At 43.4% G+C, this 144,179-nt stretch overlaps 1 protein-coding gene across 1 annotated transcript; it reads left to right on the top strand.

Annotated features, from left to right (window-relative positions):
* The first annotated feature begins 41,347 nt into the window (after window positions 1-41,347).
* JAG2 (jagged canonical Notch ligand 2) lies at window positions 41,348-115,186 on the top strand. The gene is made up of 26 exons (XM_075712577.1): window positions 41,348-41,680; window positions 41,959-42,282; window positions 68,906-68,960; window positions 77,336-77,590; window positions 78,620-78,680; window positions 89,815-89,945; window positions 90,326-90,445; window positions 93,706-93,819; window positions 94,636-94,749; window positions 95,317-95,430; window positions 95,980-96,026; window positions 96,301-96,474; window positions 98,799-98,949; window positions 99,239-99,403; window positions 99,992-100,105; window positions 101,504-101,617; window positions 102,001-102,114; window positions 103,065-103,181; window positions 104,215-104,242; window positions 105,317-105,402; window positions 107,690-107,803; window positions 107,993-108,108; window positions 109,758-110,003; window positions 110,453-110,584; window positions 111,593-111,749; window positions 114,714-115,186. Exons 1-26 carry the CDS (start codon window positions 41,348-41,350, stop codon window positions 115,184-115,186), a joined length of 3,969 nt encoding a protein of 1,322 aa, XP_075568692.1.
* The last annotated feature ends 28,993 nt before the right edge of the window (window positions 115,187-144,179 follow it).

Here is a 144,179-nt window from a genome sequence, read left to right as displayed (position 1 = left end):
ATCTCTTTCCATCATGGTCAGGGAGGTCGGGGTACCAGCACCAGTGAACCTCAGGAACGGGCAAAGCAGCCGATGTCAAATTCAAGATTTGTGCTTAGTCATGGAAGTGCTTCAGAAAACCCCATTTGCTGTGGTGAGCAACCTCTGCCTCCGATACTTTTGTCTGATATTTATGCAATATCTTTAAAGAGCAGGGAGGGGGGCTTGCAACAGGCTCCCAGTGCAAAAAGGGAGAAGAATTAGGCCGATGCTGGGTGTGTATGAAAATTGCACAGCCTCACGTTGGCCTTCTAAAGCAGGCACAACCCTTTGCATCCCTGACCAGCTGAATTTGTAAGGGTGGAGGCTGCCCCATCTGCAGCAGCCCTGGTTTGCAGCAGCAGTGTCATGCTGAGCAGCTTCTGGGCTGCACGCAGCTGGAGCAATGTACAGGAGACAGCCAAGCCCGGTACCAGCTTCGTACCCAATGTTCTTGTCTGCTGCATCTTCCCTGTCATGCTGCCAGCTTCATCTTTTCAAATGGCTTTCTTTTACCTCTAATGCCTTTGTTCAGGGTTTTTTTTTTTTTCCCTCTTCCATTTTTTTCTTTTTTCTATTCCTCTTCCACACAATCTGATCCCAGTCTCTCAGATGAGCACAGTCAAAATAACACCAATATATCAAAATAATAAGATCTGATTCCAGGGGCTCTCACAGAGCCAAGGCACTGAGCGAAGGCTAACGGGTTTATTGATCACAGCAGAGCGACAGCTCTCTCTAGCACAGGATTCAGCTCCTAGATGGGCACTAATATGTATATGTGTTTTTTGTCACTGGCAAAAGTGATGTGTAAATATTCTGCAGTTAATGATACAGGTCTGCTCCTAGTATGATTAGTGGGGGAGGTGTCAGCAAACATGAAAAGAAGTAAAAAAATTGAGGTGAAGGTCTTGCCTTCTAAAGCCGCATGACTGATCCTAATGCCCTGTCCCTTTTCTATCAATCAAGGCTGATTGGCAAAGCTTTTTAATTCAAGTCTCTAAGCAGGATGATCAGCGTTTACTTAGCTAGTGTTGATTTCCACTTGACCAGGCTGCTCTGGAATGAGAGATCATCTTATAGTGCAAACCCTCTTAAAAGGGATAAAGAAACTGAGACTGCCTGGATCCTCCTCGTTACCTCCTCAGACCTAATGATCATCCCGAGCAGCTCTCTGTGTGGATCGGGGGATGGCTGGCACCCAGCCGGAGCCATGGCTTGGAGCAAAGGGGTGCAGAGCGCAGGGCATCGCATTTGGCCCCAGCCCAGCTGCAGTGGCTGGTTCGTGGTTGCCCGGCACCGCGCCCCCCCGGATCCCTGGCCCTCTCCCTTGGGTGCTGCACGTGGCCTGGGCCTGAATCCCAGCGCTGCTGCAATATAAAACAAACCTGGCACCGGGAGCGCGCAGCCTGTGGCACATCTCCCCTGGCTATTTTTAGCTGCTTTCCAGAGAAACTGGGCTTATGCAGCCTCCCTCTGAGTGCAGGGGCTCCGGCTACTGCCCACCCCCCGGCACCTCCGCCTCTCGGATGGGGTAGTTGCTCCAGGATGGGTTTAACTTTATTGCAGAGCACAAGCCCATGGAGCTGAGACTCGAACATCCCACAGAGCCGGCTTCCAAGCTCTGCTGCTCGCAGAGCAACACATTTCTTCCAGCATGTCTTCTGCCATCTGCACCCAGGCACCCACCCAGGGCTGCCCAGCAGGGTGAGAGAGGAGATGGAAGCATGCAATGCAACTACTTTAACATTAAATGAAGTGACTCATTTTTACATATCAAAGTTGTTTCCTTGTAGAATGTGTTGTTCTTTAAGGTCCTGTTTCTGGAAAAGATCAGAGAGGGGGTCTCATGGGTTGGAGCTCAGCATGGCAGTTTAGTTTTGCAGGACTTGCACTTGCAGGGCTGTTTTTTATCTCACTGGCTTCATAAAGCACATGCAGAATAAGCATTGAGCAGTGCAGAATCAACAAGAATTAACAAGCATTTACTCTTGATACAAAAGTTAAGTAACTGCAGGAAAGCAGTCAACTGCAGCTTGGGCCGCCTTTGCAGCTCCTCTCGTTTTGGCAGCAAAGCAGCACACATTCTGCCACGTAACACCAGGCTAAGCTATAGGGATGAGACAGGAGAGTCAACAGGAGCCATCTGTACAGGTTAGGAACTAACTATTTCCTTCCCTTTAACCGCTTTTGGGGCAGCTGGGTCGTTCTGGGGCACAGGGATGTGTGCCTGCCCCTTTGTGCCACCCAGAGATGTTAGATCCTGTGCAGCAGCATCCAGTACGGAGCGGCTCAATGGTATTCCCGGTCATTATGTTGAGGCAGTGCTTAGCCCATGGGTCAGCCATTTGTGTGCAGATCACAGATGCTCTAGATGAAATTAATTTTTCTAAAATTTCTATAATTTTCAACACTTATATACGTAAGTCCAACAAGTAAAGAGTGGTCAGCAAAGCACCGGGACTTCAGAACTGCGTTGCAGCATGAAGGCTGGGATCCTGTTTTCCTCTCTACCCATTTCTTTGATCCATCCATTTACACTCTGCTGTGGGATCTGTGTTTAAGCACTGACTCTTTGAACGTGCTTACCTCCTCTTTACCTAATTAGAACATTTAGCTGTTGCTGTTTAGTGTACCAGTATATTCACATATTCACAACAAAGATCATGCATCTCAGCTCATAATACTGTCTTAGCTTACAATAGTTTGGTGTTCACATTTAAAGAAATGTAAATGCCAAACAATAAAAATATTAGATGATTCCTCTAAGCCTATGTGTACACTAATATCCCTGTTAGGCTACAAAACACACTATTAAGCACGGAAAGACTATGGCACTAATGCCCCTTATAAAACCAGCCTGAGTTTTAGTACTCAGAAAGCTGCTTATCTGTTCCTTTGGACTAAGAAGACGCAAATGCCTTTCAATTATTAAAAGGGCTGAATTATGTCTTGGTCTAAACTTGGAAGTCAAAGGAGCCACAGACCTCTCCGAGACTGCTAAAGGAAGTAAAGTCCTTTAAAGCCAAGCTCAACTTTTCAGAAAGAGCGTGCGACTTCAGGAGGGATCCCTTATTTATTTGTTTGTTCATTTGTTTGTTTTCAGCTGAACTTATTTCCAGGTGATTTGCATCAGCACGCTTTATGGGCTTGAGCTTTCCAGTGCTTCAAGGAAAGTCCCAGCCTCAAGGACTGTGCTGTCCTCGGTGATAACAGATGGACGGGCAGGGAGGGACTCAGTGCCCAGCCCTGTGTAGGCTGGTCGGTCTGACTCCCTCCCAACATCATGCCACCAAACAGCCTTTTCTAAGGGATGTTGCTTTCACCTAAAAATTTGGAGGCCAGGGAGCTCAGTCTGCTTATTTAGTACAACCTAATGCAGCACTGTAAACCTGAGAGGTCTCAGCATCAAAGGCAATCAATTCATTTGCAAGCTGCTCAACCTTTAAAAATTGAGTTTTTCTTTGTAGAACACCAGCCCTGGGTAAAAGCCCAGGTCCTGAAGGTTAGACAACAATAGGGAAATACAGCAGACTTACAAGGATACTGGGTGTATTTTCTATTTGCAGATTTATGTCTCTGTCCTGGCATGTGTTTTTTATCATGCATACAGCATGAGCACTGTATTTGACACTTTAAATCAAGGAACAAAGGACTAAAACAGTAGAGGAGACTAAATTGAATTGAATTAATTTGTTTATCCTGCAAATCAACATCTGCTCAGACCTATTTCTTTCAACTCTGAAGTTGTCATAACGGAATATTTTGCCTTCTGCTCAGGCTAATTATAGACGCACAAGCCAAAAGCTCTTAATTCTGCTCACAGCCATCAGCGGGAGCTTTGCTGTCGCACTCAAAGCGGGCAGGGTTAAACCAAGCTGTGCTTAAAAGGTTCTTTTTCAGGAAGGTGTTTACTACAGTAAGTTGCAAGTTGGATCTCATCTAAGGGGATGTTTTTACACTGAATTCACTGTATAGCTGCATTTCAGCACTGATGAAAATCATCACAAAGGGAGACACCAGGTTCCAAAGGATCGGATCTGCTTAGGCTGGGCTGGGAGGAAAGCGTTCTGTGGCACACAGCTCTCTGTCATCCTGCAGAACCCAAGAGGAGATGGACTTGTGCCACAGCACAAATGAATCACCCCTCATCACAGAGGGCCCTAGAAAGGCTTGTAACTCCATAAATATCCACCAAGAAAGCCTTTCCTCCATCCTCATGTGGAAGTGTGGAAGATGGAGGTGCCCAGGCTGGGGCAACTGTGGGGCCGGTGGCTTCAACAAGCCCAGCACAGAGATGCCTGCAGGTTCAGTGGCATCAGCCCAGGGAGCCTAAGCCTGGTGTGTAGTTGTCCACACACCTTCAGCTGTGGCATATATACAACCTTAGAAACCATGGTCATTAGGTTGCATTTCTGATCATCTTGGATGATATCCTTTTCCTGTCACCCCCACGAGAACTCCAGTTGTCCCACACTGTAATGATAAAGGACTGGATAAATCCTTTCAGGTTTCATCAGTTTTCTTGGAAATATGACGCATCCCTGCTTCAAGAGATCTCCAAAAGCAGAGGGAAATTTTCAGCTGCTTGCTGTCCTGATGGAAATTATATGGCTTTATTTGCAACCTCAGGGCCAAACTAGTTTGGATGCAAATAAATACAGCTCCGTTGTTGTCAGAGAAGGGTCTATGTTGACTTACACTACACAGGAAGATAGCATGACTTTTCTTTGCCTTGGTTGTTTTGGCACAGCTCTGAAGCAATGTGTCCAGCTTACAAGGAACTGTCAACACCGAACTCCAGATCTGCTGTTGAGGAAAAAGAGCACTCGCAGGGTTTCCAGGACTTCTGACCACAGAGCCAACCAGAAAAAGGACACAGAGATGGAAACGTGTGGAGAAATTGCTCTTCCCTCCCTCCAGAGACATACCTGTCTCTGAGCTCCCCCTAGGACCTTTTTCTGATTAAGAAAGTGTCTCCAGCATCTGTCAGTGGCTGCCCCCGGTGAGGCCCTGCCCTGAGGCTCCTTGAGATGTTGTCTGCCTGCCTTGCCACGCTACTGCTGCTGCTGCTTATCAGCAGCCCTGGCTTGAGGCTACCCCCAGTAATTCTCAGTTTCAATGCATGGCCATTATTTCCTCTGTGGAGTTGCAGAGCTGGGTAAAATAACAAGCTTTTTCCAACATTTGATATTCACAGCTGTGGGTTCCAAACTAATTAACTCTCCTATCTAAAGTCATCTTCAGCACACCAACTGGGTCTTCTTTAAGTAAGACTCATTCCAAAAAAAGCATCTCATTAGCAGTATTGGGCCTTATACATTCAAGGTTTTCTTGGAGAGGCTTGGGGAGATGAAGAGTTTTTGCCCTTAAGTCACGATCTTCAGATTTGAGTCCTTTCTCTCCATTAGATACATGCCCTGGAAAACACATCTGCTGAAAGCCATCCCTGTGTGGGTGTCTGTATTGGCGTACACACAGGAGGGGTCAGGATGGTTGTTTAACTTCTCTCCATGGATAGGTTTTGTTGCCTACAGTACCTTCCTTACCTGCTGTCTCTGGATCCTCTGGCAGAGTGGTTGCCTCAAACATCCAGTGGATCTCACCCCTGGATATGTCATATTGGACCAAAACTTACAGCAAAGTTTTATATTGCCATTTAAATATTAAAAATTATATTAAAAACCAATATTAAAAACCACTTCCTCTGGAAATCAGCCTACCCATTCATGCGAGGTAGCTCAGTTGCAAGTTCATCCTCCAGAATCCCTGGAGAGGCAAAAGTCCCTCAGTGGGGGCAAATGCAGGAGTGGTTCAGGTGTTCCCTGTAAAACGTGGAATAAACAGCTGGAGTTAAGTTAGTGCTGCAGTTAGCTATTGAGGTGCTGTCTAGCAAATAAGTACAAGAGAACTGGGACAAAGGGACATGATACCCATCCTTGTTCCTCCCAACACTGGAAAATATCTGCATTTCTCTGAGTGGTGCCTGGCTGGTCTGTTCAGTTGGATTTTAGGTTCTAATCAACAATGAAAAAGGTTACGAAGCAGAGCAGAGCAGAGCAGAGCAGCCTGGTGAAACCCTGGCTCACACGAGTCAATCCACTAGTTTCAGTAGGGCCAGGGTTGGGCTCTCTGCCAGCTGCCCTGTGGCTGTAATCCTGTGTAAAGAGTGTGGCAGTGGCTGGATGTAACTGCTATGTCCCAAACATCTGCAGGGCCTTCTCCTCAAGAGGCGCAGCTTTTCTACAAGCTGAAAGGCTTGGAAAATGAAGGTAGCACTTAAGCAATATCCTCTCCCAGAGACCGAGCAGGAATTTGGAGCACTTGAATAGTCCATTCCCAAAGAATCTTTTCCAGGTCTGACCCTGATCCTAGTGCATGCTGAGACAGGACTATGCGAATTTGTAATCAGGGCTGTAGACATGATTTAAGACCCTATAATATGTATCTCACTATCACATCACAGTGCTTTGAATCAAGGAGCTCAAAGTATTGTATTTTCATGCATATAGTCTGCATCTCAGATAATTCACACCACTTTAAAAGAACTGTCCTTTGCAAACAAGTACTTAGCTAATCTGCATCCTCAGATAACCCAGGGGTCATCTCAGAGTATCAGTTATGAATGTGAAACCATGGGTATAGGGTGGCAAGCAGCCATCCCCTCCTTCCTCTAAGCTGCCACCATCCATTCCTGCTCCTACCTCCTTCCCACGAGAAGATGAGTTTTCTGCAGTCCCCATCTCTGTCCCCATGTGCAGCAGATGTGAGAAGGGCCAACAGGGCCAGCCATCTCATGCTGCTTACACCTACCCTCTGGTTCAGTTTTGTTTCTACATGTAACTCTTGGTGCTGGTGCCAAGCATGGACCACTCAATGGGCTCCAAGGGACGGTCAGTGTGGTGGCAGCCTGCAGCTGCCAGGAACTGATGTGAGGAGGGTGGAAAGATGGGGGAAAGTCACAGGTTTGGCCCTAAAACTGTGCCAAAACCCCAAAATAACGAATTCTGTTTCTATTGCATGTGTTACCCTCTCAGAGGTAGCTCTATTCAGATGATGTTTCTGCATCTTGTTTTCTTATTCCCAGCTTGGAGTGCAGACAGTAAAGCCTCCCTGATGCAAATTTCCACTCCAGCCTACAGAAGCTTGACAGAGGAGCTGAGCATTTACAGGGATGCTTGTTGCAGCCAAGAGCCTAAAATTAGACTTTTAATGCCACAGCCAGCACCCAAGTGGTGACCTGATTTTCAGAAATGGAGGGAAATTTCAAAGCCTGGTCCATGAATGGCTTGATACTCCATGGAAGCAGCTGAGTCTGCAGCAGCTCTGAATCAGCTGCTTAAACGCTGTTTTGCACCAGTCAGGCAGGTCTGCAACACGGAAGGACACCATGCATGTAAAACCCGACTGCCCTCTCATTAGTGGACTTAGATGCAGAGGTGTTTCATCTGTGGCAAATTTATAAGTCCACCTTGCCTCCTCCAAACTCTTCTCCCTTGCAAAAATATCTGATCATCCCTTTCAAGTTCTGCAGTTCAGCAACTTTGCACATACATTTATTCAGCTGATGAGATAAAGGCATATGTAGTTGCAAACATCAGCTCACGGGAACAGAAATTTTGCAGGCTGTGGGGTTTATTTAAAAGCATAAATATATTTCACAGTTTTAAAATGAGCCAAAGAAATAGCTAGCTTCCTAGCCAGCAGCAGCAATACTGCTGGCTGTACACAAGGCCAGCCAACTTCGGCAAGACAGTGACACATAAAACCTTTTTTATAGCAAAACCTGTGAGTGTATCCAGTCCTTTGCACATGCTGCACCTTGGGCCCTATGCTTCTTTTCGACCAAGGTCATCAAATGAAGTATATCCTCATTGCAGTGTTTGTTAGAAAGGTCTTTGAAAGCAGATGGGATTGTGAAACACTCGTTTACTACACCTAATGCATTGCAAATAACAGTGAAAAAACTGACAGCAGGCTGGAATGCCAAGAAAATTGCTTTGATAAACTAAAGTGTTTAAAATAAACTTTAATGTTACTGAATTTAACCCATGTCGAGAAGCTGAAGTAATAAGCATTCTTTCTAGAGTAAATGAGTTCCGCTCCAAGTCTCTGTAAAACTATAAAAACAACAACACAGGGAGCAAGAATTAATCTGTGAAAAATTAGAGATGTACAAGCCATCTCAGAAGAAAATAAACACAGGCTAGCCATCCCTTAAAACTTGCTCTGGTTTTATTATTTTCTTTCACAGAGGAATATGAGCATCCTAGCTAGTGATGTGTGCCCTAGGTCAAGAAGGTATTGGATGGAGGATGCAGACAAACACACAGTCCCTGGCAGCACTGTTCTCCAGGCAGGGGAGAGCTCATGTAACACCTGTGCCAGGCGGCACCGAAGGGCCATCACCTGTGCTGGGGCTGAGCTGGGACCCTTCTAGGTGATGTGTGTTAGAAGACATTTCAATTACAAAGCCACCTCCATGTCTTTGGTAGCTCCTGTATTGCCACACAGAGATGGTGTCTGATGGTTCAGTCCCTGAAACTGAGCTGACACAAGCATGTTCACCACCAGGCAAAGGCAGTGCAGAAGGGGAGACCATGTGATCACATCAAATTGTCTATTAATGCTGTGAAACAAGAAATCAGCACTTGCTGAAGCAACGTCTGCAGAAAGCTTATAAGTCTCTGGCCCCCATCTCATCCCAAATTTATGGACGTGGGGGTTGTCTTTGCACCACCACAGGCTGGGAGGAACAACAGTGATAATCTCCTATGGGAAAATGTCCCCAAAGCCATCAAAATACATAATTTGCATTTCTCCCATCCCTGGAGACAGGGGAGTGTTTGCAGCCCAAAGGAGCAGGCACTGCCCTCCCATACCTCCTCCAGCAGAGACGTCTGCTCCAGGGAAGTGGCAGCACACAGGACAGCTGCTCCATGGATTTGTGGCTGATGGATGTGCTGCACCAGCATGGACCAATATTCCCAGAGCATCAGGCCCATCAGACACCAGTCCTGCCAAGCAGGCTGAAGGGGCAGCCATCCCCATCCCTGGGCACTGGGATATCCCCTGTGCCAGCTGCCTGTGTCCTCTGGATTGTCCCTTCTGCCCTGGAGGTCAGCACTGATGGAAGCTGCCAGGGCTTCTCTGGCCATCACTGTTTCTTATCAAGGCAGTTGGTCACTTGCTTTAGAGATCAACGCAGAACATATTACTCTCTCTCAGGAGTTTTCTGCTTCTCCCCCTTCCTCTGATCCTGTCCCTCCTTTCTGGCTGTGCAGGTCCCATTTCTGCTCAGGGATTATGTCGGTTCCATCCATCTCTGTTCGATGGTAGTCCAAGCAGAAGACACAGCCTTTAAACAGACAAAGAAACTCTTTAGCTCAGGAGAGTTGGGAAATGCTACTTCCTGCCCAGGCCATGTCATAGAGCTGGGCTGGGACTGGGGTCTTTGAACTGACCCCAGATTTGAGGCTTTAATGCCGCAACCTGCCCCATGTCCAAATCTCCTTGCACGGGTCCTGAACTGAGCAGAGGGTCAGATTTGTTAAGGCAGATTTGTTAAGACAGATTTGTAAAGGCTGCTTGCTTGCTTCTTTTTCCTGGAAATCTCCCAGCCAGCTGCTGCTGTGGCCTCGTCTTGTTTGGCTCACAAGGTCTGATAGGATCACAGCCTGAGATAGTACAACTGCAGGCCAAAATGACTGGTGTCATCTGCTCCTCACTTGTGTGAATGAGCCCCCAAGGACCCAAGAGTGACAGGTCTGTAGGGTCCCTCTTTGGGGTCCTCCTGTCCACAGCACCCTTCTCTGCAGAGAAGATGATGCTGATACATTTTCTAGGTCCCTACTTTTAAAAAAGCATGAAATAACCCTGCATTTGTCTCCAGGCTTTGATAGAGATTGTTATGTAAAGCAGCTGCTTAACCCCTGAGGGCTCTGTGCTCTCCTTTTGGCTCAGAGTCTCAGGACATGGAAGCAAGATAAAAACAAAATCTCCTGATGAAACAGCTCTGCTGGACTCAGGGACTAGGCACCCCTGATGGGAGTGCAGGACTCCCAGCTCCAGCCCCTCCTTGCCATGAGCAGCACAGTGGTGTCGTCCCCTTTTGTGACTTGATCTGTCTCTGCCATTACCCACTCCACTTTCCTACAGCAGCTGAGGCTCTGATGCTTTGCTTTTTGCACATACCAACACAACCCTTCTGGGTATTAAATTCTACCTCAGGTCCAAGTCTTTAAAAATATATATAAATATACACCATTTCTGAAAGTCTATTGGAATTGGAAAAGCTCCTGGTATTGGATTACAGAGATATTAGAGGAGCAAATAATAATACTACTACTAAACCTCAAATGAACCAGTTTAGGGTAATGACTGTTCCTTGGGCGATCACTGTAGGCATGGCCCCACGTAACAATGTCCCCCCATCCTGCCCCATCCCAGCGTGTGCGGGTGGCCACGGCACTACCCACATTTGGAACCGAGGAGCCAATTGTGGGCCAAAAATGGCAGAGCACAGCATAAAAAAGAGGGTGTGATTTGGCCCTGCAGATTTATTTTTAGACTTTCTATTTCAGACTACTCATCTCCAGCATAACATCTGTTGGATCATTTTATAGCTGTGATTGTTTACTGGTGACCAGCTGACACCGACACTGCAGGGATTTGATAATAGTATTTTTTCTGTGTATCTGTAGATACATGTTACTGGAAGGCAGTGGGGACGGGTAAAAGCTGTATTTAAATACCACGGCAAAGGGAATACATTTTTAAATCAATCATTTCCTTGCTACTTGTAGGATCGTCTAGTCTGTAAAAGACAAAGAAGCAAGCTCTAGGCTAATGTTTGCTATTCAGAGATTACCTTGAATTTGACCCTTCTGTTCAATTTACTCTGTAGAAGCTGCTGAAATGGTCATGTCCAAATGCCACAGAGTCAATTAATCCAGGCTGTGCAGTTGCAACTCTGTCCAGGGACTCCATGGTTTCTGCACTGTCAGTTCCTGTGAGAGCCTTATCTGCAGGGCACATCAGACAAAGGAGAGTGAGGGGTTTTTAAATTATAAAATTGTGGTTTATTCCAACAAAAAATGAGGGAGAGGGAGAGGCAGAGAGGACGGGTGGTTTCCATGAGAGGAGAATCAATCCAGGCAGAATTTCCAGCAAGGCACATTTAGACGCGACGTGTAATGGAGATTACATTGATTTTCCTCCATTTACTGTAAGGTAACTGCGAGTGAAACTGTAACAGGAAACTTAGAAATGCTCTTCACAGAAGCTATATTTAGGCAGACACACTGACATGATACCACTGAATAAAATAAACATGCAGGAGACAACCAGTCCTGAGAGACTTTCAGCTCCATCCACATGACATGCAGCAAGGGGAGTGTGTAATTCCCAAGCTATCTATGAGTCCTTTACTGTAGAAACCTATAGAAAGCCAGCAGGCTTCTGGGCAACAACCTGGGTAAACTGGGGGCATATCACTTAAACGCAAGGGTTTTGCCCTTCCCTGCTAAAATGAAATGCCTGCTAGCTGGCTGGAGCACAGCTCCTTGGGCTGCTGTTCCCTTTTATGTAAAAGGATAATTTATGGCTTGTTGTCAACAGAAAGAGCAACAATTTGTTTGCTGTGCAGGCTCAAAGAGATGAGTTTTCTCAGAAGTCTGGGTGATTTCTGGAATTAGCGGGCAGCTGCTTCTTTAAAGCCTCTGGCATCGTCTCCCACGTGAAATTAAGCCGTGCACCAGGTCCAGCCGCCTGGTCTCGGTGATGCCACCGCAGTGTGTGCAAGGGCCTGATTTTCCACGGAGCACCCAAGGCTTTATCCAGTTGCCTGTGCTGAATTCCCTATTGCTCCTTTCCCACTGGCAAGGGACACCTTTCCCCAAAAGGATGGCTCCCAAAGTCCCAGGGAAAGAGAGCAGCCCTGTGCCCCGGGGCTCTGCTGGCTTTTAGGTCCTGCTAGGGTCTTTCCAGAGCAGCTATGGACAAATCACTTAACTCCCCTGTAAGTGGGAGCGATGATACTTTCCCTCCTCACAGTCGGCACGTGACACGCACTATGTAAATATTTAGTATGTGAGCCAACTAATGCTTGCCGGAGTGGCACAAGTGAGTATCAGATCTGCAAACATTACGTCCAGGAATGCAGCAGAGAACACTGTTTATTTTTATGAGCTAAGTGCACACCTTCTCCCCTTGGCTGCAAAGGGTGCTCTGTGATGGAAGGGGAAAGTGTAAATGTCTGAACACTGTCCCAAATCTCAGCTTCTTCCCCCTTGCACAGCATCCACGCTGAAGTTAGCCTTGCAGGCATTAAGGATGACGTGTGAAATGACCTTCCCACTAGGCTGGAAGACCTCAGGGTGCTACCACCAATTCCCAATAGCTGGGGAAGCCAGGGAGTTTCGGCACATAGCAGTGAAAGTCTCTGCCCAGGCTCTGAAGAAATGGATGCTGAGGCCAAATACCCTCAGATATGAGAAAGCAAAGTCAGAGGATTGTGTTGGGCTGCAAAGGAGGCACGAGGAGCTACGCCAGCTGGTCTTTGCCATGATCCATGCTTGAAGATCCCCCCTGAGCAGCTGGGGAATAAAGATAATCCACACAAGCGGAGGGTATATTTCAGCCCAGGAAGGTGACGCATGTAATCTACTCTTCGTTATCAAGCAAGCCCATTGTTTCCCATCTTCTGGTTTATACCAAGTGCCAAAATGATGAATTAATTTGTGGGAATCAGCTACGTGAAATCAAGCCTTTGTTTCTGCATACCTGGGGTTAAGTCACTTCTCTGTGCATTAAAGCAGGTTTTATCTATCTGCCCACCAGAAAATAAATTCACAACTCTTGACCCAGATTGATTGCCAGGTTGCAGGGGTTGCATGAGCAACGCCTTGTTCCATTTCATGCACACACTTAACATTTGGTTACATTAATCACACAAAACCGATCGCTAGGCCATTTCTTCTGCCAGGCAGAGGCAAAACCACCTTGCTATGTGGTTACAGACTGCAGAACATGCTCAGTGCTGAAACCATGAGCTAAGATAAATACGTTGCATAGATATTTCAAACATTTGCAATGGCTTGAAATCCAACTGTTTCCAGGATGAGTTTCTGTATGGGCTTCACTTGTTACAGACAAGTGTCTGTAAGGCATCTCCAAGGCTTTTATCCTGTGCACGTTCCATCTTTCAAAAGACTACTGTGGTAAATCAGCACGAGACATCTACTGTAAAAATCTGCCGCATGACAATTAGATGTGTTTGCCGGTGCCACTCATCGTTGTTATATTTAGCAACACAAGCACAGGTGGGCCAGCAAGGGCTGACCTGCTGCAAGGGAGAGCACGGATGACCTCACTCCTCTGCAACCCGATGGTGTAGGAGGGGAGGAGGAGGCGTCAGCAAAGGCCAAGGTGAACAAAGGATATATGTAATTTTTCAGTTATTCTGCTGTCTTTTTTATCGTCTGGCACAGGTCACAGGGAGGCCCCTGGTCAAGGCGAAGAGACATCATGCCACCTCTCTGGGGAATGTTTCTCTGCAGCACCAGTAGCCTTGGTCCAAGGCTCATTAGGAGCCCATGTCCACTGGTGGCAGCCAGATATCTTTAAACAGGAGAAAGAGTACAGACCAGCGGTTGCACCCCCAAGAGATGATGTGATGGGGCACAATGTTGGGGGAGGAAATTGAAGCCTGGAGAAGGGTGAAACATGCGCGAGGAGTTGTGGACACAACACAAGCCGTCGAGTGCCATCTGCTGCTATCTGGAGATCATGTTAGCTCTGCGAAGGGCACGACACTTAGGGGTCTGCCTAATATGGAAGGAAAAGCAGGAATGAGCTCAGTGGTGCTGCATCTGCTCTCCCAGGCTAAGGACGAGCAAGGAAGGGGTCTGGAAATTGTATAGATCCACCAGCTGGCTCAGCGCAGCCCTGGTGTAGAGTACAGCCATGTCCCTGCGCTGGGGAGGAAAGTCCCAGTGATGTTTTGCTTGCCACGAAACGTTAATAACATGGTGTGAGGTCCTTGCAGGCAGGCAACTGCTGCCCTTTCTCCTCCCACTGCAGAGCTCTCTGAGGTGATGTTTTTCACTGCTGCAGGGACGGCTGGTTTCTATGGCTCTCGCTGATGCCGTGCAGGGCCTCCAGCAGTGGGGAGGGCAAAACAAGGCTGGCAAACCACTACCAGGAACTCAGGAGCTGCTGTAGCTCCAAAAATAGTTGGGTTGTACCATTTTTGTCCCAGTGGGCCAAACCTAGCATCCATACAGAGCAATCAGGAAGCTATTCAGGCAGTGTTTGCTGCTTGCACAACCCTTCCTTGTCTTCTCTAGACGGATGGAGCTGCTGCACCAAGATGTGACCTCTAGGCCACCAAGGGAACTTCACCACAAAGAGGGTGTGTAACACATGGTTGCCTGCCCTCCTCTTCCATAGCTCACAGAACCCAAAATTATGCCTTAATCACGGCAGGGCTTTGCCAGAAGACAGAGGTTACACCCTGCAACAACACCACAGCCAAAATCCCCTTGCCCATGCCTGACAAGGGGAAATATAACCCCTTCCCTTGACTTCCTCCTTGACCTCTCCCTGAGTACAAAGTGAGGTCCAGCTCTGGTGTCCATGCCTTGTCTCAGTGCATGGTGAGCTGTATATACAGGGCTGAGGCTGCTGAATTGCTTTACTCTCAGGCAATGCAAGACCCGCAGTTTTTGAACAAGTGCTCCAGTGATTTTTTCATTACAGCATCGTGTGAGTTTGGCCCCTCCTGTCATTCCCTTAAGAAAGACTGACTTGGTTAGGAGGGCAAGTTCATTTGTCAGTGGTGTAACAGCTGCAGTTAAATCCAGTTCTCATCCCTGCCACGCAGCTGACCAACTTGTTCATAGGCCTACCCTGATCACCCAGCCGCGGTACCATAACCTGCTCCATGCAGTACTCAGCACTGAAAACAGTGATTTCTTTAGAAATACAGATGTATCACAGAAATGATAAGACAATTTCCGGGTGGAAAATGCTTTGTTTTCTGACACCAGACTCCCCTTGTGCACTGCAAAACCCTGTCTAGGAAGTTTTACCATTGGGAGGTACAGAAAACAGTAAAATTGCCTTTTTTTTCCACCTAGATGGGTCTTTGGGTGCTGTGAGCTACTCCACAGCATTGTTTCTCTGACCCCACTGGCAGCAGGACAGGTCTGGGCAGAATCCGTCCCTGATGCTGGGGGTGGGGGATGCTGGGGGAGCAGTGCTAGGGCTTGGTACAGAGGCAGGGGTGGAGAAACTGGCACCGGCCGTCTCTGCCAGCAGCACCTGCTCGTGTGTGAGTCAACTACAGAGCGGGAGGCTCTTGAGAGAACATAAGAAGGAGAGCAGATATTTAAGAAATTAGTCACAAACATAATGGCTTAATCAAGAGCCTGTTGGAGGCAGCTGGGCTCTGTTTCACCAGAGGCTGCTCTGGCCACCTGGGCTGAGACACGGGGGTGAGGGGTCCCGTTCAAGAGCATGGCTGGCTTTCAGTGTCCCCGCACCTCTCCCCACCTCATCCCTTGCCAGAGCCAGGGAAACCCTCCCACCATGTACCTGCCTGCACGGCATCTCCAAGAGCCAGCCCAGGAAACTGATCCAGCTGGAAAATAACACAGGAAAGGAGAAAAAAAAAAAAAAATCACATTTTGCTCATGGCCAAATCTGATCTCTGCCACTGTCCTCACCAGTACCCCAGTATCCTCCCACAAGCATGGCCAAGAGGATGGAGAAGGGCAGGAGCAAGTGGCTGGGAAGGAGGGGTGTGAAGGGTTGGTTTGGCTGAAACTCAGCATGGCTGGAGCTTATGAGCCTGCAGATGGGTCACTGGCCTGGGCCGGTGCATCCAGGCGGAATGTCACACCACCCCATATGGTGCTGGTACCTAGGCCACCGTGCTGAGCCATGCAGGCATCACCTTCAGGCCTTCAAAGTCTCCAAAACAGGCGACACGGTGATGGCCTCCCCTCCCTCACACTGCCTGATGCTCCTTTGGCTGTTGCTGTTTATCATAACAGCAGGTCATATATGTATTTATAATGACAGTCTGGGTATTGCTACAGTACAAACCAAGGGAACAGAGGGGTGAGATGCTGAAAAGCATTTGCATGTTTATGCTGTTCACACTTGGTGACCGATTAGGTCCTCAGTGCAAAATGGACATTGAAGATAAACCAAGTACATCTCCCAAATGGGAAAATAAGGCTTATTGCATGAACAAAGAAAATTCAGACTGAATCATCTGAACCTAAGAATTTAGAGGCTGAAACTACTTTGTATTAATAGCTGTCTAGTTAATTTCAAGTACTGGCTGGAATACATCCTACAAATAGATAGGAACAGAGGACACTGCTATTAGTGAATTTAGTTGAAACATTTCTGCTGAAACTTTTTTGTGAGCAGAAACAGTAATTTTCACATATAAAAGCCTTTCTCTATGCCATAAAAGAAATCCAGATTTTCTTGAGGAAAGCCAAAATGCTTCAATACAGCTAAAACTTCATTTTGTCAAAAAACATCTCAGTTGGAAAAGGGGAGGAAGAGATAAGGAGAGGATTTTCCTAGTCTACTCTAGCTATTAGCCACTTTGTTGCTTGATATCTTGATTTCATGACCTCTAATAAAATGTTTAGCTACAGGACAGGGAATAGTCCCTGCACTATGAAGTTATTTTTTCTCTCTCTACAAAATACCTCAATAAATGTTTGGCACAATGCAAGGAGCTCTGATAAGAGATATTGCCAATAAATTCCCAGCTGCATTAGGATGGAAACATAAAAGACAAGCGTTACCAAAAAAAAAAAAAAAAAAAAGTTAGAATTTATGTTAAGAGCATTCAGGATGGAAAAAGCCGTTGCTATAAACAAAGCTAGAGGTTTGAATTAGATCTTTCTGTTGGTTAGCTTACCTACTTCAATTTGGCTCAGGAACTGAAGGCAGAATCTAGCTTTTTCAGTGTATGTCTACCATTTGCATATCAGGTCTATGAAAATGTCCTATCAAACTTAAATTATTACTTCTCATCTGTTCCCTAAAGGCGAACTCTTTGCACAAAGAAGAAAGACTATGTGGCCACATTTTCCTTACAGTAAAACAAATGAGAGCAAGGAGGGAATAAAAGCCACCAGCAAAACCCTCTCCTTCTGTTTAAAATTATAGATGTAAGCAAAGAGCCCAGGGAGCAGCCCATATTAGGCAAAGTGCACTCTTTTCTTGTAAAAAGTTTGAAGAATTGAAGGTCTGCTGTCCCCACTTACAATTGTCAGCACGCTTGCGTACTGCAAATGAAAACAAGAGAAGATGCAAGGATACCAGAGCAAAAGGAGGGACTTTAAACTCCTTGCTTTACGGACCGAGTGGTGGAGTGGGTGACGAGATGTGCACAGAGGGAAATCATGGGGTCACCCTGGTTTTGGCTTGGTCCCCTCAGCCAAGCTGGGGTTGGCATCCCCTCCACTGCATCCACTCTGCAACCGAGAGGGGACTTTTTGGCCAGGATCCCCAGGAGAAGGGGTAGCCCCAGGGAGAGCAGCATCCCAGGGATCTGTTTGAGGTGCCCACCTCCATGCCGCAGGCAGCAGCGATGGGCCATGCTTTGCTTGGCAGCCCAGCAAACTGCACCCTGTGCTCCCGAAAGCACCATCTGACAGACTGTGCACCCACGACACAATGCTCTGCCTGCAATGACAAAATCAAAGCTCATTTTAGCTCTGAGAGCCTCACCATACGTGACAGTGCTGGGTAACCTAGCGAGGACATCGCCAGTAATCAAACCTGTTTGAAGCACAACGTAACGCTATACCTGGGTCGGGATCCCAGGTATGATTTCTGCCAGCTCTGCAGCTGAAAATGTGCTTTCTGGTATCTGTTCTCTCTCAAGCTTCAGGGATCAGATTGGTTTATGAACCTGCTTATATTAAGAGCAAACAATTTATCACTGCAGATTTTCCGTGGAGTCACCTCGCTGTTGTTCCTCTGGTTTCACAGCTACCTGCCCCCGAGAACTCGAACCCTGACCCACAGCTTTCGGGAGCACTGCAGCCTGTCGTGACTCTGTGGGCACATCTCCCTCCGTCTGCCTCCAAGGCACACTTCAAATCTGAAATTTTTAACCTTTCTTTTTACTTTTCCTGTAACTATTCCTGCAAGGTGGCTTCAATCACAAACATTGCATAAAGGGCTCTGGTGCGTAACATGAGTAGGGATAGTATGCTCTCTATCCTTTACATGCAGTTTTCTTCTTTACATGCCATGGCTTTTGGGTTGGTTACACCACGATCAATAAGGTATGTTTTTTTCCAGATAGACTCCACATACCATACAGTATGTTTAAAATTGCTGCATCAACAAATCAAAGTAAATAGCCTTCTCTCCTCTGTGAGATGATGAAAAACATAAATTATGTAGTCTTTAAACAAATGGTAAAGAGTTTCCTTATTAGGCTTCAGGGTCCTGTGTGTGTATATGCCCCTTGTAAAATCCTTGTCATTCCTGGGTCTGTAGGTCTGTATAATGTTCTTCACAGATTCAATTGAGTGGTCAGCATACCATTCCTGGGCTGGGGGATTTGACATAGACACACACACATATGCAGATATATATATTTATAAACTGCAGTGAGAAAGTTAAAATCTCTGCTGATTCTTTTGCAGAGATTTTCTTCAGGGTGAAAGCTTGCCTTGCTTCTGGGAGATTTCCTCTTCCATTTCCCTTCTGTAGCATTTTCTCTATTTCTTGACTGCATAGAAATGTTTCCTGTGTTCAACCTCTTGCTTTACCAGGTTAGGAAGATGCAGGCTGGGGACACGACCCTGTCCTTCCCAGCCAGGCATGCTCCAGTCCACTTCCATGTCCCCCAAATGAAGGACCCAGTCATATCCTCACTTGCTGCCCTTCCCTGCCCATCACCTTCTCCTGGGCCACAGCCACCAAGGCATCTGAAAACCAGGGAAGACCTTGGTTGAAAACTGAAAAAAAGACACTGAATAAAAATGTATCGACAGCTTTGCTCAGTTTCTCCATGGCAGGCTGGGCTGTAGCAGACATCTGGGTGAGCTTCCTGGCGGCAGTGGGTGGGAAGAGCCACGAGGCTCTGTGCTCGCTGCCCCAGGCTGGCAGGGCTGCCCATGGGCAGGGAACTGGGGCGGTTCACCGCAGCCCTGTGGGAACTGGCTTCTTTGACTGTCAGCTACCCAAGAGCACCTGCGAGTATGAGAGTCACAGCACCCGCCTTCCCTACATAAATAATTTTGCTTAAACAAATAGCATCTAGTTCATTGTACTTGTTATGGGAAATATCTTGAATAAGGCAAATACTGAGGTTATCAGAGAGATATGTCTTATCTAAGGCAAATGGCAATTTTTAGAGGAGTCATCACTACTGACTGATTAAACATGATCCTGATGGGATGTCTGGCATGTACTTATCCATAGAAATGCCTCACTTTTTCTGGGTAGCCTTTGAGAGCAAAACCCTGTCCTGGTCTCTTGCCCAACTTCTATTCCCTGTGCAACTGCCTGTTATCTCAAAGCAATTGTACAACAAAGGAGGAGAACGAACAAGAACTTTGCAAAACGGGGTGCTGAACCACAGCTAGGCCTCCAAGGATTACAGCAACACAAAGAAGTGTGCATAACCAGTGTACTCAATATCTCACCATCCTGGCAGTTCTCCATCTCTTTTCTACACCACCTTTTCACCCCACCATGTAACTCACATTAAAGCTACCAAATCTTTCAAGTTACTTTAACTGAGTCAATGAACATTGATTCTAGGATCCAGCCATGAAACTGCAATCTCTGAGGATGATCTTTTTTTTTTCCTCTTATTTTTCATGGACAGGTAAGGAACTGTTCATATCTTTGAAACTATGAATAGGTCTGGAAAACCAAGTACTGCACAGGTAAAATAATAGGATTTATGGATGTCTTTAACTATATAATCACCTCAATTTTCTTGCCCCATTGCTAACAATTGCTCCTTGCAGTAGCTGAGCTGTTTGCTGGCATTGAGGAGTCCACCAGCATGACCCCCTGAGAGACCTGGTGCATTACCTCTTTTTGAAAGCTGGAGAAAGGAAAAACTAGGAGATTAAGGTCAAAATTGCCAACTTCCCAATTACTAGGAGTGCTCAGCTTGAGATTTTTCTGAATGCTCCAGGTTTTATAGCATCAAGCAGACTTGGTGGTTTGAACATACAGACTTTGCACCGGCTGTGAGCACTCAGACATCTGGAAATCTGAAGTCAAGTATTAATCCATTCCTTGTGCCCTTACATCCCTACTGAAGCACAGCCAAGTCAATGTATATCTTCCACCCATCCCCTCTCCTCCCTCCCTCAGTGCATGCATACACACACGCTCAGCAGACCCATGAATGGACAGGGGCATCACGAGCAGAGAGCAAATAATGCAATGATTGTTGATGTCCAGGGACTTCACCTTGGCTCTCCACTTCATGTGGAAGTCATTCAGATGCTATAAAGCATGGTGGCAATGTAACACAGTAAAATAAATGTCTCATGCTGGGCACCTAGAAAATGAGGAATACACTAAAAAATTGCATGCAAGTAATTTGCCATGTATTTTGTGCAACTCGATGGGAAAATCACCTCTGCCATTGCCACCAGGCAGGGTTTGCCCCTCACGCCCTGCTCAGCTGCCCAGCCCCAGGCTGTGGGGGAAACCGGGGAGCACAAGGGACATGGACATCAGGTTGTCCACCATGGCATAAGAATATTGGCCATGTGGGAGATATCCCAGCTGTGCAACAAAGCTTTGGCCAGATGGCATGGGGTCTTGACTTAAACAAGTCTCTGAGCTTAGTTAAGGAGATTGTTTTCAATTAAATGGGCATTTTCTAAGGTGATGAGTAATTTGAAGGTGATTTTTGGGTTTGATGTCTTAGCAGATACTGCAGTTGGCTTCTTTAAATCACTGCTTTTTAAAATCCCCAAGGTAAGACAATATACAGTTTCTTCTCTGCTTTCAGCACTATCAGTCTTTCATGGTGCCACATGATTTTTATCTGATTACTCCTAATTTTACTTGTCCCATCTGGTGAGAATTCTCTGGAGTAATAGCCCTCGCATCCTCACCCATGGCTTTGAAGTAGAAAGTATTCATGATCTGGAAAAGTGGGTAAAGACTTACTGGGAGAAAAAAAAAAGCAGCTCATGCAAGGAAAGCTAGAGATAAGCATTTAAGAATCTTAAATACTTGCCATTTTGCCTTAGTTGAGATTTTCTGCCACAGGTAATTCAACACAGTTTAACATAACATTAAGGACTTGACTCCCATTTCATTTACCTCACTGCAAAAACAGAATAAATCCGTTCTATTCAGAGGATTTAAACCATTTTAAAAGGGATTGGAGGTCACCAGTAGGCGTATGAAATCTAGGCAAATTTACATGATGTAGGAGTCCCCAGCTTTTCAGCCACAGCGTAGCTATTAAGTGAACGATCAGCAGTTCATTATATTAGTGTTGGCACACAGTACAAGGTAGCAGATGACTGGGTAACACATTTCAAACGATCACTGTGAATCAGATTTAGCTCACGCTTTCATTGAGGGTGGCTCACCATTATCTCCTGTGCAGATCTTTTCAGGCGTCAGCTTCGGGGGAGCATGCGCTGAAATGCTCTCTCCCTACACATCGATAGATGTAGAGAGAGGTGGAGCAGGAGGTTGATGATCTGTGCACCTACGCCCAGCAGGACCAGGCTGGGTGCTGCAGAAAGCAGCCCCTATGTGGACCAGCAGAGCTGCAAAGCCCCATTGCAGCATCTCCTACCTAGGGTGCAAACCACAGCCCACCCCTGCACTCCCAGGACAGTTCGTGCTGGGGCAGGACCAATAAATAGATGCTGTTTACATCTTCACTTCCTCACTCTGTCAGGGGGGTGACAGGGTATATTTTGCTTTCGTGCACAGTGTTCGTGAGGTGCATCTCACATTTCCTGCTCTCAGTTTACCCGTGCATGCAGTGATTGTGTGGATACTGCCTTATCTTTATCCCAGCTAAGCTTTTTCATCTGGACTCTGCTGTTTATTGCTTAATACATCCCCATATAGTCATTTGGTGGCTGAACACATGCCTTGTGAAAGGAAGGAAAAAAGTGGAAGGGCACTTCTAGTAGATTTAGAGACTTATTACAATAACCAGCAGTTTGTGCCAGACACTATACAGCCAAAGCATTGAATAGGATTTCAAAACCTACCAAAACCCAGAGATTTTAGGCTGATTTTTCTGTTAGTTCTCTATCCTCCATTACTGGCTCAAAACAGTGCTTTTCAGTGTACAGACCCATACCAGTACTACTTTTCCACATGGGTAAAAGCACAAGCACACAGGGCTCCAGCGGCGATAAGAATTTGCAGCTCTGTGCCTCCAAACAGCTCCCCAGCAGCGGTGGTGGCTGGACAAAGCACTCTCCTGAACACTCAGGGAGGAGGAACAGCGCCTGTCACCCAGCAGTCTGCCACAGAGAAGAACTGCTAATGGCATTTCTTATCTTCTGGCCAAAGCTGCTGGTGATTGCAATTTCCATTTCCACCTCCCATTAGACCAATTTGTCTCCTGCAGCAAAGTAGAAGAATAGAATATTTGTAGTGCTGGTATACACAGTCACCTCAGTGGCCAGCAAAGCCAGCTGTGCAATGGAACTTATTTAGAAAGTCATTGCCATGATTTAGAGAGATTCTGGTGTTTGCTTTGCTTTTTTCTCACTCCTCCTTTTTCATCCCTCTCTTTTTTGCCACCAGGACTGCCATCTTCGTTTCTGGCTTCCACCACAGGCTGAGCCGCCCGCAGTGACCAGCTCTGCCTGGCGTGTCTCAGCCCGAGCCGATACCTGCACAGCTCCTAGACCAACAATGTGCACCGTCTGGGACTGATGGTCAGGTCACAGTGCTTCCTTGGAAATAGTGTAAATGTTGCCGCGTGCAGTATCCAGGTCCCTGGCTCCAGAAACAGGGCTTACAATCCCAAATCAGGCACCTGCCCCCTCCAAACTGCTTTCTGACCCGTCCCAGTTTGCAGACCCTCCCTTCCCAGGAGGTGCCTTGGAGGGAAATGGAGACCTGCTGCCAACAGGGTTGCATTGCCTATGCTACAGATCCACGTCTGTGTTGTTTGGTGGTGAAGTCCATTGTGCCAGCTCAACGGACGGATGGGATGGTGATAGTGTGGGAGCATCAGGGAAGCATCTGGGGATGTGAGGACTCTTTACGGTGACACTGTTTTCATTTCCACTGCACTGGACAAGCCCCAGCTGTGGATCTGGCCAAGCACCTTGGGTTTTTTGGCCCCCAAAAGCTGGATGTAAAAGATGGCTCTCCTGAGGCAGCAGCACTGCCCCTTGCTTTCCTTCCACTGGAGGGAGGGCAGGCAGCCAGGGATCTGGCCTCCTGAGGTGAGCCACACTGCAGAGCTGGAGCCCCTCAAAGGGCAGCGGTGTTTGGATGTAGGAGCTTCATTCAGTCTGCAGTTAAGACAGAGCCTGTTTGCAAATCTGGATTTCAGCAGGACTCAAAAATCCTGAAGTAAAGACATCCTGTTATTTAAATAGGACATGTCTTAAACGTTCATTCAGGAAAGAGTTTAGCTCTGAATCCTTCCTTCTTGAGCCAGAAGGGAAGGATCAGTCCTCTCTGTTTCCCTCCTATTATACAGCACCCTCTGAAAGATCATTAGACCATTCTAGATATAACAGTGACGGGCACATCACGAACTCCTTAGAAAAATAAATTTGCTTTGACTGTTGTAAGTTAATTGGGGATTTATTTTCTTTAAAGCCCAAAGCCCCACCTCTTCAGTGTCTGGGCTGGTTTGAATAGGACTCAGAGGCCCAATGTTCAACCTGGGCTTTGAATAGGATCCCACAAAGCATTTGCTTCGTTCAGACCCCGAATGCGATGGCGAGTGCCCAACAAGTGAGTCAGTGAGGTTCTGTGAATCTGTTTATCAGACAGCAACAATCATTTGTGGAAATGTCTTTTGTAGCAACAGAAGAGTCTATTTGATGGTAGCACTGACTAATGTAAATGAGGATTAATTAATGTTTTCCTGCAGTGATGTTGGCACTGATAGTGCCTTATTCATGTAATTTAATTTCTATTGACAGGCTGCTAATGGAAATGGATAGCAATGGGTGTCTCTTCCATCAGGCACGCTCTGCCACAAAAATAATTCTCCGAACTGGCAGTTGGACTCATTTGTTGCTAGAAATGTGAGGCAGTAAAAGAGGACGAGTCAGAAAAGGGAAACAAAGGGACTTATTGTCTGATTCATAGCAGATGTCTCACAGGTATTTGAACCAGGATAAATTTGAGGGTTCATGTCTGGTTTGGACTTAGTTCCCCCTGAAGCCCAGTTTTGATTCAGCCCCAAACCATGGATGTGCAGCTTCACAGGGGGAAGGAGCATGTTTAAAGTGGGCAAGGGGAATGTGCTGGCAGTCCAATAGCTCAGGGCTTGGGAGGGCAGAGGCTCAGCTCCTGACCTCTGCCTCCCTCACAGCCCAGCACTTTGGCCAGGGCAGGAAGGGTACAGTAGGGTTAATATGCACTAAGTTGGGTCCTTCCCTCCCCACAGGGGAATCCTGCACGTACAGATGCAGAGCAGTCCCCACTTCAAACAGGTCCCCAGGAAAGCCACCAGTGTTATTCTAAAGCAGTAACCAGAAACACCTGCGGTGTTCAGGGAGGGTTTGAGTTCAGCAAAAGACTCAGGTTAGGACCCTCTTATGAACTGAGAAAAACTGGCCAGTTTTCTTCTGGTGTTGAACTCCACACTTTCTGCAACTGTTCTTAATATTTTGAAGTGCAGTTGGGGAACTGCAGTTCATCAGAAGTCATGGAAATAGGAAAGCAGAAAGAAATAATCTGATGAAAAAAACATAGTCCCTCTTACCTAGCTAATTCATGTACAAAATGGACATACAAATATTTTTTTCTGTTTAATGTAATTAATTCTGCACGTTGCTTACTTCTTGAGCAAAGATATACTTTCTAAGTGTCCTTTTGTCCATGGGAACTCATGGTTAATTTCCAAGGGACCATGATTTTATCCTGTGCTGAGGAAGTCCCACACAAGGCTGACTGAAAGGTCCTCCAGGTGAGCAGGGCATTATTGCCCCATAGAGCCCAACACATGCCATCACCCCTCTCCTTGCAGAACTGAATGGCAGGAAACCACCTTTCAACATCTCTGTATCTTCAAGCACCACCAAATGTCTGACACTGAAGAAATTTTGGCTGTTGAAGGTCTTTCATATGGTCACCCTGCAATAGTTGAGGTCACATTTTGGGTCATACTCCCGCTCATATGACAGCCAGTAGAAAAATACTTTGAAATGTGAAATGTGCCTGGTCATAGTAAGTGGGAAAGCTGGAACAAGAGCAACATACCAACCTGCCACAGCCAACCTGGAAACAAGGCACAGCAGCACGTCTCTGAGAGGCACCAGCTGCCAAAGCAAGAGCCCCAGTAACTCTGCTTGTCCCCACATGTACTGGCCTGCAGCTCTCCCTCTAATCTGATCACCCATTTACATGCTCACCATTAGCATTTGCTTAATCCTCATACCTTCACTGAACTCCATGCTTGTCCTTTCAAAGGGAGAGCAATAACCTCTCCCCTCCAGGTATGCTGCTGCTGCTATCCCAATTCTCTAACCAAACTGGAGGGTCTAATTTGACACTTGTGCTGTGCTCTGCCCTGATTGCAGCAAAAACAAGGAAAGTCCAGCACCTCAGAAAATGAAATCTTTGCCATCTAAAGTCAAGCACCCAGGACCGGAGGATACTGAAGTTGTGAGGGGCTGTGATGTCCAAGTGGACTGCAATACTACCCCATACATCAAGGTGTGGGTCTGGGTGAGATCAGCTGTGCTCAGGGCTTCACCCTGGGTGGTGGCAGCAAAGCTGTGGTGGCCCAGCCTGCACAAGGCCTCCCAGGATCCTACCAGCTGAAACCATTGCTGCAGCGGCAATTTATTCCCCGCTGCCTTCTGGTATATCTCCTTGCTGCTGTGAGCAGGGAGGATCCCAGCTGTGGGGACCAGACACCCCCCCCACCGCCTGGTTCCCACCATTGGCATATTCAGATGAGGAGCCAAAACCACGGGAAGTGCCCCAGGAGGGCACCCACCCCTGGCTGGGATACAGAGGCATTCTCCATCCCTCCTTCTGCTGAAGCTGAATCAAAAATAACTGAGGGTCTCGTTGGCCAGGAGATGAAAAGCAGAAACGGCTCCTCAGACTTGTGCTCAAGGCACCCATAAGGAAAGCACTCTGCATTTAAAATTAATCAGATGCTGAAAGAGTTGGGGGAACAGGGACAAGAGCACAGGGCTTTCCTCTCCCTGCCATTAGGCAAGGCCAGGGTTGTATGGAGAAATAATGCCCCCCATCAGACAAGCTCACATGGTTAGAGAAAGCAGGCAGGTTTCCAGGTCTAAAAGCCCTTCTTTAGGTTTGAAAGGGAAGCAGCAATTCCAGTCTGGGAATATCTGCACACAATTTCTTGAGTTTAATTTTGTTAATTACTTAAGGTAAGTGAAAAGAAGAGTTAGCACCTGCACAGAAGAGAGGACTACTAGCAAATTGATAAGGTCAGGAAAAAAAAAAAGAGAAAGAATTATTGCCTAAGGAAGGGAGAGAGTTTAGTTCAAGGTAAGACCTGAGGTACTATGTTAATAAAAGCCTGTGGAGTACTTGCTTTTGTGCAGTCAGGAGAGCTATGGAGGCTGGTTTCCAGGCTCACCTTTGTCATGGAGGTATTTCTCTCCTTCGCCCTCCTTTCCTACAAGCACCTGCCTGCAGAAAGTCCTCAGCATCCCATCTGTGACCAGACAGCTACAGTGCTCCCCTAAAAGGTGAAGGGAGTGGGGCTTGAACCTGACCCCTCTTACAGAAATGCTCCAATTAGGTGATGATATGGAAAGTGACTCCAGCCCACCTCCCTTCCTCTCCCTGCCTAGAGAGCTGAGCAGCAGCCCTGGCCCCTTTTAACGGGGATGCCAGATGGGGGTTATGCAGCATGGCTTCCCTTCCCTTTTTCAGTGTCTTACAGCCATGTGCCTGGATTGGGCCCCTCATTGCCAACAACTTCCTAAACCTCAGTGGGGCTCAGGCAGCAGGTAGGCAGGGGCAAGCAGGAATTCGCACCCAGATCACAGGCTTGTAGGGGGCGTGTAGGAGAGTGGGCAATGCATTCGGGTGCTGGATAGAAACTGCAGCTGCGTGCCACGGGGTGCTCGGTGCTCAATGCTCCCAGTTTGTGCTCTGGCCATGCCTGCACATGCGCCTTCTCGGGGGATTTGGCTGTGCTGGGGACTCGTTAGCTGATTTTACAGGGCTGCCCTGAGGCTTTGCTGCCAGGGTGCATACATGGGCAGTTTGCACCCAGTGCACAGCACCCATGGGACAGCACAGCTCAGAGAGCTTGGCTCAGAGGCTGAGCATCAACCTGCTCCTACCCAGGCAGTGGTGGGTGCCCAGCAGCACCCTTGTGTAGGTCTTGAAAGTCATTGCACTGACAGAGGCACTGCTAAGGAGGTTGGGTAGCTCTGAGGTGGGCAGAGGAGGTTCGATCTTGGGTGTTTCCTCCTGTTTTTATCACCTATACCCTTTGCTGAACATAGCTTACAGCAGCTCTGCACCTGGTTATGGCCCACTGGAAGCATGGGGTTGCACAGAGCTTGGCAGATGCCGCATTGCTAGAACTGAAACAGTCGCACAGATGACAGGAGGTGTTTTGTGAAAATCACTTTTGCACTGTTATGGGATTCTGCATTTTGGGCACTGACAAACATCTTGAAAACCACTTCCACATGTTGGATCCCTGGGAGGCTGAGCGCTGAGCTTCTACATGCAAACTTGCTTATTTTCTGTTGGGGTACTAATAATTTCTTTCTTTTTTTCTCAATAATTTTCTGCTTGCTAAGCCCATGAACTGACCTCCATGAACACAGTCATTTAGATCGTCTGTCGGGGAGATGTGACCGGCAGGACTTGCTTTCTGCTGGATCCATCAAGACCACCTAGCAGTGTCTGATGAGCTTGCTTGCTGATCTTCCGATAATAATAGCATGTCACCCTACATCTTCAACACTCCTACACCACAAAGGCTTTCCATATCTGTTTCATTTACAGAACACAGTAATTACCTGTTTTACACATGAAGATACTAGTGGCAGCCTGGCATTGTTCAGCTTGCAGTGTTTCACTACAGGTTGTAGTCTACTCTCACAGCCCAAGAGGTAAACAAACAGCCTATTTAATAAGTACCAAATTCTGTCAATGCCAGTAGTTGCTATGGTGAGAACTCCCGGGGCGGTGCTGCAGCCCTTGGTCACTCCAGGCAGACAAACGTGGGCTTTTCAGATCACAACACTCTATTTACCAAGGTAGGTCTGAAACGCATCGGAGGGCAGGGGCGGAGGTTGCTGGAGGGGGGAGCCTGCTAAGGAAACCACCAGAAACAAACACTCATGGATGGGAACATTTAAGAATAATCAGAAAACCAGCTCAGGTCGGCAGCACCGGATTCAGTGCTGGCTGAGAGCTGTTCGGTTTCTGTCGCATCGGTATTTTTCAGGGCAACCCAGAGTGAGCAGGGATCCAGAGCACAAAATCCCTCAGCACAGCACCCAGACAAACCACGACCGAGCAGCTGCAGATGGAGAAATATCTGCTCTTTCAGCCCTCAGGGAAGGCTGTGCAGAAGAGATGAGAGGGCTGATAGCACGTTGCTTGATCTGCCTGCTGCATCCTTGCTTCATGAGGAAGATTGCAGGCTCCAGGGTTGTCAAACTGTCAACTTTCACTTGGTTTGACAACAAACTCAATTCACATATATGGTTACATTTAAAGAAAATAAGAGGAGGGAAAAAAGAAAGCTGTTGGAGCAAGTAATGTCCACAGATGCTTCCTAGAAGTAGAACATTATTTTGCTATCTGGCACCAACATTTTAGCAGCCTATAAAAGGTAAAGTTGGTACTACAGCCAGCCATTTGTACTGTACAAATAAGAGCTGTGAATATATTCTGGAAGTAATGTCAAAGAGGACCAGATGGGAAATGAGCAGCATTCATTCTAATTTAACAAAGACAGCTAACCCAGAATATGCATTAACATGTAGCATTTTTCGTCTGCCTCCATTCAGAACAGATTCTCGATATCATTTCCAAGCAAAGGAAATTGAAGGAATACTTACTCCTTGGTGAATTACTGTTCTCTCATAATTGGAAAAGTTTGGCATCCGAAGCTAGGTGTAATATGTTTTGCCTGGAAATGTATGCAAGGACACAATACACCCACAAAACCCTGCGTTTGGGCGTGCAGCCAGCTCCCTGTGTTTTGGTCCATGCCGGATGGATCCAGGGTTTCAGAGGCCCCGGGCACGTTGCTGGCCTGCGGAGAGAGATTTCATAGGGCATGGCAGCGAGGGGAGGCTGCACCAGCCCTACGGTGGGTCTGACACAGGAGCTGGGGGGTGTCTCTCCAGATGGGGGCAGTTCGCGCATTAAAGTAACAGCAGGTCTGATTCCCTGTTTCTGTGTATACATACGTCGTGGCTTGTGTGTGATATATGCTTTGGACACACACTTTGAGGGCTAAACCCAAATTCAGAGGCTACCCAATCCTGGATGTACATTTTTAAAATGCAAACTCATTTTTGGCTCTTCCAGGACTGCATCGAGTAGGGTGAGCCTGTTTGAGGGGAGGGATCCCAGAGTACAATAAAGTGTGGGATTGCTTCATGTGTTTAGTAGAACCTCTAATCCTATTTTTAAACAAAACACCACTTCCATTCCCTCTCTTTTTTGTTTCTTAAATATTTAGAAGGGATTAACTACAGAAAACAAGCCACATCCTGAACATTTCTTTTGCAGCTTGAATTCAATCTTTTTATTCAGAATTGTTCATTACTGGAACCTCTCTCAACTTCCAAGCTCCTTTGTGTAACATTTCTTTTTCTGAAGTCCAGAACTGCCACAGTTCCCTCAAACCCCCCATCCTGCCACATTACAAAGCTGAAGTTTTATAACATTGTGCTCAGTGGAGCTCTGCATTTAAAACACACCATTAATTTATGATAGTAATGCAATTTCAACATGTGGTTAACAAACAGGTATCTGCTCCACTCCAGAGCAGTCTTCCTTTGTCCAGGAGAAAAGCAGACCAACCTGTGCTGGGTCCCAGAGCTTTTTCTCTGCGGCTCAGCAGTTTTCTCAGTTTGCTGTGCAGCCCCTGGGCCAAATCCTGCCCAGTGAGTAGCCCTTCCTGAACGAAAACTCAGGGAGCCCTGCTGCACAGCCTCTCTAATAACAGCAAACTCTGTGAAAGCCTGAAAACCAGTTGAGGTCAGACCGGATCACCATCAAGTTTCCATCTGACCTTGAAAAATCTGATCTAAATGCACAGCTCTAACTGCAAGTTGACACTGTACACAGAATGCTTTTTGTACGACTGAAGCATCTGGTTTAATGGATCCCTTTGGTCCCTTTTTCTACACAGAATCACATTTGGAGAGGCTACATGTAACTCCTGGCCAGTGATCTGTGTCTGCAGGGCACAAACCCTCTTTCTATCTCTCTCAATAACACCTACAATTCATCCAGCTGGTATGTGAAGAAGCCACTTTCAGAAGCAGAATGGGATCTCCAGCATTCCAGGTGAAGGCTTTGCCCTTGATCCCAGGGACAGCTGTGCTGACCTGGCTTCATGGGGGACCCAGCACACCAGGGGCAGACCAAATCCGGCAGCAGTCCCCGGCTAAGGTCTGCAGCCAGTGCCAGATCCATCCCATCAGACTCACCCCAATCCCCGCTACACCCAGCTCTGGGATTCTGCCCTGTAGGTCCCTGCACTGCTTCCTACGGCGTCACTGCACTAACATGTATGTGCTGTGTAATTTCCCATGAATAAGATACGGTGGAGCCTGCTGAAAGCGGTGGCAGCCTGTTTCACTACCTGCTTCATCGCTGCTTCGTGTGCTAAGTAGATGCAAAACTGGCTATCAGTGAGTGAAGTGAGGTACATGCTTTGAGGCTTGCTTGTTCATGGCTTTGAGAGTTTATAAAGCAATACTGAACAATGTGAGACTGCTGCTGTGTGAGTATGCTAGGGACCATCATGGCCAGGAACAAAAATGCAGGCTGGAAAAAATCTTAACCTGCAATTATGTGCAGTATAGTGCACCAAATCCTCTACACCCCACAACCTTTTTTTTTCCATGCTTTCAACCTCTGCAAAGCTAAGGTGCAGGTTGTGTCCTATTCATTAGGGCTGGAGTAATGATTTACAATGGCTCTTGAAATGGCTACCCTTGCTGGCTAGGGCAAAGAAAGCAGCATGAATCTTTATAGGCAAGAAAGACTAATAATCTCTCTCCCTTCACCCTTCCTCTAAAATCCTCCCTCACCCCTCCTCTCCCGGAACAAACACACTTTTAAAAAGGCTTTTAAATAATCTCATGTTCCTTAACAAAATTACAGCGGCAGTTTCCTCCTTTAATAGCATTCTTTTTCTTAGTAATCTTGTTTTAGCTAGTTTTTGATGCGAAAGCGCTGGTAGATGAATCATCTGATGCCCCTCTTGGTTATTTTGCCCAGCTCCAGGAAGAACGAATTCTGTTCAGAGCTAGGTCTCTTGTTCAGAAGAGGAAGCGCTCATTTATGTCTGCTTTTAACTAGGAGTGATAAAAATTTTATTTGAATGGTTAATCAGGGCATAAACAGATGAATTGTGAATGTGACTCTGATCCAGCACAATGGATGGCATGGTCCTGGCTCTGAGTCACTTATCTCAAATGAATTGAGCTGTCTTCTGCAAGCTAGAGGTCTGCTCCTGCACATCGCCTTCTTACAGAAAGCGCTGGAAGGCACTGGCTGAAAGAAGGGTCAAAGACTGACTGAGACTTGAGTGTTAATAGAGACAGGGGGCACAAGTATTTTGGTTCAAGAGCTCTGATGTGGATGATCACTTCTCTAACAACCTCAGCTATACATAAGCCCAAAGAGAGATTTTTTTTTTTTAGAAAGAGATCTGATTTTATTTAGCAAAATATAAGGGGCTGGAGGTGGCAGTGAGGGAGAAGAAAGACTGCATGAACATGCACATCAGATCAAATTATACATCAAGTAGTGATTCAAATAAATGCATTAGTAACTGGAAAATAATCTATAAGAATGTCATAGCTATTGGTCTTTTTTTTTTTTTTTAAATCAGTGTCACTGTGTAAGAACATTACTGGGCATTTGCACTGGAAGAGCTTCTCAGGTGCATCACTGCTGCTGCGGCATGATGCTCAAACTGGGACACCACCAGTGTGGTGTTCAGCAGTGCCACATACAAATCTGCATTTCCTTAGGTCTGACTGCTTTACTTTCAAGCACATTGTGTTACAGTGGTCCCCTACATGGCAGAAGACCCTAATGAAAAGCAATCCCTCCTCCTCCAGTGTTGGGTAGGTTTTCCAGGTGACTAGAAACAGTGGACAGTATCAGCTGAGGATGCTGCTGTGCGAGAGCCTAGTATCAGTGAAGAATGCATGAACCCTATGCCACTGACAGTGAGTAGGATGCTTTCAAACAAAGATGATGAAATAATAGGTGTCGTGGTTTAGCCCCAGCCAGCAACTAAGCACCACGCAGCCGCTCGCTCACTCCCCCTACCCTGATGGGATGGGGGAGAGAATCGGAGGAGTAAGAGTGAGAAACACTCCTGGGTTGAGATAAGAACAGTTTAATAATTGAAATAAAGTAAAATAGTAATGCTAATAGTAACAGTATAATAATGATAATAATAATAATGATACACGAAGCAAGTGATGCACAATGCAATTGCTCACCACCTGCCGACCGATACCCAGACAGTTCCCGAGCAGCGATCGCTGCTCCCTGGCCACCCCCCCCCAGTTTATATACTGAGCATGACGTCATATGGTATGGAATAGCCCTTTGGTCAGTTTGGATCAACTATTCTGGCTGTGCCCCCTCCCAGTTTCTTGTGTACCTGGCAGAGCATGGGAAGCTGAAAAAGTCCTTGACTAGCATAAGCAGTACTCAGCAACAACTAAAAACATCAGCATGTTATCAACATTCTTCTCCTACTAAATCCAAAACACAGCACTATGCCTGCTGCTAGGAAGAAAATTAACTCTATCCCAGCCAAAACCAGGACAATAGGTTTAAACACCTCATATTTTTTCTTCTGTCATCTACCATACTCTCCACCTTACTCACATTTAAGTTTAACAAGCTGTGAGCTTGTCAAGGCCAACCACATGGCTAATGTGGTGAAAGGAATGTCTTTGTATGAAGATAAATGCACCATTAGATCTATGTACATATGTCTGATACCTCAATCCATTGCATCTGAACAATTCATCACATAGATACGCGTCTGCTTTCCTCCCTACTCATTGAATATGTCCATTTCGCAGATGTGGATACTTCATTGCATTTTGCTGAATTCTGCCACCTCCTCTTGGCAGGACAACAGCACCTCCTGGTCAACAACAGCTCCTGCTCCACCAAGTGGTCCAGACACAGGAGAGAGATGTCAGGCCTCCCTCCTCTGACAGCAGATTATCCAAGATGTCAGTGGCTTAGTCTGAATCTAGATTGGGTTTCAATTAGATAAACTTCTAACTGCACCTTGGATAATTTCCCTATGAATTTTCCATGGGAATTAGAGATCTGACATGTTGGCAGTTGGCTAGAATCAACATATCCAGAGTGGGTTTTCTTAGCATTGGTCAGACTGGTTCATGTATGAAAGGAGCAAGGGAAAATTCTGTCCATGAATAAAGCACTAGTTATTTTGGTCACGAATGGCATCAACTACTTATAACTCTTTTCCTGGACACGTATGAATGGCTGTGCAGGTGTTATCACCAAGAAGGTTTTGATTTGCTTGAAATTGGGTGGATGTTCCAAGAAAAAGAACTGGTGATCAGATCTAGCATTCACTCGCAAGGCAGGAAGAGCACCTCTGTGCCCCGACCTGCTGAATGAATGCAACTAGGGTTCTGAAGGACTTGTTTCAAAAGTGAACAGGTAAAAACAAGCATCAAGTACTCGGGCAGAGACGTTATAAACTAGGGGAAACACCATTACTCATAAAAAAAAATCATTGGAGGGATGCTGAAGAGGAAAATGGATCACCTGATGAAATAATGCAAATAGCATAAGGAATAAATAAGAAGAGATTAAAACCTTGATACATCATCAAAATGAGAACTGAATTTGACTCTAACGAAAGAGAAGGAACCACTTATAACATGCAAGAGGAATGCAGCTTGGGTGAGAATGACCATGAAACAACAGAGTTCACAAGTCGTAGGAAAGGAAGGAAGGAGAACAGCAAAATAAACACAATGGACTTCCAGAAACCATATTTCAAAAACCTCATAGAACTGATAATCATGAGAAACAAGTCTCAGAGAAAAGAGAATTCAGGAAAGTTGGCAGGACCTTAAAGAAACAATGGTAAGGACATCAATTCAAACAATCCCAGCAGAGAAGGGAAAGCAACTGTTTTAAGAGAGGGGTGATTTGCTTACATCATGACCACTTCATTGACCTCTAATGCAAGAAAGAGTGCATTCAGAAAATGGAAAAGAGATTCACTTGCATGTGAATTTAAATGCATAGACTGAAGATGTAGGGACTAAACCAGAAAAGTCAAGATGTAAAAAGAAATGTGACCACCAGGATCAACAGGACATTAAGAAAACATAAAATACATTATCAGGGACATGAAGGCCATGGAAGAACTACCCAACAGGGAAGGAAAGCTAGCAATGCATGATGTGAAGACAGTGGAAGTACTTGCCTTTTTTACTTCAGCTTTCAGTAAAAAGACCACTCACACACAATTAGTGGCATGGATGATGGGTAGAACCCAGTCTAGAAGGAAGAAAGACTAAGTGAAGAATACTTAGCTGGATTAAATACTGTGTGCTTAGGCTGCTTGTTAAAGCAATCTCATGGCTCTTAGCAGCTCTCTGAAACCCCACAGAAAACCAGCAAGGTGTCAGAAGAATGAAACAAATAAAGAAATGTTCTATAAACATCTGAAAAATAACAAAGAAGTGAGTAACAGCTAACACAAATTTGTTAAATCACACGGATATTTTTCCTATCACTGGGGCAGCAGGGTATGCAAGAACTAGTAGATACAACAAACCTATACTTTATTAGGGATTTTGACACTTACATCACATTCTCATAACTAGAAAACATGATCTAAAGCTCCAAGAGTAAAAAGCTTCTCAGTCGAGAGCAAATCAAACTGAAGTCAACAACATCATGCTGTTGCAAGAAAGAAAGAAGAAAAGGAACATTAAAGCAAGCATCATGCTTGTGCACATAGCCAGGAGTGACTTCTGCCTGGTCTCTGATGTATTCCTCCCACTTCATCCAGTGCTGCTAAGATCTCACTGGAACTCTGTGTCCAAGCTGGGGCACTGGGTTTTAAGAAAATTGAGGAACAATGGAAGAGAGAATACAATAGGACTACAAGAATGATCAAGGGCCTAGAAAATATGGTCTACAATCATATAAGACCAGGAAAATGCCTTTTTCTTTTTTTTCATTGTAAAGAAGAGACATCAGAGGGAGGCACAACCATAGTCTTCAAATACATAAAGGGTAGCAACAGAGAGGAAGAGAATATGCTGTGCTCCACGTCCGTTGCAAATAGGTCAAGAAGTGATACCAAAGCGCAGCAATACAGTAGCATACATTTTCTGATGGTTAACCACTGGAACAGGTTGTCACAACTACGAAATTTCTATCTGGGAATGTTTTTAAGAAGAGGTCGGATATCCACCCATTATGCAAGACACAGGCACTGTTTGTCCTTCCTTGTGGAATGGTATAAACTAGATAATCTCTGGATATCCCTTCTGACCTTATTTTCTGTGATTCATGCACCGGGAAAGTCATAGGTAGAGGTTTCTTTGAGGATGACTGCAATGAACCTTAAGAGCATCAGCTGGCTGTGGATAGTGGATACAGCATGGTTCAGTTTTGAGAAGACTTCTCAGATGGGCTGTCTTCTGAAAATCCACAAAGAACATAAGCCACTAGGAGAGCAAGAACTTCAATTTTAAGGGAGTGGAATGAGTCTCAGAAGTCAGATCACCTGAGCTGGTTTTCTAATTTTTTTTCCCAAGTGAACAGTTAACACATCCACCCTCATCCTAGGTGTTAACATTTTAGGCAGGGCTTTGAAACATGGGAGGTGATCAGTTGGGAGGAACTCTCAATGACTATGTTCAGTAGATCTCCTTTATTTTATTAATATTTCTGGCCTTTCGTACCAAGCTGTACAAACTGAGACCAACTGACTTCTCTGGCCAGACTCAGCGTGTGCCTCTGCTGGCAGAAGACCAGGCCCCAAAAGCAGAAAGCATGCCAGGCAGCAAAGTTGAAATTATAGGAGACCACTTTCTTTCTGCTCTGGAGCCCATGGAGACCAGCACCAGCTCAGAGCTGGGCAACCACTCAAAAAGGAAAGGGTGGTGCCAAGATCTCAGCTCCTTTCCTTCCATCAAGCATAACTTTACTTTTCTAGTAGTAGTCAGGAAGGAAGACAGATATAAGCACTACTTTATGCCTTCTTCAATTGGTCTTCTCTTCGGCTGTACTAGCAGCTCAATCCTAAGAGAAACCACTCCCAGGTCTTATACTGGAAGGTACTTAAAAACAACATCCTTGCAGTTCAAGTCTGCTTTGCTTCCATGCTTGTATATACCCGTTAAAAGACATTACATGAGCCATACAAATCCAACAGGACTCTTCAGTCAAAGTCAAGGGAGAAGACATGTCTTTACCCTGCCAAGACCACAGCAAAGCTCAAAATACCTTGCTCTGGCCAAGTTCCACAAAGAAGAGAGAAAGAAAAATTCTTCTCCTCTGGTTACCCTCTAGCTCTCTTCCTGAGCAGTCTTCTCCATTCATACTGTTAGCCCCAGCCCACAAGGCTTCTCATGGAGGAGGAGGAAGGAGAGAAATTAATTCTTCACAGCTGGTTCTGTCCTGCAATGCCTTGCTCTCAAAACAGGCAGCTGTAGCCTTTCTGGCCAGAAAGGGAGGATTAACTCCCACCCTGCCAAGTTTCAGATGGACAACATCCAAAATGATCTTCTTGCCTTTAACTTTCCCAAGTGGATGCATTCTGGCTTGGGTAAATGAGATATATGTCCATATCCATATCCACACGCATGCTGACAAATGACATCCCTATACCTCTGCCATCTCTAAGGCAAATGGATAAAATCTGCCCCCTCCTAGCTGCTATGATCCTCCAGGGATATTTTATGCAAATGATTTAATGAGCATACTTGCAAAGGATTTGCATACAGGCATAAACTTAGCACAAGTGCGCAGCCAGAGCACAAAAGCAAAAATCCTGGCCTAGAGGGCTGGGAATGAGGAGGTGCGGGATGCCGGCACTCCACCCTGCCTGAGACTGGCGGTGAGCGCGTTCCTCCCCTGCCAGAGGGACCGATGTTCTCCAGTCATGTCCCTTGTGCAGGATGAGTAACTGCTGACTGCAAGCTCAAACCCCAGTTAAAGTCAAGCGTGAGTTTCCACCCCTCTCTCATGCACAGCCCCCATTCCCGCTTGCTACCCTCAGCAGGGGCTGCCTGAGAAAGAAGGAGCAGCAGCAGGAGGAAGCGAGGGAGTAGCAATGGGAGGTTATTTATGGGGTTTTTATCTGGATCTTGACGGCCCTTGTTTTGGTGGGGAGTGAAAGAAGAGCACCTCAAAGCTTGTGTGCGGCGTAGGGAAATTTATATTAACTTCCCCCGAGCAGCAGGGACGTGCCTGCCTGCACGGGACTGCAGGGATGGCCCCACCACTCTACGCAAAGGCACAGGGACCCTTTTCCAGGGAAGTTGAGGGGAGAATGACCCCACAGCGGGGAAGGAAAGGTCCCAGCCTCACTCGCTGGGGAAAGGACGGCTGCCGGCGCAGGGTGCAGCCAGATGCAGGACGGCCGGGCAAGACAGCGGGTTGGGTGACAGCAGGCTGGGCTGCAGGTGTGGGTGTAAGAGGAGAAACGTTACGCTTGGCAGCCAGGGCCTCGAGCGGGCCTTGGAGAGCGCAGCTGATTGGGAATGAGTTATGGAGCCAGCCACCTCCAGCATGCTTGCTCAGGGCAGAGGAAGCCCGGACCTGTGACCTCTCCTGTGTCTGGGGTCCGGAGCCTGGGAAATGCTGGAATAAGAGGGGGCAACTCCTGCCACTGCACCCCTGGATGCAGAAGAGTTTGCTGGCCTGTTGGAAGTGTCCAAGGCACTCCAAGGGCTGCACAGGACCTTTTGCTCTTCATCTTATCTACCTTTATCTACCCTAAAATGCTAGTGGGAGGCAGCCCCCGCGGGAAGGCAGGGACTACACGGGAGGCTGGACTGTCCCCCTTCAGGGCTGGTCCCGCAGGGACAGTCTGACGTGGGTTGTCCAAGCTCCAAGGGATGGCTCCTCTTAGCCTTTCTCAGCATTCACCTCCAGATCTGGCCACTGGGCTTTTTTAAACACTCAAAGTTCACATGTTAAGAAATATTTTTGCCATGTTTCCTGAAAACTGTCACTATCTGTGCATAACTATAATGAAACAACTTTGCATACCTGCAGAAGAAAAGAGTGCATGTCCATGGCACTTGAGAAATAATAATAACCACAGTGAGAGAACTAAGGAGTTCAGGCTGAAAATGGGGCTGCAGCACCAAGAATAAAAAAAAATGACAGTTTCCCTAGGCAGAGGGAATGCCTGGAAATAGCTGCACCTCCCCTCTCTGCTCCTGTGAAGTCAGGTTACAGCAAGAAAAGGCATTTTTAAATGGCACCAGAGTTTTTGGGTGCTGTAGAATATTTACAAGGCAAAACCAAAGCACAAAAAAAGCATGCAGCATGCTCAAGGTAACAAATTCTGTGATACGGCAGGTAACCGAGCTTGGCTCCGTAGAGGCTGAGCATATGCTGTAACTACTGGATCATCTTTCTTCGGTATTACATTTGCTTAGCTTGGTGATAAAAATACATGCCTTCCTCCACAGGCATATTGACCGCATAATGCTGAAGGTAGATTATGAGGTTTTATGTTTGTTTATAATAATACATGCAAACAAAATACCTGTCTTGCAAAATATTTTGGCTGCCATCCACTGCAAAATAATCGTTAGGCAGAAAGCTAGCCTAAGAAACTCCTTCCCTTCAGCCACCAGAAAAAGTAATTAAAATCTCAAGAGCATTTGCCTGTGTATTTGGAAGCCAGCAAGCAGCACAGCTGGGCAAGGGTAGGGGCCCAGCAAAGTTTCTGATGAGCAAAACATAGTGACTTTAAAATAACACCTCAAACCAAGGTCCTGGCCCTCCCTCAGCTCCCCCTGCTTTCCCTTTGCCGCCTTCTAAAGGTGGTTACACCAGAGGTTATCTTAACCAAAAAAATGCTTGAATGCAGTTATGTCGGGAGGCAGAGTTTCAAAGAGAGGACACAAAATAATTAAAAGCAATATTCACTGCTCCACTTCAGAGAGCTCCTGTTAGAGCTCAGGAGGGATGAGAGGGAAAGTAAGGGATGCTTCCTGGAGAGCAAGTCAGGTGAATCAGGACAGCAGAGGGTTAGGCTCAGGACAGTGGGGAGATAGGAAACCGGAGCAGATTGTGGCGAGTGGGAGACAGGGGTGGGGAAGGAGAAGCAGGTCTGTAGGTGGGGAAGCAGGAAAGCAAGGGGAGCAGGGCGGACAAGAGGATTTTGGAGAGCGGCTAGCCAGCTGGCACACATATAGCAGCTGCTGCTGTGTCAGCCTAGGAGAGTAGCTGCAGCTGCACGCTGGCCATGAATAGCAGAGGAGCAGCGTGCCGGCTGGCTGCTGGAGGGACGGGAGGCAGCCGGGGCGCTGAAAAGGCAGGGGGAGGCTCTGTGAAAGGTTTTGCGCGCAGGGGAACATGACAGCCCTTTGATTTCTGAGCTGTTTGTTCTCCAATTGTCCACTCCGGTGGATGATCAGCACTAAAGAGTTAAAATGGGGAGAGGGGGGAGGGCGAGAAACAGAAGGAAAACTTAGGTCCTAAATGCGGATCTGGGCTTTGATAGCATATCCATAGCATGCAGTTGTCTGGATGTATAGCTTTCATAGTTGTCAGCAGGGATCAAAATCACAGGGTGCTTAAACTAAAGGAGAAATCTCTGCTCGGTTACTCTCATACTTGCTTGAGCCACCACGGGAGGAGGACATGATCCCACCACTTGGCCATCTGCTCTGTGTACCACACGTGTCACCGAGAGCGCTCTATAAGTGATCCTATGTGAACTCCTATGTGGCTGTGGGTGCATGCACCCTTTGTGCCTCTACGTGGGCATGGGTGCACGCACCCCACACACTCCTCCGCAGCCATGGGTGCATGCACCATGTGCGCTCCTCCCCAGCTGTGAGTGCACGCACCCCACGTGCTCCTTTGGCGCTGTGGGTGCACCCACCTTCTCCGTTCCCCTACAGCCACGGGTGCACCCATCCCCTACAGTCCTCCACGGCTGTGGGTGCACGCACCATGCTCCTACACGGCTGCGGGCGCTCCCAAGCAGCGCGATCCTCCGTCACTGTGAGGGCACACAGCATACTTGCTCCTCCACAGCTGTGGGTGATTTCCACCCTGCACGCTCCTCTACGGCTGTGGGTGATCCCACCCTGCGCGCTCCTCCACAGCCGTGGGTGCACGAACCACGCATGCTTCTACGTTGCTGGGGTGCTCCCACCCCAAGCACTTCTCTGCGACGGGGCGTGCTTGCACCACGCGTGCTCTTCCACGCCCGTACCTGCGTACACCCTGTGTAGTCCTACACGAGCGTGGACGCACAAACCCCACCTGCTCCTCCGCGGCCGGGGCGCACCCCCCTGCGCGCTCCTCCGCGGCCGCGGGCGCACGCACCCCACGGCTGCGCCCGCAACGCAGCGGGCGCGCCCACCCCGCGCGCTCCTCCGCGGCAGCGCGTGCAGGCACGCCGCCCGCTACGCGCGGGCGTAGCTGCGCGTGCCCCAGCGCTCCCCCGCGCCCCCGGCCCCCGCCACCTGCGGCTAGCGGACCCCGCGGCCGGCCGGGCGAAGCGAAGCGGGGCAGGGCAAGGCGGGGCGGGGCAGGGGCCGCCGCCGCCGCCCGCCGCCCTTTAAGAGCCGCGGCGGGAGCGGCGCTGGCCCCACCCGCCGGCCGCGGGGCCGGGCCGTCCCCCTCATTAATATGAAGGCGGCGGCGGCGGCGGCGAATGGGTAATGAAGCTGTCACTCCGGCACCTACTTGTTGGGTGTCCGTGGAGCCGAGGCGCACAGAGGGCGAGCGGAGCCCGCGGGAGGGGAGCGGCGGCGGAGCGCTCCGGGCGGCCCCGCCGGCAGCCCATGCCCTGCGCCCCCCGGCGCGCTGCGGGCGGCTCCCCCGCCGCCCATGCCGCGAGCGGCCGCCGGTCCGTGGCCGGTGGGCTCGGCGGGCTCCTCTGAGGCGGCCGCGCGGAGCAGCAGGCATGCGGGGCGCCGGCCGGCGGAGCCGGGCCCCCCGCGCCGCCGCGCTCGGCCTGGCGCTGCTCCTCGCCTCCTGCGTGCAGGTAGGGGGGCGCGGGGGGCCGCTCCCGGCCGCGGGGCGCTGCCGGCGGCGCGTCCGCTCCTCCCCGCTCCGCTTCCACCTTGCGCCTCTCCTACATATATATATAAAACCGTTTTATATATATATATATGCGCGTGCCGCGGCGGCGGGGTTAAAGCCGCAGCCGGCGGAAGTTGGAGGGGGGGGACCGGGCAGCGCCTCGCCGCAGCCCCGCGCTCCCCGCGCTGCCCCCGGCCGCGGGAGTAACGAGCCCGTCTCCCCTTTGATTTTTATTTTTAGGTGTCCCGGTCCACGGGCTATTTCGAGCTGCAGCTTAACTCGGTGCGGAATGTAAACGGCGAGTTGTTCAATGGGGAATGCTGCGATGGCATGAAAAGCCCCCAGAACCTGGACTGTACCCGGGACGAGTGCGACACTTACGTGAAAGTCTGCCTCAAGGAATATCAGGCCAAGATCACTCCGGTCGGACCCTGCAACTACGGATTCGGATCTACCCCCGTTCTCGGTGGAAATATTTTCTATTTGAACAGCAACAAATACTCCCATCAAGGCAGAACCCCCGAGACGGGCAGGATTGTAATTCCCTTTCAGTTTGCGTGGCCGGTAGGTTGATGATGGGGCTGTTGTTATCGCCCCCCCCTTTTTTTTTTGTTTCCACACCCCCCCCCCCCCGTCGGTTCTGCAGCGCCCGCTCCCCCGTTAGAAAGGCGGGCGCGCTGCCGGTGCGCTGCCCGGGCGGGGCCGGCCGCCTCCCGGGGCTGCGGGGCACGGCCGGCGGAGGGGCTGCGGGGGGTGCGCTGCCCTCGCCCCGCCGAGGGGCGCGGGGGCCGCCACGGCCTCGCAGGCGGCTGCCGGCGGGGACGGCCCCGGGCTGCCGGGGAGCGGCTGCGGAATGGCCGGCGGCTGCGGGCTGGCCGCGTGATGGGCTCCCGCGCAGGTGCGGCTCGCAGCGGCTTGTGCGCGAAAAATTAAAACCGAAATATATATATATGTATATATGTATATGGCCATCGTGAGCAACCGCTCCCCGGAGCCGCAGCCCGACGGCAGCAGCGCACCCCGGGGCCGCGGAGCCCCCGCGGCTCCGCGCAGTGCGGGGCTGCCCCCGGCAGGGGGCGCCGCCGGACGGCGCGCGGCGCAGGTGGGGGCGCGGGGCGCGTGCCGCGGCTCGCGAAGGGCGCGAGCTGCCGCCCCTCCCGGGGCGCGGGCGGGGCCGCGCGGCGGCGGCGCGCGCGGCGGCGGTTGGCGCGGGGGGGGGGGGGGTGGGGGTGGGGTGGGCGTGAGGGGCCGCGGCGGGGGCCTCCCGCGTCCCCAGCGCAGCGAGGCCCCGCACCTGCGCAGGGCTGAGCGCGGCGCCCCCCGCGCCCCGGGTGGCGAGGGGAGGCTGGAGCCGCCCGCCTCCTGGCGCACGAAGCGGGAGGGAGCGTCCGAAGCCGAGCCCGTCAGAAACCGGATCCGCGCCTCGGCTGTGTGGCGGCGGGAGCTGTGTGCGTGCGAGGCCCTGGCGCTGCCCCCGTCCCTCTCTGCCCTTCCCTCCCCTCGGGATCTCGGGGGCTTCCGTGACTCGCCCCCCAGTCCGTTACCTCAGCCCACGCGCCCCCTGAGGAGGGGGCTGCAGGCCAGCGCTTGCCCCTGTCCCTGGAGGACGGGGGGGGTGCTGGGCGCGGAGGGGGGGGCCGTGCTGGGGCGGGCTGGGGAGTGGCGGGCGGGAGGAAAGGCCGGGCTTCCTGCCCGGCTGCAGGCAGGTAGGATCCTGCAGGGAGTTTCACAGCTGTTGCTCCTGGCCCTTCCAAGTGGGCCACGGGGTGGAAGCTGGCAAGTTGCGAGGCGCTGAGGAATGGGGATGGTGCAATGCCCTAGCTCAGGAGGGAGATGAGTATCGGAAGCCCCGGTACCTGTGGATTGCGTTTGGCACCTGGTGACTAACAGATGAAATGGCCCTTGCAGACTTCTCGAGATACGTAGCTCGCAGGACCTTTGTTACTTGGAAAACTGCTGCTAGGAATGGTCAGGGACAAAACTGCTCACTTGTATTTTGTGCTGAAGGAAACCAGTCCCCATAAATCACTTAATTTTCTGTGCTGCCAGGGTCTCTCCAACCTGATGCTCATGCACCTCAAATTAAGAACTGACTGCTCTTTGAAGGTAGGGGTTTTGCTCAAATTAGGTGGTTAAAAAAAAAAATGGCACAACCGATAAATTTTTCTGCACAGAGGCACTTACATTCCGATTGCCAGGTTGGGGTGTTTTGATTGCATTTGTTGGTGCTGTGGCCTGTTAGAAAGATTCCTGTTAACAGGCCAATACCGTGAAAACAGGGTGTTTAGAACTCTGCTCTTGAGTTATAAGATCAAAGGGAAAATTAAGATTCATTCTCCTCTTTATTGACCATTTAATACAGGCTTGACGAAATCATAAACTCTTCAGTAGGAGATTTTGGTAATAATAGCACTTCAAACTTTATATGTTACCTGCATGAGGAAGTAAAGGTAACTTAACTCATGCTTTTATTTTGCCAGTTTCTAGTATTGCCACTTGAAACAAGAGGAGGGTTTGATAATCCTTACAGTGCAGGTCCCTAAGCCCAGCCTTCTATAGTTTTTCTCTGTTGGAATAAGCACATTCCTACCTTGCAGCTGCCGGATATTGTTGTTCTATGCTCATCAAGTCCTAAGAAAGGCCTGTTTGACCTACCTATTGCAGCTAAATTACCACAGTGTCTCTAGCATACAATACCGTGTCTGCTGCTGCTGGGTTTTTTTTATCATTGCCTCCAGCATTTTAAAAGACTTGATATGTTTGGTCTTTCTACCGTTTTCTTGCAGCTGTTGCAAAGCAGCCTGTAATTTATTTAAACAGTGCCACTGCAGTTTAGTGGGTGGCTGGCTGATTTTTGGAAGGTTTACTGAATACTCTCCCTGCCCACCCTCGATTCTAAAAATAAGTTGTGGAGTAGTTGTACTTTTAAAAACAGTCTCTGTATTGCAGTCCGTGGATGCGCTTATGGGAAGAAGTCCCTCCTGTATGTTGTAGTTACATCTTGGACTCTGGACGTTCAGTCTGTTGATGGGGAACACAGCATCTTTGTCACAAATGTACATAAGCTGTATAGACTCTGCAAGGAGAGGCTTAATTGTAATGCTAGTTTAATGCAAGGTTTTTTTTGAAGTAGATTGAGTTCCTGGGTTAGGTTTCAACTCCCTGGGGTAATTTCAAAATTATTCTCAAATAATATTCTCTCTCTACTCGAGTTTGCAAACAAGAAACAACAATATGGACACAGTCTTTTCATATAACTTTTTTTTTATTTTTTTGCTATGCAACAGTAATGAAATTAATGTTTCTTTATTGAATGTACTAGGAAGGGACAAGGCTAAAGAGAATCAGAAACTGTGTCCTTCACTTATGAAACAAATTTGCCTTGGTGCTGGCAGTGAGCAAAGGACTTATTTCAGTAGTTCTAGATTGGATTTTTAAGATTAAGAAATCTAACCCTAATGAAAGCCAGCATTGGTATAAGTGGACTTCTTACTGAACCTCATCTGAATGATAACTTCCTTGCTTAAGGAGACTAACGTATTAATGTAGAAATTGCTTGAGGGAGACTGTCTTGATGTCTGTTTGATATTGCAGTGTCCTGAGCTAGCAGTAGCTGTAAGGCAAGTAGCATCTTGAAAGGTGGTTTTTTGCCTTGGTTTTGTTATACTGATTTTTTTTTTTTTAATTCTACATGGTAAAATTTTACTCTCACATTTGGACAAGTGTCTCGTCTGTAAAGCTGCAGTACCAGGCTTCAGTGGCTTCCACTGTTTGATACAGTGTCAGTTATCCAGTTTATTCCTATTTCCTGTCCTTTTTTTTTTTTTAATATCATTAGCCTGATCTCTGATTTGCAAGAGGAGCTTGGGATATTGCCAAAAAGTTCTTAAAATTGCTACCTTGGGATACATCATCCACAGAAATCTGGCAGTGGGAGAGGCTGAGGAACAGCTAGAACAATACAGCTGTCTTCTTCACCCACCTACCTCACATTTTTTTCTTTGCCTCCTGCTGTAAAACTTGAAGCTTAATGCTCATTTGAGATCGTTAACAAACAAATGATGCAATTAAAATTTATGTACAACTGTAAAACAAAAGAAGAAGAATTCAAGTAGCTTTGAAGAATTTATTCTGATCACTTACATAGTTTAGGTGCATTAGTCTTGAGCATTTTTTTTTCTAGCACAAAGCTGTTCAAGACACTGAAGCTTCATAAATACCTTGCACAGCAATATTTATCAATCACAGTTAGGTTACTGGCACAATTTTAGATTTGGGTTTAATTGAAGGCTGCTTCTGAAGATGATGTTTTAAAGTTATAGGTGTTCTGCTGGATGGGTTATGTGGAACCATTTTTATACTCGTTTGCAAGATGGCATGTAATGGAGTTGTGTGTGTGGTTTTTCCCTCTGCCCTGTTCCTTCCCTCAGGGAATTCACAGCTTTTCCTCTACCATAAATATTGGTATGGCATCCATTACTTCAGTTAATTAGTCATATAGAGGAATTGTTCTGACTAGTTGTGGATGTTGAAATCATGTATTACAGTATGCATCGTTATCTCCCTTCAGCCCCTCTGTTTTTGAGATTCTAGATGACTGACAGTCAATGCAGTATATGTATGAGTACAGTATACTCTGAACTCCACAGGTGAACTTTGGAGTTCAGGGCCTTGGAGATAAGTAGCAGAAACAAGCAATTTCACTTCTTCCTTGGCGCTCAGCTAGGACTCTGTGTACCTATCTGAAGACGGTAGTAGAGGTTCAGGCAACCCTCACAACTTGCTTGGGTAAAGGGTGCCTTCCCCACTAGAATGTGGGCAACTAATTTTTTTTTTTTTTGTAAGCACTGATCTTAAGTTTTTCCTATTTAGAGTGTGAATGTAGCACCTCTCTCTAAAATTCTGAAGTACTGGTAACTTTCAGGTAGATAAAAATGTGGGAAAGTATATAAATTTAATACCCAGGCTCTGTGTGAGTTTCATCCACATGCAGTCCACACAAGTTTCATCCAAATGCCTGGAAGGGTTCAGTCTTGATCTAAAACATACACAGGAGCATGAACCATCAAATATGTAAAGTTGTTGAGAGGATAACTTGGCTGCAGCAGTAGATGTTGAATTTCTTAGAAAGCAAGCCCTCCCCTGCCACAACTTGAGCAGGAATACTTGAGCTTATAGCTTTTATTAGTTGATGGTATAGTGTTCTGTTTGGCGCTGTCAGATGTTGTGTACTTGATGCAGTATAGGATTCTGCATCAAGTTCTCTCAGTCCTTCTAATTTGAAAAAACGAAGGTGGTTAGGACCTGGAAGGCATCTGTCCTTGAAGCGCGTTATCTGGGATCCTTGGTGCTTGTAGGGAACTAGATAGCCTGACTGTAGGAAGTGTTCTTGTCTGTTTTTGTTTGGCTGGTAGATCTACAGTTGGTCTACCTTCTGTCTTAACACAGCCATCACTACTCTCTGATCAGGATCTTGAGGCTTTGTAATGAAAACATCCTGGATTAGATTACTCCGTGCTCCCTGATAGAGTAAACATGCATCCTGTCAGCTTGAATGACAACCCATTGTGACAGATATGCTTAAATTAAGCAGGCTGAAGTTAGGCCATTTAGCACTGAAAAAGGTGCTTGTACACAGCTGTACCTGAGGAACTGTATGTACACTTTTCTCATGAAAAAAGATCAGAATTTCACAAATGAAGCATCCTCAAGTGATACACAGGAAGATTTATGTTGAAATAGTTGTTCTTTGCTCCATTGAAACTCTCTTTAAAAAAATCAAGTGCATTTAAACACACAGTCCCAAGCAAGACCTGTGGACAGGGAGTAAGAAGTGAGAGCAAGGCCTTATGCCAAAATGTAAAATTTGCCTGGTATAGTGGTGGGTTATAATGTACATGCATCACACCTCATTAGCAGAGGAAGTCAGCATTGAAAAAATAATGTAGTTGTTAGCCATATATTGATGAACTACATAAATGTTTAATGTCTCACTTGCTAGCAGCCTAACATTTTTCTCCCAGGTGGAAGGCCCTGCTGATAGCACAAAGCTGCTTTTTTAATACTTGACCGTGTCTCCCACCCACCCTAAGCTGGCTGCTTGCTTACTGACTCTGCCCGATTGTCTTGTCAGTAGACGCTAGGACTGCTGTGGTAACTGGCATGCCAAACTTGCTTGTTTTGACAAAACACCTGCAGTCTTGTGCTCATAAAGCCTTCCCCTGCCTGTTGCAATTCATGGATAGATGTATTGTGGATCAGAAAACATAGATCCATGTTTCCTCAGTCTTGGGGAAGTAGATCAGGGAATCGGCTGCTTTTACCTGCTGAGTACTGTGTTTGCCTTCAAACTTTTTTGATCAGTAATGAAAGGTTGAGGTTGGGGGAATGGTTTATGATATAAATGATATCCTTTTAGTTTCAAGTTACACAAATGCAAAGAGTAGCTTGCAGGTTTGGTTATACTCTTTCCTAAAAGATAATTGTGTGATGTTTGAGACTGACTTTTAGCAATGCTGGGTAGTGACAACTCCAGTTGATTTCAATAGCAGCTGCAGGTGTCACCTCTAAAAAAGAATCAAGGCCTTAATGGTGAGCACTTCAGAACCACTCTTTGAAAAAGGGATTTATTATTGGCGTGCTGCGTGTGCCAGCAACTATTTGCAGCTTGCCCAGAATAGAAAGCCTAAAGACTTAAGTTTCATGTAACTATAGAAAATCTGTCTTCTAATTTTAAGCAGAAATATTCTTTGCACTCTTAAGCTTTCATACACTGATGTCACTAAATCTAGAATTTCTTATGTCTTTGAAATAAATATGCCTCAGAGGACAGTATTCTGCTAACTATTTAAGCTTTTATACCTTAAAGTTCTGGGGGGTTTTTGAATGTCATGGAGATGGTCAGATAGTAAAGAACACTTCTATTTATACTCCTTGAAAGCTTCCTTAAATAAACACTTGCTTATTTATTAGAAACACTGAGTCTGAACTCAAAACTTGCAGACAAATAACCTTACCTCCCAGACACTGAGAGTGGTATGCTCAGACACCTCTTGTCGACTTTCTAATCTTTATTCCAGAAGGTACTCCAGCGAGCCTATCACTGAAATGCTACACTCTTAGCCACACAGCTGGTGCGGGCATTAAATCTTTGACTGAAAATGGAATAGGTATTAAAGTAGTCAGGATTCCTCTTACACTAGAGGATGTGAGCTGGAGAACAGGGCGAGGTAGAAACAGGGCATGTTCAATTCGCCGCAATGTGATGGAGGCTTCATAGCACTGTCTTTGGGCTGTTTGAAGATGTTTCAAACACTGTTTTCTCAAAGAAAAAAAAAAAGCCTGTATATGAAAGGTCTGCTAAAGACATGACTACTTGTAGCTTTAATCTTAAACAATCAGTTTTATCTTTAACATAGTTGGTTGGGGTAAAGCCATAATTGGTTGTGTTTATATCAGACTTGTGATGTTTGGCCTAATTGGGCCGTGTTCCCACTGTATTGTAGACTTTCTGAGTGATCCTGTGAAGTTCAAGGACTCTGGTGTTGATGTTGAGAAAGCTTTGTATTGTAAAAGCTACCTTCTGTGTTTGACGCTACTGCTTATATTCCTTGCACAGCTTGCTTTGAGTCACTATTAGAGTTCACTGTTTGTCAGCACAAAAGCTACAAAAAATTAAGCTTCTGTCAAACAACAAATGATGTGAAACAACTATGTTTTCTGGATGTAAAAAATGCCTAAAATGGTTTAGTGCACTTTTAATCTGTTTGTAATTATTCAGTTGCCACAAAGTTTTGTGGGTTGTTTTTTTTTTTTTGTATGAGGATTGTATTGGAGACATGTGCAAGGTAAATGATTTTTTTTTAACTTCTAAAATTACTTTTGTGCTATTCCTGCGGGCCTGTGTCTGTCTGGCACCTCTTTTGAGCAATGCCATGAAGTCGCTACGTGTAGGTGAGATGAGTGGAATTCATCCTTTCTGTGTAGTCTGACTCCTTCATTTGTTTTCCTGTAGGTGTTGCTTTGTGCAAGTGTTGGCTCTGAAATACATGCTATGAACATACTTCAGAAACTACTTTATTAAGTTCATAAAGCAGCTATGATCGCATTGTATACTTAGTCATCTGCAGAAGCTTTAAATTACTGTGTGCCTGAAAGCTTCCCTCCCTCCTCTTCTGAAAACAAGGCCAATGGTTTGCCAACTCTGTGTGGGTCCTGTTTGCATTGCTTGCTCTCTAGTTCAGAGCTTCTCAGCCTACTGAAGAGACTAAAAAGGGAGGGTCACTTTCCTGCTAGCACATCAATTTACTTTCCCTTGGTCCTCTCCAATTCTAGCTGCTAGTGATCCTCTGATCTGGAAGAAGCCTGGGAGCAGCAGTTTGGAAGGAGAGAGTCTATGTCAAGGAGTGAGGAATAAGGGTATACTGGCATTGCTTCTGGCTCCTTAATGCTTAGCCAGATGCTTACCCAAAGGATAGTTGCTACTGTTCCTTGAACTCCACCATTCTCTTCCTCTTCAGCACTCTGATATGCCTTTGATGGGCTTCTTGCTAGAAAGCTGCTCTGGCTTCTGGTTAGTGGGTGTCTAAAATTGATTGGTCTTTGGCCGGAGATGACCACTGGCAGTACTGTCTGCCATATCCAGTTGGTGGCTTCTTGTTCAGCTGTCATGTGAGCAGGAGGTGGACACGTAGCCTGACCCCTTTCCCCTTCCCCTGCCCCCAGGGTTGGGGAATGAACCAGTGTGGATGGCTAAGACCATCTGTGCTAGGTCATGTTGGGCACCTGCTGAACTTCTGCCTCCCATGGGGCAGTGGGGCTCTCTTAGAGCTGCTGCCTTCCCTTGCTGTACACCCAGGGAGACCTGTCGGGAGGGAGAAAGCTGCAGAGCTGTGTGATGGCTCTTGTATAGATCATCTTGAGCCAGGGAGGAGTGGCCATCCCTCATTTAACCATAGACTTTTGGTGCCTTTGTTTATTTACCGTATAAGGAAAAATACTCTATATAAAACTTAATCTTTAAGACTGCTGTCGTAAGTGGAGACTATCATACATCCATTGATATTATAGATGAGCAATGAAGCTAGACTAGGACTGAACAGGTGAGTTTATTTTTCAGTTACTCAGATGCCTTTTTTTTTTTTCTGGTGTGGCTAGAGTTTCGCTGGAAGGTACTTGCTTTTAGAAATCCAGTGTGTGCAACATAGTAGATACATTTCAGCGTCACCAAAGATTTAAATGCCATCCAGCTCTGTGAGATAAATGTCTGCTATTTCCCTGAAATGTCTCTACTGCTGCTTTTGATATTAAACATTTTTCTTGCAACTGTATTCAGATAATGTTTTACTGTTATAAATGTTGTTTAAGAGTTGGGCTATAGCTTATGCTCATTTATTAAACTTTATTCCCAAGGTCATATTTTTAGGAGTTGCAGTTAGCCTTTATTTTGTATAAAAATGAGGAAATTTAAACGTTTATTTTATTAACTGCTGTTTCAGATACTAAATAAAGTGTAAACATTTGACATGAAGATCTGATAGCAAGTGCTAAGAGGAACTCTGAGCTGAAACACATAGTAAGCATGGATTTTTATCTGTGGTTGAAATGACTGTTTGCTCCTCAATAGCAGTAGAATGCTATATTAGATGGAAGGGGCAAGGCATTTCAAGGCTAAATTACAATCTTAGTCTTACATGATTAGAGCTTGCAGAGGTTGCTAAGAAACAGCCTAATAGTCCTTGAGTAACCAATTATATGTCCCTTGGACAGATGCACAGGTGCTCAATCTCTGAATTTTTTTTTTTTTTTAAATCTGAGATAAGACTGGAGTATTAGTACATAAACTGCAATCTGTTTACATCCTGCTTTGGGCTTGAAAATCCTGTTTATATATATATATATCTTGTTCCCAGCTGGATGTGTTCTGGTGGGTTTTTGTTCGGTACATTACTATTAGATTATTAGTACACTTAAATTGCTCTTGCAATGCCTCTTCTACTTCCAGATAGTCCACTAGGTCTCTAGTCTCTCCAATGCTTTCTAGTACTCTGAACATACCAGGTTAAGTAACTTTGTGAGCATCTAATGTTCAAATTGGATGAATTTGTGTCTGGACTTTCAGTGAGTAGGCAATATTAATATTGATGCTGTATCTTACAACTGGTAGAAAATGCTAGTTTCAGGTAGAACTAGCTTTCCTTACTCCTCCTGAAGCAGTTCTGTACATGCAAATTGTAGTGAAATACTGTGTGAGCTGGCAGTTAACCTAAAACATCAGATAGGATTCTTTAAGACTTTTTTTTTTCCCCTCTGAATATAGAATCATAGAATCGTTTAGGTTGGAAAAGACCTTTAAGATCATCCAGTCCAACCATTAACCTACACTGCCAAGTCCACACTAAACCAGTCAAGGGTAGACTAGACTAAACCATGTCCTGAAGTGCCACATCTACCCGTTTTTTGAACACTTCCAGGGATGGTGACTCCACCACCGCTCTGGGCAGCCTGTTCCAATGCTTGACCACCCTTTCCGTAAAGAAATTTTTCCTAATTTCCAACCTAAACCTCCCCTGGCGCAGCTTGAGCCCATTTCCTCTCGTCCTATCGTTAACTACATGGGCAAAGAGACCAACACCCACCTCACTACAACCTCCCTTCAGGTAGTTGTAGAGAGCAATAAGGTCTCCCCTCAGCCTTCTCTTCTCCAGGCTAAACAATCCCAGTTCCCTCAGCCACTCCTCATAAGACCAGTGCTCCAGACCCTTCACCAGCCTTGTTGCCCTTCTCTGAACACTCTCCAGCACCTCAATGTCCTTCTTGTATTGAGGGGCCCAAAACTGGACACAGTATTCCAGGTGTGGCCTCACCAGTGCCGAGTACAGGGGGACAATCACCTCCCTACTCCTGCTGGCCACAGCATTCCTGATACAAGCCAGGATGCTGTTGGCCTTCTTGGCCACCTGGGCACACTGCTGGCTCCTGTTCAGCCGGCTATCTACCAACACCCCCAGGTCCTTTTCTGCTGGGCAGCTTTCTAGCCACTCTTCTCCAAGCCTGTAGCGTTGCATGGGGTTGTTGTGACCCAAGTGCAGGACCCGGCACTCGGCCTTGTTAAACCTCATACAGTTGGCCTCGGCCCATTGGTCCAGCATGTCCAGGTCCCTCTGTAGACCCTTCCTACCCTCCAGCAGATCGACACTCCCACCCAAGTTTGTCATCTGCAAACTCACTGAGGGTGCACTCAATCCCCTCATCTAGATCATCGATAAAGATATTAAACAAGGCTGGCCCCAAAACAGAGCCTATGTATAATTCTGTTTATAGCATTGTAAAGTTGAAATGTCTACCTTGAAATACAGTCTACACTTTCAATGTTGAAAGTCTGGGATTCCAGCTAGAGAACTTAAGTTCTAATTAGGGAGTTTGTTCATACTTGGAAGGTTTGACTGACATGTGCTTTAAGCAGTAAGTTGAGAAATACGTAAATAGCTTAATTATTGACCTACTCCAATCAAGACTCAAGTAGAAGTCTTTTAGGGTGTGCAATTTTTGTTACCATTTACTGTTCTTCCTATTGATTGAGGACAATTTTAATAGCACTGGTCTGGTAACCTGTGCTGCTGCTTAATAGATTTTAGTGGCAGCTCCTTTCTTTTACACCATGTACAAAAAAATTTTTTTGGGGTGCCTTTGATAGTTCTAATTCTCTTTTATATTACAATAACATGATATTCCTTATATCACAACATGGAGTTTTTACTGTAACCGGCTGCATGTAATCAGCAAAGTCTAGAAGTCAGACCATGTTTACTTGGACTATTAAGAGCAAGTATAACCATCTGCTGCCCCTCAGTAATGACTGTGTTTTGTACACAACAATGAGCTGATAGCACCTCCTGTGTTGGTTATAAACTGTTGTTTAAACCATATGTTTATATATAGGCCCAAAATGTTGTAGTGTTGTACTTGGCTCTTGGAGACCTTTATAGAGCAGAGTATCGTTTCCATGATTCATCCACACAGACCAGTGCTTTCTTCTACCAGAAAGTGAGGAAGGGAAGGAAGTAGAGAAACTGAAATGTTTAGACTTGCATACACACTTAAGATGTTGGTTGTCAAATATTTCGTGCTCCTGCAGTGCCTTCTGATGTTTGCTGTTAAGCTGTGATAACTTCAGGGTTGTATGGTTTATAGCTTGTAGTCACTTCACATTTCTTCTTGCTCTATAAGAGGTGAAGGGTAAAGTGGTTGCTCAGACCTAGCTGGTGGCAATTCTTTAGAGGTTCATTTCCAGAATTCAAATCCCTTTTTTTCCTAACACTGTGTGTCCTGGACTTAAACTGTGGACTGTCAGAATGTAATTGTTACACGGGTTAGACAGAAGAACAAACTGTCGCATATCAACAGATCTTCTCAAGCTGTTTGTATCTACTCCCAGATTACCACAAATGTAAGGTAAATAAAAATCTTTAGCTGTCAGGAAAAGATAGTCTTGACTTGTGGCAGCTTGTTATCAGTGATAATTTGTTTGTCCCTAAGCCTTTAGGATGGATTTTCAAGATCTGGTAGTCTGTGAAACTTCAGGTTGCCAAGGAATCTGGAGAAGACAGAACAGTGGAAGAGTCAGTGGCAAATGAAGTACTAAAGAAACTAAAAAGTATTCACTAGTATGCATTCTTGAGTTGCAAGTCTGGCTTTGGACTAGCAAAATTAGTCTCCAGGTTTTTTTAATGTTTGCTTACTTTATGTGGCTTCATTCTGTTCTCCATTGATACTCATCCTTATGAGGAAAGCTGTAACGTTGGTACCCACCAGACAAGCAACTAGGGGTCAACAATGAAGTGAACTTGAAGACTTGCTGAGATAATCTCCCTTTCTTAGCTTCCAGATCCATGTCAATGCTAGGAGAAGGGAAAAAAATAGAGAAACACGCTTAATTCACTTGCTTAGAGTAAATTTACAGGGCAAGTGCCTGCTTTCAAAGGTTGCTCCCATGTACTTCGCTGTACTTGTTATAAAGCTTTTCTTCCAAAGGTGTGCCAATTTGTGGGTTTTGTCTGATTTGTAATAATATAAAGCTATATCAGATCCCTTCCAATTTACATTACTCTGAAAGATATGATTTGATATTAAAGTTCTGATGGTACTTTGTTATGGTGGGATTGATCGAGTCTTGGTTGTCATATATTCAAATAGGTACCTTGGAATTGTAAGCTACATATGCTGTTGTATCCTGTGTTTATTTGCTGCTGTAAGCAGTTGATTTTTAATAGTAATTAAATACAGCGTAATGGTTGGTGCTGCAAGCGTGTGATAAAGTTTTACTGTAGCCACAAAGTACTGTTCAGAAGATTCAGTCCTGCTGCTGGAATTGGATACAAGCATTTGTTTCAGGAATGTGTTTATAAACTTAGGTTTTTTTCACAACTAAACTCTGGTGCTCCCACGAATATTTAACTAAGTATGCCTATCTACGTGCAGAATCCCTGTTTAATCCTTTATTCAAGTTCCTTGCGTGTGTTGATCTACATGAAAGAACTTGCACCATCTCTTACAGTGGTGACTCTTATTTTTCTGCTCAGCTTATTCCTGTAAATTTATGGAGAACAGCAAGATATGGATATAGTTTTGGTTCTGTCTGCAGCGTCCTGGTTCACAGAGGTGAGGAGGTTGTAAGGGAAGGTGAGCAGCTATCTATGAAGCTGAAATAAGTTGTTTTCTTTCTGTTTGTTTCTCTGCCAGCCTCTTTAGCATGTGCAGAAATTCAAAACTGAGCTGGTGTTCAGTTTGGGACTGAAATGATGAACAGCTTAAGTGCATTATCCCCTTTTTCTGGATTAATGACATCTCTGTTACTAGCCATGAGGAAATCTGCAATCTATTTGATAAGTCTCTTGTGCAAGTGTGCAGTTCAAATTGACCGAAACTGTTGTGCAACTCATGTAGCAATAAAACCTAGATATTTGTGTTCCTTATGGTGAAGAGGCCTCTGATGATACCAGTGCTCAGAGCCAACATCATTGGAGAAAAATTACGCATCTTGTTTGGAGCTATACAAATGTTTGATCAGTCAGCTGCTGCCATCACTGTGGGCCAGTGAAGCCTTTGCCTCGCGTATCCTCTTTCAAATGTCACTGATGCTGCCCAACTAGCTCTACAGTTGACTTGGTTGGGTAGGTCTGATCAGAGAATTGAAGAGGACTTAGAAAAACAGTGCCCTAATCTCTGTGCTCCCTTAGGAACAGAAGTTGAGTATGGGCCTCTCTTCTTCCTAGGGCAAGACATCTAGGTTCATTAGTTTGAATTGGTTTGTGTGGGTATTTGCTTTTTCAAAAACAAAAGGAAAGACTGCAGTGCTATCAACAATTAACATTATTTAAAAGGATTAAGATTAAAACACTACTTTCTCTTTCTGGGAAATTTGCATACATAGAACTTGGGGCCATATCTATTTTTTTTCCCTATATTTGCCTGCCTTCTTAGTATGCATATTTCCAATACAAAAGAGAGTGCATGCAGGTGTTCTGTGTTTAGAACAATAATTAAAGTATGTTATTACATAGTTAGTTTAATTCCCGCTTGACTTCAAGTTGAAATTCTAATGATGCATGGCTTGAAGTGCCCAGAGGACACTAATATCCATGCCACATGGAGCACAGAGGGGAGGGGAAGAGCAGTATTAATTACTAGTTCATCTTCAAATTCTAAATATTAGCATAAAACAAGTCTTGCACTAACCATTAATGGGTCTCGATGATTGATACATACACTTCAAAAGAGACAATGTAGCTACATTTTCATTAATGTAACAAGAAAGCATACATGTAATGGGCTTAATTTATCTTGGACTTCTTCCAAAACTTTAGGAAAGGAGTAGGACATGGATTCTTGGTTAATATCAAGTTTGTCTGAAACAGTTCAAAGGTGGTAGCAAGGCTAAAAGCTTTGGCTTAAATCTAATAAAATTATGTTAAGATGGTACCCAACTGTCTGCATGGTATTGTACTCACGCATGTCTCTTTCTAAAAGGCTTTTTTCTCTGTTCTCTAATTTCATCAATACTTTCTCCTGTTCTTTGCTATTGGATTAACTCAGTGGATTTCTGCAAACTGCTAGTGCTAGCTTCAGCTGTGGTGGAGAGGACTGTATCTTGATAGCTGGGAAGTCATGAAAGTATCCAAGACGTAAATAACTTGTTTTATTTCCTTTTATGTAATGATCAGGCAAAATGTCTATTGAAACTTAATCCTGTGACCCTCTATCTAAAATAGTGTTTTCTGGTAGGTTTCTGACTTTTCTTTTTGTCCACTAAAAAATCAGATACTAGCAGAGAAACATCTGCTGGAATTGCTACTCTTTTCTCTTGTATACAACCTCTGATTTAATCTCGGTTTCTGATCTCAAAAAAATCAACACCCTGTGTTCTCCCTAAATAGGATGGAAGGGACACTATTACTTGAGGTTCTAGCAGGTTTGCAGGGCTGATGCACCTGGGGTTAATTTCATTTTCCTTCCTGCTGCTTCTGCTCTAGAACTGAAAGAGAAACAAAATCTGTGGAGGTTACACTAGGCTCTCCCATCTGAGAGACAGGCACAATACAAACTGTGGTACTTGTTTGACTACCCTCAGGTAAATTAGTAGGATGTTGTCTCTTCTTTTTGTATGGTTGTAGTATAGCATACCAAATTCTATTGTTTTGGTAGCTGTTCTATTTAAAATGGTTTTGCTTTGGTAAATGGCTGGTTTTTCTACTATCTGAGATTTCTTCCAAGGTATAGAAGGAAAGCTTGCTGATGCTATTTTAGATCCCAAATTGCTTTCCAGAAAACCTTGGAACAGGCACATTAACATCTATATCAGACTGTTTAAAGATCAGTTAACTTTTAATCAGACTGTGTAAAGGTTTAGTGTGTATAGATGTGTTAGGTAAATTAACTAGCGGAGGGGAGCTGTGGCTGTAGGAAGGGTGACTAATGCTTCTTCTGAGCACTGGTATTGGCTGGTTGCATTAGCTCTTTCGTGTTCTGTACTCAAAGCTAAGTGACAAGCAGGATGGTTTGTTAAGACTCTGTTTTCAGGTGGATTTTACTTTGTGTACATACCATCCTTCTTTATAGTGTCAGTTGTACTTCCACAGGAGTCATGTATGAACAGAGCATTGCAGTGCTTGGGCATCTGTGGAAGAGCTGGCAGTTGGGAGAAGCTGGCCTTTCTGAGGCCTGTTTTCCATATGCCTCATGCTAGGCCTCTGTCCAGCAGATCTAAGGATCACCTCTAAGATGCAGGCAAAATCTGCCATGCACTTTGCAGATTGGAATGTGTGTGGTGGGGTGCGCTTCCTTTAAGTAGAAGAAAAGTGGTTTTACTGAGTTGTTGAATGGTATTGAGTTTCTGGAAGTTTTTTCCCATGACTTGTTAGAGACTTGAAGGAGAAGGTGTTCCGTGGGTACTGACGAAAAATTTTAAGGCATTTTTTCCCTATGGGACAGTGTGCAAAAGGTCAAATTGGAAAGTTTACCTGAAATAGGCTTACCTCAATAGGTATGGCTCCAAAAGGCCTGTGATGTCTTAATTCCTGCTTTCCCACCCCTGTTCCTTTTGGTCTGAAATGTGCTTCCTGGGGTCACTAAGGGTTCTGATCTTGGCTCAAATTCTGAATCTGTGTTGACTGCGCCTGTAGTGACTGTCAGGTACATAGCTACTGAGGCAGATCCAAAGGGCTAAGTGGATATATCTACTGTTTCCCTTTATCAGGAGTACTCTAGGTTCCATGCAGAGTATCTCGGAGCTTCTGTTAGGAATCTAGCAATCAATCTGGCTTGCTCTGAAGAGGCTGGATCTTCTTCCTGTATTTTGTGTCTGGGATCTTGAGTAATGACAAGGATTCCTTACAATATTTGTAGATAGGTTTTACAGATAGCAGTCTTGCATTTGAGGTGGTTCAGTCAAGTTAGGGAAACTTCTGCAGTAAGTCTGTGACTTTTTATTTTTTCCCTTCCAGATTTAAAGTTCTAACACTTCTTTCTTGTTAGCTGGTATTTCCAGACTCTCACAGATGCTCTTGCCTTCACAGCTTTTGTGCCAGTCATGCTAATGTAATCTTCACCCTTCCTATTCTATTCTTCCCCTAATTTCACCTGGAGAATATAGGTGATGTTTTGAAAGCTGGTTCTCTCCTTCTTAGAGACACTGGTTCCTGAGTGACTGAGAGGTCTAGCTTTTAATGGGGGAAGTACTTCTTGCACTTCAGCTAGTATGGAAGAACATGTCTATCTGGAACTGTGATACTTGGCTCAGTGACATATACAGACAGTGCAGAATCACTCTCTTAGTGGAGTAAGAGTAACTAGGAGTAGTACCAGCCTTCATCTATGTTACATAGATGCCAGTAGGGATTGGTTTTGATGACTGTAAATAGAATAGCTAAAGTTTGGAGATGAATTGCTTAATTATTTCAGTTACCTTTCTGTGTAAACCTCAGTTTAGTCTTCCCCAAGACAAATACTGGCTTTCTTATAGTTAAACCAGGATTTTTATTGCAAGCGCGGTGACAAATTCTTGTGTGAAAAATTGCTCTAAAATCAGTAAGCTTAGGATTTCACTTGACACTTGTCAATCCTTCAGCAGTTAATAAATGATAAATGCTTACTGTATTTGTACATTTCTCTTATCTTGCCTTGGATGACAGTAGGTTCTGCTTTGTGTCACCTGACTTAATCACTCTTAGAAGACTGGATTACCTTTTCCACAGAGGAAGTTTCAGAAGCCTATAGTCCTCTAAACCTTTATTTCAAATAGTAAGATCTCCCAGTTAATAGCGCTAGCTCAGTTTGTCTTTTTTTCTGAATAGCATTTGTTGCATCTACTGCAACAGGTATGTGGCTTGCTATGCATGTATTGCATTACATGGTTTGATGATTTTTGCAATTATTATTTCATGTGACATTTCAGTATTGCAGAAAGGAGAATCTTGATTAGATTTTTTCAATTATGACTTCTTCTGTCATGGCTTTCAAAGAGGAGTTCTGAGGTATAATTATAAATCTAATTCAGAACTAGTTTTTGTTTCTCCTGGCTTCCCTTTTTTCCCCCTAACATTGTTGGTCACAACTTTGATTACTCTGGGATAGATACTAATGGCTCAGGCAGGCATGTGAGATTCTACAGTGTAAACTTTTTTTTAGTAGTCCCTTGTTTTAATGTCAGTCATCAGAAGTGGAATACTTGCTTCAGAACAGCACCCATACTAAAACCACAGTTCAGGGAACATAAGCAAATGTTCATGGAAGTCAAAGGGAAAGAATATGGAACGTTTCTTTTCATTCTCCCAAGCTTTGTTTTCAGCCTGGGAACTTCCTGAGCTAGTTGTGGTTGATCTCTTCTAAGTATTTGTGGCAGTCTGCCCTTGGACCCACAAAGATCTTAAAAGCACTTTGCCCTTAGGCAACCTGTGTAACATTTGGCCAAGCTTTGTATGAAGTACCATCTTTCTTTTTTTTCTGACCATGGCTCCTATTAGCTTGATTTGATGCCCTTTAGTTCTTGTCAAGAACAAGAAAATGGATGATCTATTCCTAACCATCCCCAGGGCCTTTTGTAGCTTTGTAGACTTCTGTCACATACTCCAGTTGCCTCTCTTCCAGGCTGAGGAGTTTTGACCAGCTCTTTCACTCCTCTCATGGAAACCATTTGGTTCTTTGTTCCTTCTTGTTGCCTTTCTCTGGACCTTTGATTTCTAACATCCCCCTCATGCGGGATGCTATTCATCCCATCTCTTGGGAGAGGGAGAACAGGAGAACCACCCTGCTTCCCTCCACCTTCAGTTACAGAATCACACAGTGGCATAATACTGAGCATCTTTTTCCTTGTTTTTTCCCATGTTCTCTAGCCTTCCCTTCTAGCCAGGGTGCACTTTCCAACTGACTTCTGAATATTAAGTAGTCAAGACATGAATGAGAGTGGGAAGCAGATCTCTTGGTCAAAGAACTTGTGTTGAGCTTGCAAAGGGAACTTGCTTAGCTAGAAACAAGCTGGCTTTGGTGGATTGAAGGAGTAGCTGTTTCTTGAATTGGCAAGTCACAAGACTTACTTTGTGAAACGTTGTTTACCAATACAAATTTGCGCAGAACAACAAAGTCACAAGTGTCATTAACTCGGGATTATATGAGGGTCTCTGAAAATGTGTTTACATTCAGCAAGGTTGGAAATTTAAATGACAAGGTTTGAAATACTCCCATTATGATAATTGGTACGAAGAATTCTTAAAGATACTGTGGAAACAGAAAGAAATCGTCGTTAAGATTGAACTGTGGATATGTTAGTCTAAGAACTGGTTTCAAGACCACCTAGAATGACACTATTCTAGTCACTAGAGTAAAATTGTAGTTACTGATCATTCGCCTAAGATTAAATTGATTTTTTTTTTAATGAGCCCTATGTTTGCTCAGCCAGTTGGAAAAAAAACCCCAAAACCCCATGTCACTTGTGATGTATTGATTAGTTTTATAAACCATTACTTTTGTTGAGACTTGTGGTACACAGGAGGTACCTAGAGGTGGCATAGGCAGAAAGCATTTGCAGTAAAATAGAAGTGTTTCAACAAAACTGGTAAATGTGGTCTTATAGCTTGGATTGGTATTAAACATCGATATCCTTCCTGTTTCTTGCTGGGAAATCTCAGCAAAGGCAAGTTACCACAGGAGTCCTTGTAGCTGACTAGCTAAGTCTTCACTGATGCTTTTTTGTTTGTTTGTTTATTTCTGGAAGTATAAGGAAAATAAATTATTTGGAAGCCCATCTTATGGTGTTTGTTCAGATTTAAGTGACCACAGTTGACAGCTTGGACTTCAAAGTTGGAACTTAATCTCCCTGAGTACAGCAGAGATGTGTATATGCTGGAATCAGGGGAGGGGGGGATGAATAGCAGATAGCTATAAAAAGCAGAGGCAGGAATTACTTCTGTTCCACAGGACAGGACTAGTATTGCTGCTATGCATGTAATGGTGAAAGGCACTGCTTTAAAATAGGGACGGGCTCTTCTAGAACCTTTAATGTCCTGTGACCTGAGAGTAGCTAGCAGATCAGCTTTTCTTGACATAAGTCGTGACATGACTACTGCTGGGTCAAATCTCCTGCAGTTTTTCTACGAAAGAAGCCTAATGACTTGCTTCTGGCACTGTGAAAACTGTTAGCGAGGTGCATGCTTCCTATTCATTCAAGGATGCTGCTGCTCTGCCTGCAGCATGTGTCTGACAGGGTGCTATCAAAGGGCGGGGCCAGTACTGAGGTGTTGGGAACAAATACTCTTGTCTGTAAGGTGTCATTTGTCACAAGGTTGAATCAGCTGAGATTTGCTTTGAGTTTCTGTCTAGGGTGCTAAGAGAAACTTGTGGAGTCTTTCTTCCAGTGGTTTAGCTTCTCATATGTAGATGGATCTCCAGAGAGCTTTCTCTTTGCTCTGTATGTGGTCTGAGGTGACTAATGTTCCCCCTTGAGGAGCACTAGTCAGACACATGGCATTTTGGCCTCTTGTGAGGTACATGAAAATGGGTCACTGCTTTTACAGGGATTAGCCAAAGCTAATATGTGAATTCAGAGGATTTTTAAAACTCCCCAGCTAAAATGTTTGCTGTCCCATGATATATCAAGACCCCCTCATGTTGAGAAACTGCTGTTACATTCTGCCATTGCAGCAGGATCAGAGTATCTTCAAACCTTCACTTGAAGATCTTCCTACAGAGATATCATCTGGTAAGGTATGTCATGATCTAGTAGTTTGATCACCTTGGAGAGAAGCACACTATGCTTGTTTCACAAAGCACTGGGCACTGCCAAATAGATACTGTAATACCCCTTTGAGTTCCTCCTTGAAGTTGTTTTATCTTTTAGATGCATGCAGCTGGTTGTTGGTAGGATTCTTCCACCTAGTTGCTGGGTAATTTTCTTTAACTGGAGGTGAGTTTTTACCTGGGTGTTAAATTTGTATATTAACTCCAAGAGTGACTCTTATTCACCTGTTCTCTTTATTTCTGTTCATTTTGCAATGAAATGAGTCTTAAAAGTCTAGACACCTAGATTTCCTTCTGCTGCCCCTGTATGCATACACACATACACACCCCTCCAGTTCTGACTTCTCTTAGTTTGGGGGAGGAGTGGAACAAAGTGTTCAAACTCATGTAGGCAGAGATACCAGTCTCTTGGCTGTTAACTGTGGCAAAAAATACCGCCCCCCCACCGGTTTTGCAGACTTCCTAAAGACTGTCAGGTGGGGCTAATTCACAAAGAGTTCCCCTCACACAACAGCAGGGCTCCAAAGTTTGTAAACATCATCCTGCTTTTGTGACTGGGCCAAGAGGAATATAACTGCAGTAATTGCTCTTGAATAGAAGTCTTCAACTTGCTCAACTGCTTTCTGCTATCTGCTGCCGAAGTTTGCAGTACTCTAACCCAGCCTTCCACAGCACTCCTAACAAAATGGGATTGCTTGGCCCCCCTTTCCAAAGGGAAAGCTTTTGTTTAAGACTTGCTATGCCAATGGTGCTTACTTCTCAAATGAAAAATGAGGGTTTAGAGGATGGGTGTCTTTATGATTTTGTGTGGTGGAATGGCCTCTGCAGGCAAGTTCTTGCGTGTGAGTGTGGCTGAAATATCCTTCAAGTGTGAAAAAAACAGCCCCCTTCTCCCCCTGAAATGGGGAGCACTTATTCTTTCAGCACAGTTCTCCATTATGTCTTTATAATACCTGTTTCTAAAAGATCAACCTGCAGGTTTGTTCTATCTGTCTGCCCTTAAACCGGTGTTGATGATGAGTCCTGGACCTTCTCAGAATCTTTCTTCATTTCTTCCTTACTCCCTTTGCACTTCTGGCTTATTCATGAGGAAGTTGTAAGAACTTGCCTAGCTGCAGAGCTCCTGGGAAAGGAAATGGAATATGCTTGCCTTTAAGTCAGCTTTTTCCATGGCAAAGAGGCTGTTTGGGGGAGGGGGAGAGGTGCTGGGGGAAAAAAAAGGTAGGGAGGGGGGAAGCCCCCCAGACCTGTGCTTGCATTGCTTGTCTGGAGGTTTCTTAGGAAAGAGCAAATCTGAGGTGACCATGCTGATCAAGACTTAACGGACTTGGTTGCAAGAAATACTGGTGATGACTTATTCCAGAAGTTACAAAGATTAGACTAGTAATATGCCGCTGTCGTTTGACCTGTTTTTACGGTTGAAATGTTCAAATACAAATGTTGCATATCCTTGACTGAGGTTTGAAAGGAAATGGTACTTACTGATGATGAGACCCTGCGTTGACTGTGGACCTAGTGTGACTGAAACAGGAAGATAATGTGGGCTCTGGATTTCTTTAGGAGCCATGTTTTTTCCTACTTCATAGCTGATTCCTGATTTCTTCTGAGGTTTTTCGTTGTAGAAACTCCAGTCAGTCCTTTTATTAAAATAAAATTGATAATTCTTTGTTAGAATAAAAGTATTTTAATACACAATAGCTTGTTATTGATGCAGAAAATGTCAAGTATTGATTTCAGCTCAACCTTAGCTTTTTGCGTTTTTCAGACTTTTAGTTAGAAAGTGTAAGTTCTATACCTGATTGAAAGTGCAGTCAGCAGATGGATCATCTTTCTTGGGATGAAAAGTCTGACATGTCTGGTTTGCCAGAAAAAAAACACTTTTTAATGTTGATTTGCAAATATCAAGGTAATAGTTCATTAAAAGATAATGTAAAACCAATATTACAGGTCTTGTTTCCCCCCTCCCCAGAAAGGAGGTCGCTGGGATAGTATGGGGAGTGTTTTGTTTGGTGTAAACAGTGGAATAATGCTTTGAAGTTGCTTTTGTCAACACCAATCTTGAGAAAAACACAACTGAAGCAGCATCACCAGGATAAACAGGCTTAATTTGTATCTTTCCAAACTGCTTGGCGTATCTGTTTAGTTAACTCCTACAATATGGTTCTTTCATAAAGCTGCGCTCTTATGCAGAAGTGTGCTGATGCTCCTCTTCTGAGTTGTAGCGTTTAACATCATCTATTTTTTGATTTGATGAGCACAAATGCTCTCTTGTGTCTAATTCTTTATGGAAGATAAACCTAGACACCAAAGTCAGTAGAAACAAGTGTATTTTCAGTGCTGTATGTTCACCCCATCCCCTCCCCCTCCAATCTGTGCCATAGTCATGTTTAAAATGTTTTCTAAGTATTTTGCTAGTACTAGTTGAAAGGAACAACAGATACTACTTTACAAAGCTTTTCTTATACATAAGAACAGACTGGAATGTGCATGTCCCATTGTGAGGTGCTGGTCGTATCAGCCTACAAGAGTTCTGCAAGTTGGAAAAGAAGTGGGTGTGGTGGTGTTTGTGTGTTATGCATGAAAGACTCATGAATTTGGGGCATTCTTAGGATACTTGTTAGAAAACTATAGTTTTCTGTTAAATTGATGTGGGAACTTGAACACACTTACACATATATATCCATAGCCTCTGTGGAGGGCTTCTTACCTTAAACAGTTTTTAAGCTAGCCTGTTCTTTATATTTTTATATATATTTATGTGAAAGAGCAAAATACTGCTGGATTATGTGAGGTGTTTAAAGATTTGCAGTATGGGTAGACCTTAGATTGTGGACAAGAGCTAAATGAATTCAAGTTCTGTAATTATTTTCTGGAAGCACAATTTAAGAAAGATGTTGTCTGGTATAAGTATCTGTGCTACAGAAGAGCTACTCACAGCTGGTGCTAGTGGAAGATGTGCTGGGTAGTCTATGTTAGACTTGCTGTTTAAGAGTACAGATGGGACTAATGCAAGCCAGTGGTAGAGCTTTTATAAAATGAGTATGTCTGTTATGTAAGCTAAAAGTATTCTTCAATATTTATATCCATTAGTGTTATTCAGCCTATAGCTCTTACTCTGGTTATTGGGCAGGGTTACAGTATGAGTGAGTGTATGGATATCAAAATTTCTACTAATATATGTTTTTGATAATTGAGCAATAACTGGAAAGCTCTCAGTGCAGCATACCATGAATATATTCGATAACACAGATGCTTCTTTGTGAGTTTTCAGCTGTTGTTTTATAGTGAATTGCAAAATTCAATAGAATTTAAGCAGATCTAGTGCAAGACTTGATACTTGGGTGGGGGAGGGAGAGAGGTTTTTCTGAACCAGTAGATTAAGTATCCATTTCCTGATTTGAGGTGTAGTAATTGTAACGTGACAATCCATCATGCTACCACAGAGAGGAATTCCTCTTTACAATTACTGACTAGCTATAGGTGAGGAAGATATGACAAGTTGGGTTGGTAACCTTAATTGTCTTTTCTAGAGGTAGATTAGCCACAAAAATCAGTTTCTCTTCTACTGTGCCTGTTAGGGGGTTTTGAAGGGTGACTGCGTAACTGTCAGTAGGAAGCAGGAAGTTGCACAACTGAGAACTGTCCCAGCTGATATTGATTTTCCAGTAAATGTGCCTTTGTCTATCAATACCATTTTTACTGCCATTTGAATACTCTAATCTCCTCCTACAAGTATGACTACAAGCCTTCCTAAAATGTTACATTCTGTATGCTTGCTCACATGTAAATGGCCAAGTGCTTGCCTGGTAGCCCAGAAGTAGACATGGGGAAACTGAGGCTATGGGATGCCAGTAAGTGAAAGGATTTAATAGTGCGTGTTTTGTCTTTGTTCTGTATGTTCTTTAAGCTTTTTATACATGGTCTTTATAGTTTTTGATGGCCACCAGTGGGAGGAGGGTAAAAGCAAATGCTTGAAACGAGGCCTGGGCAACCTGGGGCTTGCAGAGCCACATCCTTGCCCTGCCTGCCACCAGGAGGCAGCACCAGCTGTGCAGGCTGCAGAGGTCAGTTATTTGGCCAGAAATTCATTTTTTCCACATCTTGGAAGAAGAGCTGTGCACCATAGTTGCTTGTAATGTACTATTAAGTTTCTGTAAGGTCGTAGAGGAATATTTTCAACTCCAGAGTTGATGCCAGCTTAGATGGTCAGATGTGCCACCAGAGGTATGGGACTCCTTATTTTAAGCATCTTAAAATGGGTAGAATACCACTTTATGCCCATTCACACCTTCCAGCATGTGCATGCTGGAACAGTGCATTGTGTGGAGCTCTGTTTACCTGCAAAAATTCCCTAGTATCCTAGGCAAAGATACAAATCTGCTTTCAAGTGGAATGACGGGAAGGCATAGTTGACTGATCTGTTTCCTAAGACAGCAAGTCCAGCTTAGGTTGGGTTTTTTTTGTTGTTTTTTTTTGTTGTTTTTTTTTGGCCTGAGCCTGTGTGGGCAGTCAGATACAACTGCCAATTTGCAGTAGGAAAGACCAGCACTTACATAAGATGAGTAAGTGGACATCTGGAAGCACTTGAGCACTATTTTGTACTTACACAAATCAATGGAACACAGGAAAACTAAGGGGTATGTTAGAAGATCAGTTGTTAAAAGCAGGGGAGGTGGATAACAGAGCTTTGGGTCATGCACTGATTTGCAGAATTGTGCCTAGGTTAACACTTTTAGTTTTGACCCAAAATAAGAAGACTTGCAATTGCCAGAAGATAATGTTAGGGCAATACTGTATAGTACTTATTTTCTGATGCTATTCGTTTTACATTTATTTTTCAGGTAGCAGTTTAGGAGAGGGGTGGCAGGTAGTGTTTTCAGGATACAGGAGGATCCTATCCTGCTTCCCTAAATGCTGAGACTGGGGGGCAGGGGAGAGCAGGGAGTTGGAGGGTGAAGCTACTAAAATGCTCCACTAACATTTGCTTTCAAAATATTTGTGGAGTTGTACTATATCGTCATACTTCAGAAGTAGAGGCCTTTAATTTCTCAGCTGATCTCCATCAATTGTTCTTTTCCAAAGGCAGTTCAAGCCCAAGTATACCTCTGTCCATTGTAGTCACTGCTGAGCTCCCTTTTTCCCTTCTTCATTGAGCGTAATCTATTTACCACTATGTCCTGGTTTCGGCAAGCAGAATTTTTACATAATCCTCTTCCTAAGACAGTGCTTTTAATTTCTTGGCTGAATGTCCGTGGGTCCATGTGAATCCATAGATCATTAGCCTGTGAATTCTGTGCCCATTAAGGCTTGGCTCTGCTGTATTTAACAAGCTTCAGGTTTTGGTGTGGCTTGCTTCTAAGCACAAAGATGTATACATGAGGGTTTTAGGAGAGTGGTGCAATAAGTCTTTCTGTTCTTGGAGGTTTTTTCCTGGTTTTAAATGTATGTGAGAATCTCAATGTTAGCTTGGACAAGTTGGAAACTATCAAAGCTGAAGGGTTTGACAGCTGCTCTTGTTAAACTCAAAACAGGTAAACGTTACAGGTATGCATAAGGTAACTTTTTCCTAAATAAGTTTAGTATTTAAATATCAACATCTATCCTACATATTTGGTCATAAAGCCAAGAAAAATGCCTGAAGCCTTGCTTTAGTGAGGTAAAGCCTTCATGTTTTTTCCACATCATTTAAAAACTGTCTGAAATCATGCTTTTCCTCTTTCTTCCAGGGAAAGTGTACTACCAAGTATGCTTCCTTTAACAGTTTCTGTTTCTGCTGTGTCTTTTGCAGGTCCATTTTTCACACTACCCCTTTCATGAGAAGGAAGTCTAAATTCTTGATAGATGTGGTGTGGATTTTTTGTGTGTTTCTTCTATAGATATGTTTTTCTAGAGAACAGCAAACAGATCTATTATATAGACTGATCTTTCATGTGCTTCCTAAAGGATGGCTCTGATTTTATTCCTTTTATTTCTGGTCTTTAGTTGCTTAAATCTTAAATATCCTAGCTGTTTTCCAACATTCAGAAAGCCTCACTTCATTCAAACCTTTTAGGGCTACTTCTGAAAAGGATTTCTGTGGCTAAGCAAAGCTGAGAATTAGATGCAGTGGGAGGGGAATAATAATAATAATTCAGTCCTTAGTGTGTGGGGGGTGGGGGGGAGTGTTTTTGTTTTGCTGTTAGTGTGCTTTGCCCCACAATTTTTAATGCTGTTGTATTTCATGCTTTTGAGAAGATGCCTTCAAGGGCTTTCACATGACAGCAGAGAAGTGAAGTTTTTTAACTGCTTTCAGTTGGCTTTCTTGTAGCAGCAATATCTGCTTATTCCAAATCACTGTTTGTGTCTGGTGTGCAACAGCAGTTTTTTATTACTATCTAACTGGTGTCTTGTTTCTTTTCAGAGATCATTCACATTAATAATAGAAGCATGGGATTGGGATAATGATACAAAAGCTGGTGAGTATTTATGTAAAACTTGCAGTTTTCACTTACTCTGTGCTTTATGTACACAGATTGAGGAGGGGGGAAATGGTATACTGCTGTAATTAGCCATCCCTCCAAATCAATCTGCATGCAAGCCTGCTATGTGAAGGACATGTACAAATCCAAGCAGTGAATATTGGGTTAGGAACTGTGAAAAATCATTACTTATGGGAAGAAGAATGGACAACAGTAAGTGAAGGTTGTAATACATGACTCTTAATAATTCGCTTTAAAAAATGTTTAAAAATTATGGTAGGCTTTTTTTTTTAAAAAAAAAGGGAAAATTGTCTGTGCTGTAGGGTTGCACTTTAAATTTTCCTCAGTTTACCCACAACCACGTTGTGCAATACTTTCCATGATTGGGTAAACAAATAGGCGTTCTTGTTCCCCATAAAGAAACCATGCTTGATGGCTTTGGTGAAAGTGTTCTAAATCACGGTATGATTCCTTCTCTGTTTGTTTCTCCTCAAGTACTGAAAGTTACCTAGCATTTCTGGTCTGTAAATGCTAATAATCAGTATCAGAGCAGGGCTGTTGATCTGAAGGAAGAGGAAGATTGTTGTATTAAATACTTCAAAACCGTATGAAGGTGCTGTTTGCAATGTTGTTGCTAAAGTAGGACTCCAGCTTGAACCTACACTTTGGTGATGGTTTATAAGCCTGTCTTAAAATAATCAATGCTTTTGGCTACAAGTGTTGAGCGAACTTCAAACTTTCATTGTGGTTAATGATGGACTAATTAATCTTGGCTGGGATCAATACAGAGGAAGGTAAGTGTTTGGACATTAAGATAGCAAAGGTTTATGTCCGAAATCATCATCCGTTCCTAATTATAGGTTCCATTCTTTGCTGCTTCACTGACCATCCTTATCAAGATGCATCAAGCATAAAAAATTGGCAAAGCTCAGTTGATATTAAGGCTGTGTTAGAGTTTCAAGGTCCTTTTCGTTGAAGATTGGGATTAGTCCCACTTGCGTTTTCCTGACAGACTTTCCTAACTTAGAGATTTTTCCTAACATACTCTGTCTCCAATGATAGACAAAGTAATGATGAGTTTGTAGCTTGTTCCTGAGCCTTCCCTCGGCTAGAATTAAGTGTCTTTTGTCTTGTTGTTTAACAGCTCCTTCAACATTTTCCAATAGGTATGTTTTCTTTAGATATCTGGTAAAGGATGGCCAGGCCCAAAGAGTTGTGGTGAATGGAGTTAAATCCAGCTGGTGGCTGGTCACAAGTGGTGTTCCCCAGGGCTCAGTTTTGGGGCCAGCCTTGTTTAATATCTTGATCAATGATCTGGACGAGGGGATTGAGTGCACCCTCAGTAAGTTTGGAGATCATAGAATCATAGAATTGTTTAGGTTGGAAAAGACCCTTAAGATCATCCAGTCCAACCATTAACCTACACTGCCAAGTCTACTCTAAGCCAATCAAGGGTAGACTAGACTAAACCATGTCCCCAAGTGCCACATCTACCCGTTTTTTGAACACTTCCAGGGATGGTGACTCCACCACCGCTCTGGGCAGCCTGTTCCAATTCTTGACCACCCTTTCCGTAAAGAAATTTTTCCTAATTTCCAACCTAAACCTCCCCTGGCGCAGCTTAAGCCCATTTCCTCTCGTCCTATTGCTAACTACTTGGGCGAAGAGACCAACACCCACCTCAGTACAACCTCCTTTCAGGTAGTTGTAGAGAGCAATAAGGTCTCCCCTCAGCCTCCTCTTCTCCAGGCTAAACAACCCCAGTTCCCTCAGCCACTCCTCATAAGGCCTGATGACACCAAACTGAGTGAGAGTGTCGATCTGCTCGAGAGTAGGAAGGGTCTACAGAGAGATCTGGACAGGCTGGATCGATGGGCTGAGGGCAACTGTGTGAGGTTCAACAAGGCCAAGTGCTGGGTCCTGCACTTGGGTCACAACAAGCCCACGCAATACTACAGGCTTGGGGAAGAGTGGCTAGAAAGCTGCCCAGCAGAAAAGGACCTGGGGGTGTTGGTAGACAGCCGGCTGAACAGGAGCCAGCAGTGTGCCCAGGTGGCCAAGAAGGCCAACAGCATCCTGGCTTGTATCAGGAATGCTGTGGCCAGCAGGAGCAGGGAGGTGATTGTCCCCCTGTACTCGGCACTGGTGAGGCTGCACTTGGAATACTGTGTCCAGTTTTGGGCCCTTCAGTACAAGAAGGACACTGAGTTGCTGGACCGTGTCCAGAGAAGGGCAACGAAGCTGGTGAAGGGTCTAGAGCACAGGCCTTATGAGGAGTGGCTGAGGGAACTGGGGTTGTTTAGCCTGGAGAAGAGGAGGCTGAGGGGAGACCTTATTGCTCTTTACAACTACCTGAAAGGAGGTTGCAGTGAGGTGTCTGGTCTCTTCTCCCAAGTAACAAGCAATAGGACGAGAGGAAATGGGCTCAAGCTGCGCCAGGGGAGGTTTAGGTTGGATATTAGGAAAAATTTCTTTACAGAAAGGGTTGTCAAGCATTGGAACAGGCTTCCCAGAGAGGTGGTGGAGTCCCCATGCCTGGAGGTATTTAAAAGACATATAGATGTGGTGCTTAGGGACATGGTTTAGTGGTGGAGTCGGCAGTGCTGGGTTAACGGTTGGACTGGATGATCTTAAAGGTCTTTTCCAACCTAAATGATTCTGTGATTCTGTATAATTCATGTTGCTGCAACCATTCGGTTGGTCCACAGCCTTCTTGAATGGCACTTCCTAAAGCTGGACATGGTATTCAAAATGAGTTCTTGTGTGCTGAGCAGAGTAAGCCTGAACCTTGAAAAAGCTTAGATATCCTACACAGCAACAGATTGGAGGCATCCTCTTGAATGCTTTGTTCAAAAAGTACTACATGAGATTAATTCCTTTAAATAGTTTCCAGCTTGGGAATAATTTACCTAGAGGCAGCTAATACAGAGAATATTGGAATATTCATGCCCAAGTTCTAGATGGCAGATCAACTCAGGAGATGGTGTAGATGGGGGTGAACATGAAAAGCCTATCCTGCTAAACAGATCTGTATGCACTTAAGTGCTGAATTTTGTTTTTTAATAAGGTATTTGATTAAATAATGCTCTTCTAACTTGCTCTGTTTATGCCTTAGAATCTGCAGAATCCTCTTGCAAATCTGTAGCTTTAAAATCCTTTTTTTTTTAAATATGCTTGATAACACAAGCCTAAAGTGATTGTCCCTTTAAGTCTTTCTTATGCCTTTTAGTTTTTTAACATGCTCTCACAAATCTTTTCTTTGTCACTTTTTTCCCCTGAACTTCAGGACAACGGGATATATAGTGACTTTTGGAGGCCCAGTGGGCCATCTCCTTAATTTAACAGTTTCCATGAACTACTGGAGTCTAAGTGTCAGGTTATGGTTTAGCTCTTATGAGAAACTCCTGATGGAGGGTGAACTTCCCTTTAATACAGTCTCTCAGAGAGGTGCTGTTAAGCTGTATTGCATTTGAAACTTAGAATGGTTGCTGTGTGAATTTGGGAAGGCTTTCTTGGCATATAATTTGGCAGAAGACTAGGTAAACGCGTGGTTAAATGTTTCTGTAGTCTGTTTACTGATTCCATGATAGAGACCTGTTGCTTTGCAATGCTGCAGTTTAGACTTGCATATTAGATTTCTAGGAAGAATTGCTTAATGCTGAAGATTTTCTGGGTTTTTTCTTTTTCTTTTTTTTCTTTTTATGAGTGGTCTTGGCAGGGAGTCCTCCAGTAGGTTTTGCCTTGCGAATCTGTCAAGATCCAGAGATGCTTCCCTTGTATTTCTGCAAGGACTGCTGAACTGCCAAACAGGGACAGATGAGTAAAAAAATCATACGTAAGAGAATAGGAAAGGGAATATGACTCCTCCAGAGACAAGACAAAGAGTATCTGCATCCTGGAAGGGTGAAGAGAATATCTGTGGAAAGCTGAAATCCCTATCATATCCTGAACATTGAGCTGATCTCTGGATCAGGTTACACGTGTCTTCTGTTGCTACTGTAAGAAAGATCAATCAAAGTAATTGCCAGAGTCTGTTTATAAGCTGATTAATTAGTTCCAAAGTCAGGTTTTGTTTTGCTTTCCTTTAACAGGGATGAGTAAGGCTGAAAGCTAGATGCAGGTCCTGTGTTCCTGCTTGGACTTTCAAGTGGGTATTTATTTAAAAAAAACTAAAAACACAAAACCACAAACAAACAAAAAAAAAACCCCAACACCCACAAACCAACAACAACAAAAAAAAACCCTGGAGAGAGGGGTTTCCAGTTAACACCTTGAAGGTTTTAGAACAGTTGTCATTCTTCCCTCCCTGTATTGTCCTAGCATCCTGTATTCTTGCTTGTACCCATTGAAAGCAAGGCAATGGTGCTCAGAGCGGATCTGTGAAGTACCATCTCAAGAACAAGCTTGCCAAGGGCAAATGTTTCCCCAGTACTTACCTCAAACTATGAACTCTACGGGGGGCTTTCAGACCCCGATTCCTGAACTACTCCTGTGCTTTTTTTTCCTCCTCGGTGCAGCAGGGTTGGCTCGGAGGGAAGCTTGTGGCAGTCTAGTGTTACTGCTTGTTTGCTTTATGAGGCGGGAGGAGGGGGAGAGGAAACTGCCTTAGATACAAAGTCACTGTAAAGGGCCTGTTCTCTGTCATCTGTCACAGCAGTTCATGCTACTTTCTAGGTAAGTCATTTGACTTGGCAAACTTATAGTTGTATAGCAGAGGTCTTGGCAATGCATGATGCAGTGCTGCCATTATGAAGCAAGCTGCATCCTCATGTGTGAAGTAACTTCACATTTGATTACATGTCTACTGCGGGGGTGCAGTGGTTGTCTTCCTCTTTCATGTTAGTCTGTAGGAGACTCATCTGTCCTTATGGCTCTTTGAAGTAGTTGCTTGAAAAAGGCTGAAGACAATGTACTTCCTGAGAAGGGCACCTTCTGTTCCTTTGGGCATGAAGTTCTTATGCTACCGTGTGTGTTTCCTTGCAAATAGCTACCAGCATCACCTTCTGTATTGCCCTGTGAGTGGCTTGTTGGGAGTGTCTGACCTCCGCTAAAAGTTAGCGTGTTGATGAGCAGTGTTCTTATTTAAGTGTAGTCATGGCTCCTGGTTGCACAGTTACTTTTAAATACTCTGAAGAGAAGGATTCCTCTTCCAAAAATTAGATGCTTAATTAAAGAACCACCTTTTAGCCATCATCTCCTTTTATGCAAACATCTGTGCCACTGTCTGCTTTTCTAGAGAGACTTGTAGAAAACTTATTAGTAATCAAGACGCCTTATTGCTTCCGAGATGCGTGTGGGGGAGGTTAGTGTATGCTGCTTTTTTGACCAATAACCAGAGAAATTCAGTAATGCAGCTCATTGCCTATACTGAGGGCTAAAAGTAACGTGTATGAGTTCCTAACGTGAATTTTAGTGGTAAAGCAGATGCAGGGAGCAAACTTGTCCCATCAAAACAGTTAAATGTAAGAGACTGAATATCTTCAGAAACCCTTTGGCATTGTGGGGGAGGAATGAGGAACCTTGACAAACATGTTCCTCTCTGCAATTACAGATCTATCTGGAAGATGCACCTTCTATTTGGGATCAGTTTTAAATTGAAGTAAAGCACAATTCTCATACTTCGGTACTTCAGAATTTAGTATTAGAAACTAAATGTCTTGGAGCTGATTTGCTGATGCCTTTTGTGGTTCAGAGTAAATTATTTGGCTTGTTTATTTAGTCTGTTAAGGCCTACTTTTACTGATATAAGCTAGAGGAAGAGCTCTTAACACTCAGAATATGTTCTTTTTTCAGAGGAGTTTGTGAAGATAAAGTTTGTTCAAAAAAAAAAAAAAAACCCACCCCAAACAAAAAAGCACTATTGAGTTATTTCCCCTGTTCTTGACCCCAGGTATTAAGAGGACTGTTCTGCATAGGTATATTTGCAATAGCTGTAATGCTTGTTCCAGTTGTTTAACTGTCTGATGAATCTGCATTAGCTTGAAGATACTTGATAAAATTTTAATTATATAAGCCACTCCTTTAATCTCAGGACCTGTTCTTCAGTCCATCTGAAGCACTTTGAGGAAACACTTTTATAGCAGTGGCTGTTGCAGCTGTTTTTAATAAGCCCGTGATGCATATGGCTGGAAAGTAGCTCTGTAATGCATATTTGCTATTTGTTCAAATTCCTTGACCATCCAAAGATTCAGCATTTTTTTCTTTATAGTTTTTCATCAAGGTTTTCAGATCAATAGTCATTAGAGAAGAATAAGATTATGAAAGGATGTGGAATCTAATCATGAAGCTTTTAATGGTGACTGGTGGTATGACAGATATCCTGTTCAGTCAAAAATAAAATGCAGGCAGCATTTTCTAGCTTGCAGGTTTTTTGTCTGCTACTGCCCACGTACTGCTGAATGACAGAGGAGTTCACGTATAGGAATTTGAGAGTTAAAAAAACAGCGATAGACTTCAGTGGGTCTTGTCTAGCCATAAAATGTTTCATGCAGACTAGTCCAGGCAAGCATGAGTTGTAGCCTATGCATGGCAATATAATTTCTAATATTAAAGCAGAGAGTTACATTTAGTTCTTAATAGTTGGACAACCTTTCAATGCTTAATTAAACTTTTTGGGTTTTTTTTTTTTAGTTCAATATTCCTTAATTTTAAGAGCAAAGATTTTTATGGTAGAAACCACCTTGAAAAAAGGTGTTAAGATAACAAAATGCATTGCAGAGCCCACTACTTCTGTAGCTTTGCTTTTCCATTAATGTTGGAGTGACTGAAAACTGAATTTGAGTCCTTTTACACGCTGAGGGGGAAGTGCAGCTTTGGTAACAGATGCACAGGGTACCCCTATGCTGTCAGCAACTTCCTAGGTGAGAAACAGTCTCTTCTTTGGTTTTACTTTCTAAACCAATTAGGTTAATTAGTTCTAGAAAGTAAGTAGGTGAAACACATTTGCTGAAAGTGATAGTTTAGTATTGTTTGATACCAGCTTGGCATGTTTTATATTATTAATAATCTGAAGTTTAGACTTTATCTCACTCCCATTACAGCCTCTTGCTGTGTGCAAGGTTTTGGTTCTTTGTTTCTTTTAACATGCATTTTAAAGAATCTTTATTATTTAAAGAAAATGGATGCTGAAGCGCTGAGCTGGCAATATTATAGCTGTTTCATAAATGGGTATGAAATTCATGTATACAAGTGGAGCTTGTGTACCTTTTTCTTGTCTTTAAATAGTGCTTGGAGTTTCAGCTGCAGCTTGCAGAGTCACCTAGAAAAACTCTTGCAGTAGGGTGTTGCCAGACTTGAATAGTGAAAACATTTGAAAATTTATCACTGGGGCTACTCACTATCTACCTTTACTCTTACTGTGCTTTGCTTATTCTTAATATTTACTGAAGCAATTGTGTAATTTCATTGTACTGACTATAATTGTGTTGTATCTCCTAGTACTGAAGCTTCTATACCAAGAATAAAATGGATAAATATAAAATGGATATGCATAAAAGTGAAAATACTTGTGTTGGCAGTTCCATAATCTTATATCCTAGAATTCCTCTTGTCCTATGTGACAGCTAATACTTTGTGCATATTTGGTCTCAGTTAATGGCGCCTGGCAGTAGCAGTGCTGCCGCTTTCTGTGAGGGCAAGGCAGGATGCTTATAGAGTGTATTGCAACAGTGATTAATTATTATCAGTAGTTCCACTGGGGATAAGGATAAGCAGGATACAGAGTTGAGAATGGCCCCTTGACAATCCTGGGTTCACCTGTATATTTCTTCTCAAAATGCTGAATACTAGCTGCACAAAGTGTTCTATGAAATGACTGTTAAAGATGTTTTGCCTTTACTGTAGAGAGAATGATAAAATGGAAAAAAAAAAAAAGCTAGTTTATGTGCGTAATGGAAGCCTACTAGAGCATTTACTATTGCTTATTCAATTTGCTACAAAATTACTATGTGCTTTGCTTTATGTTTAAAACTAAACTTGCACCAGAGAACTTTAATCTCTCAGCTACTAGGTTATGCAGATTTTGCAATTTTATAAGAACAAAAAGGAGGCAAAGAGAGCCTCAGATCAAGATAAAGCTGCTGGTTGCCAGTGTGTGGGTGTGGTATGTTTGGCTGCCTTGAAAAATAAGCTATTTCCTATGGATTATGTTCCAGGGTTTTTTAATATTTCCTTTGGGACACTTTTTTAAATTGGCCTTCCTGTAATGAACTTCACAAGGCAAAGGAAAATTCAGTTATACAGTAGATCTTTATCATCTTAACATTTTCTTTACTAGGTTTTCTCTTAACCAGTTGAATACTTTTGATTTGAATTTATATGATCTTGTGTGCTATCAAACTTATCACCTGTTGAATTTACCTGTTTTTAAAAAGGTGAAGACTTGTTAATAGAACGAGTGGCACATGCTGGCATGATCAACCCAGAAGATCGATGGAAAACACTACAATTTAATGGTCCTGTTGCCCATTTTGAAGTACAAATAAGAGTGAAATGTGATGAAAATTACTACAGTGCTCTGTGCAATAAATTTTGTGGCCCTCGAGATGATTTTGTTGGTCACTACACGTGTGATCAAAATGGAAACAAAGCCTGCATGGAAGGTTGGATGGGAGAAGAATGTAAACAAGGTAGTATTGTTTGCTTCATTTTAGACTGGCTCTAATGTGTATATATAATAGGTATAAACTGCAGTATGTACTTCTGCAGTGTCAGTGCTGTAGCATAGTAATTTTAACACATACAGACTTTGTCTCTTGAATACAAATCTTTGAAAAAACCATCCTCTGTGAAGAGTGGAGCCCAGGGCAGGATGCAGTGTTGCTTGCAGTATGTGCTATGGGGGCTACACAACAAATTTAAGATTTGAAATAGTGAAACATCTCTTTACTAATTTACTTTATTCAGTGGTGGTGTTACTTCAAAGTGATGTGATGTATTACATCTGTTAACATAAGACTCTATTGAACAGTGATATCAGTAATACTGTAGACTTTAATCCTGTAAAAACGCCCTCACAATACTATTTTCGCAAATGAAAAAAGTTTAAGTGTAATGTACGCAAAGCTGAAGCTTTTTGATAGCTGTTAGTGTGAACAGAAATTCAAGTGTAGTCATCCTGTTGAATGTACTCAGTCAAATCCCTTTACATTTTGCCTTCGCTCTCAGTGAGTAATTAGTGCTAAAATTACTTGATGTACTCTTCTGTTGAGGGCTTCTTGTTTTTGTTTTCTGTTCCTTTTCAGTAAAAAGCCTGTTAATGGGAGGGGAGACCATTTTTAGGGCTTACTCAAGGTCATGTGTATCTTTTGAAGCTTTGGTATTATGCTGGAAATCCCATCTAATACCAGGTTTAAGAAATAACTGTATTTGATAAATGTTTCAGTGCTGACACTTGCTGCAAACCTATTTGGTAGCAACTTTTTCAAGGACTTTCCTTAAGTTAAGTTAGTTTTCATAAACAGTTGTAATGGGGTTGTGTTTTGTGCAATAGCTAGCTGGAAGCAACAACTATTGGAACATGACAAAAGACAGTCTGCTTTGCACAAGCAACAAATAGGCTAAATAACAGAAGCCTTAGCTGAACAGTTCCAGATTGCTGCTGTATTAATGGATACCTAGCTGCCCAGACTGATGCCTAAACCTTTTTCTATTTACAGCTGTATGTAAACAAGGATGTAATTTGCTCCATGGGGGTTGCAGTACACCTGGGGAATGCAAGTAAGTCTGCATGCTTGAGTATCTTTTTTTGAATACCGATCTTTCTCCTATTTTCTGTGTATGTTGCTATTTTTAAAAAGTCTACTTTAAAATGGAAAAAAAATCTATACAAAGCCATGGACAGAAGTAGATCTGAAGTAGATTTCACATGTGTAAGAACTGCATATACTTCATACTGTTTTGCAATCCTGTTCTATTTGTTGCGGGTATAGGACTGAACAGATATGCTTCATGTAATCCTTTATCAAATGACAATAATCTTTTTTTCTTTTTTTCTTTTCAAAATCCTTAGAAGCTTTGATCTCTATATACTCTCTGTTCCCCTCAAAAAGGGGAACTTGCTTGTTGGACTGTTAGGACTAGGAAGTGCTCACAGTGCTGGAACACTCAAATATATGTATTGATCACCAAAATATAGTAAACTTTGCTTTTCCAAGAAAAAAGGGGTTTTTTTGATAGTAATGGAGATACCAGTAGCAACCCCAACCTAAACTTTCTACCCCACGTGAATGTTTTTTAGTCCCTAAAATCTGAGAGAACAGAGTCTGAAATGTTCCCTTAACTTTATGATGAAGCCTAAGTAGCCTTTGTGGTAGCAAGAGGAGTTGATTGTTTCCTTGTAAAAGTTCAGGCATCTAATGCAGTAGGTCAAGGGGAAATGGGTGTTATTTTTACACTGGCTATTGAAGAAATGGGACAGGTCTACTTGCAGATTTGGGATCCTGTGTAAGTTCTTGAGTTTATTTGTGGTCAGAGTTGTATGCATTGTTGTAGGAGTGGATTTGTGTAGTGGTTCCTTTGTAAGCTGTATTGAATCTGCTTGCTTGGAATGATGTGAAACTGAACTGGCTGCCAGAACCCCTGAGAGCTGACAAATACCATTTGTGGCAAGCTGTGATAGTTCAAGCAATTCTGCTTCATCCTCCTACTAGTAACTACTACAACCATCATGGAAATAGCAGAAACAGGATGCAGGTTGCTTAGCTTTGGTCTTAGAGCTAAGCTGGGGTTGATTGAAGTGCCAGTTTGTGAGCTGTGGCAGCTGACATGCAAACAAGTCCCTTCCTGCTGGAGAGCCTGAAGTTTCTGACAGTGGGGTATGACAGATAACAAGTAAGACCTAAATCATTGCACCAGAGTGGTTTCTTACCACACTGAAACTTCCATCAGATGCTGCTGACTTGTAGAAGATTTGGTGGGCTATAGCTCTCAAATCTGACTGAAAACTGTAAATTCCAGTATATGAAGCAGAGTGTTTCAGTGCATGTGCAGTTTCACTTCTGAAGAGCTATAAAACCTCCCTTAAAAGTTCCCCCCCCCGCCCCCCAAGGCAGATGTTCAAACCATGGCTTCCTTTTTGTAAGAAAGAATATTTCTATTTAATGTTATTTGGGATCTTTTCACATCATTAAATATTTTGCTTGTGATTTCAAGTATTGTGCGTCCCTACTGCCATTGGTGATTTTTTTTTAGGTTACAAGTAGAGATTGTGGTTGAGAGCTGGGCCAGTATCACTTCTGCCTGAGTACTCCTTCCCTTGAGCCTTCCAAGAACACATTTTTCCCCTTGAGAACCTACTCTAATGAATTTTGATTCATGTAAGGGTTTCTGGAGTCTTGTGGGTATCAAAGGAGTGTCCTAGGAGCCTGTGAATGTTTGATTTTAGAATGCAAGGAGCCTTTGAATAAAGGTGAAAAAGCAACAGGCTTAAACAAATGCAAAACAGTACCCTTTTTTTTTGGGGGGGGGTGGGGTGGGTGAAAAGGGGTGGTGCAGTTTCCTTTTCAGCTTTCATTTCTCTGTGATACCAGCTGTGTCTGGGAAGACAAGTTGAAGAGGAGGAGGAAGGTTTAAAGAAGGGAATACAAAACCTTTGAAGATGGGGGGGCTGGGTGGCTATGGTACCTTTTTTTTTTTAAGGTGTCTGTCAATAGGTAGTTTCATATGAGCAAAGCCTTTCCCTACAGCATGTCACTTATGTGAAGAAACATCTAATGTTGTAAATTTAGGTGCACCCTTCTAACCTGCCTAGGTAAATAAAGCTCACAAAAATAACACTGAGTCTATTGAAGGACTCTGACCAGAAGTCTCCCTATTTTGTTGGATTCTCTCATCTGAAAGAAAGTACTGGGGGAACAAATAAGGGACTTAATGTTTCAGATGGATTGTATGCCATTTGCCTTGTTTCTTAACACCTGTCTGCTGAAGTGGTAGATCTGTGATCAGGTTGAAGGAAAACAATGGCCTTTCTATGTGTGGCCACTCTATTTCCAGTATTGCAGAAGGTTCTTGGCTACCTCTTTAAATGTGATTTGGTAGCTTGAGCTTGCTCACACAGATATCTTTAGCTTGTATTTTGTAATAGTTATTAGGCTACATTAGAAATACTGCTTTTAACCCAAATGGATAATACTTTCTGTAGAAAAATGATGCTGAACTGAAAATAAGCAAGGCTTACAGACATGACCTTTATCGTCAGCAGTACAAAGGAAGCTGTTATTTAAAAGAAACTGCTATGTTTGGTGCTATTGAATTATAATCTAGATTCCTTCATCCTGGTTTTTGGACAGTTGCCACTGTCATTCAACATGTGAAAACAATGTCCTTTTTTTTAATTCAGAAAGAAAATGAAAATGTGAGAAAAACATGGGTGTGAGATGTATAGAAATCTGCTGGTGCCAATAGTTACTTGGTTGCCAAAATCTGCAGTGGCATTTATAAATAGAAAAGTTGGAAAAAGGTTTTCCTCTTCAACTTGTATGAACATGCAGGTAACTTAAGTAATGGCTCTGAGGCTTCAGCCTAACTCTCATAGCAAGGATCTACCCTCCATGCTTTGTTCTAAAGTAATTTAGAGCTGTTCTTGGATTAAATATTATACTAAAACCAGATCTTTAAAGTAGCTAAATGACTGCAGACTGTTAAAGGATATGCTATTAGCAGTAACTGTACATCATCTGTTGGGCAAGTTCAGGTACTCCTTGTTTTGAGGAAGTTACGGTGTTGTGAAGTTTGCCATTTCTTTTGGTGAGCTTTCACCAAAGAAAAGGAAAATAAGTAGGGAATGGCCTGATGTCTCAAAATGACCTGATGTGGGAAACGATTTTGTGGTATGGCTGGGTCTAGGTGATAGGTTTTTGTCATTGTAGAGGCCATTCAGAAAAAGTAATGATTTAGTGAATAATGAGCAAAATTACATCCATAAGGAAAGCAAAAGCAACTTAGCTGGATCTTGCAAAGATGGGAAATTGCAGTCGTCTTTACCCTCCCCCCCCCACCCCCCCAAAAAAAAAAAAAACAAAACAACACCTTTATCCATATCTGGCCTCAAAGTATTTGGCTGCTGTAATCTTTTTATTTTTAAAGCCTGCAGTGGCAGACCAAATGGTCTTACTGATTGACTTCACCAGCCCAAAGTAGTAGGAAGGATTGTCAAAGCAGCAACACTGCCAAGCTGTGATGATTGATCCTTGTTGTATGTTTTTGCATGATTTGAAGTACTTTGTTAAATTCCATTAAACTGTCTAGAGAAGAATGAAGTTTGATCTAATGGCTTAGGCTCAATCACCTTATGAAGTTATCAAAGTGAATATAGAGAAACTACAAATGAACAGTCTCCTTCCTGGATTAAAACTGCTGACTTGAATGTGTTTGGTACCACTCATAAACTGTCAGTAGGCTTAACAGCTTAATCTTTCACTTCCCTGTGATGCAGAGTGGTATGGGTTTGGCAGAAGTCCAGATATGCCTTGTATCTGGGCTACACTGCCATATTCCTGCCAGGATGATGGTATTTTCAGAAATCTTTCTACTTTTCCTGTTGCATTTGAATGTTTTAATTTCTCTCCCAAAGCAAAACAAAAAGGGTCAAATCTGTAACACTGCTCAGCTTGTGTTCAGCTTCTGGAGCTATGGTAAGGACCTAGGTTCTGTCCTGGGACATGCAAGTCTTCACACAGCTGTGATACAAAAGTTTCTTTAGAATGTGTAGACAAACTGAAATGAATTAGAAATGGGATTATTAATAGTACTCTAATGTGAATTAGTGCAAGGTGAACAAAGCAAGCATACAGTTTTTAAAACTTTTTAAGTTGATTGTTTAACCTGTGTGCTTTTAACTGTCTTACTCTAGAATTACTTTTGAACTACATGTGACAAAATTCTGGTTTTACAATGTTGGTGGCTTTGTTTTTATTTAATCACATATCTTATGTTTGTCCCATTGAAACAGATTTCTCAAACTTCCTGTCCAGTGCCATGCCTTTTGTAGTCCTTGCATTCTACTTCAGCCCTACTTGCAAGGCTGATTTCTTGTGCTCAGCAGTGCCTGCAGGTGCTGTCTGCCTCTCCCAAGTGGTTTTTGCTCCCTTAATCTGTTGCTATAAGGACAGAATATGCTCAACTATTATTCAATACTTTCTTTACAGAGGTGCAGTAACAAAAGCCTGACTTGCAAAATGAGCTGCAACTACCTGGAGTGTTAGGGGTGTAATAGCTTTCTAGAGACCCTTTGTTAAATGTTAAAGGCTTGCATGGTCTTCCTATCCTTTTCAGTAGGAGGCCTACCAATATCTTTCATCTCTTGCTTGTGTTTTTCATGGCAGTTGGGTGAATAACATGGTTAACATCAATATTTGAGAACTCTGCCTAGACTTTAAAAAAACAAAAAAAATTGCAGCTGGAGTACTATAAACTCATTCTTGGGTACAAGGAGATCTGGTGAGGCATCTCAAAGCAGGTTGTTACTGAAGGCTGTAGAGGACTAATAACAGATCCTAGAGGATTGAAAAAAGAAGGAAATACAACTCCTGCTTCTAGAAATGGGGAACTCCCTTATTAGCTAGATCAGATAGTAATATCAAAAGAACGCTAAAACGGGTATACCATTTCTAAATATCTAGAAAATGCTCACAGAAGAGTTGCTGGCTAACCAGGGCTTGTCAAGAGCAGATCTAAATGGTATGGCTTCCTTCCACAATTGTTCCAGAATGGAATTAGGAGAAATCTCATCAGCTCTCAAATTAGGAGTAATCTCATAAGCTGCTCTGAACAGTAAACTAGAAAGTCTTGTTTGAGCAGTGTGCTAGCTGCTGTGGCATCTGACCATTTCAGTTCCTGCAACTTGGACTAGCTGATGTCCCTAAAGAGCATGGGGCTATTGTTTGGCCCTGCAGGAATGCACTTGGTACCAGTACCTGGACATCTCCTGTCTCCTCTTTGATGCAAGGTATTGTATCACAGCTTTGAGTTCACAGAACTTGCAGAATTATTACAGTTACTGTGTGTCTCATCATATAAGTTCTCTTGCCCGTTATCATAACCGGTATTCTTTAATTATGGTTTTTATGTCCTAGTGGTAAGCCTCCTGGGATTGTTGGCAAGTATTTCACAAGTAGACATATTAAGTTAGACAAAAAAGAATCCCATGCATTTTTTTTTCTTTATTGGTCAAGGAACTGAGGCCCACTCTGCACTCACTTCCTTGGATGGTTAGTGGGTAGAAAGGCACAGAATATATCCTAAAAGTGGGTGCTGCTGCAGGGGGAAGTGAGTGGGTGTACAGGAACCAAAAACACGTAGCACTTCAGTACTTTAACCTGTGTCTACAATAATAGGTAATGCAGGCAAATTAGAACAGTAGATCAAAGCAGTATTGAGGACTCAATATCCATACTAAAAACACTTCATTGGTTTTTTTTTAATTTTGGACTAGCTCTAGTCTGTTCTTGTGGACTGAATGCCTGTTTGCATCTGGAGCACACTAGGTATGCTCCTCGTATATATTGCCTTACATTACCTTAGTTTAACCTAAAGGAATCCAATTCCTTTGTTCCAAAACAGCTCTGATGTGAACCACCACATCATCAACAGGAATGATCAGGCAGTTCACTTAAAAAACGTGCTCCTGGTGTGAACTAATGCAAATACAGACACACACTTAGAGCCACTTACTCCAAGTTAACTGAGCAGCCTTTCCCCATATGTTCTGGGTAAATGATTTTGAACCATCCCCTCTATCAGCTCCTTCACAAAACTCTAAAGTACTGGAGTGAGAATGTTAGCTTTCAATTACTTCCTTTATTAGAGGAGAAAAAAGTTTGTAGGGAAAGGGTTGTACCTTTTGGTCTAATAAGAGTGCTGGGGGTGAGAGGAAAAGACAGCAAGCTTTCAGGTAATGAAACTGTTGGAGTTCATTAATGAGCATCTTTTCCTTCCCTATTCACAAAACCGCCATGCCTCTTTCAAAGGTAGGAAAGTGGAGAAAGTGCTTCTGTGACAAATCTTAGTACAGTACTAGCTATAACATTGATTCTGAGCATCTGGATTCATAGGATCTCCTAACAGCTAGACCATATTGCTGCCTGCTATACAACAATTAATCTCTTAAAAGATTAAACAGACTTTCTTATAGTTATTTTAAGTAAATAACTAATATAAAGCTATTGTTCTGGCTTATGCGACACCATCCTGTTCACGTCATCAGAAAATTTAGTGGTTTTCCATTTAAGAGGGTTATTTCTCCCCCACCCCTGAATGATGCATTTTGCTTCTGCTCTTAATGTCACTGTTTTGCTTCGTTTTCCTGTGTTGAGTATTTTGGCCACAGGTTCCAATTGAAATATGAGTGGGAGAAGCTCCCTCTAAAAAGCCTGCTTAAAAAATGGCTTGCAAATATGGCACAACGATCTTCAGTTTTTGTACAGTTTGCAGGATACCAGTAAGGTGTAACCTGTAGTAATTAAAGGCTTACACCACATTGCCTGTATCCTCTGTAGGATTTTTTCAGTTTATTTTTAGGCCCTGTATTTTGACTGAGGCTTGAGAAGTAGTTTGGTTTTGATTTCCTTCACATTGATGGTTTAGGCATACTTGTGCATTAAGTGCTGACAAAGCTTTGTAGCCAGGTGCAGAACAGAATTTATTTGGGTATCCTCTCATTCTCGTGTTATTATGAGCCTTTTCATAAGGTTAACGAGAGTAGATTAGTGATTGGATGAGAACTGCAATATGAAGTTTCTCAGTGAACTTTATGCACAGAAAGTTCAGGACTCTCAAATAACCAGAAGTGATTGAACTGGCAGAATAAACCATGTGTGAAGATGGTAAAAAACAGCTGAGTTAATACTGACTGTTGAGAGCACCCTAACTTTTTGGTATGTAACAGGTGTCTTCCTTTTGGATAAGGAGGAGTTAATCATGCAAGGTGCTGAGGGACCATGGTTTACAGACCATCAGGGTCTGGGTACCTCTCTATGCCTTTCCACAGCATTTCTGTAACTGCCATTGTAGGATTTATCATAAAAACATGGAGTTTGGAAAGTTCTTGCCTCCTGCCCAAAGAAGACCAGATTGCTCAGGGCCTTATCCTCATAAATAATATATCTGTTTACACACAGCAACATAGGATCTTTTGAATACCTTCTGCCATCTGATTTGGAAATGCTCACTTTAAACCTAGCTTTCACTAAATAATTATAACACAGACATCCTCAGAGGAAAGCAAAGACCGGTATCAGCTTTTTCCTTAATTGTAATTGTTTTAGAAGAACATACAGAAAGCATAGTACTGTAGAAAAAAAAATCTTCTTTTTTTAATTGAACTTGACCAGTTTAGCTTTTTTAATAGCTCCAGGAAAAGCAAAAAAACCCAAATCTTGTATTCCTTTCTCCTTTCCCCACTTACCCCCCAGCTCTCCTGCCCCTGAGTCCATAGGTATCTTTGAACTGTGCGTAATGACAGGTGCTTCTGTAGGATTCCTTGATACTAAATTTACTACTTTAAACACATTGAGATTTACTGTAGGTGGTCTTTCTTCCTTGTCCTGGAATTTAGCTGTTTGAAGCCCCACATGCTTATTTTAACCAAGTATACAGTGAGAGTTGAATTATTGTGGCTTTATCTGCTTGTCAGTGACAACAGTATTTTTCCTGCACAGTTGCAGTTTCTCTAATCTCAAGACTGAAATGTTATCTAGAAGCTTTGCTAATGTTAACTCCTGCCACCTCCCTTTCCTCCAGCCTTGTATTTAAATTCTTGTTTTCTATTGCCACCAGACTCTCATCTAAGGAAAGTGGAAGCTGTGAAGTGTGTCTGTAGAATTATCGGGATCTTTTCTGCAAGTTCTTGGTTTCAAGATAACTAGCAATTGTTCTTCTATTCCTATTGCACTCTCTCTGTGTTAATCCTGACCTGAAGGGACGCTTTGGTCTGGGAGCAGATGCCTGTACTTCAGCCTTCCATCAGGAAGTTACTAAACTGTAACAATCTATTTATGGTAGCTTCTTTTGTACTGCTAATAACCCAGCAAAAGCTAAGATTAAGCCATCTCTGATTTTGTTTTGTGTGCGTTTGGTTGTAAAGACAAGTTAGAACCAATGAAGTCAGCAGAGGGGAAGGACAAAGGAAGTAGAATCTTGATTCCAGTAAGAATTTTCTTTGTCCGTTGAACAATGGGAATCCTTATGAATTCTCTAAATTTGGCTTTTTTATTTATTCAGATGTGAAAAAATTTAGGCTTGCAGAAACTTCCAACAAATTATTCTGAACTAGGGGGTGGGCAGGGAAGGAGTAACTTTAGCCCACCATTAATTGCACTAGCAGTTTCCTTTTGGCTTTCATTACAAGTGGTTGTTACTTGAAAAAGAATTCTGGTTTTTTGGGGTTTGTTTTTGGTTTGGTTGGGTTTTTTTTAATAGATGGTGATGCTTTTGTATCTGTACCTTTTGGGCTTCTCGTAATGGGTCATTAACCTTTTTTCATCCTTGTGTTGTGGCTTGATGTTTTTCTTGTAAATGACAACGTGCCCATTTCTAAATTGATTGCACTTTTTTGATCACATCTTGCTCTATGGGTGAGCTGAGATCCATGTAAACATTATCTTTTTCGAAGGAAGTGGAATTAAAGCTGCTCTAGCACCTGCTAATATAGGATGCAACCAGACTTCCTGTTCAAGAGGAAATCCTAATTTACTCTTCCTTGTAAACTGAAGGCTGATCAGCTTACCACATAGTAACCTTTTGACTTGTAAACACTGTGTTCCTTTGGACTGCTTTTAGCCTCTAGAAATTATTTTCCTCGTGCTTGGTGGTAACTTTAACAGTAAACTTTGACTGTGTTGAATATCATGAAAAAGCAGCAACCCTTTTCTGCTGAACTAAATTTAATGCAGTCAAGCATACCTACAAACTCAAGTAGGTGCTTAAGATGCCTTCAAGTTCTAAGAAGGTGCCTGTATTTTTCTTTGCACTCTTAATCACCCGTGCAGTATTAAACAAAGAAACTTGTTACCCATTGGGTATGGAAAACAAATTGAGTTATTGTGATTATTTGCTTTGTGATGCAGACTTTCAGCTCTTGAAAATGCTTGTTGTATGTGGGTGGGGAGTTGGCTCTAGCTAGGATAGTCATGGTGAATCACTGGCAGTAGTGCCAGGTTTGGCATGGATGGAGATTTGGGCTCAGGCCAGTAAAGTGAGTTACAGTGCTTTTTTTATTGTTTATTACCAGCCCCTGAAAAGATTTTTCTGTCCTTGAGGAGGAAGGAAGAGATCAAATTTAGCAGGAGCACTATTTGCTTCCTCTTACTGCTAATACAGCAAAAGAAAGCCGCTTCTGAAATATGTATGTTCTCCAGCCTTCTGACAGCTTTGCTTAGATGAGCAATTGGAGGCCTCTGGACTAGGTACATAGCTGAGGCTGTCCTTAGGGATCCCACAGCTGTGAGGTTTTGAATGAGGAGCAGATACTGGGACTAAGAACTCAAAGTAATTCTAGAAATTTATGAAATTCTAGAAATTTAGGAAAAAAAAAAAAGTCTTACGAAGATCTTCATCTAGATTCCTTCTGCCTATGTAAATAGTAGAAATTTAAATAATATGCTGCCAGCATAGCCTGTTCTATTCCTCTGCGGATTGATACAGCTTACTGAAATGGTGGAGGTGGATTGATTCACAAGGAACCAAGACTTCTTGTTTATACTTCTTTTTCTTGTCTTGTCTCACCACACCCCAAAGACTTAAGAATCTATTTTCTGTTCTTTTATGGTATTCAACGCATGTTGATAATAGAATGCTGGTGTTAAATCTAAAAAAAGTAGTTTTCTTTCTAATGCTTTATTCCCTTAGGCGTTAAGGCTCCACTGGCATGCATGTGCCCAACTTCCATTCACTGTGTTTTTATGCATCTCTCTGTTGCTAGTATGGCTCTTATATTGTTTATAAGAAATACTCTTAAAATAACATGCAGAACTTTTTTGTTGGCCCAAAAGAGCAAGCTTACTATTTCCTTTTGATAAAATGTGTATGATATATATGTTTAAAAAAAAAAAAAAAAAGGCATTAGCCTATGTCCTTTTTTTTAAAGTTCAGACTTTAACACTTTTCCTGTAGCATAAACAGTTGCTTTTGTTAGCAGAACTCTGTCACAGATAACACAAAGATAGTGGTCTTTGAAGAAATCTTGTGAAAAAAGATTTTAACTCTGTTAAAAACAAATGAATTATTGATGGCTTTGGTTTCTGTTGTCTCTCCTTCTTTCTTTAAAGAGCACCCTTTTCCATAATGTCACTAGAGAATATTGAGGATATAATAGGATAAATCTGTAAAAAGGGTTCTCTTGAGAAACTAAGTCCTGAGAAAACTGACAAGACAGCTGCATCTCTAACTGCCTTGCTCTGTAGCACTCTAGAACAAACTAGCTAATATCTTGAATGCTCCCTTCATAGGGAGAAAAAAAACTATGGTGCTTGATGCAGTAAGTCAACAGTCTCCTTTTTAAAAGTAATTTCAACTCCTTTATACCAATGACAATTTTTATCCTAGTGTGAGATGGTTATGTGAAGATGGGACTTCTTGTGAAAGAACAACTAGTTTATGTACAGTTCTCATAATGCATAGTACTTGGTGTTGTTTGTTGCTATGATGTGTAATATGGTTGAGCAAGATAAGTTCCAGTAAGGATGTTCAACAGGACTAGTATGTCCCTTCTAAACAGGAGAGATAAAGTTTTGTTATCTGCACATTGAACAGTTGACCTTGTTCTTGAGAATGGTAAGTGTAGCGTTCTAAATACCTGTAATGCTGATAATTAAGCATCATGTTGCTAACTTTTTTAACATGTGAACTTACATCTTAGGTGTCATTATGGTTGGCAAGGACAGTTCTGTGATGAGTGTGTCCGCTACCCAGGCTGTGCTCATGGGAGCTGTAATGAACCATGGCAGTGTAATTGTGAAACCAACTGGGGTGGCCTGCTCTGTAACAAAGGTACTTAACATTAATGTACAGGAAAAATAATTACAGTTGCATGATTAACTGATAACTCATTAACCATTTTTTTTCCTGCTAGTGTGCAACTACCCAAGTAGTTCTGTGCCTAATTCTTTTATGGCAGATGGTGCCTAAACATCGTAAGTATAGGAAGCTTAAGATAAAAGGCTTGGAATGGTCCCGACCCTTCTAACTCATGCCGTTGTCTCTTGCTCATCCTTCCCTGTTCTGTCGATAGTAATGAGATGACAGGCTAGCTAATGTAATATGGGGATGATGTGGGTGAATGACGTTCAAGCCAGAAAGGCATCTGTATGACTGGGGATTAAAACGGTGAGACTTGTGTTCCCTGTTGATTAATGCTTTTCTCTGTCCAGATCTGAATTACTGTGGAAATCACCATCCCTGCCTGAACGGTGGAACCTGCATGAATACTGAACCAGATGAATATCGATGTGCTTGCCCAGATGGCTACTCTGGAAAGAACTGTGAAATTGGTATTTCTGGATATTGCATGTATCTTCAGAAATCTGACACTGTTTTGGGCATGGCTATGTTCTAGTTAGCGAGGTGGCATTTTTATATGTTGCGTTTTTTTTGTAGAGTGGAGGAGCTGTTTTCTCCTTTCCAAAAGCTAGCTTGGTTTCTGAGAAGAGAACTGTGAAAAGTGATGGTGTGCCACTTGTCCTTTCAACTTGATTGTTATTTTCTGTGACAGTGGGGATATGCCAGCTCTGTCTCACCAGCTTTAGGCTGGCTATTAAAAAAAAACACTGAAGAAGACAGAAATGCTACAACAGTTTCCCTTGGATTTAGATAAGACTATTTCTTCCCTTTGGCTTCTTTACTTCCTTAATCCAAGCATGCAATTGGGCTATAGTCTCATGGAAATGGGTTACAGGTGCACCTTTCCTTCTCACCTTTCTCCCTGCTACCCATTTTCTTGTCTTCTGGCTTGCTTGCAAATGTGCATCTTACAAGCTGGCGACTAAGGAAGGTAGTAGTGATGCACACTTCAGTTTTAACTGTGGTGTGGGGTTTTGGCCCAATTTTTAGCTGCCTGAATGTGTTGACTATCCTTTTTGATGAACTGAAACTTGATTTTTAAAATCATCTTCTAATATGGGACTCTTAATACATTTGGATTAATGACACAGGTGTTAACTACTATGGAAAATATCTTCAAGCCCTCCTACAGACTCACCTTGAGAAGTCTAAATGCAAGGTTACGTGTATTCCCTGCTCCCATTGGCAAAATGGAGGAAAGCATTTAAACCATATTTCTGATGAAGTATGCTGTCTTGACTAGTGTTTAACAGATCTGTATCTAACCAACATGAAAAACTGCTTTCTATCTCAATCACACTACAAAGATAGTGTATTGCTTTTTTCATGTATTTGGAGACTTTTTCTGACTATTTTGTCTCTGAAGATAAAGGGGCAAGTGTGCAATTTTTATTTCTTTCCTATTTCGCATTAAAGATTTGGTGTTTGGAGAAAAACGAAAATTCGGTTCAACTTTTTCACCTGTAGTATTCAGTAGGGTGTTCTCTAGTGACTTTCTTTGACATGATGAATTTTTAAATCCTTTTTTTAAATGTGATATTCCCAGTCTTCTCACTTTGAATTTTGCTATTCCTTAATACAGTTGTTAAGTGTAAATGGAAAGAACCTTTTTTTTTTAACTTAACTGTTTGGCCTTAAGTTAACTAAAGTATTATCAGCAGAAGGTTTTCACATTTATCAGGATGTAGATCTTCCTATAAAGTTCTGTGTGGTATTAATGATACTATCAAAACTTGCATTTTGCTTCAGCTGGTAGAATGTGATGCAAAGTTTTGGCTAAAATAGATGAAATCTTGTCTTAACTCGCCTCGGAAGTTGTGGGGAAGCACCTTGGCTCTCCAGATGAGGAGGCAGTGATAAAGAGAGCCATATGGCTGAGTTCTATGCTGATTATTAGCAGTAGATTAGCATATGAGCTGGTTTAGGTACCTAACATCCTAGACAATGTAAATTCAGTTTGCAAACTAGATAACATCCCTGAAAGAAAGATTCCAAAAAATAAATGCTAACAAGAATTAGAAAGCCTTACCTAGCAAGGGGATTGTTTTCTTTCCAAAAATTTCCTTGGTTTCTGGGAGGGAAAATATCAAAAGTGATGGCATACAACTTGTCCCTCCTCAACTTGATTGTTGCTTATAGAATCATACTATCGTTTAGGTTGGAAAAGACCATTAAGATCATCCAGTCCAACCATTAACCTAACATTACCAAGTCCACACTAAACTAATTAAGGGTAGACTAGACTAAACCATGTCCCCAAGTGCCACATCTACCCGTTTTTTGAACACTTCCAGGGATGGTGACTCCACCACCTCTCTGGGAAGCCTGTTCCAATGCTTGACCACTCTTTCCATGAAGAAATTTTTCCTAATTTCCAACCTAAACCTCCCCTGGCGCAGCTTGAGCCCATTTCCTCTCGTCCTATCGCTAACTACATGGGAGAAGAGACCAACACCCACCTCAGTACAACCTCCTTTCAGGTAGTTGTAGAGAGCAATAAGGTCTCCCCTCAGCCTCCTCTTCTCCAGGCTAAACAACCCCAGTTCCCTCAGCCACTCCTCATAAGGCCTGTGCTCTAGACCCTTCACCAGCCTTGTTGCCCTTCTCTGAACATGCTCCAGCACCTCAATGTCTTTCTTGTATTGAGGGGCCCAAAACTGGACTCAGTATTCCAAGTGCAGCCTCACCAGTGCCGAGTACAGGGGGACAATCACCTCCCTGCTCCTGCTGGCCACAGCATTCCTGATACAAGCCAGGATGCTGTTGGCCTTCTTGGCCACCTGGGCACACTGCTGGCTCCTGTTCAGCCGGCTGTCTACCAACACCCCCAGGTCCTTTTCTGCTGGGCAGCTTTCCAGCCACTCTTCCCCAAGCCTGTAGCATTGCATGGGGTTGTTGTGACCCAAGTGCAGAACCTGGCACTTGGCCTTGTTAAACCTCATACAGTTGGCCTTGGCCTATCGGTCCAGCCTGTCCAAATCACTCTGTAGACCCTTCCTACCCTCCAGCAGATCGACACTCTCACTCAGTTTGGTGTCGTCTGCAAACTCACTGAGGGTGCACTCAATCCCCTCATCTAGATCATCGATAAAGATATTAAACAAGGCTGGCCCCAATTGAACAAGGTTAGTTTAGTACAGCTTCTGCAAGTGTTGCAGCCCTACATGGCGTGACAACAAGCAGTACTGCCTATAATTGCAAGTAGCTGTATACTTTTCTGTTTCCAGGGAACAGTATTAGAATGAAGCTAAACAGACCTTTGATACTTAAACTACTACTACTGCTAAGACCTTTGCATACAGCGTATCTGTTTTGTCTCACTGCAGGGGCGGGGGGGGGGGGAGTGCTGGAGTGCTCCAGAGGTGGAAGTGTGTGGCTAGAAGCAGTAGGTTAATGGGGAACTTCTCTAGCTATTGGGATGTTGAGGTATGAGTGACTGGTCTGCCTTCAGGCTTTCTAGTCAGTAGATATGAAGGATGATGCACCTTTAGTAAATCCTGCTTCAGTCTCCTACTGGGAATCTTATTCTCTGCAGCTGGGAGAGGGAGGCTCCAAACTTCTGTACAGGCACCTCTCTGCTGCTCATGCTCTTGGTTGCTTTAATCAGAATGCGATTTCTAACCATGTATGTTCTCCTTAATTGATACTAGAAGAATATTTAGCAAGAATTTATTTCCCTCTTTCTTCCCAGCGGAGCATGCTTGTGTATCTAATCCCTGTGCTAATGGTGGAATTTGTCACGAAGTTTCATCAGGCTTCAAGTGTCACTGCCCACCAGGGTGGAGTGGACCAACATGTGCTATTGGTGGGTATGCATTTCCTGATGACTGACCTGTTGGGTTGGAAGGACTGATACAGCTTACTTGACAATCATGCTCTGTGGGTATGGAATTCAGTGGTAGTCTTGTACCTTACCTGTGTTAACCTATGCATTGGGAGCTTCTGAAAAGATTAATGGTACTGTGTGCAGCCATCAGTATCTGTTTGATGCAGTTGAGATCTACAGGTTATCAAAAGCATAGCTGAACCATATACAAAGAAGTGCCCTGTTGCCAAAGCTTGTAGGACAATTTGTGACTCTTTAGCCAGACTAAAGCAAAATACAGAATGGATTTGTTTTAAGAGGTATAAATGTGAATGTGAAAGGTTCTCCCCTTAAAGTAGTAGTAGAGTAGATTACTCACTCATATATGCTGAAGTGTCTGGTTTGGAAGACAGGGAAGTGGTTGAAATGTATTTTGGACCTATATAATTGGTTTACATGTTGCCTGTGGTTTGGAACACAGGATTTTTATCCATTTTTCAACAGCAGCTATCCTCAGAAAAAAAATACTGGCTAAACTCGTGTCATGATCTAGGAACTTGACTTTCAATGAATGTGTTAATCGTTGGCAGATTAACTGAAGCATCTTGTTTGCAGATAGAAAGTTTCAGAGTTCCTCTCTCCCCTGTCTCAAAGATGTGAGAAAAGCCTAAGTAAAAATTAGGTTAGAAATGTTAGTCTGTTCCTAAGCTTATTTGTTTATACATTCTCCCCTGTCATCTCAAAATAATTTTAAGAAAAACACAGGTTAAGCCAAATCTTAAACCATGTAATGGAAGGCGCACTTTGACTTTCCAGATATTGATGAATGTGCATCTAACCCTTGTGCTCAAGGAGGGACCTGTATTGATGGTGTTAATGCATTTGAGTGTGTGTGTCCACAACAGTGGATTGGAGCAACATGTCAGCTTGGTAAGTAATTACCTTCTAAAATTTTGAAGACCACTGGAGATTGTATAAATAACAAATAACTCTGTGTGTTTCTCTGATGTGATTTTTATTGAAGAAAACACTGAAGATGTGTGTTGCTATTGATACCTTAGCTGTTTTTCAGTAGATCTTAAAGCCAGAAGTTTCAAGTGAACTTTTAACTGTTTAAGCCCCAATTTAAGCTTACTTATAGTTCTTCTAGAATGCCCGATAATTTTTCTGTTTCAAAATACAGCACTGGTGATGGTAGCTCCTTCTTCATGGTGGCAGAACAATGACTATAAACTTATGGAGGCAAGGAAGGGATTTGCCCTGACTAACATATTACCTTTTTGAGTTTTGGCAAAGGGATAAGTAAGATAACATGCATGTGCTACTATAGACAAGCGTGCATTAAAAAACCTGTGGTATGTAAATGGTTTCAGTGCCCTACCAATGTATAATATGAGCTTCTGATGCTTGGATTGCATGGAAACTTTGCTTGGTGCTGTGGTAATCTACTTCTGGGTTTGTTCTTTATTCTCTTCTTTCTTTTATCTTCTTTCACAGATGCTAATGAGTGTGAGGGGAAACCCTGTGTTAATGCTTACTCTTGCAAAAATCTCATTGGTGGATATTACTGTGACTGCATTCCAGGATGGACAGGAGTAAATTGTCATATCAGTTAGTATTTCTTTAGTATATATGTTGACCATAGGATGCTTTATTCTTTAAAAAAAGGTTTTGTGATGAATGATTGTATACATGTACAAGAAAACACACCTGTTGTCAGGATTTTCCTAACTTCCAGCAATGTAAATTGAAAGTACTGTTTGAAAATTTATTTAGAGGTGTAATTGGTATTAAAATGAGCTTAGATGTACACTTGCATAACTCCAATAAATACTCTACTCATTCATCCCTGATTCTAAATGATATCATGTACTGATTGAATTTAAAATACTTTTTAGCTAAAATGTTAGATATGACATTAGCTGATAGCATTTGATATAATTTCTGTTACACTGGAATAGACATATGTAACATGTCATTTTCTATGACATATTGTTTAAAATGAGAATCTCTTAAGATGTCAAGTATCCTTGCTTTCCATTGAAACATCTAGAAAAATCCTTTCTGAAAATCATCTGTTCTGCATTTTTATGCTAGACCTGTACTTTACAGCTTAGTCTTCCAGTAAAAATTCTAATGCCGTGCATATTTTATCCATAGATATTAATGACTGTCATGGACAATGTCAGCATGGAGGGACTTGTAAGGTAACTCTTGTTTATTACATGCCATGTTGAAAATAAATCTTGTTCTGGCTAGTTATGAATTCTATAGTTTGCTATTACAGGTGGGTTAAATGAGGTTAAATGTTAAAAGTGTAGTGTTACACTTGCAGGCTCTTGCACCATTTCACAAAATAATTTTATGTGGTGCTACTGCTGTTCACAAATCCAGAATATAAAAATAACTTGAATTCTTGTGTGCAAGTTTTATAAATAAATGTTTCTACTTTTTGCTTTTTCCCCCTGCCCCTCTGTGAAGGATGAAGTTAATGGTTACCATTGCTTATGCCCTCGTGGTTTCACAGGAAAAAACTGTGAGACAGAAACAAATGAGTGTGAAAGCAATCCATGCCAAAATGGAGGCCGTTGCAAAGACCTGGTGAATGGATTCAGTTGCCTGTGTTCACAGGGCTTCTCAGGAGTCTTCTGTGAGGTGAGGGCAGTGCTGACATCACTGCAATACTTTTCATGGATTGAGTTCTTGAAAGAAACATATCTCTGGGTTTAAATGGGAGTAACCCAAGGCTAAAGCATTACTGACTAATGTAGCTGTTACTTGACACTCTGAATAAGCAAATTTGTTGTGCAGTGCTGTCATAGTAGCTGTAGCACTTGAATTTGCAGCCTGATAAACTGTAAGCTGTTGCACCTAGGTGCTGGCTCTTCTAAATGTTTTAAGGCTTCAAGTATTCCTTAAGGTTGAAACATTTTCCTTTGCAATTTTCAGGACCTGTGTCCTTTTGTTACACTAGAATGTTTTAGGTATTCATCGTAATAACTCTGAAGTGCATGATTGAGTTAGCTTTCAGGTAATCCTGCTGCTGTTGATAGGAGTATCCATGTAATTAAAGGCAGGCAGATATGCAAGCATCGACTGTCAGAACTTTCTGTTTGAAATCAATTTAGGAATGTGTAGTTCTAGTGCTTAAATAAGGATTCAGATCTGAAATACTGAAGTGCTAGTGATAATTCATAAACTACTTCATGATAGTGAAGATCTACCTCTTTCTAGGGAGGATATTAGACTTTTCAATGTAAAATTATATTGCCCTAAGTATGTACTTTCTGGTTTTTGCTGATAGCCAAATTCATGTAAGTGTTATGGTTAGCAAGGCAGCATCAACTGGAGGCATTGGATTAGAATTTGGTTGGACTTGCTCCAGAATTTTTCGTGGAGGACATTGGAGTGATCTCTCTTAAATGCTGAAGTAATTTTATTCTGTATTATTTGCATTGTTAAAGAAACAATGCCCTCCTTTTATTCAAAATTAAAAAAGGTTGCAGATACTTACCAGTTTTATTAAACTGGTGCAGTACCTAATAGCTTATGTACCATTTCTACATAAGGATCGTAGCTTGAGTGCTCTAATCCTGGCCAATTCATATGATACTGTGTAATTAAAGTTTTAGCAAATCTGTTTGAATAATAGGGGGGAGTTGGCTGCCTGCCTTGTGTGTTGCAGGAAATATCTACCATTGATTCCAGATGCTAAAGTACCAGCTACTGAACTTGCATTGAGAAGGGGAAATTTACACTAATGGAAGGAAACAAATGGAGGCATCTGATAGAGGAGATCTGAGAATCTTTCTCAGACCTTAGCTATTTTTTGTCGTTTGCTTTGAATGTTCCATATGAGAGCACAAAATAGCTTGCTGAAAATCTCTATTGCAGCCGGAATTGTATGTGCTCCTCTGAATTAAATATTTAACACCACTTGTGTTCCTTCTGCTTTGGTTAGCTTTGAATTTTTCTCCTATTTAGCAACAGAACTACTAAAAATAGTGACCAAATCCACTACCGGACTTAATTTTATATTGGTAAGGTTGAGAAATCAATTTTTCTCACAAGAGATGTGAACAGGCAAACATTCACTTGAGGGAAGGAAAGCAATCCTTAAGAATAACAATTTGGAGGAAAGATATTGTGATGTAACAATATCCCTTTTGAGGCTGCTTTGTGGATTTTGAGGCCAATTTAGGGCATCGCCAGTCAGTGATCTTGTGTGTCAATCTAAGATGCAGAAGAAGCAGAATTGCTTTGCTACAGCAGTTTGTCTGTGTTAAGGAAGCTACATTTAAGTTTTGCTTTTTGAATCGGGTGGTAAGAAGTGTTCAAAATATACCTAGTGTTTCTGTGTGTAAATTGGCATGGTGATAGTATCTGTAAGAATAAGGCCCTGAGCAGTGTGGTCTAACTAGACCTACTTTGAGCAGGAGTAGCTGACCTCTAGAGGTCCCTTCCAAGATATGTGGTTCTATAATAAATTCTATGTGTTAATTAAGATGGGAAGAGAAGTTGCTCTAGAGAACAGGATTTCTTTAAGATTCTGTGTATTTTAAGTGTCTTGCAGACACAAAGTTGACAAGTGCACTGGTATTTAACTTCCATTATAGCACTTAGTCTGTGGGTGTGAAGGACAGAGAAGTGACTTATAAAGATCCACAGTAGTCACAGTAAGATGCCTCTTAACTTAGTTAGCAAAGAACAAGCCATTATCGCAAATGTGCAATTATTCAGCCTCCTGCAAAGGAATATCTTTTTAGCAGTATCAGAAATGCTTTGTGTTAGGATTGACTAAAGTAACCTGAAATTTCTCTCTGTGTTGCAGGATGGAATGCAATATATATGATTCATAAACCTTTTTAAAACTTGAGGTTCCTTGTAAATCAGCTTCATCTGTGTCTTTGGCAACTCCTCCTGGGCAACTTACTCCTGGGAAATGAAGCAGCTGCTGCTAACTATGGTCTCTCTTACAGATGGATATTGATTTCTGTGAACCTAACCCTTGCCAGAATGGGGCTAAATGTTATGATCTGGGAGGAGATTATTACTGTGCCTGCCCTGATGACTATGATGGAAAGAATTGCTCTCATCTCAAGGACCACTGCAAGAACAATTCTTGTAAAGGTACCCGCTGTTGTTGAGAAATTTGTCTTAATGTATTGATGGTACATTAAAAAAGAAAAGTAGTATTTCTGGAAATAGCATAATGCAGAAACATTTTTATTGTACTTACTTGGACTTTGTGAAATAGTGAGGCAGTGAGAAGAAATGCTTGTAACATCATTGTTTATAAAGAGGGAGAGGGTAACTTATAGCTAACATAACTTTTAAACTGTGATTAGTCTTAATTTTTGGGTAACTTTTCAAAACTAAAAACTGGTTATTAGTCTGATTATATACTTCTCATTCTTAGTAATAGACAGCTGTACAATAGAAGTCTTCACTAATGCTACCCAAGAAGGAATCCGTTTCATTTCGTCCAATGTTTGTGGGCCTCATGGACAGTGTATTAGTCAGCCAGGAGGGAATTTTACTTGTGCCTGTGAAAGAGGTTTTACTGGAGTATACTGCCATGAAAGTAAGTAGGAGTTTCTTCTAAATAATTTTGTTGCTGTAAAACTTCCTTAAAGTTTTTGTTATGAAGCTTTACAACATAAAACATTTTTAATCACATTATATAGAGCATTGTTTCAGGTGTACTGCTTGAAATCAAGTTTCTTCTGGTAACAGTTGTCTTTGTAGTGGTTCACACTTCCTCTGTGAAAGAAAACTGATTTTAGTCCAACTTCAATGTGAATGTGTCTGTACCTACTACCTTTATGTACAGTCTTACAAGAAGCCATAGATTTCTCTAATATGGGTATGACAAAGAAGGGGCCGACACATTGACAGCACAGCTTAGGAGCACATGTATTGCTGTTCCAGGTATTCTTTGAACACCTGGATATGTTTGCTAGGGAAACTTAATGGTCTGGTTTGACTTGCTACGTGAGAGAGAATACATCTAGAAACCTTACCATGCTTGAAAACAGATGTTTGAGCTGTTCTTATCTATGTACAAGTGGAGTATAACTTTGTGCTGCTTTTCATAGAGACACAAGTGTAGATCACTCCTCAAGGTAGGTGAAGACAGCCTTGAGTGATAATTGTTGACTTTTTGTCATAGATATCAATGATTGTCTTGGGAAACCTTGCAAGAATGGTGGGACATGCATTGATGAAGTTGATTCATTTAGATGTTTCTGCTCAAGTGGCTGGGAAGGAGAATTGTGTGACACAAGTGAGTACCATTAAGCGTTGCAGGGTCAAATATTACAGCTTTGCTGTAACAGTTAGTGGTGGTCGGTACATGGTTAATAATAATGGGGTAGTTTCTCTGTTCTATAATTACCTGGTGGCGTTTGCAAAAATATTTTCAAGAAGGTTTTTGGGTAGCAGCTCTAAAAGCCTCAGTTCCTTTAATAGGACCGTAATCTGATACTTTGGTATAGTATAGGATATATCTCAGGAGGAGAGAACTTCTTTTTCTCCTGAGGAGAGGCAAAAGTGAATATACCCTTTTAGGGGGTCTACTCGTTTTATTGCTTTTATTGCTATAAGCATATGTACTTCTTAGTACTTACTGTACATAAACGTTTGTCCCTTACCCAATCTACTCGAACACAGTAGTTTCCAAACTTGAAAAGCTTTTTAGCTTTAAGCCAGTGCAAGCTATAATGTGCTTCTACCTTACTGAAGGAATTTATAAATTTCATATCTATTCCTTTAGTAAGAAAAGAACTGCTTGAAGCCTGAGTTTTTACTCGGTGAATATAATGAGTCGGTGTTTTGGTATCATGAGTTAGTGGTTTGTATTCTGGGTTCAGTGGGAGCAGGCCTTTACTCTTGCTGCCCTGGCTTGAGACATATTGGGCCTTAGCTGATAAAGAAGTGTACTAGGCCAGTTTATGGTTAAGTTACCTCAGAGGAAACTGCAGTTGGTTCTTTTTCTACTCTGAATGAAGCCCCTTCTAAAATGTGAGGCAAAGACTTGCTGAGACTTATTACAGGACATGCACCAATTGAGATGTAAAATAAAAACTGAGAAGCTCTTGGCAGCTATCACTGTCAAAACAGCTTTTTGTGTGGTCTAGATAAAGTTTGGTCTGGAATGATTATGTTCTACCTATTAAAACATTTGTTTCAAGTGAAAAGAATTTTCTCTAAAATTCATGTATGTATATGTATAGACACATATATGTGTGTATATATATGGTTAAGCCATCTAATGGCTTTAACTCTCTGTATTTTGAGACATAAAGCAGGACAGGGAGCCTTAACTATCTCATGTGGATGACCTGGGTTGGGGCTCCTTTTCAGGACATCGCGGTCCCTGCTAGAAAGTTTTCTCTGAGGTTCAGAATACAGCTGTTTGCTGGGAAAATGACACTTCTTTGGTGCTCTACCTAAAAGCCATACTGAATGATACTTTTAAGCTGTCAGAACAGCTTTCATAATTCATGTTGTTCTGTGTTAAATCAGAGTTTTCTTCCTTGTTTATATAAAGATAACCCCATAACAATTAGGAACGCTGTCTTCCTAAATAGTACACAATTTATTTCCTTTATAAAGAAATACTTACACTTTCTCATGGCCTTGGCTAGGCTAGATCATCTAATTTGAATAACTGTTTTTCTAGATTTCAATGACTGTTCTCCTAACCCATGTCACAATGGTGGCCGATGCATTGATTTGGTAAATGACTTCTATTGCGAGTGTAAGAATGACTGGAAAGGCAAAACTTGCCATTCACGTAAGTGTTCTTTACTTTGATCTTTAGTTTACCCAAAGACTTATTTTCTTTCTTCACAAGAGACTAGAGTTCCTGAAATTTAAAATAAAACAATTGCAGTGAAATAATAGGCATATTTTCGTTACCTCTTCCAGTTTCCCAGCAACAAAATGGAACATTTGAAAAATGTATTCCTTCATGTAGTGAAATAGTGTTGTAAGAGTTGTCCTTAGATTCCACTCTTTTGGTTGTTTACTGTAATCAGCAAGTGGAACTATGCATTTCTACTACTGTTGCATTTAAATATGAAGTCTCTTTAAAAGTAATTTTGTGATTAAAAAGTACCTGGTCTTAAAATTCAGCAAGACCAATGGAAACTAAAACTGTTTTATTGTGGTGTATAGGTGAATACCAATGTGATGCAAATACTTGCAGCAATGGTGGAACATGCTATGACGATGGAGATACATTCCGCTGTTCATGTCCTCCAGAATGGATAGGAAGTACTTGCAACACTGGTAAGCTTTTTAAATTGTCTACAAATAAAGCCAGAAGAAGTAGGGAACTGCTTAAATAATACTTAACTGTTTAGTAAGTAGGCACACTGTTCTTCTAGATGGCTAGTTCAGTCACCAGCCAACTGGAAGAGCTTTGAAGTTTAGAGTAATTTCTTCCACTCACCTGACATGATACTGATTTTTAGGAAGCTGTTCTCCACAGGCTGCTTGCATGGTCTTTTACATAGCTTCTCCTAAGCAGATCTGGAACACTTGAACTTGTCTTGACTTCTCTGTTAGTCTTTAGACACCCTGTGTAAAGGTTTTCTTGGGAACTTAGTCCCCCACTTTACTTGAAGGTTCATAATGTGAATAAATTTTTGATGGAGAGGTGTATGAGCGGACATACTCAGGAAAGATTAAATTAAGTGGTTCTTCCTAGGGGATTTGCAGGGTTACTGCATGCTGTAGGCAATGACTCTTGATCTTCTTGGGGATTGAATGTAGTCTCCATGGTACATTTTTCTGAATATGAAACTTCCATTAGGACCAAGAAGTTGGATGAAGGTAACTTAGTACAGTTTTTCTACTTTTTAGATACAATTGTGGCATTTAAACAAAATCTGAACTTTAAATACTAGTATTTTATTATGAAGTACACCTCGTGACCTGGGTAACTCACTGCCAAAGTAGGAATTTAGCAGTATATGAAGGATGCTTTACACAGATGGGGAAGAAAGAGTTAATCTCTTTTATAAAACTTCATGGTTTAATCAAACAATTGAATTGGGATGATGGTGAAGGTAGGTGAGAGATTATCATGTGATGTGACTATTTTTGGAGTCTTTTGACTTTATTGTAAGTCTTGCACTGTTGAATTAAATGCTGTTGAGGATTGTGATATTGACATATCCAGATGATAGATACTTTTTGTTTTCTGTGCTAAATAGAGACCTTTTCTGTTTTCCAAGCTAAAAACAGCAGCTGTATTCCAAACCCTTGCATGAATGGTGGAACATGCGTTGGCAGTGGAGATTCCTTTTCTTGCATCTGCAAAGAAGGATGGGAAGGACGTACATGCACACAGAGTAAGTCTTTTCTCCTTTCTTCTTCTGCATTCCCCTGGGATATTAGGAGTGTCTGGCACAGAGCTGTTAACTGAAACAAAGCAAGTTTATAGAGTTCATATGCCAAAATATCTGAATCATTCAGGGTGGGAGGTAGGTAAAGATGATGCTCAAGTAATGAATGAAGAACTTGTCATGCTTCTTTTTGCACTTGGTCTCTGCCAAAATAAGACTTTCAGCTTTCTATAGGAATGTAATTTTTGGGAACATGTGCAGAGCAAAAAAAAAAATCCTCACAGAAATACTGATTTTAATAATGAAAAACATGTGGAAAGGCAGGCAGCAGTGTATATTCCATCACTTTTTGTGAGGATAGCAGTTAACTACTTTGACATACCAATACAATGGATTGGTTAGGTGGAGTAAAGCCTGCAACTTTGATTACCCCCTTCCCCCCCCCTCCCCGCCCCCGGGCATAACACAGGGAGTGGCAGGGCGCAGGGGGGGAATCTAAATTTGAGCTCTGTTTTTACTCTAAAGCTACTGTGAAATTACTGTATTGATGTATGCCCTAGTTAGGTGTTGTAAAGCTAACAGTGGTAGTATAAATGCTAACAAATAATTCTGAGCTGTTTTATAATGGGAAAGATTTGTTTAAGAAATCTGGCTAGTTGCACATGCATATATGAAGTGCCAAAGTAGTAGTAATCCTTCAGAAAGCTTTTAGAGCCTGATTGCATTATCTGCTACCAATGCAACCAATACCCCGTTTTATTTCTGTTATGTTGCCATTGTGCTGTGTATCAGTAGGTGCTGTTGATATATGAAAATACTGCAAAGTTGCAAAATTTTGCATTTGTCACCATGCGTAAAATTTAAGGTATTTGATTGGTCTGTTAGGTCTAATTGAACTTTCTTTGCAAGTGTGGAAGAAAACGTTCAATACTGTATTATTTTTCTTTGCTTATCAAATATAGTGTCTCTTCTAATATATAATATTGTAGTTCAAAATAAATATGCCACTAGTTACACTAGTCTGTATTCTTTTTCATAGATACCAATGACTGCAACCCTCATCCATGGTAAGTATGCAAACTCCAGTCCTGTACCTATTGTGAAAAGAAAAGTGAGCACGCTAATATGGATTTTCATTCCAGATTAGAACTAATTCTACCCTAAAATAATTGAAGACAGCCTCTGTAAAAATCTTAAAACAGTTTTTTGCCATGCCTTATCAACTCCTTGACAGCAACAAAGACCACAAAACAATCCTGAGTTGGTTCACATATGAACAGATAAAAGTATTTGTGTAGTCTTTGTGCCAGAATTGACTGGTAAATTACTGTGATACAAAATGAATCAGACTTGATAACATTTCAAGCATCTACAGTTGAGTTTTAGACTAAAAAATGAGAAATTAAAACCTGTTAGTTTACAATAAATAGTTTTAGATAATATAAAAATGTCCTGTTAGATTAAATACTATGTATAAATGTGGTTTTAAAAACAAAATTAATTTTTTGGAAGATACAGTGGGAGTATTTTAAATATAGAGGTTGATATTTATGGTTGAAGGGGAAAAATACTGATATATGGATGAAGCTAAACCATCTGCCTTATCTTTCTCTGTCCATTCTGATGCAATAACCTGTACTTCATGTATTTAAAAAACAAACAAACAAAAAACAACCAAAAAAACGAACCTTTGCAAAAGCTTGGGCTTTCTCCGTATTCACTTTACAGTGCTGTTTTATCTCCTTGAGTTCTGTTGTTATACTTCCCCATGCATGCATGCACTTTTGTTGGATGTTGCTGTTTTAACAGGTGACTTACTAAGCAATATTATCTAACATTATGCTTTCTCTGTTGATGGGAATAGATTGTCCCCCCTAAACAGCAGTAGAAGGTTTAATTAACAAACCTTTAATTAGAGACCAATGAAACAATGTAGTTGGCTTATTAAGTAGACTCATATTATGAATTAGCAGGGACTTTTTAATTCTGCATTGTTAAATAGTGAGAAAGTACTATGCATAGGGACAATAGAAATTTGCTTCTGAACACGCTGCATGAGACCTGTGGTTTTTGCTCATCTGTAGACTAGTGAATTTACCCTGAGAACGCTTGGTGTAATGATAGGTTTATTATTTTTACAGTTACAATGGAGGCATCTGTGTCGATGGTGTGAATTGGTTTCGATGTGAATGTGCACCTGGGTTTGCTGGTCCTGACTGCAGAATTAGTAAGTACCTGTATGGATAAAGACCTGAAAGTTTGTACCATTCTGCCACACCAATCGGAAAGAACACCACCGGGTGACCCTTTTTGCATTAGGCTAGCTGAATTCCAAATAATGAAGCAGAAACCACCTGTCAGTCAGCCAGGAACTAATACCTTGTAAATAATAACAATTTATGTTCCTTCCTTCATTTCATTCAATGAAATTGAAATGACTTGGCTTAAATTATACTCAAAGACTTGGTTGCTGGATTTCATCAGACATTTCTGAAGGTTCTGGGGTGTTGGCTTCATAGAAGTTTATGAAGTTTTAAGTATTTTCCTTGATAAGCAACTTGTCATTAAAGATGGCATATTTCACTAGGTATTCCATTTGACATTAGAAACTGAAATCTGTTGAGACATCGTAAATGAAAACAAAAACATCAAGAGTGTAGTGCTGGCATGTGAATAACATAGAGAAGTATGATAAAGGTCTTTCAAAGGTATAAAACAAACCTGTTACACTGAAATTATTCTGAAGGAGAGAAAGTGAAAAGGGGGAACAAAAGACCCTAAAACTGCATTGAAATGTTGTGGAAGAGTCTTTTTCTTTTTTTTTTCTTTTTTTTTTTTTTTTTTAAAATGGAATATTACCACTTTGATTTGCATGTAATAGATACCTTTTTTGTTTGTTTGTTTCTTTATTTTATTTCTACCTCTTTGGAAGATCAGACTTTGAGTGTTCTGTAAACTCAAGGCTGTCAGGCTTGGTCCTTCCACTCTATCAGTATGGTGATGTGCTTTCAAGTTGAGTTTTAATCCTCATTCTGGCAGATAGTAAATGAGCCAACACCTCTAGTCAGAGGGTGACTGTAGCACTTGTGGTAGCATCAGTTTAGTGATCTCTGGATATAGAACCAGGGATGGCAGATAATCATGTATCTAGGTCCAGACACGCAGTGAGGGATATTAAATTCTCCTTTTCTAGACAAGAAATGCAGAGAGGACTGTTTGTAGTCAACGACAAATACTGTGCATTTGTAATGGGACTGCAGACTCCTTTTGTCTATACCAGTCTAAACAAGAAAAAAAAAAAAAAAGTAGCTCTGACAAAATGCATTTTAGGGCTGATAACAGAAATAGAGTTAACAATCACTTTTTTCAGCATACAGAGGCTGGAGAATTTTAAACTAACATAGCCTGAAGAGAGGAGGAAAGAGTAGTTAAACCATGTAGTAGTTTAGATACTTCTGTATTTGCATAAAACTTTGTCTTAGAGCACTTCTAAAGGAAGCTAGAATAGAACTAAAAGCCTTTCCACATCCATTTGGTATTATCCATTGTCTACATGGGTAACAGTCTTACTACTACCATTTATCACATTCACTTTCTGAGTCCAGTCCTTTAAACACAGAAGATGAGCTGATACTGTGAATCAGTTGAGAATTGGCATTTAAAGTTTTTCTGAGGTGTTGGAGTGGGCCTTCATTTTCAATAGAAGGAAACCTTTTGATAGATGCTTTGGAAGAGAATGGTTATGTTGAAAATGAAGCAGTTGGTGCCTGTGGCTCACAACTTGACAGGTTAGCTTCTCTTGCCTTTTTTGGTAGACTGTTGCATAAAGTAGTATTGGTCACTTCCTCAGGACAACAAATAACACATTGCTGTGCATCTGAATGGACTATGCTTCCCTGCCTTTTTCAATAAATTTCTATGGCTAAGCCTCTGAATCTTTGAAGGTTGTTTTTTTAAGAGGCTTTTGTGCTAAGTGTGTATGTACTAAATTAATCTACTCAGTATTTTCTTAAAAAAGTAACATCAAATATCCTGTTACAAACTAACCTATTACTCCTTTTCCTTATGGTGAAATTGTGTTGCAGTAAGTCACTTGCTCTGAGCCAATTCGTTGTTTAGCTCTTGCACTGTGATAACTTCCTGAAAGCCATGTGCTTTTCTAGGAAGCCTAAATGTCTGAGACTAGTGCCACAACAGGATGTGGGACTTCAGTTCTGTAGCTGAATGGAGACAAGACATTAGCACCTTCAGCTGTCCAATACCTCTGTTCTGTGAGATAAGTCACCATATGACTGCTTCTTTCATTACCAGAACTTCCATTAGGGTGCAATTCTGAGAAATCTGTTGCGAGGTTACTGCTAAAATGGTACAACTGTCCAATTAGGAGCCTAATTCTGAAGCCAAACTGTCCTTTGCTTGTTAAGAAAGCAGGTATTGTCAGATTACATTTCAGTAAGTGTTTAATTACAATGTTCTATGTCCTTGCCATTGAGTTTTACCTGTTGTTTATCTAGATATTGATGAATGCCAGTCTTCCCCTTGTGGATATGGTGCCACTTGTATAGATGAAATAAACGGATACCGATGCACTTGTCCCCCTGGAAGAATTGGTCCTAGGTGCCAAGAAGGTATTCCTATATCTGCTATCAACCTTTACCCAAAAAACAGTAGGGTACAATTTAGCCAGTATAGAGTGTATATACAGTAGTCTGATGTGTAAGGAACAGTAGCTAGTATTTTTTTAATTTCAATTTGTATAGCTTCAGTAACCCAAAGAGGTGAAGTTGTCTGAGTGTGCATGGTTTTTTTTCCCTAAGTGATTGGAATTGGAAAGCCTTGCTGGCTTAAAGGAATGACCTTTCCCCATGGCAGCAGGTGGGATCAAGAATGTAACAACTGCCACTGTTTGGATGGCCATATTGACTGCACCAAGGTAGGTGTTTTGACCTATCTTCTTAAATGCTTCTGGCTGAAACAAACTTACTGTTCTTCATGCACAAGTTAATTTTTGGGTTTTTTTCTATCTAGACTCTTGCATAGGTCTCCCCCAAACTACCTTTGTTTAAAAAAAAAAAAAGTGTCTAATGAATTCCTGTGAAAATACTTAGAGGATTGTCTTCATAATCATAAGCTACTGTCCCACTCTCTACCTGCTGGAACAAGCCCTCTAGAAGCAGACAGGCACTTTTTGCAGAAAAGGAAATATGGACTGGAATGGAATAATGATCATTAAAAGAATAAATAAATAAAAGCCAAAGCTTTGCAAACACAGTTTTAGAGCTCCTAATTTTGTGAAACATTAGTTCCAAGGTAAAGGACATGTAGGAAAAAAGTTTCTTCAGTGGTTAATAATTGCCTTTTTGTATTGTCCTTCAGTAGGCTTATAAACTGACAAATTACAACTTTTGTGTATTTATTATGTACTATATCCTGGTGGTTGTGACTTAAAAAAAAATAAGACTAGCCTAAATGCAGATTGAACATGTTAGTTTACGTGCTCTAAGCCTTTCAGCACTTCTCAGTGGATTTGTGATACCTGTGCAGCTTTGCATCACAGCTGGAGAGAGACAAGATCAGTGCTGCTTATAAGTGGTAGGGCTAGGTGGGTGGCTCCAGATGAGCACTAATAGGACTTACAACATTGCTTCATACAGCAGTCTCCCACGTTTTGCTGGAAGCACCAGTTTAAAAACCTCTGGGTCTTATTAATCTATCCAGTCTTAATCTTACTTTGTTTAGCTAGGTATGCACTGTAGGCAAAGAAGTAACTAATCTTGCATGTAGTCATTTAGAAATGCTATTTTAGACCCTTTATGGTGTTATGATTTCAAGTTTGAAATGTCTTCAGAAGATAACAGTACATGAAGGTAACTAGAATCTCACAAATGGTGATGTGGTAAATGCAACTTACCCATATATGGTGTTTGGTTCTTTCATGTGTAACAGAACAAATATGCTTTCTTGCTGACAGTTGTGCTTTAAGAAATCCATAAGTTCCTAAACTAATAGCTGTCTAGTATTATATAGAATCTTAAAGGTTACATCATGAAACGGAGCTGTGTTTGGAAGCTTGCTGCACCTCAGTAGCTTGGGGTTACCAGCATGCTCTTTTCTTCTGGCAGAGTGGTTGAAGGGACAGTGCTTATCACCAATGTGCATCAGCTCTTAACGTTTTCAGCATTCTGTGGCAAGGCTGTCAGTATAAATACTGAAGGGAAATTAATCTTTGTGGAGGTGTTTCTCTTCCTAGATTATAGAAGCCTAGATGACTAGTTTAAAATAAATGCTTGAACTTCTGTATAACTCAGTTATGTGGGACAAATCCATAAGCCTCTAAGGAGGTATATCCAGTCACTGGTGTCTTGGGTAGTCTTTGCACAGTTTTTACTCTTTTGTCCATATAAAGTGTCCTCATTTTGTGGAAGAGCAACTCCATTTGCTACTAGGACTATAGTAGTATTGAAATGTGGATTTTTTTTGCAGTCAGTAGTAGATCATGACCATCTTAGCCGAATTGCTTGTTTTGATTTGATGCATAAGAGCAATTAACTGTAACAGTACTTTGTTCTTTTTACTTTCTAGGTGTGGTGTGGGAAAAAACCTTGTCTGTTACACAAACACTGGGATAATTCAAATAACCAGTGTCCCATGGGTCAGGAATGCCAGGAGAAGTATATGAAATGTTTTCAGCCACCGTGCACGGACTGGGGAGAATGCAGTGCCTCTGAACCTCTGCCTGCCAATATCAAGTGTCTGCCTAATTCTGGATACTTGGACAATGACTGTGCTAGAATTACTTTAATTTTTAACGGAGACAAAGTCCCCCAGGTGAGAACAGAATTATTAATGAAGTATGGCAATATATGTAGGCATATATTCCATGTCAAAGCATGGAATATTAATGTTTCTAATATGACTCCTTGCTGTCATAAACTTGCAAAATTTATTGTTAGACTCCTCTGTTGCTGTTAATTGTGCTTTGTTTAAAGGGCGAGGCAAAATTAAGGCTTGTACTGCATATTTTATTTTCTTTTTAAATCTCAAAGAACTACTTTCTTACATTTCAAGATGGGCTCAGACTGTACTGGGATAGTTACGCAAGCTCAGTTTCTCACCCTTCATTCCAAAACGCTGTTCTTCACTTTTCTGCCCTTTCTTGCTGCCCTCTCTGCTGCCTTCATCAGCTCTCAGTAACTAAAAAAAAAAAAAAAAAATCTGAAGATGTTTATTTTTATGTACTTGAACTAAAGTCATACAATCTCCCTTGCTTCTAACAGGGCACTACAACTGAAAACATCTGTTCTGAAATACGGTATTTACCAGCTACTAGGACTGTTTCTAGGGACAGAACTCTGATAATATTATGTGATCTGTCTTACTCCACAGAGGATGCAGTGGAAGTTGCTATTGTAAGTATAAAACTTGTATTAATATATATAGGAAAATGTTTTCTTACTAGTTTGAGCTGGGGAAGAAGTTGTTTTAAGCTTTTTTTCACTTCAGTGCAGGTACTGCAATCTGTGGCTTAGTCTGACTGCAAAGCAATTTTGTGATCTTACACAATTTCCTGTAAAACTAGATAGCTGAAGCTGTAGGTTTCATTAATGGCAGAAGGCTACCACAACCTCCTGATAAATTACTCCAAAGACTAATTCAGTGAACAGGTGCCTACCTCTTCTGTCAGAAGTCTTGGGCTATTGACCTTCTCAGTAAGGAGATACAGTTGCATGTGGCTGGGTTGGATCTTGTGAAGAAGTTTCTGCTGTGTATTTCAAGTATGGCTGCTTCAGGATGCTCATTAAATACATAAGGGTTAAATGGGAAGTGAAGGAAGGTGCAAGTTGAGTAGATGAAAGTAATTGTTGCCCTACTGAGCAAAGACTTACTTTAGAGGCATTCACAGCCCAATCACTCAATGCTTGCATATTGCTTAGTTTCCAAGAAAGAGTTAATTTTCATAGTAAAGTGTTTAGCCAGGGAGAAGCTGGACTGTCTGCCTCTACCAGTACCATAAAGAACATGCTGAGCCATGATGCAGGAAGCAAAGTGTATGGTATAAATAGAGCAGACTGTTATTAGTCCAAGCTTCTATCTAGATAATCCACATGTCTTGAAGTGCTCCAAATTATGACTAAGTTTAACTCAGCAGTGTAAGTAACATGGAAGTCAGCTGCCTTTTATTTGAGGTGTGCTAGATTAGCAAGTAGGCGTGTTACACCAAGTCTGACACTGCATCTGCAGTTTGGATAGAGCCAGCCATGCTAGTGCTACAGTAAACTTTTAGGGTACTGTTTGTAACTACTGTCAGGTAAATTCAACCTAGTGAACTCAATTAAGATGTAGCTGGATTTAAAAAGTAGATGTCCATGGTTAAGTGATTGCAATAACTTTTCGTTTTTCCCCTTCGCTCCCTTTAGTCTTTTGTCCCGCATCGAGATGAACAAGATAATAGTCTTATACAGAATGCTGCTAATACAATAGTAAATGCGATCACTAAGCGGCAAAACAGCACTGTTATGTTGGCAGTAACTGAAGTCAAAGTAGAGACCATCGTTGTTGGGAGTTCATCATCAGGTAAGGTTCCCAATGCATACATCCTCTGTGTGTGTGTAAGCATTTTCTGTTGCCCTACTTGTCAGACTTTCCTTATCTTTCTTTACGTGTTGGGGGAAATGATAGATCAGGTTGCTTCTTTAATTGCTCTTACTAACTAAAGAGAAAGTGGCTTTAAAATCAAGATTCTGTGCTTGTGTGCTAGTTTAAACTTAACCTCATCCCCAGAGCGATACCCCCACCTACCTTTGCCACTGTTTTGGCTCTGACTTCCAACCCCATTCTCCAGTCTAAAGCATACCTTTCACAAGATCAGGAGTTCTTCTCATGTGCTGTTCAAATCCTTTCCAATTCTCCTACATGAACCTTAACTCAACCTCAGCCCTTGATGCTGCTGCTGCTGCACTATAGAAACTGAGGCTGTGAGGTAATGAAAATATGGGGAGGGGGAAGACACATAGTGTGATACCAAGTCTCTTTTGAAGTGCTTATGTATTATTTACCATAACAAGAGTTAAAGATGTCTAGTATTTTCTAATACTTGGCCATAATAATGTAAAAGTTTGCTCTCTTTTTCAACATGTGTTTCTCACTAGTGCACAGCTGGCTTAAAATGTAATGTTCGTTCCTCTTAATGAGGATATAGTGTGATTGGAGAGACCTTTATCTCTGACTATTGGCTCTCCAAGAGCTATGCCAGAATAAGGAGTTGAAGATTTTGTGTGCCTCTGTTCCTGCCTGGGGGGGCACAGGAGACGGTCTTGTGGAAGACCCCTAGGAGGCTTCAGTTCAACTAAGCCCCAGAGTGGAAATCTTACAATAGTAGGAGGCTCTCCCAACTTTTTCCTAGACCTCCCCAACATAATCTTGTGGAAGATCTTCCACCCATAGTCCAAACAATTAGTAAATTGCCTAGTTCCACTTCCCTTGCATTTCCCTTCTAGGGAATGCCTTTCATCTGTTAAAGCCTTGGCAAATGTACTATTTCCTCAGCTCCCCTGAAGGAGTGTACCAGCTTTGTTCTTGTCTTGAACAGAAATTGTGTAGATGATAAAGAATCGAGCTGAGACTCTGACATACCTCAGCCTCTCTTTCTTCTGGTTGTGTGTTAAATGCTAGGGGAAAAGGGATAGGGATTACTTTGGCTCCCGCCTCAGTAAGATTCAAAGATTCTCCTAAGAAAGTGGGTAGACTTTGACTTCTCTTGCAGCTAGTGCTAGAGAATGGTTTCCAGACACCTCATTTTAATATGGATGCTCAGTATTGAGTACTGGCCCCTAATTCTTTAAATGGAGTCGTTATGAAGTAAACTGTAACCTGGACTCTCATGTTCTTTGATTTGGTTTGTTTTATTGTTACCCCTTAATTGCGAGAGGTAGGTGGAAACCTATCACAAAATGTGGTGTAAAGCCCTATGTGTTGAGAATCTCACTTCTGTGGGATGCTCAACTGTCTAGATAGAAACGATCAGTTAGACACTTCATTAATTTCCTCTAGCTTTAAGAGAAAATATTCTGAATTTGGAATCTATATACAGACAGTTCTTTGTATAACAGCCTTTTATTAAGTAGGCTTGGATCCACAATCATATGATGAAATAATAGAAGTGATAGCAGTGAGAATGCAAGCTTTGTATTCTAATCTTAGAGAAGCTGGTATGAAGAGCTCCTTTTTCCTTGAAGTATTTCCCTCCCATTCATGGTTTAGTATTAGATTGCTTATGAAATATGAGGAGAGAATAGCAGTTACTCCTAAGAGTACAATTCTTCCCAAAACTGCTAAAATACAATTTTTTGATCCCTTGAGGCCAACCATGTTCGCAGTTTATTCATCCCCCTTTACCAGAAGGAAATGTTTGAGAATGTGTCGTATTCCACATAGGAATATGTTCAGAAGACACTTTAATGTTAAAATGAATGACCATGGTGTTGAAGCATTTGGTTGGTTTTGTACAGCTATTTGCAGGTTATTCTGTAAGCAGTTGCCTTAAAACTGCAGAGGAAGTTTACATTTGGATCGGAGGTTAGAGTGGTAGGTTGGACAGCATTTGTCTGCAGAGCTTGTGAGCAATCCTGCTGTCTCTGCAAAAAGCAAAGCACCCCATGTGTTATTGCCTCGTACCATGTGTGAGTTCTTGCTTATCAAGAAGAGTAGAAAAATGTTATTCTATGCTAGCAGTCAAGCCCTTGGGGGAGAGGGGGGTGCAGGGGGGGAGGGAAGTCTAACTATACATAAATTTTCAGGTATAGTTTCCTAGAGGGGTAAGGGTCTGTGTGGCTGGGGGAGCACTGGTGGGGTTTGTGATTGGGAATGGGGAGAAAAGCAATTGCCTCAACTCCTTTTGTTTATTCATTGAGCAGTAAAGAGTCTTAACTCTAGTGACAATATTCTGGTGTTTTACTCTGAAATAAAACTGGAATATCCTAAAGAGTACGTGATTGATTTGGTTACATAGCTCTAACCTGAATGTTTTTTGAGGTAGTTGATAACATAAATGTGTGTGGACTTGATGGTACTCTTCTTTCTGATAGTAAATGCAGGACATATTTCTGATGCAAGTGCTAGTACTTCTAGAGCAACTTAGAAGCATAGTACTCTTTATAGCCTGCCTCCTACAAGGATAGGCTTTTTTCCTTAAGAGTCATTACTGAGGTTTTCTGGACCAGCTTAGTTTAGGTGCTTGAGAAACAGATGTTGCTTATGTAACCAGTTTGCCTGTTGGAGGGGAAAAAACATCTTGAATGTAGCATTTCCCCCCTCATCATTAGGCAGGGAAAACTTAGTTTAAACCAGTAAAGAGCATTTCTAGGTGGACTAGTGCATTCAGACAGTTGCTATTGTGCTGTAATGACATCTTCCTTTCTCGTAAAAATCTTTCTAGGGCTAACCTGTAGTTAAGTATGGTTACTTCTCTTGCAGATGTCTAGTTCTGTATGTCTAGTTCTGTTAACTGAAGACTCTGGTTTTTTTTCATTTGCCCTCTAGATTATTTGGTTCCAATTCTTTGTGCGGTATTTAGCATTGTATGGCTGACTTGTATAATCATCTGCGTGTGGTGGACTCGGAAGAGAAGAAAAGAGAGAGAGAGAAGTCGTCCTCCCAGAGAAGAGGGTGCCAATAACCAGTGGGCACCTTTAAATCCCATAAGAAATCCTATAGACAGATCTTACAGTAACAAAGACATTCGTTATGAATGCAAAAACTTCATATCTCCTCAAAAAAGAACTTGTGATGCAGTAGAGGAGTATGTAGAGTATGAGGAAGAGGAGGATGAAGAGGAGGAAAGAGATGAGGAAATGGACAAATTCCTCTCTCACAAACTTGCAAAGCCTTTGCCGACAAAGGCATCTGACACATCAGAGAGCAGTCCAGTAAAGAAATCCCATCAAATAGGCAAAATGGACAACAGATCTGTAAAAAATGTGAATGCATCAAACTTTGAAGGCAGTAGAGACTAACCTGTATTTGGAATGTAGGCAGACTGTGCCTGCGCTTACTGGGGAATGAAAAATTGACATCTCCACTTTGCATTAAGGACTAAAAATATCTGGAGCAAAATGTTCATAGTTTCTTTATTTTGCGTAAAAAAAATAAATAAATAAAAATAATAAATAAAATTTATTTTGTTTCTTTAGCCTTGTATAAATTATTCAATGACTGTCAGATGAAAAAAATGAGTAATCTTTGATAGTTGCTATTTTTGTAAAGTTTACTTATAATACACTCGCTGTGTGGCAGAGGAGAGGTTGTATTTTCAATATGTGTAAAGTTTATTACAAAAGACTGTACACTGTTTACAGAATGTATTTCTTTTTATTACTTGCTCTAATTTAATGGTGGCTTTAAAACCTCCTGGTTGAGGAAATTGTGTGAACTTTAAACTGCTTTCTTGACTTTGAATCTCTATTAATGGCAGCTCACTGCACTTGTTACGTTAGTAGCTTCCGTAAGATTTTTTCCAAATTTGCCTTACACACTTTGTAATAGGAACAAAAAAAAAAAATCAGAGATCTTTCAACTGTGGTTTAAAAGTGGCCTTTTTATTTCTGCTTAATTACTTTAGAATTGCAGTATTGAAGCATGTGACAAGTGCCTTGAGATTAAACTTTTTCTATAGCAACTGTCAAAGACTGCCATATCAATATAGTAAAATTGTGAGAACTCTAGGTTCCCCGAGACAGTTTATTTTCTAATAGTGAAAGTGCTTTTTTGTAAATATGTACATATTAAATGAATCACTCTGTATATTTGATTTAATAACTTAAATATTTTGGTCTTTTTTTTACATGTCATTCCTTTTAATTTATGTTGCAGAAAAGGAGGTTTTATGGCAGTTTATAAGACTTTTTTTGGTATTATGTCCAGATTAGAAAATGATGTTAATACAATCAATGTTAGGAATCTGTTGGTCATTTGTATTTACATAGGAACATAACCACTTATGTGTAAATAGATCCAGAAATGTTTGTTTATCCCCATGTTCAGCCCATCTCAAGAACACTAATGGGTGCATCTACTGTACAGTACCAACATAGCGAGGCATTGTTTTTTCTTTTGTGAATATGTTAATTACATGTGGTGTTACTTTTTTGCGTTTAAATACAGGCCTAATGAAGGGAACAATATTTTCCTCAATCTTGTTTCTGTTGTGCTTTATTCATCTTTTGCTCTAAAGAAAAAAGGCTGGCAAGCTCAAAAGATGGGAGTACCTCATTAGAAAGGGTTATTTGTAATGGAAGGCTTACGCTTTTTTTTTAAAGGCTTTATTATTGCTAATAACTGGGCAAACTATAAGTTTATTTTAATTGCTGAAGAAGCATAACACTGCATACACCTAGTTACCCTACCAGTGAGAGGGGCGGATGTTTGAGAGTATAAACTCTGGCCCACAAACAATGTAAACATGAATGTTTTGAAACCAGTTATTTTATACAGGAACACAGGATTTGCTTTGCAGGATCTTCTGTTTTAGTAGATTTTTGTTTGACATGTTCTTAAAAAAAAACTTTCAGAAAGGAAACTATTTATTAAAGCATTTTATAATGATGTTTGTTGTAACTTTTTTACTTGTGCTAAATATTCAAAACTTATTTTGATAACCTGGTTAGGAGTTAGTTTAGAAAAGGGTACTATCCTTCTCATGTTCCCCAGTATAATCCTGAGTATTTAAACCAAAAACACTTTTTTTTTCCTGCTACTCTTGTAACTTTTTGTACTGTAATGCTGCTGTCTTCCATAATCTAATAAAATGATTCCCTCATTGTGTGTAAGATACTTCAGATTGTGTTTGCTTTCTAAGTGCTTGGAGTGCTGATGTGATGAGGCTAAAGGAAGGAGGAGTGAAAGTCCCGATTTAATACATGGTACTTCCTGTAACCTGAGCTTACCGCCTGCATCCAAGTGCTGATACTTCCTCAGCCAACTTGGCAGCCTTGTTCTCTGCCCACTGCTGCACCACTAACAGTTTGCGTAGGAGGTGGTATCCCACATGTGGTCTAGAGACATAGACACCTTCAGTACCCAAACTGAGACTCTCCCTGCGCTGCCTCTTTGCAAACTACAAAGCTGTTTTTAGCTGACAGTTACTGACTGTGCGTATGATGTGCCTTTTTTGAGATGGCTCTCCTCCCAGCTGCTGGAGTGGAGGCTTGTCTAAGCAGTATCATTTTGCTTCCTTGGGTGGCAAGAGGGCTGTTGAGTATGCAGGGGATTGAGGTGTTCTTGTGAAACTGAGTTGGATTTTTCAGTAATACCTTTCTCCTCTATTCTGCAACCGTTCAGACCTTTTACTTGTCATGCTCCAATTTCAGTTTAGTAGGTCTATGCCTATTCCTTAGGTGACGTGAATGGCTTTTGTCTGGAGTATTTTCTGTATTGAAAAGTGTGAACTCTTATGGAAGATAATATGGCATGTAAAAGTTGAATTCTCCTAGTAGCTATCAACCTCCAAAGCAGAATTCTAGATCCTAGCAGACTTTTTATTCTAGTCATCATACGGTTACTCTGTTGTTATTTTCCTTGGAGTATTGGCTTGTCTTTTTAAGTGTTTCTAAGTCAGTTCTCAAAATCAAATTCTAGTGTTATCTTTGATTTCCACTTTTCAAATGTCTGTCTCCTGCCCTTGAAGAAAGGCTGATGGGGGAGGGGAAATCCAAAGCTGAGATAAGGAACCAACACTTTTTCAGTGATGACTTTCTAAAATCAACTCCGTGGTGCCTTGGGAAAACTTAGTGGTTGCCATTAGCTCCTCAGAAATAGTGGGAGCAATGCTATAACCATTCAGGACAGTGCCAGGTTAGAAAAATGTCTTTTTGTAAGATGCACTATTCTCAGAGACTGCAGTATTTGTAAGTACCTGCTGCAGAGAGCAATTTCTGATACTTACAATGCACTTAAAATAGCTGAGAAAATGCTCCTTGTTGGAGGTTTTATATGAATACAAATAAATGTAGTGGGTGTTGCTGCTGTAGGCAAAAGGAGAAATAATAGATTTTTATATATGTGTAGAATAAGGTTGTTGCTCTTCTGCCATGCAGCAGCGAGCTGGCTCGCTGCTCCAGAAGGTGCTAGTTCTGCTTCTTCATATTACTGAACCAGTATGTAAAGTAATGGGGTTACAACAGTGGTCATCACCCACTGTTCGAAACAAAGGGTCAGAGCGTTCCCCGATGGCTGATACTGTATCCAGAACTTCTTCCCCTGTGGATTCACGAAAACAGCATGGACAAGTATTCAACTGGGTAGTGCTGTTTGCCTGCCAAAAACGAGAATTATTTTATGCCGCCTTCATGTGATGACCGATGACCAAGGACCGGTTATATAGACTGATGTGAAACAAGATGAATAAAAGAGGATGAACAAAAAGTAAACTTTTTGACTTGCACAGTTTAACCTTGATCTTTTTTTATACAGTTTTTTGTCTATGCTGCTCTTAAATTAATTGCATGTCTTCTGAACTTGCTCCATATCACCTTATTCAGTATTTTTGTTTCCTTTTGACTTATTTTTACATGAGATGTTGAACTTGCACATCTCAACTTCTTGCTGGTGCACATGTGCTAAGCATTATGTTACTTACAGAATCATCTGTTACAAGAACTACATAATGAGGAAAATTAGTAAATGGGCTCTTCCTTGAGATTTTTCTAAGTAATGAGTAGTTCTAGGTTAATATTTCTTCTCTGATGCTAACCTGAAACACTTGGTGAGCTCAATTCTTTTGGCAATTTGCTGTTGTCTGGTTTGTTCTCCAGAAGACCGTGTAGTTAGTCCTCTCAAGGTCAAACTATGCTTGGATGGAAAGTTAGTTCATATAGTAAAATAACTCACTACTGCCCCATGCCTTTTCAAGAACAACATAAAAGTTGAAAGGCATTTTAGTCACTGCCTCAAAAGCTGCAGTAGATGCTAGTTATGAGGTAGCTTGGACAATAAGGGATTAGGGTAGCATAGAATTAACTTGCAAAGGTATTTGGGCTGGTTCAATTCCAGTCACACATGTGGTATCTGTGCCTCATTGTTCTTGAGTGCTGATGGGCTATCGTAGTCTCTTGGATGCAACAGAAAAAGGATGAGCCTGAAGAAGAGTCCAAGTAGCTTGTGAATCTTCCTAGGTGGTTTGCATCCCTTCTAGGCAGTCTAGCTGTGAACTTTGGGGGGCTTATTGTGAGCAAGGAGGGCAGAGGTTGGCTTTGCTTTTTCTCCTTTCTCAACAGTAACGTAGGTGTTTGAGTTGCTCTTAGTAGGAATCTTGCTCTTGCTTTGGAAAAATCATGTGAATCTCAGACTTGCTTTGTTCAGTGCTGCAAAGCAGTACCTAACTAATCTCTTGTCCTTATTTCATCACAGATGGTAGAATAAAGAGTACAGGAACAAAAGGTCCCCTTGGGAATGAGATACGACTAAATCCTTCGAATGTTCATCCCTTTTACAGCACCTGTTCTCATGCAAACAATGTTTCTATACAGATATGTGGAACTTTTGCTCTGTATACAAGTGATTTCTTTCAGCACGATGGATTTAGACTAAGTGCAAAAACCTCTCTTCTTCAGACACTTGACTAAACATCTGCTTGCAACCAAATGTTTATAAATGAATGTCATAAGTAATATTCTTAAATAGGATGTCTGGTGTGGTGGTGGGGTTTTTTTTCTTCCCTGCAAGCATCACTAAGTCATGGTTCATTGGGCCACCTTTTCCCTTGCAAAAGCCAGTAAAATCTGGGTGGTTTATATGAATCTCCTTTTTACACTGTATATACTAACTACTTCTGGACCAAGAAGAAACAGATGTTGTACAGGTCAGTGTCTGTATTCATAGCACCAAGTCACTTACAAATGAGCTGGACAGGGACCCAACTCTCCAGCCTCAAAGTTATTTATTTTATCCAGGTTATTTGCAGAGAATCAGCATGATTTGCACAAGGCATGTGATTTCCCAATGACTGAACAGTGATATCTTGATTGTTGCAGCCAATCACATGTCCCATAGTTCATACCTATAACCTGTTCCTACAACTATGCAGATGGAGCATGTCCTTCTCAAAGGGCACTTTGCAATACTTTTATGAAAGGAGTATGTAAATCAATTAGCTTGAGTGAAAAATGACCAGGTCTTTAGAAACTCAGAGGAGGAACTTTAATTTCTTTCCCTGGCAACAAAGGTACTTCAAATTTTTCTAGATGGGCAAAAAGAATCATGGAAACCTTAAACGGGCAGTGTTCAGGAGGTGTTATGCTTTTGTTCATATTAATGATACTCCATCCATATTACTCTTTATATCCACAGAGGCACAAAGAATGTGTGGTTTTCTGAAAACCAAACTAAGATTTCTTTTTTTTCAGTGGTGGATAAGGCAGAAGGATCACTTTGTAGGTGTAAACACGACAGTCCTGTAAGGGTGCAAGACTGACTAGGGAGTCACGCTGTTTTCTGGCCTATGGGTTGCCAAGAGAGACCATTGCATTCAAATGTTCTGTCAAAAAAAAACCCCACAAAACCAACTAAATGCAAATCCTTCAGCCCTGGCTGGTAGGGAAAGGCTTGTTAACTTGTAGATCTTTCTCAGCTGCTATCCTATCTTTTCTCCTACCCATCTGAAGGAGGCTTGGGTTGGAGGGGACTTCTCCCTGCAGCAGATTTGCTAGGCCCATAGGCTACATATGAAAGAGGGTTGAGCAGGGAGCTGTGGAGCAGGTTTGGAAACTGCTGTGGCAGCAGCATACATAAGGCCCTTTGAAGGCTTGGCCATCTCCCTGGAGGCATAACTCTGGGCATAACCCCACCTATTAATTAACAAAGCCCTGCCTGTGGGTGGAAGTTGATTCAGCCAGCAGCCATACTGGTGCAGATCAAAGGTCCATCTAGTCTGGCATCCTGTGTCCTGCAGGAGCCAGTGGAAGATGCTTAGAGAAAGCGCAAGAAAGCAGCAAATTGCAGTGTGAGGCCTTCTCGTATCTATCCAGCTTCTGTTGTTCAGTGGTTTAGGGGCTTCCTGAACCAGACATGTTTGATAGGCACCTCTTTGCCGTGGCATCATATCATCCCTTTTATGCTTTAGGCCTCCACAACATCCTGTGGCAATGAGTTCCACAGCTGCACCATGAATTGGGTGGAAAAATGCTTCCTTCTGTTTGTTGTGAACCTTGATAAGGTGACATGAATACAGCAAGCAGTTGTTCCCTCTCCATCATCTCCACAACATTTGGGATTTACAGGGCAGAAACCCCTCTGTCCCTGAGTCTTGGGGTTCAGAGTCCCAGTCTTTTCTGTCTCCCTTTGCAGAGATGCTGTTCCACATCTCCAGCTGTTTTTCCTGTATGAGCTCTGTGCCCTTCCAAATTATTCTTTTTTTTTGAGTTGGGATGACCAAACTGAACAGCATCTGATACATGGGCACCCCACACAGACCAGCACTGTTCTCCATTTCATTCAAATCCTTTCCTTAGTGGGCTTTTTGGCCCCTGCTGGCCTCAAGACTGATGAGGAAACGGAGGCAGCTGTTTCGTGCCTTGGCTCTGTGTGTGCCCGGTTCTTGTCAGAGCTGAGGGTGCAAAGCTGTCTGAATCCCGCTGCTCTGAGTGCTGGGGTCCCTGGAGAAGCTCATTCTACCTATGACTGTCTGCACGGAGCAATACTGGGATGTGGGGTGAGGGGGTCCGCACTGGGCCTGAGCATTGTGATCCCATTTTTTTGGCAGGGGGGAATATGCTAATGCCCAGGACTTGTGCATACAAGGCTAGTAGAACTAACCCTGCAGCCTCCCGAGCGGGGAGGAGGCTGAAAAGGACATGGGCATCAGTGAGCATGGAAGAGGACTATGTTTTGGGGAGTGCTACATCAGTAAGATCCAGAGATGAGAGTCAGATAGGTACCACATTGCACTGGTTCATCCCTCTTTGATTTCTCTGCTCCTGAAAAGTCATGCAACAAGTCACAGCCGGCACAGTCTTTCTCAAAAGTGGAGTGTCTGCAGCTCCGTGCTCTGCAAGGTGAGGCTAAAATGGCCATGTTCATGCTGTACCACCAGCACTCGTGGTTTGCTACTGGAGAGGCAAAAGGGAGAAGGAAGAAGGGTTGGGTGGCTGGTGGCCATTGTCCTGTGCCCAGCCCTGGCCAGACACACGGTTGCTTCAGCCAGGAGGAGAGCAGCCTGGGTGGCTTCTGCACACCATTATCTGGCAGAGAGCGGCAGCTCCTCTTCATCACTGGGCTGCCCGTTATTAAAAGCTTGCCTACGCCTAAGAACTGCTGTAGACAGCTCATTGTTTTAGAAGCAGAGGAAATGCCCTGGCAGGGCTTTTCTAGGTCCTGGTACTTGCCAGTGCTGGAAAAAGCAGCAACATAAAACAACTCCATTCAGAAATGGCTCAAAATTGCAGTTTTGTATATTTAGGAGCTGTAGTTTTATATAAAGTTGTAAGTGTTACATCATTTTAAAATACTATACGATAACTGTTGGGGAGAGGGGGGGTTGTCCCTCCTTTTGTACCCTTGTTAGATGCAGTCCCAAGACCTGACCTCTCTAGGATTAGAAATTCAGGGACAGTTTATATCTGTTTCTCCTTTTGCCACATGGCTTATTTAGTTCTTCCCTCTTTGGTGGTCCCTTCACTAATGTATGTCTACGTGACTGGGCTACACTCCAACATCCTCTGTGCTTTACTCGCAAGGAGGTGTAAGGGGCATAAGAAAGGGCCATTTGGTGCTGAAACCCCAAGTCAGCCTGCACAGGAGATGTGCAAGCCAGCCCTTGCTCTGGGCAAGGTGACATCCCTGACTTGGCCTGCCTTCCATGAGGCTGAAACTCCCCCGGGCAGGGCTAGCCCCTCTGCAGGGCACCAAAGGTTCAACTGTTGCAGCATTTTCTAATCTCCACTTCCCAAAAGCAAACTGAAATGGTGAGTGCAGCAGCTTCTCAACAGGACGCAAAATAAGGCATCGCTGGAGTTGAACATTTGGGCAAGTTAAAAGGTGAGTGTGGATCAGCTGGCTCTCCTCTCTATTTCTCTCCCCCTTCCCTTTTCTTTTTTTTTAAATAAAATGACAGCCAAAAAAAAAAGATGAAAAAAATTGGTAGTAAAGAGCTCTGCTCTCTTGCAACGTCCTTGAGCGTGCGCTGGGAAGCACGAGGGTGCTGCTTTGGCTTCCTGGACCCCGGTGAGCTCCTGGGGTGTGCCTGGATGCCAGCCTCAGCCTGGTGAGGGTCCCCGACATTGTGGCATGGGGACAACCCTCATGCATGGCCCCGAGGCGCCACGGATGCAGCTGGTCAGCAGGGAGGTGTTCTGACAGCCCGCTGACATTGCTTTCAGTACAGATAAACCAGTGAGGTTATCTCAAGTGCAGCAATATCCTCTGAAAAAGGGAGGAGGAGAACCTACTTTGCACTGTGTCACCATGGATTAAAACCTGTTAATGAGCAGCAGTGGTGGGAGTAAAGACCCAGCACCTTCTACAGGCATCGTGCGGCAGCAGCCTGGGTGTGCGGGATCCACAGCGAAATGCAGCAGAGGGACTACATGGCCAACATTTTCCAGCCTGGGTGTTTAAATTTTGCTCTATATTTAGTGCCCTAAATGAGTGCTTTGATTTGCAGTGTTTCCAAGCACCTGCTGCTTCCATTGACTCTGGTGGTCTATATGGGTCCCAGCAATCCTCAGGGTTAAGCTGCTCTATCTACATGCCTAAATTTGGGTACTTGGGTTAGGAGCTGCGGGTGCTATATTCTGCTTGGGTTTGTGTTTCTCCTGCTGTGGGGTATAGTACTAAACTGGGGTTTGTGGGCCAAGTGTTTTCAAAACAAGGGTGCCTTTGATTTGCCAGTTTCTGATTCAGCTCATCTGAGCAATTCATCATTTATTGGAGCAGAGAGTGATTAAAACTTCTGGAAATAAAAACTGAATAAAGGTGGACTACTTTTTCCTAGCAGCAGATGCCCAATGCACGCACAGCTTGGCTGCTGTGGTCTATCTGTTGCAAAGGGGGTGTTTTTCATGGTCTGTCCCCTGGAGACCCAGTGGAAACACTGAACTCTAATGCTGGATGCAACCATCCCGCTGTCAAAAACTCCAGCTGGCTGTGACAGCTCAGCGGGGCACCGCTGCCAGCGGAGACGGCACTTGCCTTTTAAGGAGCCCTGGTCTGGAACCGGGCATAAACACTTTTCCTTTTCATGCTCCTTTCCAGGGCAGGTAATTTATGTATCTAGGTAAGCACTGGCAACCATGTCCATGTTTCTGTCCCTTTGTAATATCTTGTTGTTGCTTTCCAGAGAAAAATACCAGCAGACATTCAAGGTTACTTCCTTGGCATGCTCTGTGTGTTTTCAGCCTGATTGTATCTGCACTGCTTACACATTTCCTGACATGCTGTATCTCCCCTGCTCTTGCATCACAGGCTGAGCATTAACTTTGCATGCTTTGCTGCAACAAACCTTTCTTTCCTGACCATGACCCCAACTATCTTTCAGAGACTTGCTTCCAGCCACTTTCCCTCCTTTTGCTACTCCCACTTTCCCAGATTTCTCCTCAGATTCTTCTTCACGGTGCTCGATAGACATTGGATATTGAGGCGAGTCTTGTACCCAGAGCAGGAAGATGAAGAGTGAACGTGGCAAGGATCAGATGCCCACATGGATGCTGGAAAGGGCCCTTGACTCTCTTACTTCAAGACAAATGACATCTCTCAGAGGTGGTTTTAAAAAGTGACTCTCATTGTGGGCTGACTGCTCCAAGATTGCATCCAGAGATTGCTCTCATTCTTCACAGCACCTGGACGAGATGGAACAGCACCAGGATCCTTGCATGTATGTGCCTGGTTCACTGACCTGATGCTGCTCCCTTTGCTCATCCAGACCCCGAGAAGCATGAGTCCAGGTTTGCTGTTCCTCGTTGCTCCAGGATGCTTCTGCCTTGAAATTCATTAAGGAGGTTAGAGCCTGTACCTGTCTCCACTCCCAGGCCTGGGCTTCAGCAGCATGGTCCAGCCCCCAGTACAAAGCCTGTATTGCACACGAAGCTGCAGATGAAAGCTGTTGTTTGTTTACAGGCTTTACTCAATTAGAACTCATTTGCTGCTCACACACTATATTTAAAAGCTCATGTTTAAATCAACGCTGGTGATTTAGGAGTGCCTGTTTTGTTTTCTTTCTTAGATACATACGATAATTCCTCCACCTGCTAAAAATCTGTTGCTAATATTTGTTTTCAGGTTTCTTTTTCTTTTCTTTTTTCTTTTCTTTTTTTCCTGCCAGGATAGCCAGAGGCCTGCAAGTGTTTGTTTAAGTGTAGCTGTTTATTTCTCATAAATATCCCTGTCTGCAAATCTATTTGGGATCAGGCAGGAAAAAGCTTTGTGATCAAGCTGGATTTGATCAAAATACACAGAAAGTTTCAGTTTGGGCATTTTGGCAGCCCGGGATCTCTTCAGAGCCAGTCTGTCCATGAGGCTTTCCAGCACACAGCCCCAGAAGTATGGAGGGGATAAACTCATGTCCCAGTGCCACTTTGTAGACCAGTGTCCTGGACGGTGTCAAGGGTCCCGGGCGGTGGGGCAGCGGCAGGAGCTCTGCCCCACGGGGTGCTTCCCTGAGCCCCCTCCAGCCTCACAGGACCACTCCAAGCAGAGCCACTGTGCTCTCCCACCAGGGCTTAGGTGACCTTTTAGCCTTAATTGTTGTAGGTCAGCTAAGTGGGGAAAAATCCGATTGGATTTTTTTGTTGTTTCTCAAGGTTATTGTTTTTACAACTTTCCTGGCATTTTCTTTCTATTCTGTTTATTCTTCATTATGCCTTTTTGTTAGTTCATTACAAGCTTATCACCTGATGTCTATGTATACATATTTCAGAAAATCAAATCAATCAGATGAGATTTACCCATGGGAGGATAACTTTAGTCTTTCAAGACACGTTTTGCTGAGATTGCAAAGCCCTTACTACAAAAGTTGTCCTGTGTTTATGTGCACTTATTTTGTTTCACCTTTCCATGAATGAAACCTGTGAGACCTTCTTAGCCAATTTCCAGTGTAAACTTAGGAAACTTGGGGTAAACCCAGGATGAGAAGACAAACTTCCTTGCCATACTGGTGAACTGATCCAGCAGACTTCCAGGGAAGGGGAGTACACTCATGATTTGACACCTATGGCTTTGGGTTTCATCAGTCCTTTCTCCCAGCTAAACTTGTCTTGCCATAGTCTTATTTGTAGAATTTTCCATTTTAATATTTTTCTGTCCACCTACTGAATTTTTATGACATTGAATGTTTGCAGAGACCGAGATGGGCTTTTCAATGGGCTATGAACTGGGATGCTGACAGAAATATTGCCATGTGGGTATCTGATTGGGACACAGTGTTTCTTTCTTCCATGGCCCTAGACCTTCCCTATATTTCATGCTTTAGCCAAGGGCCAAGTGCCAACTGCCATTTCCCACTTCCACACTGTGGAAATCAGCAGAGTCATTCTGGATTTTCTGCAATGTGCATGAAATTTTTTTTTTGTTGTTTCTTTCATAATTTTTAGAACAACTGGAATGACTTTGGGGATGCAGTCAGGAAACATAATCTTGAGTAAGATAGAAACAAGAAAGTCAAGTCCTTGTTGTATCTTCCATGCTATTTCCATCTCCAATGTATTTCCTCTCTCAAATTGCTTCTCTCCAGAGTCACACTCTGCCAGAGATAACTAGGTGGCAGTGAGTGAAGAAAGGAACGGTATTGTCTACAGCTTTGAACCATGAATAGCCCTTGGAAAAACAGCAGCAGAGAGAGATACAAGTTCACGTTGATAAAGCAGGTTGCCAAGTGACAGAAGACTTGATCCTGTTTCAGTGAAGTTGGCGAACTCCCACGGACGTCACTTTTATCGCTGCTCCCAGGCCATCTTGGGTACCGTCCACCACCAGCGTGGGCAGAGCATGGCTCTGAGGATTTCTGCAGGGATGGGGCTAGCTTTGCTAGTTGAGCATCCTTCTGCTGCAGCTGCTGGGGCCAGGGTAATGTGCACCTATGAGAAGCAAGGTGGGTTAGCTGAGGTTCAGCACCGTGCTGATGCTGTGTAGTGCCCTTTGGCTTTGTGTTGTTGAAGGAGCGATCCCACATGCATACACATATATACATCATATTTACGTACATCAGGGCCTCATTAGCACCAATTTGTAAGCAAAAGCCCCAGCAGACAACATCTGCTGCCATTGACCAGTCCCCATTGATGAAGACTGAGGCCCTCAGCTCTCCATTGGTATCACGACTCATCCTCAGTTCTGGCTCCACCAGCAAAACCCACCCCTGACTATGTCAGTCCAAACCCTGGTATGCTCCTTGGACAGCATGATAGGCCAATCCCATGTGAAGGGCTCACTGCCCTGGCCCTCCACCACCGCTGTGCCTTTGCCAGGTGATGGAAGGGGACAAAGCAATTTAAGGCTGTTTCAATAGCTGCTCGCGTCCCTACTACCCTTTTCTGCCCACTCAGCACACACGACATGAAACATCAGGCAGCCCCACAGCACGGTTGCTTACTGCTGTCACTGAGACCATTCGTCAAAGCCCTGCATAATGTCAGCTGACAAAGGGAAACTGTTTTATTTTGGTGCCTCCAAGGGGGCTAGATGAATAGCTGAACTGCAGCAGCCTAATGGATTTTGGAGGGGAGGGGAAGCGGGACGGGACACAGCAACAATTCGCTGGGAGGCATGTGGGGAAATGTTGTTGCAGCGATGAGGAGCGGGAGATGGAGTAACAATGGCTCCGGTTTACATTGTGCTGCGCCGGCACTGTGATCTGCTGCCAAGATCAACCCGGGAGAGAGGAACTTGAAAATAACACGAATAGTGTGGCAAGAGAGATACCCTACAGCATATCCTGCTCCCTTGGACTTTGCCTTTGAGTCAGGAGTGAAATATTGGAGCTATTGTGGTGAAGTGAGACTTAAAAATAGAAGGAAAAATTGCTGCTTTTTTTTTTTTCCCTCCAAGGGGACATTAATTGTTTTTAAGTTGTGCTACTTCTAGTTTGAGTCAAGAAGGAAAACACTTGAAGGCATTGAAAGGGCTAGAAAACATGTCACTCATCAGCTGTGGTGTGAGGGCTGCCCCTTATCTCCATTGCCATAGCGATGCTGCTGCTCTGGTTACTCTCCCTGATGGGTTTCACACCGCTCCCCACGTTACTCTCCATGCTCAAGATCCTTTCATAGGAGGTCTGGTTAATACCATCAGTTTTACAAAAAACTAGTGCCCAAGCTCAGCTTTGGGCTTGGGGTAGCATTTCTGGTCACCCATGTGTGTGCCTTGCGGGAGAATGCAGGGGTTTCTGCTCAGGAGGTGAAGCTGTCTTCCAGGCAAACACTGGAAATTGTCCTCTGTCTTGCAAGAGCAACACCCTGGAATCAAACTGGGTTTGGGGAGTTACAAAGCTTATATTTCTTGTCGCGTTTTAACCCATTTGGTTTTTTGTTATTGCAGGGATCAGTGGGCTAGGGGTGGTGCGGTTGGCTGGTAAAGCTTAGGGGTCTCTGGGTGTTCAGATAATTGCATTTACATGAATGTGGGATGAAGCAGACCGTTATCAGGTCTGGTCACAGCAATGCGCATGCTGTTTATCTGACATCTTCAGAAACAGCACACCCCTCTGTGTTAGGCTCCTGTCCGGGTGCTGCAGGATGCTGCCGACATTGGGCTTCTTAGAGGTGCCTTTATGGGTGCACAAAAGCCTCCCTCTCTGCCTCTGAGCTTTCTTGGGAGTGGAGAAGCCAGTCTGGAACGCCAGCACCACCACTACCCTGGGACAGCTGTGGATGGCTTCCAGCTGCCCTCCTGGAGGGTGGCCCCCCATCCCAGACCTGCTGCCACCATTTGATGAGTGACTGCTGCCACATGGGGACAGGGCTGCTCCCCTACAAGGAGAATGCTGCACTGGTCTGTATAAATATAGCACATGACATTTATGTCTGAGTTTACCAAATTCAGCCCTTTCCCACTGGTAAACTGTGAGAACCGGCAGGGTCATAGCTTTTATAGCCAGAAGGCATTGCTAAATCTGGATTTACCCAGATCACTGAGCTCAATCGCTTGAGCTCAGTAGCTTGTTTCACTAAAGCCCACATTGCTCTGAAGACACCAGGAGATGGAGTGCCTCTTTCTCTTTGTCCCAATAACTAGTCACCATCATTGTTCAGTTGTGTGCTTTTCTTCTGGTTCAAATATGCTTGTCCTTAACTCTCAAACCACCTATTCCTTTGGTAATGTTCAAGATCCCAGTAGCACTGAACATTTTTACCCTTTCAAAGTGTAAATATCAGACTCTCTCAGTCCTTTTTGCTAAAATTAAGGAGAGATTCAGATTCTTAAGAGACTGCCTCTAAGGTTTGCCCTCCTCCCCTGTCCTTGTATTGCTGGTGTGCTTCTTACATCCGTGATGGATAACATATAGCCCTGGAATTCAGCATGAGACCTGGTCTCCCACAAACAATTTCAAAAACTGATTACGTTTCATTTTTCCTCAGACTCTGGAAAGGGCCTGTGACCAAACCAGGCACTTTGGGATGAGTTTAACTGAAGACTCCTCTGCAGCCGAGATCCTCCTGGCAGCAGGTCCTGGGAAAGCACCTCCATGGGAGGTCGCCACCACTGAACAAAGAGCTGATGGTTTCTGTGGGAGGGTGGGGGACATGGCTGCACCTTGCCCAAGTGCACAGCTCCTCCAGAAGCTCAGAGGAGCCACCATGCAGTGGCTTGTTTCTGCAGCAGATGGAATCAAGAGAAGGAAGTGAATAAAGAACAAACAATGGATTTAAAAAAATGGAAAAACAGCCTCTTATCGATGTGAAGCCTGACGAAATACCCAAGTTCTGTTCAGAGATGGCACAGCTTGATAAAGGTGATGAAAACACAACATGGGGGCAGAGAAACAACTCAGGGGTGGGTACTGCACTGGACATGGGGGTTGGCATCCCAGACAGGATCCCTGGCCAGCCAGGACAGGTCTGATGATAGTCCTGTGATGAGCGATCTGTGGTGTTTTGAGTCCGTCACGTGTTCAAGGAGGGGTATTGACTCAAAAGCTGAAAGAGGAGCAGGCTTGAGTCGTTAGCATAGGAGCTTTTCAAATGCCCTTCAAAAGGAAAAGGAGAAAAACACCAACAGCACCCAAACACTGGAGGAAAAATGAGTCACCTTCTAAAATCTGCACTATTCATGCCAGGTTACGGCAACGCTTTTAGGCCCCAAAGCTCTGAGAGAAGGCTGGGGCGAGGAGGTTCAGGATGTAGGACATTGACTGCCAGAGCTGCTCACTGAAGAAAGAGGTTTCCTTTCCACAATGTGTTTTTTAGCTCAGCATTCAAAGAAAGCCTCCCATGCAGTCTTCCCTCTGTGTTCAACCTGTGGGGTGCAGAGCGGACAGCCACCTTCCTCCTTCCCTCCATCCCAGGACAAAGGCCAAGAGCTCCACTCACCCTGCCATGCCTCTGGTTTTGCCCCAGGTGGAGAAGAGCCAGGAGCACCTGTGGTTTGCACCAGGGACAGGGAGAAAAGCCCACTAGCCCCCCCAGCTAGGTAGCACCTGGCCTGATACTCATTAGGACAGAAAACTTACACATCAAAGGGCTTCTGGGACCCCAGTCTGGGCCCAGGTTTTGGCCACACATGGTCTCACCTCCAGTTTTAGAGGTAGGAAACCAGACAAAGAGCACATTGGATCTATACTGGCCACATTTCTAGAATTGTCCTTCTGTCCACAGGAATCACTGTCCAGCTGCAGCTCCTTCCCCAAGCTGGGTTTAGTTAATCACAGGACAGAAATGTCCTCCAGAAACTGCATACGTTGTTAAGGCTCACTTGAATTCAGCCTGTTGGGCTTTGCTCACTTCATGGTGTTCAGACAAGAGCATGTTATGCCTTTGAGGTCTGCTTTTTCCTTTACCTCCAAGGAAGCTAATGGCACAGCTCCCTGTTCCCTTTGACTCCAGAGTGGTTGTGAGCTGTAGCAGTGACATCTCAAAGTCCTGGAGCAATGACATGTCAATGTCCCAGAGTAATGACATGCTAGTGTCCTGGAGCCAGAGGTAAGAACCAAATCTTCACTTGAGCCATGGTAATATTTATTTTACCAGAGGACCATGAGGCAGATCAAACTCATGGCTTGTCACTTTTGGCAGAGCGACTTCATGTAAAAATGCAGGACTGCCTGAGAAACTATGCTGATTGCATTATTATTATTATATTCTTTCTCTCTTTTTATTCTTCCACATGGTCCCCAAGCAGCTCAGTTCATCCCCCATTTCTATCCCCTGGGCGCAATTATTGATTCCCACTGAATTGTCTTTCCTGCTACAGAAAGTCCTCTTTTAATGCAGAAATGCAGATCGTTCATGGAGTTTTATTTGGTTCATCAGGGGACAGAAAAATATGCCACAGCCTGCATTTCCCATCAGAATGCACCTGAAATTCCAACAACGAGCAAAAAAAAAAAACCCCAACAAAACTCCCTACCCACAACCCACCAAGAAAAACCCAAGCCCATAGTCAATAGTTCCAAGGAATTTACAGGGACCTCACTCATGTTCACCAAACAAATTCCTTGTTGGGAATTATTAGCTTGCTTGGAAGTAAGTGTTTTCTTGCCCTCTGTGCAGTGTTGCATCTCAGATGACAATTTAAGAATCGTTTGCCCACAGCTGGCTGACTCCAGAGATGGGCAATTTACCATTTCATCCACCGATCCACTGAATAATGTCATTAAAAGGGGTCACAGCATGGAGTCTGTTTGGTTGTCAAATCATTTCCCTTGTAAAAAGTAAAGTCTTTGCACACCCCAGGAATACTCACACCTTTCTACTACCCTGCTGTAAATCATTCAATTCTCAGAAGAAGGAACATTTAATATTTGTTGCTTTTAATCTGGACGGGAAACCAAGCAGCCTTCTCCTGCAAAGCTAATTGAATGCCACAGAGCAGTCCATGGCTTGCAAACACAAGAAACATGTCTTCCTTATCACTATAAATAATAAAAAAGACCCATCTCAGGGAGAGGAGCGTAGTGATTCAGCAAATACTGCAGCAACGGCCTAGACGGCATTAGTCAGCTCTCATGTCAGAGGTGATGTGTGTGGTTGTCTCAGAAACCAAGTTCGCAGCAGCAGCTTCTACACACCTCTAAGTCAGCTACAACTTTGAAACCTTGAGGTGCCAAATTTCCCAAGTGACCTCAAGGTGGTTTCCCAAATAGGGAGTCAAGTGGGGAGGGTTTTGAGCCCACACATCTGCAACGGGACTGGGACACCATCCAGCCGTGAATCTCCTGTCGAGTAAGCCAGCCAAAGGGCTCTTTGTGCAGGATCTTACCTAAGAGGGAGAAAGCCATAGGAGAGGAAAATGTGCAAAAAACTTACTGCATGAGGCCAGTCTTTAGCGCAGCTTCTTTCTTCTGCCTTTCCCCCACGTATCCAGAAGCTGAGTTACTTGATGGAGAGTCAACGAGACCTTCTGAGAACACCTGCTTGGTTTCTGCCCATACAGAGACACTCCCAGGCTTGCTCCTTGGGTCTGGGCTCGTGTTTGGGTCTGGAGCCAGCCATGGGGGATGGATGCCCAGCCTGCCTTTGACCGCAGAGCATGCCCAGCTCAGTGCTGCTGGTGTGGGACCAGCCCCTGGCATGGGCCGCGGCCTTGCAGCATCGCTTTCCAAAGACATTGTGGTGTGCAGGCACCGTGTCCACAGAAGCCCTCAAATTTTGGTGGTGCAGGTGAGAGAACCTGTTTGGCAAGTGCTCTACTGCCCAGGAATTTGGGTCCCCTCTAATCTGATCTCCACTTCATGCCTGCACTGGTCCTGTGGCTGTTATCCCCTCTGCAGAGACTCTCCTTCCTTACAACTGTGTCACCGTGCTGGGCAGTCTGCAGCGAGGCTTCCCGATGTCCCTTTGACATGTCTGGGAGTGGAGTCATGCCAAGAGCAGCTGAAGAAAAGCACCTCTGAATATTCTGCTTTTCAGCATCTTTTTCTCTCTACCGCAGTGTGTCATGAAGCTGGATATCCCCTGGGGTCTGCCTCCAGCCATCTCCTGTTTCCATTTCTGCCTACACCTCCCCAGGGACTGCAGCCAGGTTGTCTCCTTTCAAAGGTCAGCAAGAAGTCGGCTTAATACAGTCACAAACCTGCAGCACAGCCCTCCGAAGCCAGAACCCAGGCCACAAACAGCATTGGGCATTATTTGCATCAAACTCAGAAAAGGTCCTTGCTGTGCCACCTGTAGGCACCCCTTTCAATGGAGGATGCTAACAGGGTCACTACACCCCGCTGCCTTTCATGCTCCTCACAGATGTTCCCCAAGGAATTTTCTCTGCAATCATTTTGATGCTAAGTCAAGTGGATATTGATGTATTTGCACCAGGGGCAAGATCTCCTGTCCTCTGTTCAGATACCTGCGGCTTTTTGATTTAAGAACATTGATGTTTGGAGGTTGTTGATGGTTTTTGTTTTTTTTTTTCTCACAGGCTTTCCCATTCCCCAGAACCCATAAGTGGCTTTCTGCCAGCTCTGCAGCTCCTCACCCCTCTGCCTGGCAGTGGCACTGCTGATGACACATTTCACCGGTCTGCAGGGGAAATGAGTAAATCTATGCGGGATTTCCTTTGCAGGGGAATTTATGTGATTTTGAAACTTTTCTGAGCTTGAAATATTGGTTCCAAACCAAAATGTAATTAAAAAAAAATGCTTGAAATCTCCTTCCAGAGGTACAAGTGGGACTTCAGATGTCAGAACATTCTCCACCAATACAATCAATGCTCCTCATTCCAGGCTCAGTCTTTTCTGAACTGCACTGCTGTTTGTAATAGAATATGCATTAAAAATTAATGAAAAGCTACTTAAAAAAAAAAAAAAAAGACAAAAAAAGAAAATAAAAAAGGAAAGATGCTCTGGGAAAAGGCTGAGAGAATATCTCGACTTTGGCAGGAAAGTGCCAGTGTAACTTCTTGCAAAGTCACTTTTGGTTGAAAGCTCTATGTTCCCACAGAAAGTTTCAATTTTTTTAAGAAATGGCACTTTCTTTTCCTTTCCTTTCCTTTTCTTTATTTTTCCTTTTTTCTGACAGAAAAGGACTCAACCTGAATATTTGCAGGCAGCTGTCTAAATAAGCTATGCCAAAAATGTCTTATTGTGACACTGAAGAATGAGCAAAAGTATTTTGGTCACTGAAATGGATGTACTTAATATTACACATTTCCCCTCTGAACTTTTCCTAACATGTTTCCCGAAGGTGCTGGGCAGTGCACGTCTCTGCTTGGGAATTCAATCCTCGGGGTTTTGCTCCACGTCTTGGGTCCATCTGAAGCTCCCGCTGCCATTTCATCCTGTTCCCTCTTGTCTGACCCAACATGAGCTGATTGCTTCTTCCCTCTTTTTTAGCAGCCTGATAACCTCTTCAAGGATCGCAGCCATTTGTTCACAAAGTGTGTATCAGTGCCTGCAGGCAAATTTTAAGTCACTAAATCCCCTCTTAGATGCCTCAGTGGTGCATTGAATCTGGTTCAACAGTCTCTTTAGCAACAGACCCTCCATAAAGAGCCAGGATATGGGCACATCCCTTTCTTTCCGCTGCAGTTTGCCCTCCAGGATGAATAGGAGCATCCCAGCTTGCAGCTGATTATTTTTTTAACACTTGGAGACATCTGCCTGGGAGAGTAGCTGTCTCCCCAGGATCCACACATGTTTGTGCATCAGATGTAAGTAAATGGAGGGCAATTTTCCAGAAAAGTTGATGGGTGTGTGTGCAACAGCTAGAAATTGCAGGGAGGCCCTGACGGAGCGGGGAGAGGGGCTGCATCCCATAAAAGGCCTTTCCTGGAGGAGGAGGAGGAGGGGGAGGGTGGCGAGGAAGATGGGTCGGGGAAGCCAGTGCAACCACAGTGCCCTTTCTCCTTCTGCAGAGAGGAAAGGCAAATGCCATTCTCAAATGAAGTTGCGAGTCTGGAGAAATCCTGCATTCATTTCCAAAGATACGGCAGATCCAGTGGCTGAGCAACCCAAGCCCCACAATTTTCTCCCTGTCCCTGTGCAAACAGCTTGCCCCTTGCTTGTCACACCCCCCCATGTCTCGGCCACAACTGCAAGACTCTGCAGTGGCTTTCCCTGTCTACATGACTTGCGTTCGCACACAATGTGACAAAGGAACCTTGTAAAACTGGGAGCAAGAACAGCATTTGGCCCTCCGACCCCTGACCCTCCAACAATTTAGTTAATGATTCCGGTTATCAGATATATACTGGCTCAGCAGTGCATCCATCACTGGGCTGACAGGGATTCAATCCTATAAGGGGAGGGAATGTGCAAACACATTCAATCCTGGCCCAGCCAGCCCCCAGCATGCCTCTCCCCCTAAATCCGAGAACAAACAGAGAGTTTCCATTGGAAGAAGATCTGCTGTGATTTATTGTAAAATAATATACAAGAAGGGCCTGTAGATGCTGGCAATGCCTCACATGCAGGACAAATCCATGAGATGCTGCTTAGCTGCTAACACTCATTGCAGTATACTGGGAGAAAAGCAAACAAGCAATGGTGCTTTACTTCCCATGACAGTCTTTGCCCATTCCTCTGCAATATTTTAATTGCACTGGGCTCAGTCCTGCAACCCAAAACTGAAGTCAGCAACTTTCTTTGCTGAACCAAAGACGTACACCTTGCATCTGTACTGTTTCAGTGTCCCAGCTCTGCACTGAAGCCTCTTGTCCCCTTTGTTTTCAGCCCCTGCCCAGGACACGGTGACCGCCCCTGTCCTGCCCAGTTCCTCCACCCCCTTTCGGTAGGTTATTCTGCAATAAATCACAGCAGTTTTCACATGATGAAAAAACTCTGTTTGTTCTTGGATTTGGGGGAGGTCGGTAAAGATCCTGCCAGCCACAGCAGCCCCAAGGGTACCAAAGAGAAAGAGAAAATTGGTGCTGCAACAGCAACAGCCCAGGGTCAATTTGCCCACACTTGGACCCAACCCAAAGCTTTCCAAGGCTTTCAACTGCTGGCTCACCCCTGTATTTTTGGATATCACAGTATTTTCATGGTGAGCAAGGTCTCAGACAAAACACTGAAACACAGCTGCTAAGCTCACCAGCTTTTTTTTAACAGGCTTGGAAATACCTGGAGACACTTCCTCTGAACAGGCAGTGCAGAAATGAGCCTGAATCCAGAATCTTTAAAGACCAGTCCCTCCTTCTGCTCAACTGCCATCAGAAATCCCCACTCCTGTTTAATTTTCTTGTCTCATCATGTCACACATGCATGGGGTGGATGGCAGGGAGGCACAGGGCAACTCTCAGGGTGTGAGTTTTAACCCTCCCAGCTCCTCTGTATGGAAAAAAACCCTCCAGAGGAGAGGTCCAGAGGAACCACCATGGAACCCCAGCCATCCAGGAACACCAGGAGAAGACCGACCGCAGAGCAGGGCATGCATTAACCAGCCTGGCGTGAATCTGTTTTGCATAGCAATTATTTCAAATAAGGCCAGGGTTAATTAGCTGCTCCTGGTTGCTGCTGCCTGAAACAGGCCACCCTCCGTGCGAAGGGCTGCAGCGCAGAGTAGACCTGGCACTTGCCTTTGCTCCTGATCAGAAACCAGGAAGGCAGCACCAGCCAGGCTTTGGAGGGGTGGCAAAAACTGTGCTGAAGTTTATATCTTGCTTTGAACCCCTCAAGCTGCCCAAAACCTTGACTTAGCCTTCTCAAAGCTCACTCATGAGCAGGTAACATGAGCACAGGAACGCTGGCTGTAGCTGGGATAAGGCAGCACAGGCACCTCCTGTCCAATGGGTGCTCTCTAAAGGGCCCAGTGCCAAGGCACTCTTCCTGGAGGCTCTGATGTTCCCTGTACAGGCTCATGGGTAGTCAAAAACCCCTTCACTGAGGTTTACAACATGGCAAGGTATATCATCTGTATGCAGCGCTGCTTGCAAGGGAGAGGCTGGCTCCAGCCTCAAAGCAGTGGCCAGCTGGGGGGAAAGCTGCAACAAATGCACAGGTTTCCCCCTGCACTCTTTCCCTTCCCTCCATGCTTTTATGGGAACCCCGAAGAAGCCAAACGTGGCTGTCAGCACAGGGAGGATAGCCTGAGCAATTTCTGGGTAGCTCTGCTGCACTGGAGTCCCTGGTCCCACGCTGGCAGCCTTTTGGCGCTGGCCGGGTCTTGGAAGGACCACTGCATTAGGGAAGCCACTCTGTAGCACTGCGTGATAACAGCAGAGAGAGTTCCTGCTGTGATTATGGCATGACCAAACAAGTTTCCTGATCCCATACCTACGCTTGCCGCTCCTTGAGACAATACTGTTATCCCTGGCGGGAATGTGCAGGCAAGCAGGAGCAAACCAGAGCCACAAGCCCTGCTGCCCTGCGGCAAATAAATGTCACTATGTACCCTCATCCCGTGCAGGGGGCTGGCTCAGGGACTCAGGGCAGGGAGATTTCCAAATGAAATGCCCTGGCAGGGCAGAGCATCCTCACTGCATCAGGCTTGGAAGGGACAGGGAGAGCGGAGTTCAAAGGTACAGTGAAAAGAACAGGATGTGAACCAATGCTGAAAATATGACAAAAAGCAACCATGAATGCAGAGAAACAATCTCTCTTTGCCTAGCTCCAATTTGCAATTGGATGCCATAGGGGAGCTGAGGCTCAGAGCAATGGAAATTTTTTTCACTCCACCAGCTCTTCCCAGCTCCAACATGGATGCCGCAACTTCTCCAGTGTGGCAGTCGCCCCGCGCTAGCCCCAAACCACCACAGCCTGACCACCTTGTCCGGCAGAAATGCGCATGGAGAAGCTCTCTACAGCTGTGCATGAGTGGTTTGGGCTTGAAAGAGCCTGGCTGGCAGACTGGCTCAAGCCTTGTCAGTACAGTCCCTGCTGTCTCAAGGCGAGCAAGGCTGAGTAACTCTCAGCGATGTTTTCTTGTGGGACTGTTTATTTGCACGGGCACTGGGCTGGGAAAATGCTCATACTCAACATTAGGCACATCATTGCCAGGCTGGTATCGGTATTTTAGGGTAGACAATGTGCTGACCCATGGTGGGACACTTTGCTCAATTGGGACTTCACCCACAGGGTTTTGCCTCTCTGATTTCCCTAGCCATTGAGGGATTATCGCTTTCCTTTTAAGTGAGCTAAGGGCTTTCTGGTGCTTTATAGCTTGCTTAGCTCCTGTCCCAGCAGCAGACCAAAGCAGAGAGCTCCAGACCCACTCAGGACTGTGCCTCTCTAGTCTCTTCCATACAGTGCTTGAAGGAAACACGCCTGATTTTAGAAGCAGACATATTGCACGGCTATTGTATATTCAAGTCCTGCATGTAGACACTTACCATGTGATTCTTACCCTGTTTATATGGCAGTGAAGTCATCAGGGCTACGCCAGTGGAAAACAAGGGCAAATGCAGCCCAAGCAAGGCCCATACCTGTGTAACTTGGTGTACAGCTGAAAGTGGTTTCTGAATCTCTTTTTTTTGCAAGCTCAGTGCGTCTGCGCTCATTTAATTTTAGGGCCCAACCTGCAGTCTGGACAAACAGCATAACGTCATGCCAGGGTGTGCATTCAGCATGTACAGTCAGTACAGAGAGCAAATAACGGCCCATTTGACCATGGTATTTAACAAAGCCCACAAGAAAGAGCTTTGCAGCTATCTCAGAGGACTCATTTGCATTGAGAAAGCCAGTTTGCTTCTCTGAACGCTTCCTGGCCTGCCTGAACAGTGCCACCCCAACAGCTCTCAAGAAATATTTTAATAGGTACCACTGGATAAAACTTTGTATCTGTAAATCAGAAAGGTGACCAGAAAAATTACTCTGAAGTTCTTTTTTTCCCCATTAAGAGTTAATCTGCATAAATACAGAGGGATCACCAGGAGGTTTTACTGTTCCTCAAGCTAGTTTCTGCAAAGGACCCATGAGGCAGAGATGACCTCTTCCCCTCGCAAGCAGAGAAAGTGTTCTGGTAAATACCTCTGCAGGTGTCCTGAGGTGCAATGGTTCAACATAGGTTTTATGAATCTCCATGGGGCACTGAGTCCTGTGAAGACCTGCTGGGTGAGCTACCTCCTTTCATCCTGAAAGTAGAGTCAATGGTTGTGATAGACCATCTCCTCATGCTTTGCCTTTTGGGAACTGCATCTTGGCAATGGGCTGGGAGGTCAGAAGAAAAGAAAATCATGTGTGTCATTTGGTCAGCTCAGACCCAGGAGATGAGAAGGTGTGTGGAAATAAAACACATTAATGATATACTCAGATGGTGGTAGTGATTTCTACTTTGCTAAGGAACCACCTACCAAGTGTCTTGATCTCTACCACTGCTCAGCGGATAGGCAACTCTAGTGTCAGAAGAATAGCAATAATAATTTATCATGATTAAAGGTGCAATAGGTCTCTCTAGATGTAATTATGTACTCTCAAAAAGGAAGAGACTATAGCTAAGCCTTGCAGGCATGTTTACTTGACCACAGAAGGCCCTCATCAGAACATCCAGTACTAATATATTATCATTAATGATGACAACCAACAGTTTTTTCTCCACATTAATTACAATTACATATTCTTGTTTGGCTGGGGAATCAAATTTTTCACAAGGAAAATTTTTCACTCATAGAGGACAAGAAATATTAGCAATACCTAGAGGTTGTTCTTTCCTACTTTTTTTTTTTTTTTTACTCTTTTCCACTGCTAATTTGTTTCAAATTATTTCCAACATTAATAGATTGGTATGAATGATCACCCACCACTTTCCTCTTTCACCAGCCCCCATGTGTCTTTAGATGCTCCACATTTTTACAGTTAGCCCGAAGGCAATATTTGATCTCTTAAACCAGCCATCACAAGAGGGTTTGCCAATCTTTATTTCACCACCAAACACTTTTTCAGTATGGCATTTGACATCTGAGCTATGTGTTCCTCTCACCTCAAGTTCAACTTTGCAAAAGTTCCTTCTCTAACAAGCATATTTTAAGGACCACTGCCCTGATGTCCTATGCTATGTCCTACACTTAACAAGTTGCTCTGTAAAGATCATAGAAGGCTGAAGCAGCTTTGGAGGAAGATTGCCTACCTCAATGTAATCCAGTGGTCTGGAGGAGGCTATTGCTCATGTGTGGTAGTGATACCATAACAGAGCCTCCAAAAGCAGCGCACCTTAGGAGACCCTGTGAAGCAAAGGTAACAGCATCAGCGCTTCTCACAGGTGGAGGTGAAATGTGTTAAGAAGCGTTAGTGTGAAGGGAACCACAGAAGTATTTTGGCTAGACCCCAAAACAGGTGAAATGACCCAGGTAGGAGGCACTAGGAAAGCCTGAAACTGTCTGAAGGAGAAAGTCGTGGCAATCTCAGCAGCTTCTGACAGGCAACACCGATGTCCTGAGCTGCTGTGATGGATGGGGAGGTATTGCATTATCTGGGCTGAAACCACTTCCCCAGCTCTGGGGAAGCCCAGTGCTTCTGTGAATCATATCCTGACATGCACAGACCAGAGCTCAGCGGTGTCTGCTGCTGCATCCCTGTGTCTTGCTGTCTGGACCACTCCTGCAGGAGGACAGAGGGCTGGTACCACCTAGGAAAAGCCCATCAGTACCCAGCACAGCAGCCAGCACCTAGTCCTACCTTACTGTCCCTGCTAATGAAATTCCTTCTGAACAAGATTTGTCTCCCTTTATCTGCAAGACCGTCTCCAGGCATAGCAGGTTTACTTTGGGGCATTGCTCCATCACTCATCCATCCCCTGAGAGATGAAGACACAAGTCTCTCTCCCTGTGCCAAAGTTGTCTTCTGTGATGTGGAACCTGCATCTCAGGTTTACTCTCAGAAGTAAACCTGCTCTCAGGTTGTGTGGATGTTTTTCTAGTAAACCTCCTCTTTTATTTCTATCTTCCCCACCATCCCCAAATTTTTATTTGGCCAAAACCCTGCTTAATTAAAATTAAAAAAAAAAAAAAAAAAAAAGAAAAAAAAGAAAGAAGTGTGCCAGTGGGTTCAGGAAACACTTTTCTTTCTTTGAAATGTCCTGGCTAATGACAGCTCTCCAGGCCCCAAGGTGCACACCAGAGAGACCAGGAGGTGCTAGCACCAGCCAAGGTACTTGGCAGTGGGGTCTGAGACCTCGCTCTGCCCCTTGTGTAACATGCTGACTCCTGCCCAGGATGCCCAGAAACGAGCTGCCCATTTTGGGCAGCCTCTTCTCCATGGGGAAGGAGGAGATTGCTTTTAGTTGCTCTGTCTTGTCAGGCTGAGGGATTGTGCCTCAGGACTGCACACGTATATTCACCACTCAATCAAAGAGCAAGTTGCTGCCTAAACTGGGGCCAGGGGCTGTGTCTTTCAGATTCAAGTGTCTGTCCTGCAGAAGAACTGGAGGGGAGCCAGCACTGGAACCATAGCTTGTTTTATCCCACACCCTGGTTTGATGTATTACAGAGAGCTCAGACTCAGCTCTGAGAGCAGACTGAGGTTTCTGGGCCGCCAACATCCCCAGCCACAGCTCCAGTCCTAGCTCCAACTGCAGCACAGTGTTACACCTCTCTACTCTGATGATTTTTCTACATTCTGCTAAGCACCTGCCTTTCTAACACTTTCTCGATTAACAAACCTCTGCAGCCACTTCCTACTGTCATTTGCAGTCACTTCACTCCACTGAAACCTGCTGGCAGCTTGTCACGTATTTCGGCCAGGCAGCTGGATCTGACCCTCAGAAATCAGGGCATTGCAATCAGAAGGTTTCATTGCCTATAAAATGGAGCTGAATGCCACCCACATTTTTCTTGGGGTCTTTGCTTGGCTCAGAGGTCCTGCTCCAGCCCACCACAGAGCCTGTCCTGCACAGCGATCCTCTCCTTCCCGCCTGGACGGGACACGGCGCACTGGAATCTCATTCATGCATCTGCTGTTGCTTCGCTGCTGCCAATCCAGCCCAGGCTTTAGGAGAGGAGAACATGATCGCTTCTCAGGGTGCTGGTGGAGTCACCGAACAAGCAGAGAAGACCATCTAATCCTCACATTCCTGCAGGAAAGAAAGCCCCCAGTGAGCTAAACATAAATGGCCAACGGTGTGTGTTATTTTTAAGTCCAAAAGCCTGAAGGCAAGGTTTAAAGGCGAGTCTAATGGCATTTTTTCATGCACTGTCTTAAGTCTCCTTGTCTCTTGCCTGGATTGCATCAGCCAGCAGTGACATATTTTGGTGCAGGAGCTGTCTCTGTCCCTGTTCTCAAGGCACTTTAAGCCTCTGTACATGGCTGGAGCGGGCAAACTGAGACACGGAGCAAATGCTAGCTTCCATCTACATATCTTGTCATCCAGGATTGACAGAGACCACAAAGTGGCCTCACGAAGGGATAAAGTCAAACGATATGCCTGCCTGATGTTTCACGTTATACCCTGCCTCTCCTCCCTGGAGCCAAGGGGAGGCTCACCATGCCCCGCCGTGATTTCCCTGCCTGCCAGCTGTCTGTCACTGACTGCCGGTGAGAGGGCCGGGGCAGCCCTGCTGTGCCACGCCACCTCCTCCCTGCCACCCAGCGTGGGAGCTGAGGATGCAGAAGCCTGGCACGTATCCTCATTCCCCTCCCTGCTCTGCTGGCCATGGAGAGCTGGGGCTGCACCAGCCCTCCCAAGTGCCCGGGAGCATCACAACTCCCGTTCCCGCACACTCTGCTCCTACAGCCACCAGAGCACCCTGCGTGTCCCGGCCGAGGCAAAAATCATCAACTTCACACTATGGATAAGTCTAAGTCCCATATTTAGCCACTTTGTCGCTGTGTGGGGCAGCGTTAGGAGATGAAACAAAGGTTGTAAATGCAGAAGGGGGGGACAACAGCGTGTGCCCTCTGAGGAACCCTGGGGGGGGCAGCCCATGGTTTGGCACCAGCCAAGGGCATGCACCCAGCACTCCCAGGCACAGCAACTGGCTCTCACTGTGCTTGCTCTGCTGTAACTGAGCATCCTGGGTACACACTGATACTGTATGGCATTAAGTAATGGGTTCCTGTTTAACAATTTCTCCATTGGAAGCAATTGTAGAGGCAGCTGAACGGTCCCCAAAACTCCACAATATCTGCCACACTGATGTTTTCATATTCCAGCAATCATTTCTGACAGCAATGCCATTTTTGAGACTGCTCCAGCCAGCTCTGCCATAACTGCAAAATATACCTGGCTTCGACTTTCGCAGTGTTTCATACTCTAAAATTAAGATGAATATTTTTGTTATAGTACAGATGGCTCTTGCTGAAACAAGCAGCCATTCAATCTGGGATGAAATCTGGAAGGTAGGTAGGGGATTTTTGGAAGGAAAGATGAGTCCTTGGGACAAAGAAGGCCAGGTCTTTCCCCACAGGAAAAGGATTGGGGCCAAAGTCGGAAACCATCATGCCACAATGCTGATGAATGTGAGAGGTGATGGGAGGCAGCCTCAGGACTGAAGACTGAGCATGGATTTCAGCCCATCTTTCAGGATGGCCTCACCTGCGTACTCACCAGCACGGGCTGACACTCGATCCTGAAATCCCGAAATCCCTGGCCTGTGCACCCTGCTGCTCCCATCCGTGCTTCTCAGTGTAAAGAATATAAAGAGACATATGACACAGAAAACCACCACTGGAGCTTTGTTTTCTGAACACAAACCTGTTCAAATTAGCTGTCTTTTTTTGTTCTTTTTTTAGCTTTGGCTGAGACACCTTCTCATTTGCTTCTCTTTTCAGTGACTTCATGTGCATTTTTGCTCTTCCTAATACAGGTTTTTCTGTCCTATCTTCCATCACCTGAATACCCTAGCTCTCACAGACAATGGAGATAAGGAAAATAAGATATTTGTCCCTCTACCCACCAGAGCAGCTTCCAAAATTCCCTTTCCTCCTCTGCTGTACCAGGCTGGCACCTATGGGGCATCTGGCACAAATGGGACTGATCTGAAAGCAAAGTCCCCTGCATGAAGAGGGGA

This window comes from Pelecanus crispus, chromosome 6 (genome assembly GCF_030463565.1).
Source record: "Pelecanus crispus isolate bPelCri1 chromosome 6, bPelCri1.pri, whole genome shotgun sequence".
Taxonomy (NCBI): domain Eukaryota; kingdom Metazoa; phylum Chordata; class Aves; order Pelecaniformes; family Pelecanidae; genus Pelecanus; species Pelecanus crispus.
Note: the sequence above shows the minus strand (reverse complement) of the source record. Positions and strands in the feature narration are given on the sequence as shown.

Bases quoted from the DNA above. Each gene is read 5' to 3' on its own strand.
- JAG2 (XM_075712577.1), top strand. From the start codon at position 41,348: ATGGGTAATGAAGCTGTCACTCCGGCACCTACTTGTTGGGTGTCCGTG. The intron at 95,431-95,979 runs GTTAGTATTTCT...TTTTATCCATAG, and splicing joins AGGAGTAAATTGTCATATCA to ATATTAATGACTGTCATGGA. The intron at 100,106-101,503 runs GTGAGTACCATT...CTGTTTTTCTAG, and splicing joins AGGAGAATTGTGTGACACAA to ATTTCAATGACTGTTCTCCT.